Source organism: Lygodium microphyllum, chromosome 6 (genome assembly GCF_053477565.2).
Source record: "Lygodium microphyllum isolate KBCC chromosome 6, Lygodium_microphyllum_v1.1.10, whole genome shotgun sequence".
Taxonomy (NCBI): domain Eukaryota; kingdom Viridiplantae; phylum Streptophyta; class Polypodiopsida; order Schizaeales; family Lygodiaceae; genus Lygodium; species Lygodium microphyllum.
Window position 1 is genome coordinate 65674817 of NC_141140.1, and position 144179 is coordinate 65818995.

The 144179-nt window shown below is 42.6% G+C and overlaps 1 protein-coding gene across 1 annotated transcript; it reads left to right on the forward strand.

The window, feature by feature from the left end:
• The first annotated feature begins 2472 nt into the window (after window positions 1-2472).
• LOC148034639 (peptidyl-tRNA hydrolase, mitochondrial-like) lies at window positions 2473-119458 on the forward strand. The gene is made up of 9 exons (XM_087679564.1): window positions 2473-2596; window positions 2692-2967; window positions 3485-3569; window positions 3660-3727; window positions 35980-36030; window positions 80979-81052; window positions 118134-118192; window positions 118275-118351; window positions 118687-119458. The coding sequence occupies exons 2-9, from the start codon at window positions 2710-2712 to the stop codon at window positions 118831-118833; spliced, it is 819 nt and encodes a 272-aa protein (XP_087535690.1). The 5' UTR covers window positions 2473-2596; window positions 2692-2709; the 3' UTR covers window positions 118834-119458.
• The last annotated feature ends 24721 nt before the right edge of the window (window positions 119459-144179 follow it).

The window sequence follows — 144179 nt, forward strand, 5'->3', positions numbered from 1 at the left end:
GTGCTTCTTTACTTCAGAGTGGAAAATTTTTAATAGGACTTATTCCTTCAACTAGCATTAAGCATCATTATGCTTATCATGAGTTTATAAGGGTGTACTACGCACTTTTAATATGCCAATTAAATATGAATTTTTGGTGCCTTTGCAGTCAAAATATACTCTCAACCTTGTAATTTACCACCTAGTCTATGTAGCTTGGCATGAGGCTTTATCACAAATCGTGTCTGTTTATTAATATAGGCTATATGTGGTCACAACTACCTTCATATATCGGCACCTACTCTTAATAACAACTAGACTCATAGGTGCAAGCAATCATAATGGAGGCCACTGTCTTGTATGAAATTAAACATATGAAGCTATAGGTGCCAAAATACATAAAAACTGTAAGCTTCTCTCTTAGTGAGTCGCCACCCAAAGCTACCCTTTATATGCAAAAGGCTCATACTCCAACTTTGGTATTTTTTTCCCCATGCATGACTCCTTTCAACACTATGGAAGATTCCTTGTAGACACCATGTTGTTACATGAGGTGCAAAATTAGAGCTTTGGTTGAGTTGTCTAGTTTCATTGCTTAAGGGATGTGTATAAGGTATTTGGTATTTGTTTAGATATGGTGAAAGGGATAGGAAACAAGTTGCTCAGCTGTGACACCTGCAACACAGGTGTGTATGCATTAGTCCTTACTAATTATCTACCTGGTCAGTTTTACATGTACCAGGAGCACCTCTCTATATCTTTGCATTGGCGAGATTCTTTTGATCACTAATGATATGCCCTTGCAGTACTTTGATCTCCTATTGTGGACTCCCTCTTAGACCCTTGTAATCTTTAGCATCATACGAGTAATCAATTGTATTCAAGAACTTATGTCAATTTGTTATGGCTTGCAATGGGATGTTATAATATGGTTCTTGCTTAGTATTGTCTTTGCTTCATTTTAACATGCACACATACATACATATATGAGAAGAAGAAGAAGAAGAAGAGTGAGAGAGCACGATATGGAAGAGAAAGGAGAGAAAATAGAGAGAAAAAGAAAGAGAGTGATGTAATATTGTAATTGATTAGGTATTAAATATTAACTATTAACAACACAATTCACTATTAATAAAAGATGTATAATTGTATTGCAATTAACATATTATATATAACTATATATATAATTAATTGAGAGAGAGAGAGAGAGAGAGAGAGAGAGAGAGAGAGAGAGAGAGAGAGAGAGAGAGAAGAAGGAAAAGGAGAAGAAATAATTCTTAGTATAGTTTGTGGGTTGTCAAATTTATGTAATGTTATAAGCTCAATGTATGAGGATAATATGCATATTATGATAGGCTCAATGTGAATAAAAATTAACATTAAATGTGTTTGTCTTTGAGAAACAATCATAAGGGTTCTTTGGATATATAATTTAGGATTCATCCAATTAATATTGGTCTTCCATTCCCTATATATTAGTGAGTCCCACATCCCCATGTATCACATTTTGTGCATTCAATATGGTATTAGTCTAAGTTGCCAAAGCTTTCAAAATGTGAATTATGTTTTGTATATCAACCTCCTATGAATCCTCTTTCCAAATGAAATATGCTTTTGAACCCTAAGGCAAAGCATTGGGAGAACACTGATGCAAAGTGCTTGAAGAATCGATGTTTGTACCACGAAGCATGGAAAGATCGCCTAGGTGCGTAACACTTATGCAAGCCAAGTGAATGATACAATTAACCATAGGTTGTCTAAAAACTAACCAAGGCATTGCTCCCTCATAGCCCATGCAAATGACAGACTACAGTGAGTGGATTTGGTTATATTGACCTTCAATTCTAATAGGCTAGCAAAGCAAACTCATGCACATGGAGGGCTCGTCAAGCCATGTCAAAACATCTATTTTAAGATAGAATTTTTTCAATTACCAATTAAAAGCTTACATGAACAAAACTTTTTTGGTTTAACCATGCTACTCATGATGAATGTAGCCTGTAGGTTTGCCCCATGGTAATTGAGGCTGGTTACACACCAAGTAATGGACGGCCAACCCCTGCCCAGAGTGTGGGCATACACTTTTTGAAATTGGGCACGAACATTGGCGTCATACCTTTACACACCAAAGGGACACAGTTTGCAAAAAAATAAAAAAGAATAAACTTATAAATCTTTTGATTGGTGGCAAATGCAAAAAGTACACCCTTGTCCGCCACTTTACAAAGTGGGCAAGGGAGACTCCTTGTCCAAAAGTGGGTGGGGAGTTCACCTGTTTAGCAGGTAAACAACAGGTCATATTCTCTCCAGTATGTAAAGGACTGCGGACGCCAACCTTTAAATAAGTGTTTTGATTGGTCAATGTTTACAAAGTGGGCGTCCCTTTTTTGGTGTGTAATCGACCTGAGAGAACCTTAGTTGAACTATAAAGAGAGTGCCATGTCACTAATGACTTGAAATGGTGCATTTATTGTGAGGAGAGTGTCTGATGTGCGAGGGGCCTTCAGCCTATCATATCTCAGTTTCTAGTATAGATTTCGCGGTTTGAAAAGGAAAAACCAAGCCATATCTCAAATTGCAGATACATTTCGCGGTTTGAAAAAAATCAAAGTCGGAGGTTTGTAATGAACTTGCAAAGGCCAAACGGCACGCATTTAGGTGGCCCTCGAATTTGAGGTCCGGCAAATAATTTTTTTCTCCCGTGTCTCGCAGGAGAAGCGTTAACAGAAGATGGTGCGAGCCCTGGTTTGCTCTTGCTGCAGTCTGCGTCTTCCTGCACAGGAGACTAGTTATCGCTTCTCAAATAAACCCCTAGTTTGGGTCTCTTCTGCTAATAATGCAACCGCTACCTTATCTTCTTCTCCTTCCTCGTCGTCTTCTTCTTCTTCTTCTTCTTCTTCTTCTTTATCTGTACCTGCCATCCATCACCCATGGCTCATCGTCGGTATCGGCAACCCTGGGAAGAAGTACCAAGGCACTCGGCATAATGTGAGCAGCACTTGCCTTTATCTCTCAGCTGTTTCAAAGGCATCATCCGATTGCTTAGCATAGCATTTCCGTCTGCACATTCACATGCTATCCACGAACGCCAGGCTGGTAAAACAATAAACGGAATAATTTATTCATCTGTGAGAAGCTTAAGAAAGGTGCAAATCAAGACTAACCAAATTCAAGCTTAGAGCTCTAAAGGACTACTTATTGCAGTTCTTCAAGAATCAGAACCTCGACATAGCTACCTGCCTCACTCTTCCTCTTCTCCGTTTTATTTTCCATGTCACTTTTACTACATCACGCATCTAACAGTATGCTGCATCGCCGTTATTTCCGCTTTCTCATTCGTTCTGGTACATCCACTAAAGAGACTGTCAGGGATTGAAGTTGACAAAATCACTTAAGCTTTCATTTGATATGGTTGATTATAAACTGTCCTACTACTTGTAAGTGGTGCTGAATCATGTACTTGGAGGACATGGTTTCACGTACTGTTGTTAATTTGCCATTGCAGATAGGGTTTGAGATGATTGATGCTTTTGCAACATCAGAGGGCATCAAGCTCAACACTCTTCAGCAAAAGGCTCTTACAGGAAAAGGTACGTACTTTTTCCTCTCTTTTTTACCAACGCTGTTCTGTCTCATTTTCGATTGTTTTTTCCCTCTAACTAACGTAACCTCTTTCACAGGTGAGATTGGGCCTTCACAAGTCCTTCTTGCCAAGCCACAAACCTATGTCAATTTAACCGGAGAATCGGTAAAAATAGATGCTCATTTGTTTTATGTAGATTTGTATTGCACCTTAAAATGCAGCAATGTTTTCATTTGTAGATAAGGCAAGCTCAGAGAGATTAGAGAAGCTGTATTGTCATATCTTATGGTACCGGATTATGCAACCGACTGCACTTCTGAATTTGAGAATGGTTATGGACACTCATAATGATGGTAAACATTCTTATGAAGAGCTGTATATGTGGAGGTGATAGCTATCCGCCGCAACTTTATCAGTTAGAAAGTAGGAATGAAGAGCTTCCAATCGACAATAGTGATTAGCTGTAGGATCTTTGCGAGAGCAGCTGTCTTTATGGAAAGAGTTGTCAAGCCTTAAAACAGGATCCTCAAAAGTTGCGGAAGGTAGCCATATGCTGGTATGTAAGGCTTCTTTGAGATGCTTAAAATAGCAGTAATGCTGCTGAGAATGAGAAACATCTGGCTACAAGTGAATTACACCCGGAAGTTGAATTGACAAGCATTGGGGCATTAATCCATTGTTTAAGAGGTTTCCTTTTTGATTGTGGAACTAGAATCGACAAAATTTAGCGAATCAATAAGCACAGAGAGTTATCAACTTCTGTTGAAATATGAGGGAATCAGTTCGACTTCAAGGCAAGCATTCTTAAGCTATGTTGCGGCTCCTAATTCTCAAGTCTTTTGACTTTTTTGTGAGAAAAACATGGTATACCTGATTGCCTTCTTCGTGAAGGGAGTGAAACACAGTCCTCTAGGCAGCAGGATGGTGGTGGAGACTGATATCAAGGAGCTGAGGAGAAGACTGGAATTATCAAGGTCCAAAACACAGCAACCCTCATTTGACGGAGGCTGTCCAGGCAGTGGAGGCAGCAGTAGGAGCACTCCCACCAGTTGGTTGGCAAGTTGAACCGGCAGATGCAGCAGGAGAGGTGGCGACTGGCTGGAGATGGGGTCCTGTAGCTGCAGGAGACGAAAATACAGATGTTTGGATCTGCTAATCAGCACAATGCAGGTTTGAGTATAGCAAATGCAAGCTAGAACAGTAATTAGCAATCTCCAATGTGCAAATAGCAATACCAGCTGAGTGGGTGGCAGCATTTAGAGAAAGGCGGCAGCATCCAGCTGAGTGGGCAGCAGCTTCAGAGGATGAGCAGCAGTCTATAGCAGAGAGAGAAGAAGGTAATGATGGGGAAAGAGCTAATAGTAAACGATTTATCAACATCTGTAAAAAGCCAAAATGACCTATGAGACCAAGGGTCACAATTGTTTTTATGGTGGTAGAATTGTCTGGAAGAAAACAATAAATGTAAATGAAAGGCAAACAAAAGAAAAGTCCCAGTTGATACAATCATAATTCAGGAGGCCATATATATGGAACAAGACTAATGATATCATCATGGAGAGACGTGGGGCCTAGCTCTAGCATGAGCAGTAATCTCATGGATCCTCCTATGCATGTGTCATTTTTGATGCATGAGTTGGGCTCTATGACATTTGGATCAGCTAGGTTAGACAACTTGGTCAGTCAAAGTCCCCCATATAGACACAAATTGTGGTTGTATTGGGGCCTCCTCACTACTCTTGTCAAATGTGGATTGTGCTTGGGATTGCTTTGAAGTCTCTTGGGTTCCCCTTGTAAAGAAGTTTGTAAACTGCCTTGGATAGGTCTTGGGTGCACTAGAGCTCTACTCTCGAGGAGAGTCTCATTGAGCTGTCTTATCTCAAGGAGAAAGAGGCCAAGACATCATTGACTAGTGTAACGGAGGGCTCTCGATAGTGGCCCAAACCCATCTTTGAAGAGGCAATGAAAGAGCTCTCAAACCTCATAATAGGTTGAGCAGTGATAGTTGTAGTGCTCTTGTTTCTTTGGCTCTAGTTGACACATCTAGCATATGTGCTCCTCTGGGGGTATGGAGATATATCTACCAGTCTTGGTCTCTAATTGGTGTGAGGAGTGGCACAATTGGTCGATAGCACATTTGCTCCCATGAGAAAGGTGCACATCCATGTATCTCGCAGAAGCAATAAAGCCATCAACCATGGTACGAAAGAGATGCTCTCGGTTGAAAGCCATCTTTGTCCCCAATTCATGCTAGTCTTGCTAATCTTTGAGTGAGGTCCACCCTAATAATTGGTGCATGTAGTTTATCCATGTTAAAGCCATGTAGTTTCATCCATGTTAAAGCCATGTAGTTTCATCCATGTTAAAGCCATGTAGTTTAAACCAGATTGACATTGGTGCATGCCGACATGAGGTATCTCCCTCCTTGGTAAGTTATCGAGATGACTCAAGAGCTAGTCACGCATATTTGTGTTTGTGTTTGGGTAGATCCCATAGGCTGGGTATGAATAAATTGATTCATGAGGGTCTCTACTACAATTGGTATAGTCCCTAGCTTAGCTTTGATGATGTCATGTGGGGTAGGTCTTACACCTGATAATCTTGGAGATCATGAATACCAAGGGCCTCTCGATTGATCACCATCCATCATGTGTGTGGTTAGATCGATTGCGGTGATTAAGTTTGGGCTCCCATGCCTTACTCCATAGAGTAATGTAGATGTGACTAGTGTATCTTGTAGCCATAGTGTAGTGTGGGGTTCTTAAAATTAAACTTGTGAATACATCCTCTTCAATCCTTTTCCATAGAGAAAGTGGGACTTGTGAATAGGACCATAATTATGTGTAAGAATCCTTCTCTATATTCTTTTGCCCATAGGTAAGTGTAGATGTTGATCTCTTGACCTATTGTGATGTGGTATTGAATACTATAACCTTGGTTTTACCAAGGTTTATTGAAAGGCCACTATCTAATGTATAAGAATGGAGTGCATTTAAATGTTTCTAGAGTCCATGTGGAGAGTTAGCTATCAACATAATATCTTTTGCATATAATAATAGAGGTGTCCAAGTGTTAGTTAGTCGAGCTCCACTATCCTCTCCTTGGGCGATATAATTAGAGATCTCGCTAATGTAACGCTCAAATAGTGTTGGAGAGAGGGAGCATCCTTGCTTCACCCTAATGGTGGAATGAACGGGTGTTGAAAGATCCTTAGGTGTCCATACTTTACCAATAACCCTCTCATATAGTGCTAAAATCTCCTAGGTGAGCTTTCTTGGTACTCCATAGCATATGTCCTATGTAACAATTTTGCTCTCGGTATTGTATTAAGGGCTTTGCAAAAATCCTTAAAGCAGCAGCAGATTTGTCTACCATGAGGTTTGCCCTCCTCAATCATCACTTTGAGTGAAACCGGCCTTCCTTCTTGGAGGGTGATAATTCCCTAATTAAGCACTTAATTACAACAATTAGCAAATAAACATAAATTGAAATGTGTAATTTACCTTAATAATCTTGGACAATAGATACCCCATTGGCTCCAAAATTGACACTGCTTTCGGTATTTCTTTAACTTTAATTGCTAATGGATTGAGTACAAGTTGACATTTCACAATCTTCTTTGCTAATTCAAAATTTCCTTGTTGTACATACAATCAACAAGCAATTTGGGAAAATTGCCCCTTGATTTTCACCTAGGAATTGCACAAATGGAACCACCAACTTGCCAAATGTTGCCCCAATTCACAATGGATGGCTTGACATTTGAAATCCTTGTCAATTCCATGAATTTTAGGTGTTGATTTTAGTGTACGATGCCTTCTGTTGGCACGGGTTCCAAGGTGGTTGCTAAGTCCCAATTTTTATAGAATATTAGGGTTTATAGTAGAGATATTTCTGCTGTCCACTAAATTTGGTTGAGATATGTTTAAAATGGTTGAGAAATACTGAGATCTCTTGAGAATGGGTTGGAGAAGGCGAGAGAAAGCCAAGATGAGAGAGAGATTTGATTTCCTTCGCGAGAAAATCCTAAATTCTGCTTGTTGCTTGCTCCAGTCTGCATTTGATGCAGTCACCTATTGCTAGGTATCTCCAAAATGTTGTCACGTCATCGGCAATGCTGTTGCCAACCCTTGGAAGGTGACTCCTTGCTGTCCCTTGCTTGCTGAGGCCTCCAAATGGTTGTCTTCTGTAGCAAATTGTTGTTCTCTGATCAGAAAATGGACTAGTAGCTCTCTCTCTCTCTCTCTCTCCTCCAAGTTGTGAACTGACTAAATGGTTGAGACCCAGCCCCCAAAAATGTTTTCTCAATTTGCATGGGTATTTTTGCCAAGTGGCTGCTAGCTTCTAAACTGATTTTCTAGCATTATGCAGCCATTTAATTAATTTTCAGAAATAAATAATCGTGAAAATTAATTCAACCTCTTTGACCTTGCCCAAAATTAAATATGCCCATCCATAATTAAATTGGCTAGGCCATTTGCAACTTGGAGCGGTCCCCAATCTTTATTGACCCTTAGACTGGCATTAACTAATTAATTAATGCTAGCCCCTAGTGTCACGTCGACACTTATTAGCCAAATAGTTATCCTAGGGTCAAAACTGACACCAATTGACCCTTAAAGCCCAGTTGGTATAACTTATCATAGCTTTTGCCTTTGATATCTACTACATCCTCGGGGTCCTTTGCTTGCTACCATGAGATAACTCCATATGTCTCACATGTGCTTAAAGAACCTTGCATTTTTGATTAATAACTTAATCAAATGTTACCAACAAGATTAAAGCATCTCAAAATTTCACGTTCCCGTGACATCGAGTGTGAAGATGTGATCTAGTGGAGAGAAGCTTATCCTAAAACCAGATTTCCATTGTGCTTTGAAATCCCATCTCTATGCCTAATAGCTTAACTCCTTCAAGTTTTGCTTCTCAAGGCCAATTTGAAGTAGACGAAACATCTCATTCTTCATTCCATCTTTGTCCATATTTCAATTTTAAATAACAAATTCAGAAAATCAATTTAATGAATTTACTTACATATCATCATGTCAATTAAAATTTCCACCCATTCCACCCACTTTTTCCACTACATTATCATTCACTCCATTCACTTTTTCTATGCATACAATACTTGTGATATCTCACATCACATGGAAGAGGGGAGGGGGGGTTTTCACCAAACATAGATACATCCTTTAAGATCTTTTCAGGTGGTGTAGATGCACCAATGAGGGAGGCTCGACCTCCGTTTCATACACTTTCAAGGTTTTACGCGTAGGATGGCCTCCCAAGCTTTCGGAAGTGTGGATCAATTGGTACCATAGTTTGCCGAGATGGCTTTACCTAGTAGATTGACTGATTATATCCCTATGCCTCGCCTTTAGTTAGGCAAGGCTATTGAGTCCTAGTGCCTCCTAAACACCTCCTTTTGGACCATCACAACCTATTCTTGCCTATCCATCTTCTCCTTATTACCCTCCTTATCCATCTTATCCAATGCCTCATAGTTTTTCCTCGTTAGCCAAGCATGACGCATGCATTCATTGATAAGAATTATTTTAACAGGTCTAAATATCCTATTTGGTGTCGAGGACGTGAAAATTTATTGGTTTGCTTAGCATTTGATTAAAGGTTCATCAAGTGTGCAAATATGACTTGCATATGCAAGGTGCATACCAATTATTTCACAAAATGGGACCCAACGTTAGCAGTCTAGAGTACTCATGTGTAAGTTTGAGCTGTGTTGGGCATGGCTAGGTATTTTAGGCATTTTTCTATGGTCATAATAATGTGTATTTGGGCATTTATTGCTGGCTGATCAACATTAAATGCCGGCTGACTTGCTGTTATTTTTGACATTCTTTTGTCCTTTATATATCGAGCTTCCTCAGCTAGTCATATCTTGTTTTGTTGGATAGACAGAGCCAGTGCCAATGCCTACGAGCCACTGACTCACTGTTGTTTGCGTCATTCTCGTGTTTGGTATATGGATTTCATTTTCCGAGCATTCTTTTGAGTTCTCTTCTTTGCAATGTTCTTTTGTGTTTTTCTCTTTAGTCCTTGTGTTCAGCAGTTTATTACAACATCTGTTTATACTTCCATTGCTTTATCCACTTTTGACATGGTATCAGATTTTAGGATTAGGGTCCTTGTTGCTATTTTCTATTGTTTTAGGTTTAAGTTTTGGCTTTTCTGCCCTGCTGATTGGTTGATTGCTGCAATTGATTTACAGCCTGGGCGACCATATTTTGATGATTTTTGGCTTGTTTCCATCTTTCAGACTGCCATCTACGTTTTCAGTTTTTGGGAGTATTTTAGGGATGGGACCCTATTCCTGACCCTTCCCAATCAGCATTTTGGTGTTTGTCGACTGAGGTGACTTGTTTCTTGGCCACACGACTGCATTTATTGCTTTATGCTTGCATTTTTGCCATTAGTCTTTGGATTTTGATTGTTTGTCCTTGTGCAGGGCTAGACGATAGTGTTTTAGGTTGGGTCTGACTATGTTTGGTTTGTATTTTCACTTTATCCATTGCGTGTGAACTCTATTGTACAGTCTGTGCTCTTGGTTTGGTTGTACTCTCTGTCTCTGTCTCTGTCTCTGTCTCTCTCTCTCTCTCTCTCCTCTTTATTTTCTATTCCTCTCTGATGGCTTCCCCTTGTTGGTCAACTAATGACAAATTATATAGCCCTAATAACCTAACATGGAGTGCTATTATGAAGGCCTAGTTTATATAGAAGCAATTATGGTACGCCTCGAGTTTTTGAGTGTTTTGATTGTTCTACCCCTCTTCTAGTTGATTTCAATGAGGACAACTATGAAGAATGTGTGCTCTCTTGGGATAACGACAATGCTCGTGCTTATTTTGCTCTTCTTTGTTGTATCTCCAAAGAAGTCCTTTTGGCAGTCACTGTAGGAGTGCTCTAGAGACTTGGGCAAAGCTGGGCGAAGCTTCTGATACTATACAATGCTCCTTCGCCTATGTGTACTTACTCTTTATGGACAGCTCCATAGATGAAGTTCAAGCCGAAGGAGCAGTAACAGCAGCCGCCGTCGCCGCCACCAAAACTTCTCCACCAAGTCATCCACCTTTTTCGACTCCGACTCAAAACCTTTGGCCAAGGCCACGACCAAGCAGGGAGAGGATATACCTTAGACCTAGGGAAGCGCTTGGCAGCCCCTCCTTTTGCTTTCTAGTATAGGTGATGCGGTCATCCCTCGTGACTCTCCAGTGCCAGAGAGGTAGCGTGAGAGGGTTGTGAGGTGTGGAATATAGGTGCACAGGTTTCAGAGAGGGACTCCCCTGATGCATCAAGTGAAGTCTAGTAGGTTTGAATGCTAGAGCTAGATTTAACATCTAGGTTCATGATGGGTTGGTTCTTGACTGAGAATGGGATTGGCTCTTAGTCTGAGTTCACATGAGGAGATACTTTGGCGGTTTGGCCAAAGGCAAGGAATCCATGATCACGTATATTTAGAGGCATTTTTGACATGATAGTCTTGTATGCTTGTGAGATATTGTTTACGAAGATAGAGATCTGTTATGACTCTTCTCTATTTTTTAGGAGCTGGTACAATCGACATTGACATTAGGTTCTCTTTGAGACACCTTGGTGGTGGCTTGATCATCCACTGCTTGGGTGTCAAGTTTGGGCCTAGATTGATTTATTGGCCACTAATGTCATTGGTGATATTAGAGATTAGGCATTAAATAATTGCTCAAGGACACTTAGGAGACAAATTGACCTAGCCACTTTAATTATTGGTTGGTGAAATATAATTTTTGAGCACGAGAATAATTATTAAATCAATATTTTGAAAATTAATTCAATAAGTTGGATAATGTTGGAAAATGGGATTAGAAGGTTGCCATTTGGCAAAACATGCCCATTCAAGTGGAAAAAACATTTTTGGGGGCTAGTAGAAGTCTATTCTAGCATTGTGAGAGAGGGGGAGGTTGTTGGAGAGGGAGAAGGTTGCTAAATTGTTCTACAGCATTGGAGACCTGTCTAGAAGCTGGAAACAGCAGTTTTGAGGCTATAATAGCATGCAACAGCTCTAGGAGGTTCCTAGGCAGTAGGGGATTGCTGTAGACAGCTGGTGACAGCAGCCGACAGCATCCAAGGCCTTTTGGAACAGGGTAGCTGCTGTTTTGTGCAGGTTTTTGTGAAGAAAATCAGAAATTTCTCTCTCTACAATCTTTCCTCTCATTTTGCAGCTAGTTCAGAGCTACCTCAGCAATTTGAGTCATCATAGGAAGAGATTTCAGCCAGTCAATATCATCATAAACCCTAATTTACAGCAAAAAATTAGGGTTTTGACAGCTATCTCGAGATGTGTGCTCAAAAAATGAGGGCCTAAGTCTTGAATTCTAGTAGTTGAAATTGAAGAATTTCAAGGAGATTCAAGAGATCACTAGCCAATTTTAATTTGGGGCTAAATTTGTATTGCAAGGAGTAGGGTGGAGCCCAATTCCCCAGGTAACAAACCAAGGGATAAATTGGTTTGAAGGCTTGTTGGTCATTATTAATAGCAAGTAGCAGTTGAATTAGGGAAGGAGATTGGTGAATCTTAGTTATACTCCATCCATTTGCAATAGAAGATAAATAAATATTGCAAGGGGCGCCAATTTTGGGGCCAATAGGCTATCCATTGTCCAAGATTTAAGTGATAAAGTTTGCATTTCGGTTTAGTGAATTGTTTACTTGCTATAATTATTGCTAAATCAGGTTATTATTGGTAGCTTGTCTATTTTATTCATGTCAGTCTATCATCTCATGGTTGTGAGCTCATGTCACAGTCTAATGAAGACATGGGAGCTTTGGCAGTTTAGTGTGCATTTCCTTTGTTTTAGGCACATTTTCTGGTGCATTTCTTTGTTTATTAGTTAGTTTACACCCCTTGCTAGTGCTTGGTTGCTCCATGACTGCTGGGATATTTTTGTCATCAAATTTTCATTTTTTATGAGCAGTCGGATTGCTTTTATTGCAGTCATTTTGGCATTAATGAGCAGTTGGCTAGATTTGGGGCCCCAGACAGCAATCAGTCAACTTGGTGGCATTGTAGCTATATATAGCAGCCCTTCTCCCCCACTTGGTCATTCATTCTTCTGCAGATCTTGCACACTCCATCACCTCCGACTTTGGTGTTGCCATCTTCATTAGCTTGATGTGGTGCCATTGTTGACACACTATGGGCTGCATGTAGGGACGAATCAATCCTCATGATTCTATTCAGCATTCTTCATCAGTCAGTGCAGTATTTCTTCCTTCATCTCCCGTTGTCTCTTTCTCTGTCTTTCTCACTGTGTTCATGTTCCTTATTTTGTTGCACTCTCACATGGTATCATCGCCTAAGAGAGGACACAATTGAGTCTAATCTACAAGAGAGACGACCACCCAACTAGCAAATGCAGCTTTCAACCTTTGTGTTTGTTACAAATGCAACCTTTGTATCATCAGGCAGCATCATCTACATTGTTTGACATTATCTGGAGGGAGGAGATTGCATCTTCCACCCAAGTGGCAAGTCTCCTTAGCTAACGACAGTGTTTTGTCCCCAAAATGCAAGGTTCTTGCTCCAGTTGACCCGTTTTGACCAAACGATAGTTTCTGATTGTAGGCGACAATTACTAGCAGTAGATGATAGTTTTTCACACATAGGCAACACATCTATATCGACTGTAGCCAATTGTTCTCTTGTTCGTGTATTTTTGCTTCTTCAAACATAGATTCTTAGGTGATTGTAGGTTTCAAAGATGTCTCAACACCAGTTTTTTGGCTTTGATGACTCAGAGGATGAGGTCTTTAATCATTCCTTTGATTGATGGCGGGATTATTGGAGGTTAGAGCTCCTTGCGTGGACTTTTCGTTCAGAGCACTTCTCTCCTTCTCACTCCCTTCACGTTTCTCATAAGGCGCGGTCTACTGGCTTGAAGATGCCTTACATGGCACCCATTGTATAGGTGCCCATTTTTCCTTTTTTGCCCAAAGAAGACCAGTTGGATGGTTCCATCTATTCTCTATGGTCGTGTAAGGTGGAGTGCATTCTTGACATCTTTGACCCTTGCTCTCCTTGTTCCACGGCGCATGGAAGACCCCACACATGGGTCATTAATGTATCGTGTAGCCCTTTGAGATTGGCTCAACTCTCAAGCACGGTCCTTTCTCTTCATGAGTTTATAGGATTTTGTCTCGGTTCATGTTTGCAGATTGAAGACTGTGGCGGAGGTGTGGAAGAAGCTTGTGTCTCTTTTGTTACCAAGATTGTCAGCTTAGGTGTGAGTCTGTGCATGCCTGTCAAGGTTGGGCACATTATCATTATTTTAGGCATTATTGTAGTGATTTATTTATGGCATTTTATACCAGTTGACTAGTTGCTGTATTTGGCATATTTATTGCCTATTTACAGTGGGGCTGCTGCTGCTGCTCCTCCTCCTCCTCCTCCTCCTCCTCCTCCTCAGTCATCATCATGATCCATTAGGTGGACTTTCCATTGGAGAGAGGAGCTAGTTCTAGTGCCCATGCAGCTAGTGACTCAACTCTCTACGTGATTGTCTCGTGTTTGGTATATGGATTCCATTTCCCGAGCACATCTCCAATTCTCTTCTTTGTAGTCTCTTTCTTCTCTTCTGTCTTGTGTTGAGTAGTTTATTTCAGCACTTTATGCTTCCATTGCTGCACCAATTTTGACATGGTATTAGATTGCAAGATCTAGGTTCCTGCTATTGGATTTTTTTGCTGATTTCAGGTTTCTCCTCCATGTGCTGATGAGGTGCCAACCTGTTGCTGCCCAATGATCCATTTGCTGCTTGTACCTGCGTTTGCTGCATTTAAGGCAGCGTTAGCTGATGTCAGCCCCAATTGGACCTGCGTTTTTAGGTTGTGACCTTGTTGCTGCATTTAATGGCTCTTGTATTGCTGTCATCTGTTGTTTTTTCCCCAACTTTCTTGCGTCTTCAGCATCTAACACTTCTTTACTGCTGGGCAACATCTTTTGACTGTTTACTTGTAGATTTTGGTAATGGTAGAATTGTGTTTTTGTGATCAGCTTGTGAATACTGTGTGCGAACTCTCTTATTGTGCAGTCTTTGCTGTTTGGTTCATTGTCTTCTCTCTCTATCTACCTTCTATCTTCTCTTCTTATCCTCTCCATATGGCTGCTCCATGCACTTCTACATATGATAAGTTACATGGATCTGACTATCTAACATGGAGTGCTGTCATGAAAGCTTGCCTTGTGCAAAAGCGGATCTGGTACTTTGTTTGTAGAGCTATTCCATGCTCTCAGTGTCCTTTTCCACTTTTTGAAGATTTTGATGAGGACAACCATGAGGAAGTTATGCTTACATGGGATAGGGATGATGTGTGTGCCTATTTTGCTTTTCTTCAATGTATTTCCAAAGAAATTCCACTAGCAGTTACCTCCTGTAGGACATCTCTTGAAGTATGGTTGAAGCTTCAGATGTTGTACAAGGCACCTTCCACTATGCATGTAGTGACCCTTTATGGACAGCTTGAGTAGATAAAGTTTGAGTCTAAGGATACCATTTAGTCATTTTTGCTCCGTGTTATACAGGTATAGGACGAGTTTCGACACATGTAGTTTGCCCTCTAGAGACACATCTCTTGGGAACAATACTCTACAAGCTCTTGCCAGAGTATAGAACCAGCTTCGACACATGTAGTTTGCCCTCGAGAGGCACATCTCATGGGAATGGTACTCTACAAGCTTTTGCTAGAGTTTGGAGTGGTGAATGCTTTGAGGGCGTAGACATCATCTACACTTGTGAGCGTCATGCCTATTTATAGTGGGGCTCCTCCTTGTGAGTCATCATCATCATTCATCAAGTCCACTTCTTGTTGAAGAGAGGAGCTTGTGTCAGTGCCCATGCAACCAATGTTTCATTGTTGTATGTGACTATCTCGCATTTGGTATATGGATTCCATTTCCTAAGCACATCTCTGAGTTCTCTTATTTGCAGTGTCCTCTCTTTCTTTCTCTTCTGTTTTGTGTTCAACAGTTTATTTTAGTACTTGTCTATGCTTCCATTGTTGGACCACTTTTGTCATCTTTACTATTAGAAGATGTTTGCCCATAGGATCTCCTTGGAGAAGCTGCGGATGCTCGGTGTTGATGACTCTTATTCTATGAAGGATCACATCAACAAACTAGAGGTTATTGTCAGTTTGTGCAGGTGATTCTGTTTACAATGTCGATGGAAATTGACACGGAGTTTCAGGCTATTATGGACCATGAGATCCTTGTGTTACCGGCTTTTCCTTGAGATCAAAAGCTTTATGGGGAGAATTATTCCATATGGCACATAATGATGCTTGCCATCTTGGAGTCTTATGATTTGGCAGAGCTTGTGACTGAGGCTATAAGCCGTCCTATAGCTCGTAATACCTCCAAGCTTTCTTTAGATGGGAAAGCCAAGTTTATAAAAGTACAAGCGCATTGGGATAAATTGAATGCTCGCATTTCTTTCCTCTTTCTCTTCTGCACTCTAGCTATCATTGCTTACATCGAGCACTTGACCGTGGCTTAGGATATATGGCTGGAGCTTGATCAGATGTACAATTAGATGACCATGATGAAGCTGGTGTCTCTACAGGCTTAGATGAGGACTTTGGGTTTGAAATATATGGCTATTGTTCTATTGACTTAGCTACCATTTTCTAAGTACGATGTCTTCTACACTAGCCTTTTGACTTTGAGGAACCGAGTTACGCTTCTTTGGGAGGAGCTTTCATTGCTTGACTTAAAGCACGATGAGTGTGTTAGAGAGATGGGGACTAGTGGATCTAGCTTCAAGAAGGCTTTTATTATAGGTTTTGGGGGCGGAAGAAAGAATGGAAAGCCATAAGCTAAGAAACAGGAGGATAAGAAGGATGATTCCAAGGATGAGAAAAAGAAGAAAAGCTCAAGTGCTCACATTGTGGGAAGGGCACTCTGTAAAGAAATGCTCTAAACGCAAAAAGCATGAAACTAATTATACGACAAAGCATAAACTGATAAACTCAGAACACAGTTAGGGTTAGGGTTAGGGTTGTCAGAGTGCTGCGGTGCGGAAGCGTAGGACTGAGAGAGAGAGAACGCAGAGAGAGAAGGGAGAGAAAGAGACAGTGTACACTGAAGATCTGCTGTATAAAGAATGCTGAATACAAAGATATACACGGGCGCAGTGCGCTGGACTGCGTGTCTCCACCTCGACGATGCGACCTGCTGTCCACCTCGAAGTCTGCTGCAGTCTGCACTGTCTGCTGTCTGAAATCTGCGAACAGAGACAGAGATCTGCACGGCACCGGTCTGTAATCTGCGACAGAGAATGATAGGCAGACTGCTGAAAACATCAGCAATAAATAGGCGAAAAACTGCCTAGAATGGGGCGCCAAAATAGGGCGCAGCCTGATAAAAATCGGCTGCAGGCAGTCGGACTGCCACGTGGCAGTCCGACTGCACAGTCCGACTGTGCAGCTGGACTGTGCAGCTGCTGCCTGAAAACAGGCTATGATCTCTGACACCCCCTCTCAGAGCCTGGACAGGACAGAAGCCTGAGGGATCTGGAATGTTGCCGAAGTAGAGCCTGAGGAAGGCGCCTTCGTAAACAAATCCGCAAGATTATCCTCCGTCTTGCAATACTCCACAGTGATGGTCTCATCCAAAAGCTTTTCTCGGATGAAGTGGTACTGGATCTCAATGTGCTTCGTCCGGGCATGAAAAACAGGGTTCCTTGCCAAGGCAATGCAACTCTCATTGTCACATCGCAGCAATGTAGGACGAGTCTGGGGGCACCCAAGCTCCTCCAACAGTCTCCGAAGCCACACAACCTCGCATGTGGTGGAAGACGCGGCCCGATACTCCGCCTTAGTAGACGAAAGGGCTACCGTGGGCTGCTTCTTGCTACTCCAAGAAATAACACCTGCACCCAAAGTAAAACAGTAACCTGTTGTAGACCGCCTGTGGTCCACGTCACCGGCCCAATCCGAGTCGCTCCAACCTGCAAGTACAAGATCTGACCCATCTGTCCCTGTGGGGTAATGAATCCCCAAATCAGACGTCCCCCTCAGATACCGAAGTATCCTCTGAGCAGCCTGCCAATGCACCGTCTTAGGTTCACTCATGAACCCTGCCAAGAGCCCAACAGCAAAACATAGATCAACCCTGGTGTTGAGAAGCCAAATCAAAGACCCTATCAACTGTCGATAGCGGGAAGCATCCGCCAAAGGAGAAGCTGAGTGGGAAGTGGCCTTTCAGTTCGGATCCATAGGAGTAGAGAGGGCCCGACAATCTTCCATCTCAAAAGACACCAAGAGCTCCTGGACATATCTCTGTTGGGAGAGAAAGATCCCCCTCTGAGACTGAAAAATCTCATGTCCTAAAAAGAAATGGAGTAGCCCCAAATCCGTCATCTCGAACGTCCGATGTAAAGCTGACTTTGTCTCCTGGACCTGCTGTGCATCATCACCTGTGACAATCAAATCATCAACATATAATACAAACAGCACACAACCATCCTCGGAAGTGTGAACATACAGCTGCGGATCGGCCTTGGACCGCCGATATCCCAACTGAGTCTGGAGGAACGAATCAATCTTCTCGTTCCAAGCTCGCGGGGCCTGCTTGAGACCATACAGGGCCTTCTTCAACCTGTAGACTTTCCCGTCCGAAGAACCAAAGCCAGGAGGCTGCTCAACGTAGATCTCCTCCTTCAAATCACCATTCAGGAAGGCCGACTTCACATCCAGCTGATAAACAGGCCATCTCCTATGGCCAGCCAAAGCAAGAACAGCTCTAATGGTTGCCATACGAGCTGTAGGGGCAAAGGTGTCATGACAGTCAATCCCTGGGCGCTGGGCAAAACCCTTAGCAACAAGGCGAGCCTTGTGCTTATCCAAAGTACCATCACTGAGATATTTGGTCTTGAAGACCCACTTGACTCCAATCACCTTCTTCTTCGGGGGGCGTGGCACAAGTGACCAAGTGCCATTCCTCTCAATAGCCTCCAACTCAGCTTCCATAGCTTTCTTCCATGGGGCGGACTGTAAAGCCTCCTTCACGGAGGTGGGCTCTCGATCCTGCATAACTCGGGACATCAAACAATAATTGGAGCACACAAGCTTCGAAGAATGCGCCTGGTGCCTCCGTGACCGCCGCGGACCATCCTGCGGTCCCCACTCCTCAGGAATCCCCTCGATCCCTGAATCACGGAGTGTGTCACGGGCCGAGCGAGGAGGAGGCCGAACCTCCCCTCGTCGTTCTCCATCAGTAGAAGACTCTGGAATGTCCACCGGTGGTAACTCCTCAGAAGGATCCGGTGGAACAGTAGACTCTGTGTCAGAAACAGAATCATAATCAAACGGCACAGGCTCCAGTGGTACTGTAGAAGGAGCCAAACTCTCCCCTGGATCTCCAAGAACGGGATGCTCCTCACCCGTTGAAGAAGCCGGAACCTCCACAAACCGCACATCACGGCTAGTATATACATCCCGCTTGACGGGATCATAGAGTCGGTAGCCTTGGGACTGGGAGCTGTAGCCAACAAATACCTGTTTGCGGGAAGCCGCTTCGAATTTGTCACGGTGAGCTTTGGGAATGTGAACATAGGCATCACACCCAAAGACCCGAAAGTAAGAAACATCTGGCTTCGACCCAAAATACGCCTCAAATGGAGTCATTCCTTCCACGGCCGAAGTAGGAGATCGATTAAGAATGTGGACTGCAGTAGCCACAGCCTCGGCCCACAGAACCTGGGGGGTCTGTCGGTGCTCCATCATGGTGCGCGCCATCTCGATCACACTGCGGTTCTTCCGTTCGAGAATACCATTTTCTTGTGGAGTATTCGTATTGGCAAACTCCTGGTGAATTCCTCTATCTGCACAAAACCGAGCAAATTCATTAGAGACAAATTCACCTCCCTTGTCGGATCGCAAGGTCTTCAACTTCCGGCCTGATCGGTTCTCCTCAAAGAGAAGCCAATCCTTGAAGTGTGAGAAAGCTTCTGATTTTAGTGCCAAAAAGTAGGCCCATGTCATCCTGCTATAGTCATCCACGATCAGCATGAAGTACGAGCTCCCACGCAGGGACTCATTCCTCATAGGGCCACATAGATCCGTAGATACTAACTCCATCGGTGAAGTAGACTGCCGCGAAGCGGTGTGGGGAATGGCATCCCTATGCTGCTTCCCCCTTATGCAGGAGACACATGGCTGCTGGCTCACCACTATATCCGGCAACCCTCGAACAAGCTGTCCCCGTGACGCCTTCCGAAGATAGTCATAGTTCAGGTGACCAAACCTAGCATGCCATAATTCAGACTGTGACTGTGAGGTAAGAAGAAGAGTAGAGAGGGCAGTGGAAGACTTCAGTTTGTAAATGCCGTTCTCCTCATATCCAGATGATAGAACCTTCCTCGATTCACGATCAAGGACTCGCACTGTAGAACTGTCAAACTCCACCAGAAGACCAAGAGAGCAAATCTTATGAACTGAAAGGAGATGGTACCCCAATCCTGGTACATGCAAAACCTCTGAAGTATGGGTGCCACCTCGTCCATCCGGAATAAGCTGCATCTTACCCCGACCTGCAATAGAAACTGAAGAGCTGTCTCCAATGAGAACCTGCCCACGCGAAGGTCGCAGCTGGGCAACACCATCTGATGAAGGAGTCATGTGCCGTGAGGCACCACTATCAATAATCCACTCTCGAGATTGGGAAGCCGCCATCGCAGCATCAGAAGCATTCGGTGAAGCGTCCTCAATGACAACTAGATGTAGAAATGCAGCTGATGAGGGTGCAGCCACCGCTCCAGAATCCTTGGTTTCCTTCTTCTTGGTGTCCTTCGAGTCTTTGTCAGGGCAATCCTTCTTCCAATGGCCAGTCTTTCTACAAATATGGCATGTGGAGTCTTTGTCCTTGTCCTTCTCCTTGTCCTTCTTGGACTTGTTATCCCCCTTCTTCTTCTTTTGGTCCTTCTCCTTCTTCTGAGAGGCTTGACCTGTCAACGCCTCCGTCTTGGAAGCATTCTGTCCCTTTAACTGTTCCTCTTGGTCCAAGACCATAGGAACCAACTCCTCCCACCGAAGAGTAGACTCTCGCCCCGAAGCAATAAGGGCAGAGTAAAATGTACCGAATCGTGGCGGCAACTGGGACAACAGTGTAATCGCCATGTCTTCGGAGGAGATCGGCTTCCCCGCATTCTGAACCTGCATCTGTAGCTGCCTTAGCTTGTTAATGTGTTCCCTTAGCGAAGAAGACTTATTGACGGACAAGGTCCGCATCTGTACCTCCAAAGAAACCCTCTTCATCAGGGTCATCCGATTGTACATTTGATCAAGCTCCAGCCATATCTCACGAGCCACCGTCAAGTGCTCGATGTGAGCGATCACGGCTGTAGTGCATGATAGAAAGAGAAAGGATCGAATCCTGGCATTCAGTTTGTCCCAATGAGACTGAGCCCTGGCCAACTCCGCACGAGCATCGGAAGAGAGTTTGGACTCATCTCTTACCGAAGGCCGGTCAATATCTTCCTGTACCAACTCCGCCAAATCATAGGACTCCAGAATGGCCAACATCATAACGCGCCAAATGCGGTAGTTGTCGCCGTCGAGCTTCTGATCTGTAGGAAGAGCCGGTAGGACAGGCACCTTCCGGTCCATAATCGCCTGGAACTCCAAGTCCATCTCTGTAGACATCTTCACCTGCAATGCCTTCTCAAACGCAAAAGCAGCCCCCTCTGACTGGGTAAACTCAGCCTGCTAAGGCTCTTCTGCGTCCCGAAGCTTCTTCACCCGCCGGAGGCGATGAAAAAGCAAAACCTGCACTTTTAGGTTGAAAACTCAAACTTTCTCCGCGTCAAACAGCAGTAAACAGCAGCAAATCCACCACCTGTACTCCTTTCCTGTGCGCCCACACTCGTTTCAGCCTTGTTCCAAGGCGCAGCCCTCCTGTCTGCCCTTAAACGCAAAAAACGCAAATTTGTGTCGCGATGGAAACTCCTCTTCAGGTTGATTCTGCGCTCAGTCAGCCCTCAAACACTGCTCTGATACCATGTCAGAGTGCAGCGGTGCGGAAGCGTAGGACTGAGAGAGAGAGAACGCAGAGAGAGAAGGGAGAGAAAGAGACAGTGTACACTGAAGATCTGCTGTATAAAGAATGCTGAATACAAAGATATACACGGGCGCAGTGTGCTGGACTGCGTGTCTCCACCTCGACGATGCGACTTGCTGTCCACCTCGAAGTCTGCTGCAGTCTGCACTGTCTGCTGTCTGAAATCTGCGAACAGAGACAGAGATCTGCACGGCACCGGTCTGTAATCTGCGACAGAGAATGATAGGCAGACTGCTGAAAACATCAGCAATAAATAGGTGAAAAACTGCCTAGAATGGGGCGCCAAAATAGGGCGCAGCCTGATAAAAATCGGCTGCAGGCAGTCGGACTGCCACGTGGCAGTCCGACTGCACAGTCCGACTGTGCAGCTGCTGCCTGAAAACAGGCTATGATCTCTGACAAGGGTAACTCATAGACAGTGAATGCAAAGAATAATAAAGTGAATGAATAATGAATATACATAGCTCATGCATCGAACAGATTATACATTGAATATTGAACCTCGAACTCTTGTATCTCTGGGATCAAGGCAGAGGTTATAAGTTGTAGAGTATGTCACACTTCGAACGGATCTCGAATCGTAGCAAAGGCAGCCTCCGAGTGTTGAACACTAGCAAATGCAACCAAGGACAATTGGATCTGATGCAGATGACAGTGTAGGAGAGAGAGGGGCTAAAAACGCAAGTAGTGTTACGAATCTAGCCCTTGGGACTTGTCTTTCACCCCCTTGGGGTCTTGGCACAATGCGTCACGGGTGCTTCTTGGGTCCTCCTCCCAACGAGCGAGGAGTAAAATCCTTGACACAAGGAGAAAAAGGCGTGCTCTCGCGGGCGAGGAGGTAGGGAACCCCTGCTTGGGATTTTCACCCCCTTACCTCTCACCCCAACCTATATGAGAGCCCAACCCCCTCTCGGTTCACTCGAATCGCTCACCAACCCTTTCACTAGCTATATGCACTTTGATGGGGAAGCGCGAGGCCGCTACGACCATGCCCAAGCGTGATACGGGATTCACTCCACAACGTACCTTGGAGAGCCTAGTCCCCGCAATCCTACCTTCCATGAGAGAAAATTTGCACAATAGTTGTTAGGTACAAACGTAGTAGATAGTGGTGAGGGAATGTTAGGGTGGCATCCAGAAAACCAAAGTACACCATTCAGAGGAGAGAGAAGATGATGGTGACAATTGCCAAACGGTGGCAATAACATCTAACTGTAGGCGACAACACCCAACTGTAGGCGATAGCATCTGGGACTTGGTGACGGTAGCAAACGTGTGAAGAAGATCGGAATCAAACACCGGATGGTAGTAGGTGGCTGGTGGAAGCTTTGACTACGAAGTCCTCTGTGAACGGGGTGTGGACAATAGAGATATGACTCTTGAAACTTGCAAAAACGAGATTAAGGGAGAGTAGTGGGTTGCACGCATATTTATAGAAAGTTTGGAATATCCAAATTAGGGTTTTACATAAGGGACACAGTAACTCTCCAAGATTGTGTTTTTTTTAAAAAATAAGAGGGTTTCTTCATTAATTAAGCATGTTTTGGGGCTGTTTAAGTTAGATTGATGCATTTTTAGCTCAACCATCACTCCCTCTCAAGTCCGCCCAAAATTGAGCCATGATAAATAAGCTCGTGATATATATATTTTTCTTCTATTCCAAGGCGTCCCACCCCAAAGCAGCCAAGGCATTGGACAAAGGATGTGTATTGGCTGCCTAGTGACCTACTAAGACTATAAAGGTTGAAACCAGCCTTCCTTCCGTGGGTGGGTGGTAATTCCTTGATTACAACTTAGTTACATGGGCAAAATTTATTACAAAACTGAGACTCACAATCTTGGACAATTGACACCTTGTTGGCCCCAAAATTGGTGTCCCTTTTGGGATTTCTTTAACAATTGAAGAAGTTGATGCACAATGGGATTTTCCCGATCCCTTTTAGTATTCCAACTTTCCTTGTTGTCCAGAATGACCAACAAGTTTTCAATCTGATTTGCCCCTTGATTCAGGCAGTCAATTAGCCTTCACCTGCTTTGATGGAGATGAAAAATGCTTCAAACTCATTGATTTGTTGGTCCCTTCACTTGAATTTGACTGAAAACAGCTTTAGCCTTGTTAAATCCAAGTCTTGGAGCTTTCAATTTTTAGTACGCTTTTTGAGGCTATAACTAAACTGTAATTTTTGTTGTAGATTAGGGTTTATAGCAGAGAATCTGAAATTTCTTAGCTTCTAGTGATCTCAATGTTGTAATCTTCGAAGCAAGGTTGGGAGATGAGAGAGAATGTTGAGGAGAGAGAATATTTAGACTTTCTTCACGAAGAATTGAAGAAAATTAGTCATTTACTGCTGCTGCCCTGTCTCAACAGTTTATAGATGCTGTTACTTGTTGCGAATTGGTCTTCTTCTACCCTTGGCTGCCTTAAAAGTTTCTCCAATAGGTGCAGGTTAGACAGCCTTTCCAAATGGTTTTCCTAGCATTATTCATAATTAAATATTATTTTTCAATCTTTAAATACTGAAGATTAGTCTAATAATTATTTTGGTGCCTAGAAAAATAATCAGATTGGCCAATAATTAAATTGGCTAGGCAACTTCCATTCTTGAGCGTCTTTGCGTAATTTTCGATCATCAAATTGGCATTAGGTACTATTAAATATCACTTCTCTAGTGTCACTTATCGATAGTTATGGCCAAATGAATGACTTAGGCCAACAAGTGGCACCGGATATCACCAAGTGCATGTGCAACATAACTTATAGCAACATTTGTCTTTGTTCCATGATTTTCTTTGGTCTCGGGCTTGTAAATTTACTCTAACGCCAGTTACACCTCACATGTTCAATATTTACTTAACCATGTGATTAAAAATTAATCCACATGTTAAGTAAGGTTTCAAAAATATATATTCTTATAACAAAGGCGATGGTTATCTTACCAAGGGAGCCTAAGGGTCCACCAAGTCTTACAAAGGCGGATAGAATTAGCAATGGACTTTGTGATTTATTTATTTATTTATTTTTTGGGAGGACTTTTGGCGGGATTTTGTCAAAAGATTTAGTATTAAGTGAAGGTTTCAAAGCAGTGTTCGTTCAATTGAGTCATTGTGCCCTGAAGTATGGGAATATAAGGATGGATTGCACCATTACCTCCATACAATAAGCAAAACAATCCCTCACACTATAGGATAAGTGCTTATGGATTCGTAAGTGTATGTGTGCGTGTGCGTGAAAATCATGTGGAGAGTATGTGGAGAGAGAGACAAGATGGAAAAGCAAGCACGATAAGCAAAGCTAGTATGCAAGCATAGGAATAGTAGCGCCTTCGGAGACTACCATGTGCAATGCCACGATTATGGTGGATCTAGAGTCGACCACTCCAAGGGTGGCCAAAAAGGGATAAATGCGTACAAATGCATATTCACATAAGCAAAATCCCAATATATGGGGTAGTGCAAATATTCATGCTCGTGCAGAATGTGATACAACGGTGCTACTTGGACAATGTCCTCGCAGGGGAATTGTTCACTTGCCCAAGGATCCTTTTACAATTATGTCATTTTGGTACTGCGGATGAAGTTATAAATGTTCAGAATATACAATACATAATAAATAAATGTCTGAAAGTTAAAAATTGTAAACATCATTACTATTACTATTAAGAGAAGGAAATCGCCCCCTCTCAATCTGGAAGGAGAAGTAAGAAGGAAGCACCCTCTCCCCTTCAATTTGAAGAAGTAGAGGAGGGTGAATCCAAGCCGATCCGTGGTAGTAGATACTATAGAATCGACCGATTGACCACCTCGGTCAAAATATCTGTAAAATTGTCGCTTGAGGGCACAAACTCTAGGCAAATCGTGCCTAACTTGTAGTGCCATCGAAGAGAGCTCGATACTTTGCCTTGGCCATGGAAGCCACCATCGTCTCTTGCTTACAGGGCTGACCCAAGAGATGGATGCCTTGCCTAAGGGATAGAGGTAGCCTCCATGAGAACGCAAGGTGTCTGGATCTCCCACTTAGTGAGAATCAATGTATCCCTACAAACATAAACCATGACTATAAGTTAGTCCAAAATTATAGGTACACCTTTAATATCTTAACACACAAAGGTAAGCAGTCCAATGAGACATTTTAGGTGCATTAAAATACTTAGTAGACTAACTGAGAATGCAAGATCTGGCCTAGTATGAATAAACCAAAGTAAATTTTCTATAATTGAATGATAGGTAGAAACTCAGGGAACTCATGGGAGGTAAACTTGCCACAGAATCACTCCTCATAGTACCAACACAACGACCAATTTGGTTATGGACCAGCAGTACCCAAGCATTGAAATAAGTTAAGGCATGAGGCTTGTGCTCGAGGAAGTACACCCATATGTATATGGTGAAATCATCCACTATCAAAAAGAAGTTTAGGGTACCATTGAAGGCGATAGTGGATGTGGGACCACAAAGATCTACATGAATGAGCCTAAAGGGTTTCGTAGCTCGAGTAATAGACTGTCGAGGAAAGAGTGTACGATGTTGCTTACCTAGTTGACATGGTTTACAAACCTCTTGAGATAGTTTTAGGCATGGAAGGTCCTCAATCATCCCTTTATGCAATAGCTCATAAAAAGAGTCGTAGCCTGATGGGTAGCTTCATTGTCTACAAGCCAAACAAGTACTGATGTGCTCGGCTGTGACGATCGGGCCTCTGTAGGCACCTCATCAAGAGGCAACTCGTTGCAGATGTGAACGAGACTCGTATCCGATGTCTCCAAGGAGACGATGTGAGCCTCTGCAGACCAATTAGACAAACCCTCGGGAGTTGAGTAGTTCATTGAATCTGATGATGGACCGGTGGTAGTGTGAGCTTGGCCTCTCCACTGCCCTTGTCGAGGGTTGCCACCACCCTACTTTTCTTGTTGGGGGTTACCAGACTGGGTTGCAGGGTTTGATTCTTGGATTTGGGCTGTGTGTCTCTTGCCTTAGAGTGACACGCCTTGTCATAACGACTAGCCTTTTGACAATGTTGACAATACCTATTCTTTTTGGGTACATTTTGCCATCTCGGTTTAAGTGTGGACTGATTGTTTTCTTGGGATTCACTAGCTCTATTTTGATTTTGATTTTGATTTTGCTTTGAGTTTTATGTGCCCTTACCTTGTTGCCCCCTCTGAGAAGATGCAACTAGAGTCTCCTCTATCAAGGAGCTGTTATGAAATTGATCAAGCAACTGTACATAACGCAACAATCGACACTCAAACTCATAAAATGTGGGATCTGAGATTGTGAAATCACTTGTTGCATAAAATGGGAATATTTTCTTGGCAGCTTGTTAAGGAATAGAATAACCTGATTGTCAGAGGACTTAGGAGCCCAAGTGGTTGAGAACTCGATGAGAAGATGCCGATACTCAGCCAACTTGACTTTCAAGTCATCCTTGTCTGTGATTTTGAAATTTTGGAGCTCATGATCCAAATTGTTGCTGTGGGTCCTACTTCGAGCCGCATAGGGTCAATCAAGTGTGCCCAATGTTCGGATGCTAAGTTGAAATGTTGAAGATGAGAGTGAAACTCAGGCAACAAGCCTTGTATAAGCTCGACAATAGTGGAGGTGTTACGAGCCTTTCATGAGCGGACAATCTCGTATGGAACAAGGGTGGAATCAGGTTTGGATTCCAACCCTTGTACTAAATCCCATAGGTTCTGAGAGTCTAAGACATGCCTCATTAAATTTGACCAAGTGGTGTAGTTTGACCCATTGAAACAAGACTTGTCATTAAATGCATGCATGATAGATGAAGAGCTAGAATCATGAGATGTTTGGGAAGATGGATAGATGGAGAATAAAATAGTGGTGGTGGTGGTGGATAAGAAGTAGGAGGGGTAAAGGTGGATAGGTAGAAATAGGTTGTTGATGTCCAATGAGTGCCGATTGCTGTGGAGATACTGAGACGAACATAGGTCCATATGATGCCGTAGGTGTAGGTGGAGGCACTGGGACACGATAGCCTTGTCCAAATGTTGGTTGGGGCACTACAAAATGATCGGACGGTCCACCAAGTAGTAATGCCATAGAGGCAAATTATAGTACCAGACGATCCACACTCCAAGAATTTCTTGGAGGGGGAAAACTTGAAAGTGTGTGTGTGGGAGGATGAACTCCCATCAAAGGGACACCACTCGAATAAGAGAAAGGAGTCCTAAAGGCTGTGCCTAATGGAGGACCCTTCAGTGTGGTGTGTTGTGGAGACTTAGGTGTACTTAACGGAGGCTGAAAGGAAGATGCAGTGGAAGATGAGGGAGGGATGGGTGGGAGTCCAAATGGATTTGTGATAGATGTTGTTGTGGGAAACATGGTAGGTTCCTTTTGTCCATTAAATACACTAGATAAAGATGCACCTACTCTATATTGACGATGAGAAATAAAATCATTTGAAGGAAAAGAATGTGTAGGAATACTTAAAAGTTCCTTTTTAAACTTCTTACCTAGTTTTGAGTTCATGAAGAAATACCTGTCTTCCTCATTACTCACGATCCAAAGCTTGTTTTGAAGAGTCTCTTCTTGATGAGCATCTTCCGATCCAATAAAAAATACGGAATCGGTTGACATAGAATCTGAATTAGTAGGGTTCGTACTTGGCATTGAAGAAAAGAGATACTGTAGAAGTGATGTGTAATTCGAGCTAGGTTCCACTTGCGGATGGCCAGTCTGTAGTGGAGATTCGGAAGGACTTGCAAGATCATTAGTTCTGTGCACTGAATCTAAAGGAGTAAAATCAGGTTTATCTTTAACCTCTTGTTGAGCCCTATGCATAAGGATGAGATCATACTCAACGACAAATTTGATATGGTTTGTGGACTCCATCGTAGTCCGATGATTCTCCATCCATGTTAGATTAGGCAATAGCACGTTGGGAGGCCCACTTTTGATCGTGCTTGTCCATGTTTGACTGTGGAGATTAGAGTGGTGTTGTGAATGTGTTCGAAGTTATTTGACCCTTCTGTTGTTCTTGCTTTCACGAATGAGCTTTCCAATCAAAGGCCAAGGTTTCTCAAAGAGTACCTAGCTTTGATACCATGTGAAGAAATGCTCTAAATGCAAAAAGCATGAAACTAATCATACAACAAAGCACAAATTGATAAACTCAAAACATATTTAGGGTTAGGGTTAGGGTAACTCAAAGAGAGTGAATATAATGAATAATAAAGTGAATGAGTAATGGATTTACAGTGCTCATGTAGCAAACATAGTATGCAGTAAATATTGAACCTAGAACTCTTGTATCTTTGGGATCAAGGTAGAGGTTATGAGTTCTAGAGTGTGTCGTACTTTGAATGGATCCCAAATTGTAGCAAAGTCAGCCTCCGAGTGTTAAACACTAGCAAACGCAGGCAAGGATGGCTACATTTGATGCAAATGATAGTGCAGAAGAGAGAGAACGTAGGTCCCTAAGGAGAGAAAATCTACACAACAACTATTAGGTGCAAACGTAGCAGAGCATGGTGAGAGAATGTCAGGGCGGTAGCCAGAAAACCAAAACGTGGCATTCAGAGGGGAGAGAAGATGATGGTGACAGTTGCCAAATGGTGGCGACAGCATCCAACTGTAGATGACAGCACCCAACTGTAGGCAACAGCTCTTGGGATGTGGCAACAACAACAAACGTGTGAAGAAGGCTACAATTAGGCGCCAGATGGTAGCATGTGGCTAGTGGAAGCTCTGACCGCGATGTCCTTTGTGAACAAGGTGTGGGTAGTTGTAACCAGCCTTCCTTCTTGGAATGTGTGGTGATAACCTGATTTAAGAGTTAATTACAGCAATAAATAAATGCACATAAAATGAAATACACACTTTACCATAACATTCTTGGACAGTAGACTCCCTGTTGGCCCCAAAACTGGCGCCCCTTGCGGTATTTCTTTAGCTTTCATTCAATTGGAAGGAGTACAACTTGAGATTCTTCAATCTCCTCCTGCTAACCAATTGCCCTTGCTGTCATAAATGGCCAACAAGCCTTTTGGGTCATTTGCCCTTCGATTTACGTAGGACTTCTCCAATTTGACCCTGGGTTGGCCAAATGCTGCCCCAAATCAATTCCGGATGGGCTGGCTCTTGAAATCCCTTGGTAATCTTCAATTATCAGCTGCTGATTTCAGTCCCTTGAGCCTTCAATCTCTGGTATGGATCCCAAGATGGTTGCTAAACCCTAATTTCTGCTGTAAATTAGTGCTTACTACAGTAATTACAGATCAGCCCACCAAAAATGGCTGAGATCTCCTCCGAATGGCTGAATATAGACTGAAGGAGATAAGAGAATGCTCTAGAGATAGAAAATTCTGAGATTTGTTACGAAGAACTGATCAACATCAACAGCTGCCCTGCTGTACCAGCCCCAAATGGATGCACCAACAAAATAGGAGCATCAGAGACTGTGATCTTCAGGAGAAAGTGCATCAGCAGCAATTGCCAGCTTCCCAAGGTCAAGAATATGCAATCTCCATCACCAAAATGGTCTCCAATGGCTGGGAAATGGCCCCAAAAGCTGGCAGCAACAGTCCAACATCTCTTCCCAACAGCTCCAAAATGAAAAAACGAGATTTCCCTCTCCCTCCAGCCCTATTCAACCTTTCCTTCACTTGCATGGGAAATTTTTGCCAAGTGGCAGCTTTCTTAATTCATTTTCAGCAATTTTCAGCCATTTAATTATTTTTCAGAATTAATTAATTCTGAAAATTAATTCAGCCCTTAATCCATGCCTAGAAAATTGACCTTGCCCATCCAAAAATTAATTGGCTAGGCCATTTGCAACCCAAAGTGGTCCCATGCATTAATGGACCCTTGGATAAGCATTAATCCATTAATTAATGCCTAGTCCCTAGTGTCACCACTGACACTTAATGGCCAATTAATGGTCCTAGGGCAAACTGATCACAAGGTCCTTCGGCCTTCAATTGTGAAAAAGTAGCTTGCACCTCATATGCGCATCTTTTAATTGCACATTTGATTAATCCTTTAATCAAATGCCGATTAAACATAAACAAAGCATCAAATTTTCACGTCCTCGTGACAGCAGTAGAGCTATGGTTCTTGAAATTTGCAAAAACGAGATTGAGGGAGAGTGGTGGGTTGCATGTATATTTATAGGAAGTTTAGGGCACCCAAATTAGGGTTTTTCATGTGGGACACAATAACTCTCTAGGATGACGTTTCTTTTTAAAATAAGAGGCTTTCTTCATTAATTAAGCATGTTTTGGGACTGTTTAAGTTGGGCTAATTTTTAGCTCAATATACTCATCTTGAGGAGAAGTGTTGGCAAAAGTACCTCCATTTGAAGCCTAAGGAGGGGTTCAAGGATTTGAAGGGTACACTTGCTACCATTGAGTCCGTCTGATGCAATTATGATTGATGATGCATCTTCAAGTGTTGCTTTTTGGACAGGTGCATAAGAGGGTGGACTCTACACACTCATTGCCCTTGTTGTGCGATCTTCTTAGGAGATTGGACTACTTTGGCATGCTCGTTATGGGCATTTGAATCTTGATGCTATATGGGGGGGCTTTGAGGAGGAAGATAGTTGAGGGACTTTTAGATTTCCCTCTCGTACACACCCTTTGTCCTAGTTGCTTGAGGGGTAAGAATCATAGGTAGCCTCATCCATAGGTTGCTACTCAGAGGGCATCTACCTTGCTTGAGTTTATTTACACTGACCTTTGGAGACCTATGGGCACAACTTGCCTTGGGAAGGCCAATTATCTTATGTTGATTATTGACGACTCTAGTTGTTATGTGTGGCCATATTTCTTGGAGTACAAGAGTGAGGCGTACTCTTGTTTCCGCGAGTGGAAGGTGTTTGCTGAGAAGCAAACCTCCTTCAAAGTTCGTGGTATTTGAGTTGATCACGGCGGCGAGTCTTGTCTGACATATTTTCTGCGTTTTGCAAGGATCAGGATATTCAGGTGAAATATTTCCATCCGAACACACCATTTGAAAATGGTGTGGTGGAGCGTGCCTATCAAACTATGCTTGAGTTGTCCGATCGATGTTGGAGTATATGGGCCTTCCCCATTACTTATGGGGTGAGGCTGTGGCTATTGCGGTCCATATCTGCAATAGGTCACTACTTTAACATTGTGGGATATGGCTCTCTACTAGGCTTTCTTTGGGAAGAAGCCTTTAGTTTTCCATTTTTGCATCTTTGGATGCGAGGCATATGTCCACGTGAACAAAAGAAACGACGGGAGCAAACTCAATTCCAAGTTGAAGAAGCTTATCTTCTGTGGTTATAGTACGACCATGAAGGGCTATTGGCTCTATGACCAGATGACCCGCAAGATTGAGGTGAGCAGGGATGTGGTCTTCGATGAGGCTACGGTCTCTGAGGATCCGATTGATGGTTCTTTTGTTATAGGTGGTTCTCCTTGTCTCCCAGAAAACCCTTTTTCTTTCAAGTTACCCCTTGGCACCCCTTCTTTGTTTGTGACTCCTTCCTCTCCCCCTTTTCCCTCACCTTCTCCTCTTCCACCCTTGATGGCTTCTTTATCTATTGCTTCGTCATCGAGTATTTCTACCCCTTCCCCATCTCCTGAGTTTTCCTCTTGGGGGGGGGGGGATTGAGCCGTTCTATCAAGCGGAACTAGACTTGGGCGTTGGTTCCTCACGAAGAGGCGGAAGGTGATTGCTATGAAGTGGGCCTTCAAGACCAAGTATCTTACAGATGGGACCTTGGACAAGCATATGGCACGGCTTGTTGCCAAGGGATTCTCTCAAAGGTCATGCTTGGATTATTTTGAGACTTTCATACCGATGGCTCGGATGTTTACTATTCGAGCTATCTTGGCTTTGGCCGCCCATCACCATTGGTCTGTTTATTAGATGGACTTGAAGGCGGCCTTTCTAAATGGCTCTTGAAGAAGGAGATTTATGTCTCACAACCTCGTGGTTTTTTTGTGCAGGGAAAGGGGGACCATGTTTATAGGCTGTAGAAGGTCCTCTATGGCCTAAAGCAGGCCCCTAGGGCTTGGTATCAATGGATTGATCTCTTCTTCTTGGACAGTCGCTTTTATCGATCGGATCACGACTCCAACATTTATTACAAGGTGCGCAGGATAGGTGCATCTTGGTTATCTTGTATGTTGATAACCTTATCATCATAGGAAGTGATACACATGATGTTGATTGTACTTGCTAGATATTGGGCCAGGAGTTTGACATGATGGATTTTGGGATCCTACACTTCTTGCTTGGCTTGGAGATGTATTAGAGATGACCCGTGGCATTTTTATCTCTTGGCACAAGTACATCTCCGAGTTTCTTTTGGAGTTTGGTATGGCGGAGTGTCGGTTTCTTGCCCCATGGACCTAGAGTCCAAGCTTTTGAAAGTAGGAGATCCTTGCAGTGATGCCACCCATTACAGGTGCTTCGTTGGCTCTTTGATGTGGTTGATCCATACTTAGGTGGACATTTCTTTTTTGGTATCTTTGTTGTCTTCTTTTATGAAGATTCCTACTCAGACTCATTGGCAAGCCGCACGGGTGTTTTGCACTATCTATAGGGAACTTGATCCTACGGGATCATGTATGGAGAGGGGCCCGGGGGCCACTCTTTTAGGATGGAGCGACTTTGATTGGGCGAGTTATGTGGACTCATGGCGGCCCACTAACTACTGGTTATGCCTTCTTCCTTGGATTAGGAGCTATCTCTTGGAGTAGTAAGAAGCAATCTACTGTGGCTCTTTCATCTACAGAAGTTGAGTACTGTGACCTTTGTTCTGCAGCTATGGAGGCAATTGGGCTTCATTGTTTGTTGGTAGAGATTGGCTTTCCATAGACATGACCCACAGAGTTGCGCATGGACAACCAAAGTGCCCTCGCTCTGGCAAAGAACCCCATGTTTCATGCTCATACGAAGCACATTGAGGTTTAGTACTACTACGTTTGAGAGCGGATTATGGTTTTGGAGTTAGGAATGGCCTACTGACCTACTGAGGACAATGTGATGGATCTCTTCATGAAGCCTTTGCCCAAGGCTTCTATGCTTCGTCACATGAGATTGTTGGGCATTCAAACACTCCCAGGATTTGAGAGGGGGTGTTAGCCTATCTATTTTAGTCATGTCAGTTTGTCATCTCTTGGTTGCTAGCTCCTATCAGAGTCTGATGGAGACATGGGAGTTTTGGCAGTTTAGTGTGCATTTCCTCTGTTTTAGGCACATTTTCTTGTGCATTTCTTTGTCTGTTAGTTGGTTTGCACCCCGTGCTAGTGCTTGCCTACTCCACGACTATTGGGATATTTTTGTCATCATTTTTTCATTTTTTATGAGCAGTCAGACTGCATTTATTGCAGTCATTTTGACATTTATGAGCAGTCAGCCGGATTTGGGGCCTCAGACAGTAGTTTACTAGTTTGGTGGTATTGCTACTATATGTATTTTGGAGGCTTGTCAATCCAATCAAGGGATACAAGGGTCCTCAGAGTTGGATAAGGAGATAGTGCACGGATCCTTAGAATCTGGACGAGTCATGATTCATAGACTCTAGAGATTAGACTCATGATACCTTAGGAGTCAAGGGTCAGTCTAGGATTGCAATTGCTAGTCACCAGTCACCAATGGCATTACACATGTTACATGCACATGATGATATCATGATTGTTCATTGATGTTGATAGTTATTACTCAGTAGTTACTCGTACTCAGTGCTCACTGATTATTCACGTCGCACGCTTACATGTATCTTGATTTTCCTTATTATGCATCTTGGTTCCACCGTTCTTAATATTAATCTTTAGATGGTTCATGAGTCAAATTATAATATATTCTGTTGTTTAAAGTTTTGAAAATTGTGTCTTAACTATGTCAAATTGTCTTAATTATCAAGTCTTCACTTGTGATATATGTAATGAATCATAATTTTGATCACATGACATGAAGACTTAAAATTTTTGTATAAAATTTGAATATATGTTATTGTAGGATTGATATATTTACATATCCATGTAATAACATATTTATTTTAGTGTACAATCTGAAACTCCATTTCCCCGTTTTCAAAATTTGGTCGAAACTCCGAAACTTCGGTTTTTCTTGCTCCTGTTTCCCCTGCTTCCGAAACTCCCTCGTACCATGTTTGTTGTCTCAAGGATTGAGGCAAAGATAGTGAGCTTAGAGAGTGTGTTGTAGTCTTGACGGATACTGAAACGCAAATGGCAGCCTCTGAAGGTGTCAAACACTAGCAAACACAATTAGGGAAGTTGGATTTGATGTCGGATAAGGAGAAGAGAGAGAGAGAGTATGAAGCAAATACAGTTATCACGAGAGAGAAGACAGTAAACACAAATTGGGGAAGTGCTGGTGATGGCTAGAGATTAGGCACAACAAGCTAGGTGGCAGTTGGAGCATGAAAATGCGGTAGTTTGCTGATATGGCAGGCTGTACTTAGCAACAGGTCACCTGACTGATAGTAGCAAAAACAAGGCTGGAAAAAGTCACATACAGCAAGGAATGATTGGACAACAGGCGCTTGATAATGGATGGTGATGATGGGCAGCTTCGATTGAGGTATCCTCCGCGAACAAGGTGTAGCAGTAAAGCTCTATCACATGCAATGTGCAGAAATGAGATTAAGGTTGAACGGAGGGCAGGATGCCTATTTATAGAAAGTTTGGATCCTCAATAGCCTAGAACCTCTCCCCGTTTTAACTCTCTTGAACCACTCTCCATTTTAGGGTTGTTAGATAAATTAAACATATTTTAGGGCTGTTTAAGAGGCTAATTATCATGTAATGCATATTTTAGCTCAACATCCCCTCTTAGGCCTAGAAAACTGAGCTAGAAAGGTTTGTTTTTGTTTTTACCCCAAGGTGTCCCACGCCAAAGCAGCCTAGGCATTGGACAAAGGGTGCACGTTGGCTGCCCAATGGCTTACCAAGAGTACACAGGCGATGGTTATTTTACCAAGGGAGTCCAAGTGGCCACCCCAAAGAGGCCAGGGAATTGAACAAAGGTGCACATCGATTGCCGAGTGGCCTACAAAGGTGGATGGAACCATAATGAAATGTCTTTTTTTTGGATTGTGTGTTTATAAAATATGGGTTGCACTTGATTAAGTAATTGATGGGAGATTAGCAAAAAGATGGTCATTCCCAAGACCTTCACAAAACAAGCAAGCTATCCCTACCATTACTGGGTGTTAAGATCCATAAGAAACTCAAAATTATTTAATTGTCCTTGCATTTGTGAATATAGCAAGCTTGTGACATAGACATGAGTTTGAGAAGAATGTTTTGCAGACAAGTTCAATCTAAATCTGTTGCTTTTTGTGCAGATTGGACCACTTGCAGCTTATTACCATATACCTGTGCATCAAATTCTTGTGGTAAGAAGGTCGCTTGCATTGATTTCTAGTTTGCAAGTTCTAAGTTTCAGTTGATATATGAATTGCATTTTAATTTGGGTCTAAGAATGAAAAGAAAGCTGGAATCTCCGTTTATTAGAGCAATGTCGCATAAATACAGTCATTAAAAATTGTATGTTTGTGTTGTACACCGTTTCTTTGCTAACTTGCTAATCTCAATCTCATAAGCACAAGCAAGTGCTTTTTAAGTGATTTTGAGACCCATGTGGGTTCCTTTGATGCAGTTTTAGGGCATGCATTTAAGCTTCTTCCCCACTTGTAATGCATGGGTTCTGGATCAATAAGCTTGTGCTAAATTGAAGACGAGTGCTGTATCAGCAAGAGAGGATGGTTTCGATCAGAGTTTGCAGGTTGCATGAATCATCTTAAGGATGGGCAGCTTGCTATGGCAATGGTAGCAGACTGCAAAAGAATTTGGCAGTCAGATCAGCTGCAGGTCAAATCTGGGCTCTAAAAGTTGCTGTAGTTTTCCCTAATTAAGGTCCACAAGTGTTTACCTCATGTAAGGGTGCCCTTCAGCATTTGCATGACTATGGGACCTTGCACTGCAGCATCATGCCAGCCTGCCCTGTTTTTATTTATCTTGTGGGCTCTGCCTTGTAATCCCCCCTGCACATACACAAATTAGAATACATATGTTTGGATTTTTTTCTATGTTTGTGCACTCACTAGTTCAGGCTTGTGCAGCATCATGCCAGCCTGTCCTGTTTTTATTTATCTTGTGGGCTCTGCCTTGTAATTCCCCCTGCACATGCACAAATTACAATACATATGTTTGGGTTTTTTTCTTTGTTTGTGCACTCACTAGTTCAGGCTTGCGAAACTTTTACTTTTAGTCGTTTGGTTTACCATCATGGAATGACGGACCTGTGTGGAGGTTTCGTAATTTAGAGCTTTTGACCAAATTGCTAGGTGAGTGCCATGGAACAAGATCTTCATGCTCGCTCAATGATTGAATGACTGCCATCTAATGGAATCTTCATACTTATGTCTAGGGCTACTAGCCTTTACACTTCAGTCCTTCTTTTATGTCTTTAGGTTCTTTGTTGGTAATTCAAGCATGCTCACTCACTTATGCATGTGGTAGCACTACCCTTCACGTCCAACTTACTTTTTGTACTGATGAGGTGCACTCTTCTCAAATTCACTTGGATCTGATGACTAATCTTTGTTGTTATGGTCCATATGATTTGGCTTTGGAATTGGTCATTGTTAAGACACACACTCTATAGGAGCAGATTCTTTGCCATGGGTTTATACAATAAACTAGTAGATAAAAGCAAGCAAAAATGACTGAGAAATTGATATTGATTAAGGAGGTCAAATGTGGTCTTTCTTTCATGTTGCCTGTTTCAAGCTGTAAATGTGTACTGTTTTAACACAATAGTTGAGCCCTTTTTGAAACATCCTCTAGGATCCAACTTACACACAAGACACAATATAAACTGTACCCAGGACATAGAAGCCATAATAGAATGGACATTGGACTTAACTCCCAACCGAGAGCTGGTGTCCCATACCACCAACTCACACCATCACAGTGTATGGACATGATAGCATTGGGCATAGATTCCAGGCATAGTTAACACATAATGAATGTGTACAAATGTGCCTTTGAGTCCTATAAATAGTACTTACCTGTCCTAACCCTAAAGTGCCCAGGGCATTCATACTAAGTCACTCATGGTGCAAGGTTGTGACCAATATGATTATTGTCCTCAGCAATAATCTCAAGAACAAAGTGAGGAAAGCAGCTCTTCAATGAGTGTATTGAGTGCCAAGTTGCTTTCGCCACTAGGTGGTATTTTTCCTGGACTAAATACTTGGAATAAATAGTTTGACTAGATCTTTTTGTCCTATAGTTGAGAACCAATTGAGGTTTAAGTGGAATGTAATGAGCAGTATTCTCTAGTGGCAATACTTCTTCAATTGAGACAATAAATTCAGATTGTCCCGATTGTGCTTTCACATGCAAAATGGGGATTTAGTAAGTTTGAAGATAGAAAGGCATGATGGATTCAGATATGTGGAGGTAAATCCAACTTGTAATATATATTACTAATCTTCTTGGTAATTTGGAATAAAATGTAGCACGATCCTAGGTTGCTTTAATGCTTCCTTTGAAATTGTTCACATTTCATGCATATCATGGAGGAAGTCAACTATGGATTGCACAATCTTAGGTTGATTTAATTAGCATAAGATGTAGCACGATCTTAGGTTGCTTTAATGCATTCCTTTGCAATTGTTCACATATTGTGCATATTGTGCAGAAAGTCAACTTTACTCCTTTGAGCTCAATGGCAATCGGTTGTGTCGGTTCATAACCGTACATCAATATAAATGGGTCATATCCAATGGCCGAATGCTTAATGCTGCTACAAGAGAGCTCAATGTGTCGAAGATATCACTCCCAATTGGATTGTCTATGGGGGAGACATATGCATACAACATATCGTGTGTTGTTTGATTTGTTTTTTTGTGTGTCCTTCAGTTTCAAAATGTTTGAGGATGACATAGGTTATCGGTCTCCAATTTTTTGAAAGACCTTTTGCTAAAAATGGTGAGTGAACTTAAGATATTGATCATTGAGGATTTCATTGGGAAAATTGTTAAGTTATAAAGGTTCTTGACGAAGATAATAGCCGCTTTGCGGCTTTCAATGGCCACCTTTTTGGAATAAATTGAGTCATTTTAGATTTTGTAGTGCACCGAGCATATGCATAAGTAGTGCTTCTTTGTCTTTGGCTCAACTTGACAAAGTTGGCAAATCCCTCTAGGGGAAGGGAGTTTGTGGCTTATCTATTTGTCTCGATCTAGAGTTGGTGTGAGGATGTATGGAGCTGTCCAATGGTGCATCGTACACCTTGAGATAGGTGTGCATCCATGTATCTCTGGCGGATAACAAAGTCATTGGGGGATATGTGTAGAAGATGCTTCCAGTAGAAAGCCATCTTTGTTTCCAAATCCTCAGTAGGTGTCACCCATGTCCTGGCTATGAGTATTTGAATAATGTCCATCCTGATGATATGGTTGAGCTTCTCTCGGCTGAGCTCCAAGTGGGGGCAATCTGATTTGTACTATAGTGGTGGGAGGTGATCCATGCATAATCCATGTAACTGTAACCATTTGAGCATACCAACACTTAGTATCCCCTTGTAATGCTAGTTGTCTAGATGACTCCAGTGCGAGCTGAGAGCATCTCGAGTATCTCTGTCTTGGCAAGGTCGAGAACCCATGCAGGAAAGTCATTTTTTGGAAGACGGATTGTGCCACTATGGGTGGTGCTTCCATCTCTGCTTTGATAATTTCATGTGGTACAGAGGGCTTACTTCAAATCATCCATGAAATCATTAGTACTAGGGGCCTCTCCATGTTTTCCCACCCCTCATATATGTCCTCCCTTGTGGGTAGTGGCTAATCTTGTGTGGTAGAGGCTTAATCCCCATATAGAAGTTATGGTGTGATCAAAGTGCCAAAGAGCTAGAGCTTCGTTCGAGGCTCTTGAAATTGTATGCGTGCACACTGGCTGACCATAGAGGTGCATAGCCTCATGTCAGTCTCTTCTCTATTGCTCTCCTCAAAGTGAATCTCAGCCTTGAATATGTAATCCCTAAGTAAACATGTCTCTGGACCATCTCCACTATCTTCTCTCCATATGTGAAATGGGATATTGATCGTTGAATCCATTGGAAGGAAGTGTTGGACACCATAACCTTGGTTTTCTTAAGGTTTACTGTGAGATCCTTGTCCTAACAGAAGGCTTGTAGTGCATCTAAGTGGCGTTGTAATCCCTTTTGTGTGATGGAGATGAGGACTATGTCATCGGCTTACGGTAGTATGGATATCAATGTAGTCTAATATCTCAACAATATAAAGGCCAAATAGAGTAGGTGAGAGTGGGCAATCCTTGTTTCATGCCAATGGTGGTGATCTCCTCCAACACCCCTCTTGGTGCTTGTACTTAGATGCATACAATGCCAATATCCCTGATCTCATCTCTATCTTGCTCTTGTAGTCTCTACATGAGCCTAGCACGCAATATTGTGTTAAAGGCCTTTCGGAAATCCACATAGCATCATTATACGCGCCTCCTTGGTGCCCTCCTCTCCTTGATGATGCCTCAAAGTGTGAGGATACGATTAAGAGTGGAGTAGCCTTTCCAAACCTTGCCTGTCGACATGCTCAATGTTGGTGCTTCTCTGCCCATTTGCTTAGCTCATACTCTAATCTCCATCCATAAAGCTTGGCTAGCACATGGCCAACCATGACCATCCTATAGTTCATAGGAACTGTGGGGTCTCTAGCTTTGAGGATTGGTACTATAGTATTAGCTGACCAACTAGTAGGGAAGTCTTCAAATAGGCCTTATTGAATAGGTGGGCTAGAAGGGGTGCTAGGATTTGCATGTGATAGGTGCTCTGCTACTAGTCCATCATGCTCCTGGGACTGATTGACCGTTTTGGAGTCTATTGATGGTGTCGTGAACCCTCGTTGTGTTGAAGAACGTAGATGATGTGAGTTTGTCCTTTGGTGGTTGGGGAAACGGGGGTTGCCCATGTACCTTGTATAATGAGGTAGTATATGCATGCCATGTGTTTGGGGAGGTGATGGGTATATGGGTGTATGGGCTTGGGGCTCTTGGAATGCTTTCCACGACTCCTTGCTATTCTGTCCCAAGAATAGTTGGTAAAACTTATGCTCCAATTTGAATAGAAATGCCCTCTTCTTTTGCTGCACTAGGTGGCAAAAGATTGAGCGTGTTTGGCTATGTATAGATCCCTTGTGCTTCGCCTTGTTGGAGATGAAGATAGGTTTCCTTGCACTCCTCGTCGTACCATCTATTATGTGAGCTATGCCATATAATCCTCTAGGGATATGTGAGGATTCATCTCTTGCAAGTTTCAACAATAGAGATGATCCAAGTAAGCACTTGCTGTCAATCTGGTGAATTGGTCTGTGGGGAATCTTAGGTGGCTACTCATTGGAGGGATCACATTATGTCTGTAGGTGGTGGTAAACTGTTGGTAGGCGTGGTCGATTGCCATTGCTAGTGGACGAGGGGACACTTTGGAGGATTGTATGTTGGCGATGAGGAATAAGGGCCCTAGGAGATAGTCCACCATGCTCACTCCTAGTTTCTATATAGATCCTCTAGAGAGGGCTTCTCCTATACGTTTGGATGCATGCTTATGTGGAAAGCATGTGAGAGCATTTGATCCAGGTTAACTATCCAAGCTGTTAATGATTGCTAATTCTTGTAAGCCTCTCTTAAGGCTAGGAGGTGGTCCCCATAATTTGTGCACTCAGTAGTGTCTTGTGATGTTCAGATGAGCCGCACATCTCCTTTGGTGCTATATCTATATACATGTGGTTTTAACTCTCAAAGAAGGGAAGTAGTCTTTGTGCTATGTGAGCATTGAAGTGCCCCACCAACAAGACATCTCCAATGCTAGAATAATGTATAATGTCCTCATATAATGGTTGATTTGGTGTCTCTCCCCCTTGCCATGCATATAGAGAATGTGTTGGAGCAAAGCTGCACACTACCATGTACATATCATGGGGGCAATTTGTATGGATCCGGATCCACGTGAAGTGAGCCTTCTCATCTCTCCACATAAGTACAAAATAATGTCTAAGCTAGACACAATGTGAAATTGCTTAGGAGGCACTTTCATCCCAAGATATCTCTCATGGGTCTATCTAGCACAAAGAACCGGAAAGGATAAGGTATGGTCCCTCGATGACAGTATAGTGTCCATTGTATCTACAGATGATACCTCTTGCGGTAACGTGGACTGGTTGGACGTGATTAACGGGCTTTGCACCTCTTTGCGGCCATGTCTCTCGTGGTGGGGCCGCTAGTCGATTTGAGGAGGGCTTTGTAGGGGGGGAGTAGTTGAAGCTTAGTAGAACTCAGAGAGTGTACGCGGGTGTGCGGCTCTCTATCTTTGCTCTTGGGTTTGTAAGAGGTGCTCTCTATGATAGCATAGCTCCAATAAGAAGAGCCTGGGACATCTTTTATCTGGAAAATCCATCACCCTAGATAGTGGCCCAAATCCCTCTAAACAGGAAATGGAAATGCTCTCTAATCTCATAATACATTGGACATTTGCATAACTAGTGCTTCTTTGTCTCTGGCCTAAGCTGATAGAGCTTCTAAATCTTGTTCTTTGGGGAGAGGGATTCTATGGTGTATCTACCTGTCTCGATCCATAGCTGGTGTGAGGATGTACGGAGCTGTCCAATGGGGCATTGTACACCATGAGACAGGTATGCACCTATGTATCTTGAGCGGATTACAAAGCCATTGAGGGATGTGTAGAAGATGCTTTTGGTAGAAAGCCATCTTCATCCTTAGATGCTTAGTAGGTGTCACCCATGCCTTGGCTGTGTGTATTTGAATAATGTCCATCTTGATGATGTAGTTTAGCTCTTCTTGACTGAGCTCCAAGTGAGGGCAGTCCAAGTTGTATTGTAGTGGTGGAAGGTGATCCATGTGTAATCCCATAGTTGTAACCATGCATTTGCCCGAGCATATCAATGCTTAGCATCTCCCCATGATGCTAGCCATCGAAGCGAGTCTAGTGCAAGTTGAGAGTATCTTTGTCTTGGCAAGTCCTAGAGCTGATGTTGGAAGGTCACTGTTTGGAATAGGACCCTTGCTACCATGGGTGGTGCTCCTATCTTTGCTCTGATAATCCCATGTGGTACATAGGGCTTGTCAAAAGATGATGTACTAGTGAGACAATAGGGTTTGCGAGGAGGAACACAGAGTGAACTCAGCAAACATGGAGAAGAGAAGAAACTCTGATGAATGGAATGATGAAGTTTTGAATCATGGAGTGTGTGATACAAGGGAACAAGGGTGCCGTAGCACAAGGAAGATGATGAAGACAACCATGAACCACGAACCACAATGTCCTCTTGAAAGGGTGTGAGGGTAGTGGAGAGGTTGGAGAGAAGAGGTGACGGACTCAATGAATCAGCCGTGAAGAATGAGTGATAGAGACAGCCTATAAATAGGCAAGAGATTGTCTAGGGTGGTGCTCGAAGGGGAAGGGCATTGTCTATCAAGGGTGGTGCCCCACTGTGGGCGCCAGCCTCTTTTTGGGGCTTTCCACTGTGAAACCCTAAACGCAAAACACAACCCTAAATGCAAAACATGAAACACTAAACACAAAATGTAGAACACAAACTGCAAGTGAAGGGTTTCTCAACACCCCCTCTTAGGCTCGAAAGGGGAAAGAAGAGAAGAGTGAGGTGGAGATGGAATGCCACACACATACTAAAGATGCTCATGCACCAGGTGCCACTTGGATAGTGTCCCTCGTGGGGAAATTGTTCACTTGTCCAAGCGTCCTAGTACAAAGATGATGAAAACATGCAGTGAACTAAGTGACCAAGGCAAGAAGAAGAGGAGGAAAAAGATGTAGAGGATCCCTAAGATCCAAGATTTCCACCTGAAAGGTAACCTGTAGCAAAGAACAGTAGATAGAGTAAATTGGAGAACTCGAAACTCAACCTTGGGAGAGAAGCCACTAGCTCCGTGTATCCATGCAAGAAGGAATGTGAAGGCCTCGTCACCAAGTTGTGGCTGAACTTCCAAGGGCCTGATCTAGGTAGATCCTTGAGATCTTGGGTATCAATAGGTGAGACAACGGTTGGAAGGAAGGCACCCCATCCAAGGGTAGAAGAAGAAGGTAAAAGACCTCCGCCAGGGTGTGTGAAGGATTGAGCGATGGGTGGGGACCACCTTTGAAACTGGAGGAGCAATAGGAGCCCCCTTTGAAGTTGTAGTAGATGTAGATGCCCCCTCGAAGGGCAAATAAAGATCATTCCCCTCTGAATCCCCCTTTGAGGTAGATAGGGAATCCAAAAACTCATGGATCATAGACTCCGAAGTGTCTGAGAATGAAGGAAGTGCTGCCGGTCATGCCGAAGAAGGTATCTGGGGTGGTGAAGAACTTCCAGAGGTGGCCTCTCAAACTTGAGTAGGTGAGGGTGAAGGGTGGGGCTCAAACTGAGCAATGAGTGGGGAACAATCCACTGCTTCTCAATGGAGCGGATCAGGAAGCCGAAGAAGCGGAAGGAGCCAAGGAGCCACTGTCTCTTGAAGGAGCGGACTGATGAGGAGACGGTATCAAACAATCACTGTCTCTCGATGGAGCGGATTGCAGAACCGCGGGCCGTGGTAGCCACTGTACCCGAAAATAGGTGGGAGAAGACTACCGTTTGCATTGCGATGATCTCCAGGAGGTTGTAGCGCCAATCAATCCTCCATGTGCTTGAAAGGACTTAGTGCACATTGGATGCGTCTTATTGCCTTGAGCATAGTACTTTGATAGTCGATGTAGAATGATTTTTGTGGCTCAGAAAGAAGAGGTGGCACAGGAAGTGCCAAGGACTCGGCAAACATGGGGAAGAGAAGAAAAGAGAAAAGAAACTTTGATGAATGGAATGATGAAGTTTTGAATCATGGAGTGAATGTGATACAAAGAAACAAGGGTGCCGTAGCACAAGCCAGATGACAAAGGCAGCCACGAACCACAATGTCGTCCTGAAGGGGTGTGAGGGTAGTGGAGAGGCTGGAGAGAAGAGGTGATGGACTGAATGAATCAGCCGTAAAGAATGAGTGACAGAGGTAGCCTATAAATAGGCAAGAAGAGACTGTCTAGGGTGGCGCTTGGAGGGAGGGCGCCAGCTGTCTAAGGTGGTGCCCCATTGTGGGCACCCAACCCCTTTTTGGGGCTGTCGATTGTGAAACCCTAAACACAAAATGCAAAACCCTAAACGCAAAATGCAAAACGTAAATTGCATGTGAAGGGTTTCTCAACAGGGCTTACTTCAGATCATTTGTGAAATCATCAGCACTAGGGGTCTCTCCATCTGCTCCTATCCCTTATATATCTTCTCTTTCCTGAGTAATGGTTGATGTTGTGTGGCACTCCTTGTGTGGTAGAGGTTCGATCTCCATATAGGGACCCCATATAGAAGTGCTGGTGTGACTAGAGAGTTGAAGAGCTAGAGCTTTGCCCAAGGCTCCTAAAACTATATGCGTACGCATTGGCTCTCCATTGATCTTCGAGTTGCATAGCCTTGTGTTTGTCTATCCTCTGCTACTATCCTCAAAGTGAATCTCGGCCTTGAAAATGTGACCCCTAGATAAACATATCTATGGGCCATCTCCACTATCTCCTCTCTAAACGTGAAATGGGATATTGATCGCCGAATCCACTAGGAGGAAGTATTAAACATCATAATCTTGGTTTTTTCAAGGTTCATAGTGAGATCTCTGTCTTGACAAAAGGCCTATAGTGCATCTAGGTGTCATTGCAATCCTTTTGGTGTGTTGGAGATGAGCACTATGTCATTTGCATATAGTAATATGGATATCCTAGGGCAGCTCCCTTCCCCCTAAGTCTATCAATGTAATCTGATATCTCATCAATATAAAGGCTGAATAGGGTAGGTGCGAGTGGGTATCCCTGTTTCACTCCAATGGTGGTGCTAATCTTCTCCATAGCCCTCCATGTGCTCGGACTTGTCTTGACTCATAGAGTGCGAGTACCTCGCATCTCATCTCTGTCAAGATCTCCAGATCCTGTAATCTTTGCCTCATATAGTGCAAGTACCCCCCATCTCATCTTTGTCAAGATCTCTAGATCTTGTAATCTCTACATGAGCTTGGCATGTGGTATTGTGTCGAAGGCCTTACGGAAATCCGCAAGGCAACAATATATTTGCTTCCTTATGCTCTACTCTCCTTGATGATGGCTCAAAGTGTGAGGATATGCTCAAGGGTCGAGTATCCCCTCCTAAACCTTGCTTGTCCACATGCTCGATGTTGGTGCTTCCTTGTCCATTTGCTCAACTCATGCTCTAGTATCGATTCGTAAAGCTTGATAGCACGTGTCTGATTGTTCTATAGTTCATAGGAACCATAAGGTCTCCAGCTTTTCGGATTGGTACTATAGTATTAGTTGACCAACTGGTAGGGAAGCCTTCACATAGGGCCTTGTTGAACAGGTGGCCTAGAAGGGATGTGAGTATATCTTTGGCATGTGATAGGTGCTTTGCTACTTGTCCATCATGGTCCTAAGCATGGCCATTTCGGAGTCTGTTGATAGCGTCGTGAATCTTCCTATGCTCAAGAAGGTAGATGACATGAGTTTTGCCCTGTGGTTGTTAGGGCAACGGGGGATTGCTCCGGTACTTCATATAGTGTGGTAGCATATGCATGCTGCATTGGTAGGTGAATTGGGTGGTTGGCCTTTATTGACTCTCCAGGTAACACCACAGGACAAAAGCCAAGAATCTCTCTTGACAAAAGTTTTTTGAATCAACACTATAGAAGGCATGTGAATTTTTTGTCTACTCACATCTCTCACATTTTCCCCTCATTACTCAGGTCCCTCTACCATGCCAAGTGGTAAACATTCCATTAAACACTTAAAATTCCACTTGGGATTCCAAATACCACAGTGGAACTGCAAATCTTGTTAGTAGGACCGCGCTTCTCGCAATAGGAATATATTTCAAAATTGAGTAACAAAAACACTTGGCGAACATGCGAGTTACCATTTGAGACTCCCATCCATTAGCACGACTCCCACTGTGGGTAAGTATTGAAAAGGCAAATGAATGGTTTACATTGCTTGTCCAATTTGTTTGCATGCAATGACATGCTCATTGTTAAGTATTTTCACACCAATGTGTTTGCGGAGGTAATGGGTGTATGGGCTTGGGGCCCTTGGAATGCCTTCTGCACCTTCTTACTGTCTTGTCCCAAGAATAGCTAGTAGAACTTGTGCTCTAATATGATAAATAAGCTCTCTTCTTTTGCCACATCAGGCGATGAAAGATCGAGCATGTTTGTTTGTGTGCGTATGTGCCTCGTGCTTCACCTTGTTGGAGACGAAGATGGGTTTCCTTGCAGTTCTCGTCATAGTAGCTATTTTATGGAACATTCTTGCTTGGAGGGGTGGAATGGAGACATGTATGGTGAAAATACATAGTGGTTGAGGTTTGAAGTGCTCAGCCAGTTGTGCTTTGGTAAAGTGGTATTTGGGGAATCTCGAGTAGCGGCTCATTGGGGGGATCACATCATGTTTGCAAGTGATGGTAAATGCTGACAAAGACATGCTTTGATTTCCAAAACCTTGTCAATCGAGACACCTAGGCATAAAACTGCTTATAACATTTAATCCCTCTCTCGGATCGCCAAGCTTTGTGAACTACTACTTCTCAGAAGACGTCAGAGTCAAGTTCCAAAGTTTCAGCCCCCAAAAAATCTCTGCACAATCTGCAATTCTGCATTTTTGCATGCAGTCTATTACAGACATCAAACTTTTAGAGTGTATATCTCCCACATAATTGCTCAGTTGGCTACCAAACTTGATAGGGACCTTTGTTAGGTCTGAAAGTACACTCTGAGTATGCTGTCCATCATTCAAAACCCCTTGATTAACACCAGATTTCAAAATGCCAAAACTGTCCGAAATTGCTAACCATATCAATCTACTCTATGACTTGTATATACACTACTTATAGCATCTGTATTTACAGGATTCTACAAATGTATTTCTTGAGATGGAACCCATTTTTCTTGCTTTTATGAACTGTCCCATCTAGTTCATGTAACAGATAAGTACCATTTTCAAACTTCTTGATCATAAAGGGTCCTTCTCATTTGACTCAAGATTTAGTTTGAAAAGTAGAGTCTAGACTATTGTCATATCTTATTTCTCCTCAGTTGCGTATCAAACCATTTTCTCCTTTTCAAAATTTGTTTTGCATAACAATCCATTGCTTGTTGTCTATCCAGCTGTAGCGTATGCAATTTTGGTTGTTTGTTAACTTCCAGCCCTAACTGATCCAATTGACATCTTATTACAAACTCCATTATGGCTTGTGGAAAACATGACATTTGTAGGCATTATAGCCTTGTAACTATATACCAAATGAAAAGAGGTGAAGCCTGTACTCGTCTTTTGAATTGTTCTACAAGCCCATAAAACTTGATGCAAGTACTTGTTTCAATCCTTTGGATGGTCTTCCACGAGTTTAAAGAGAATCTTTTGCAAAGTCCCATTGAATGATTCTACTAGCCCATAACATTGGGGGTAGTAAGGGGTAGCAAACCTACGCTTCAAATCTAACTTCCTTGTCAATTTTATTCCTAAAGTGGGGACCTTGATCAGTCACTATTTCTAATGATATCCCAAACTAACAGCATATATCCTCCATTAGAAATTGAACTACATTCTCTTTTTTACATTTTCGAGTGGCTTTTGCTTCAGATTGTTTGGTCATGTTATCAACTGCAATAAGGATATAAGACTTTTTGGTTTTACTTCTTGCCAAAAGGTCCAATGAAACCCAAACTCCATTTCTCAAATGGCCCATAGGCAACAATAGCTTTAACAAGTTTTGGAATCAACACCCTCTTAGCGAATGGTTGACAGCATGGCAACTTTTATACTAGTGAGCAACATCAACACTCAAATTAGGCTAAGTCTTGCTAATAGGATTTTCCTTTTGGTTAGCTTAAATCCAAAGTGACCTGCGCATCCTTCTTCATGACAAGAAGATAAACAAACAAGAAGTTCAGAGCTTTCCAATACTCTTGTCAATACATTATTAGCCCCTCTCACATACAATTGGTCGTTTACAAGTGTATATGACTTGGCCTTTTTAACAATTGCATGTTTTTTACTTTTATGAGCCAAAGATTTCAGCTTGCCAGTTTTTAAGAACTCTTCAATCAAATGAAGGCTTTCCATGCCTTCATATCTAGGATTGTCTACCCTCATGGGAACAACATAAATTGAAATACCATTTTCAGCCAACTCATGAGCTCTTGTGTTAATTTCTTGTTAATGTGCTAAATTTTAAATTTTTGTAGTTACTTAATCAACCCCTTTATCTTGAGCAACCTGTTTCTTAAATCTTCTTTGTTAGCTTTTTGGACATTTTGAACTTGCGTGACAACTAACCTAGCATCTCCCTTTGAACTTACTTGACAACTAACATAGCTTTTTGTATCCCAAGTGAATACACTGTTTCAAACCAATATGTAAGCTTGCATACTCATCATCATTTTATTGCTTTGTATTTCCTTGCTTTCTTGACTTCTTGACCTTCAACATTCAAAATGGCAAATCCTAAACCTTCCTTTTTCAGCATTCTTTTATAGCTGCTATAAAGAAATAAGGTGGCGTCTTTATCCTTCATTTTCTCATGAATTCGAGGATGTAGGATCAACTTTTATTTTATAATAGCTGCACTTTTGGCAGGTCCTTATAGGTCGAAATGTCAAATTAGCTCTTATAGTATCCTCTTTCAAACAAGTAAATTTGAATTCTTATAGAACCAACCACCATTTAGTTACCCTCCGAGCATTTTCAGCAGAACATAAAAGGTGTGGAGCAATTGGGAACTAGTAAGTACTATAATGGCTTTTGAATTAGATACGATTTCCATCTTTTAACTACATTTACGACAAATGCTTTTCCAAGTCTGTTTAGACTTGAGAATTTGTATCGACAAATTCTTATCAATATCAGATTCGCGAAATATCTTGCGGATCCCGAAAAAAGAGTTAAAAGTAGGTGCAATCGAATGTAACATTTGATTTTCTCCTAGTTTTGCCAAACTTCTAACACTAGTAAAAAGGTGAAAATGAGCCTTCAATCTTAACCTTACAAAGAAATTCCAAGCAGAGGGCTTGTCCTTGATTATGATATTTTTTCGACTCCTTGCTTTTAGTGCCTTGACACAACTTTTTGAAAATTAGCTCCCTTTCTGTATCAAAATAGCTTCGACGACATTTTTTGCAATGTTGATGCTAATGACAAAAAGCTTATCCCAATTTGGAGGCACAAGAACTAGCAAAGTATATGGCTTCTCCTTTATCTGTAGAATTGTATCCTCTTGAATTTGTGTCCAAACTAAAGGATCTTTTCGAATTGCTTTCTATAAAGGATACACATATTGAGCTAGCATACGAAAAGACCTTGACCGATACCTTAATTTTTGAACAAAGCTCATCAATTCTTTTATAGTTTGTGGAGAATCCATAGGAAGTAAGCCCTCAAATTTATTACATTGAGATGAAATACCAATAGCAGATACTTTATGACCCAAGAGTATCACTTTACCTCTTGCTATCTTGCATTTATTAGGATTTAACTGTCTATAGTTTGCAAAAAACTCCATCAAGCTTAGCTTTTTAGAATGCAAAGCTCTAAAGCTATATATGCAAAAGTCATCTATAAACACCTGCAAGTATTTCCCAAAATAAATTGAATACCCAATTAACCCATCTTTGAAAGCTAGCATACGAATTCATCAGATCTAACGGCATTACCTTGTAACAAAAACATTTCCAAGGAGTAATGAACGCTGATTCTTCTTTGCTATTTTGATTTATAAGTATCCTGAAACCCATCACATACACTACAAAGATCATGACCTCATACTTGATTCAAAATCTCATTGTGAAATGGAAGAGGATAGTAATCCCTTTTGGTTGTAGCATTAAGAGGCCCTAAAATCAATACATATTCTCCATTTTCCATTCTTCTTTGGTCTGATTACAATAGGAGATACCCATTCTACATCATCAACACTCTTTGGTCCAAATCTGCTCTATGTGTCTCGTCACCTCCTCCCTCCTATAGATCGAGTCAGGGATTCGACAGGATCGTGTGTCTAGGGCGGATGTTGGGGGGTCAAGTGTCAAGAGAACCGGGTAATGATCGGACAACGTGGTGCCTGCCAACTGCTCAATCTGGCCTCCACGAGAGCCTCCCCACTCTCCTTCCTAAAACCTATCAGCCGCTCCAACAGGACTCCACCTAGCCGCTTGTATCCCCAATAGAAGTCCAAAGACCTCTCCCTCTTGTGGAAGGCAGGGTCTCTCCAAGCATCACGTGCTCCGACTACAATCAAAAAGACCTCCCTTGCCTCTTGCTCTTCCCCAGCCATGCCTTGGTAGTTTCTGCCTCTACCTTGCTGGTCCTCCAAAGCCTCCAGGTTGTTGAAATCTCCTCCAACGATCAGGAGTCCACCTCTGAGAGTCCATCTGTGATCTCCACCCAGAACTTGTTGCGTGTCCTAATATCCGTAGGGGCATAGACATTGAGGACTCCAATGCACGAGTCCCCAATATCCAATCTGATCCATAGAACCCTTCTTGTGCTATCGTCGCGTGATCTTGTACACAGGCGGTGAGACTCGGGCCAATAGAGGTGCATACGCCTCCACTCCTGCAGTGGGGACCTATGGCGTGCTCTTAGTAAGTGTGCGAGCTGCTCGAAAGTACCTTTCCAACCCGCTGGGCTTGGGTGCGGGTGAGCTTGTGCTCCTGTAGAAGCAAGATGTCGATCCGTTGTTGTGATGTTATGAGGACATAGTGTTAAAAAATATGGAATGCATCATCATCCGATTTCTATATTGATCTCGAGAGTCAATGTGATCTGAGCCATTAGTACTAGTTTGAGTTGCATGGTTTATCCGAAAATACTAGATTTTTGGATAATTTTAGCATATTTTTGATATTATTTATTGCAAAAATCGAAAAAAGTTAGAAAAAAGCTTCTAGTTTAGGATGGCATGCAAAAAGCTAGTTGCTTTTTCAGCCAATCATGGGATTTTCACAAGAGGAATCGATTGATGAAATCGCGCGTATCGCGATCGCTGTAAACATGCTGAAAATTGCAGATTGAACTGAAAGAAGAAGAAGGAGTGATCTGGGAGATCCGTGATCTGGTTTTACCTCCCTTTCAGAGCCAATGGAGCCATCAGATTTGGGTTTCGAGCAGCAGAGAAGGAGCTGTAATTTTTATGCATGTTTTGTTCTACAAAGAAGCTTCAGGAGATCTAATACCTGGAGATTGCTTCTGAGTAGTGCGAAGATTTCAGGTTCTTTCAATACATATTGATTCAATTCATTGTGATTTATCTTTGTAGTGTTTACCACTTGGGTATTCTCTATTTTCTTTTCCATCTTCTATCTCTACTTCCTTCTACTTCTGATCCCCGGTGGATTTGACCTTTCGACAAAAATCCCTCTGACATTGGTGAACCCGACGTGAAAGGTCGTCAAAAAAAGGAAAGTCAAGATGCGAGAAACTTTGAATACATTCTCCAGTGATGTTTTGCAACAGTTGGTGCAAAATATGAATATGCTTATGCAGGTACAACAACAACAATAGGTGATGCAAGCTTCAGCTCAAACAGAAAGTGTTGTGATGAATGCTTTGCAAGCAGTTGAGCGTGAGGTGAAGTTATTCAATGGCAGAAATGTATCTGCATATGTATATACCTATGCTCAGAAGATGGAATTCTTTGGGGTGGCTCAATCTACATGGAGCCGGTATTTTGTACGTGTTACTGTTCATGAACTGGAAGCACGGATTACTGAATTATACTTGTAGGATGCTGACTAAGTAGCCTTCAAGAAGACACTCAGGGAAGAATTTTATATTGAGGATATCAGTTTGATTACGCGCAAGACTTTTCAGGAGTGGGTTATACAACTCAATAAGGTTCTTGTGGCTACAGAATTGTTAAGAGAATTTGAAAGTCGATTTGAGCAGTTGGATCTCGCAGAACAGTAAGCTCTTGCAAGTCAGAAAATTGAATTGTTTCTATAGGCAGTTGATCCTGAGCTTCAAGAGAAGCTTGATGATTTGTTGGAGGATCAAACTACAGAGACAGGTTTGAAAACAGAGTGGAGACATGTCAAGGAAGCTGTTACTGCACTTGTGAAGAAGCATAGAAGAAGAGAAAGATTGCATGTCTCTAGCTTGCCCACTGTTATGGGAAAGACAGTTGATGTATCTAGTAAGCCACTTACTTCTGTGGCTAACCCTATGGTTGTACCTGCTATTGTTCTCTCTGTTAGGGAAGATGTCTTAGATGAATTGGTCAAAAGCATGCGGGATCTTCAATTGAAGGTTGCAAAATTGGACGAAAAAGGACAAGAGGAAAGGGGACGGGCAGCAACCTCTAAGCATTGAAAAAGATGTATGTGGTGTGACTGTTTGCAGCACGAGAGAAAGGATTGTGCTGCCTTGGCACAACAGCTCATCTTTTGGAAAGATGGCAATATTCATGCACGAAAAATGGGATTGTCTCTTGCTTTGAATTTTGGAAAGGGAGGTATGCAGAAGTTGTTGGAAGGCTTGGCTGTCCGAAATGCTTATGCTGCGGTACATGCTTCTACTTTTGGTTTACAGTTGGATAGAATGCATGGCCAAGTGATGGTTGGTCCAAAGGTTGAAATATGGACACATGCTTTACATGCAGTTGAAGAGAGAAAGGTCATTGATTGTGAAATGTCTCATGTAGGGCAAGACATTCTTGGTATAACTGGTTGGGAATCACCGGTAGATGCATATTCAGTGTATGCATATTTAGCAAAGGTACAAAACACGGATATATTTGTGGAAGAAATACGAAAAAGAGATGAAGATATTGCAGGGACATCTAAAAGAATAACAAGAAGAAGTGTGGATCAGCCTAAAGATGCAAATCAGCCACCTTCCGAGCATGTTATAAAAGAGGTCAGTCAGGAGCAAAAATAGGATAACAAACAAGAGGGCAAAAAGAAGGGCAAGCAGCCAGGATATAAGTTGCAATCTAACATTGAGACAGCCACAGATCTTAAGAAGGTTCTTGAAGAACGGATCTTAAACAGTCGGGTGGAATTTACTATAGGAGAGGTGCTTGGCATTGCCAAGCGAGAATTTCATGATGAGATCATTGACATAATTAAAAGGAAGCGTCAGTTTCTTGGTGATACCACTAGTGCATTGCTGCAATTTGAAGAGGAAATTGGTTTGTTGGGTATTCGGGCTGAATATGAGCATGAAGTAAATACTGGATTGTCTATACAGGATGCTACTAATCAATGGACAGCATGTGGAAAAGATAAGAAAGTGGTTGAAAATGCATTGTCTTGTAGCAATATGCATGGTGGAGTAAGGCAAATGCAACAATATGGAGAAGAGACTCTAGGATTTATTCCTCGAAGTCACTACACAAGAAATCATTGGGCTAGAGCTACCATTGAAACGGTAGTGAAAATAAGGGAACGTGAAACTCTTTGTGTTGCTTTACTTGACCATGGGTCTGAGATAAATGTCATTGAGCGGGGATTGTATGAAAATGGTGCATGGACTGTAGACACTGATCATGGTTGGCGAATGAGGGCTGCAAATAATTCTTCAAGGGAGCTCTATGCTGCATGTCCTAGTGTAAAAGTGACGATTGGTGATGTATAGGAAGAGCAACACTTCTTTGTGCAATATAATTCCTTATATGCAGTGATTTTGGGACAACCCTATATTATAGGTGTGCGTATGGAAACAAAGGTGCTTGATGATGGTTCTGCTTATATAAGAGTCAAAAGCATGGATGGGAGAAAAGCAATCCAATTTCTTACTGTTTGTGTTAATCATCCTAGAAATCGAGATACGCTTCGAGAGTCTCCTTTGGTTTCAAATGCAAGGGAATGCAAAGATCTGAATTTTCATTAAGCACCGTTGTAATGTGGGGCTACAGTAGTGCTGTTCAGTGGGTGTACTCGCCTCTTGATGAAATGAAGCATGTATTTACTATTGGTAATTCTCAGTTTACAGTAAACAGTTCATGTCGGTTTAAGCCTATGGAAGTTATGTGTAGGGCTGAACGCATATCTATGAAATGGGCTACTAAGAAACTAAGAGCATTAGGGTTGCTAGCTGAAAATGATGGTATTTCAGGCATCTTTTATGGGCTGAATATTACTGATACTACGGCTGAAATTTCGGCAACTATACATGCAGAAAATGAGGCTGAAAACAGAGTGTTGTTAGTATGTTCTTTGGATATGTATGATGTTATAGCATTGTTTGCTCAGCAGGAAGGATTACAATGGGCTGAAACACTTGTGGACACAAAGTATAAGACAGTTGACAAAAAGGTGAAACCAATTGCTTTGCCACTTCCACTAGAGAGTAAGGGTATGTATGAAAAAGTATCAAGGCAGCCAAGCTTACGGGATCCTAAAGATATAGGTCATCAGTTTACATCTGAAACATTACAGGAATTGAAAGTTGGTGTAGAAGGATTTCTTTTGCCTGTTGAGAGAGACTGTTTTATGCGGATGTTGGCTAGACATGGGAAGGCATTTGCATTTCAGCCAAGTGAAATAGGTTGTGTGGATCCAAATGTTGTCTCTCCTATGCTCATATTTACTGTGCCACATGTACCATGGAACTTGAGGCCTATTCGAGTGCCTAAAGCTTACTTGCCAAAGCTGATGGATTTGCTAATGAAAAGATTCGCATGAAGATCTTGGAGCCTTCTTCAGCCCCATACTCGAATCGTTGGTTTACTGTGCCCAAAAAAATGGGGCTGTGAGATTTATTCAAGACATGCAACTGGTCAATAAAGTGACCATAAGAAATGTGGGTGCAGGTCTTGTGGTTGATGAATTTGCAGAGGCTATTGCAGGTAGAGCGATCTATTCTTTGGGTGATCTTTACTCGGGTTATGATTAGTTTCAGCTTGCAATTGAAAGCAGGGATATCACAACCATGAAGACATCTTTGGGGCTAGTACGGATGCGTACTCTCCCACAGGGTGCAACAAACTCAGTGGCACACATGACAAATGCTATGAATAGGGTACGTAGGGAGTTTATACCACAATTGACTATGCCCTTCTTGGATGATGTTCCAATCAAAGGGTGTGCAGTAGATGAAAAGAATGAAGAGATGGATGCTCATGGATGCAGACAATTTGTTGCAGACCATATTGTGGATTGTGAGAGGATTTCGACACGTCTAGAAGAGGTGCATTTAACTCTTTATGGACAAAAGTCTGTCTTTGGAGTTGAAGAGGTTTTGATTGTTGGGTATATGTGTGGGCCTTATGGGCGAAGGCCATCACGAGCAAAAATAGATGGGATTAATAGAATGCAAGATGTATGTACGAATGTATTAGAGGTGCGTAGATTCTTGGGAGCATGTGTATTCTATTTGATATGGATTCCTCACTTTGCACATGTAGCCAATGCTCTATATCAACTTCTAAGGAAATGTTAGAAATTTCATTGGGAAAGGAAGAATCAAAAAGCAATGAAGAAATTGAAGCAACTCTTAAAATGTGCTCCTACATTGAGAAAGGCTGACTATTCACATGGAAAACCTATCATTATTACTGTTGATACAAGCCCAATCGGGATTGGATGAGCAATTAGGCAAGATGATGAGGAAGGGCAAAGATATGCAATTTACTTTGGTGCTAAAGTATTGACTGAACGATAGAAAAGATATCCACAGGTTAAGAGAGAATTATGGGAAATTGTGACAGCCCTTAAATGTGATAATGAGTATTTTATGGGTGCTCATGTAGTCATTGAGACCGATTTTTTGCCGGTATTGGGTATGATTACTAGTTGTGCTACTACAGACATTGCTATGCTCCGGTGGATTGCATACATCAAATCTTTGAACCCTGAATTTCAGCATATTGCAAGAAGAGATAACCCAGTGGCAGACATGTTATCTCGAGCACGTTATGAGAATGAAGATGGGATGGCTGAAAATGATGTTGCAAGAGTGAATTTAGCAATGCAAACTGTTGCTACAGCATTAACAGAAGCTTGGACAACAAAGAGAAGACACTTGAGATGTTTTGTATCTTCTAGATTAGGATGGCATGCAAAAAGCTAGTTGCTTTTTCAGCCAATCATGGGATTTTCACAAGAGAGACAGATTGACGAAATCGCGCGCGTCGCGATCGCTATAAACTGGCTGAAAACTACCGATTGAACCGAAAGAAAAAGGAGTGATCTGGGAGATCTGTGATCAGGTGTTTTGGGGCTTTATCCCCCTTTCAGAGCCAATGGAGCCATCAGGTTTGGGTTCCGAGCAGTAGAGAAGGAGCTGTAATTTTTATGCACGTTTTATTTTACAAAGAAGCTTTAGGAGATCTAATGCCTGGAGATTGCTTCTGAGTAGTGCGAAGATTCCAGGTTCTTTCAATACATATTGATTCAATTCATTGTGATTTGTCTTTGTAGTGTTTACCACTTGGGTATTCCCTATCTTCTCTTCCACCTTCTATCTCTACTTCCTTCTACTTCTGATCTCGGGTGGATTCGACCTTTCGACAAAAACCTCTCCGACACCATCTAGCAAGGGCAGGCTGTTGCATCTCCTGCCGATCAATCAACCTCTTGGAACCACGTGCCCCATTGTAGTGGAGACTATTCACATTCCAAGATGCAAGGTGTAAGCTCATGGGGAAACCTGTGACTGACCGAACATGCATGTGTTCGGTGTGGATGCTGCTGATAAAAGAGGAGAGACTGTGAGGCATGCAAGTGCTCTTTGCTGCCGGTTTGGACGGTGAACTCCAGTCCCCCATGGTGGCCCTCGGTCGGGACCATAGGGGTGATAGATGTTCCAGGTGGTACTATCTATGCATCTATCAGTCATGTTGAGAATCGCGACTCTGTACACTGGTAGAAATGGGTTGCCTGTGCCGGGGGCCACTCGATCACTTCCCTCGGAGCTCTCCACTATGGGGGGGCCCTAAAGATAATGCTCAAGTGTGGGATCTCGGCACTAGCCCACCAGTTAATGTCCATCATGCAATGAGGCCACTGTTGTGCAAACAGTGCTAATCCTTCATCTCTCATCCACTAAAAGATGTGATCCACCACCTAACTCTTTAACTCCTCCTTAATCTGTGTGGTCGTCCATTCCCTTGAGTGAGAGGCCTGAAGAAAAAAGGCGTAGTTTGGTCCATCCGGTGGTGCTAGTAGATGGACCTTGCCCCTCCTTGACTTACGAACCACGAAGATCCCCACCTCTAGAGGTAATGGGAACTCTCCGCGCTCTGCAACTCTCAGGTAGGACCATGGGCCACTGTGGAAGAACTCCTGTGGCAACAACTGTGCATGTCATGGGAAGGTATGGTGGGTGGCAAGGGCGGATGAGCTGGTGGTTGTGTGGGAGAGGGAAGATTGTTGGTGCGCGGAGGAGGTAGGTGTGTGGCTTATCACCTCTTGTGGGAGGAGGGGGGGTGGGTTTGGGGGATTTCACCTAAACCGGGTGTGGATCAGGGGGGGATGCTCGGTAGGGGGGGTGGTGGGGGAGAAGAGGATCGAGGGATAGTGGGATGGACGGAGATGCATGGCGGGTGTGGGGGAGGGGGTGGTGGCCCTAGAGAGGGGGGGTGTGTGGGCCAAGGTCAGTGGGGGGGGGGGGGCATGGCATGTGGGGGGGTGGGTGGGTGAAGGGACTGTGGGGACTCAAGCGGGGCGGTTTGTGGCGTGGGTGGAGCATGTGGGGGGCTGCGGTCCTGTCGGGTGGGACGAACAGGGGGGCTGTAGAGTGCTTTGTGAGGGGGTGTCGCTCACCCGCTTGCACCCTGCTGACAAGGCTGGGTCTGATGAGTTGGCTGCGCTTCCCCTGCCGTCTCCCTCTCTGTTGTCTCTAGACTCAGGTAAATCCGTCGGCGTCCACCTGTGGGCTTGTGGGTGGGATCGCCTTGGCACCGAAATACGTACAAACTGCTACATGATGCCCAAAATCGTGGCAGTGCAGACATTGCCCTGGTTGCCCAGTCACAATGACCTACTGCCTAAAGGAATGCTCGCCTGCCTCAATCTCTAGGAACTATGGGATATTCTTGATCTCTTTCATTGCCACTCGTACCTTTGGGACTTCTACTGATATCACTGCATCCGCGAAGGACGCGGAAAGAACAGTGCCGAAGAGCCATCCAAAGTCTTCCACCAACTGGCGATACTCAATTGCCAGGCCGAGGAAAAGAAGGGTGATCGGGTGCCGAAGAAACCTGTTGTGGAGTGCAAACGCCTCCACAGTAAAGCCACTGTATTAAGGGACCATGTATATGATCTCTTTCGTGTACACATATGGTGCACTGGCGAGTAACTCGCGAGCTGTGTCCGCTGAGATATGTCGGACCATGAAGATCCCTTGGCCCAATAGGACCATCTCCACGATCTGCGCTGTATCGATGCATAGCGTGGAGTAAAGCTAGTCCCGAAGCTAGGCCCTGGTTGGGGAATGTCCTACTACTTGACCATAAATCGTTGTTTCCATTAGCTCCAGCTCCTTAGCTCGGACGGCTAAGAGCTGCTCCTCAAAGAGGACTACGCGCAAGGTGTTTGACTGGGGGGCACTCGCAGAGTGCGCCGGCGTCTGACCAGAGGTTTCCATTGCGCGTCCCTTCTGAGAGAACTACCAATCACGTCGCAGTGCTACCTGAGGGGGGGAGTTGCTACAGATGGAGGGAGCAACTGGAGGGTGGGGGGGGGGGGGGATCAATGGTGAGAGTGGGGGAGGAAACATTGCTATTTTTGATCCACCGCGGACGGGGGAAGCGTGCCGCGGGGGGGGGGGGGGGGGCAACGAATTGTCTGGGTGGGGAGAGGGGAGATCTCACCTGGGCAGACTGGGGGGGGCAGCAAGATGTCGGGGCGGGGGGGTAGTCATGCCTGGGTGTTGATTGCCAGAGGCGAGGGACAGATGTCCAAGCGAGGGGAGTGAACTGGCGGAAGAATAAAACGGCCGCTATCTAGGGGGCGCGAATTGGCGAGGGGGAGGGGTGTGATCCCTACTGGGGAGCGGGCGCGAGCAGGCAGAGGCGAAGAGCCTGATCTAGCGGGGAGGGGCAGGCGCGAATAGTCGGAGCGGGGGGTAGCACCGAGCGTCGTGATGGTGTTGAGCTCGCGTGCATACCAAAATAATTATTAGATTAATTTTCAGTATTTAAAGATTAAAGATTAATATTTAATTACGGATAATGCTGGAAAAACCATTTGGGAAGGTTGTCACTTGTAAAAAATGCCCATGCAAGACTGAAAAACGTCTTTAGAGGCTCGAGAGAGGCATTTTAGGATATTGAGCCTGCAAGAGAGGGGGAGGAGATGCTGCTGGTCTGATTTGCAGCCATTGGAGGACCTTCTCAGGCAACTAGGGATAGGAGAAGACCAATCAACAGCACATGGCAACATCTACAGGCTGTTGAGATAGGGCAACAGTAGTAAATGATTGATTTTCTTAAGTTCTTTGCATCCACAAGCTGTTGAGACAGTGCAGCAACAATAAATGTTAGATTTTCAATTCTTCGTGAGGAAAGTCTGATTTTTCTCTCTCTTGAGTATTCTCTCTCATGTCCCAGTCTTTCTATAGCCTTGCTCCAAATATTATAACATTGAGATCACCAGAGCCTAATAAATTTCAGATTTCTCTACTATAAACCCTAATCTGTAGCAGAAATTAGGGTTTAGCAGCAGCGTCAGCAAGTATACTAGAAATTGGAAGCTTCAAGACTTGGGTTCAACAGGGCTGAAGCTGTTTTTAGTCAAATTCAGGTGGAGGGACCGGCAAATCAATGAAGTTGGGGCATTTTTCATTTCCATCAAAGGAGGTGAAGGCCAATTGATTGCCCGAATTAAGGGGCAAATCAGATTGAAGATTTGCTGGTCATTTTGGACAGCAAGGGGAGTTGGAATACTAAAAGGGATTGGGAGAATCCCATTGTACGTAAATTTTTTTTCGATTAAGTTAAATAAATAGTGAAAGGGGCGCTAGTTTTGGGGCCTACAGGGTGTCCAGTGTCCAAGTTTATATGGTAAAGTGTGCATTTCAGTTTTGTGAATTTGTTAATTGCTGTAAATAGTGCTTAATCAGGTTATTTATCACCCTATCCGAGGAGGAAGGCTGGTTTCACCTATTTTTTGAATTTGCAATGGAGATTTATGGAGAAAGGAAGAAAGCTATCTCTAATGATCATAGTCTGATGCAAATGTACAAATTTAGAGCTCCCCATACCTATCTGCATAGCAACTATAGTGACTAGTACATTGAATAGTGATCTCTTGGCAAACATACTAATAGCACAAATGGTATCCTAGATGCATGCTAAATACACTCAAGATCCACTATATGCTAGAGCTGTCCGTCGCTAGAGGAGTGGAAGTGCTACCTTTCCCTTGAGCATCAGGCAATGCTTTGTACCTTCTAAGCTGTGTTGAGCTTGATTGAGCACAATCTTAAGTTGGCTCCAATTGAAACCTTCTAGGTAAACAACTAAGAGGGGTCCGCCAAGTCACCCTCTTCCATTTGGCATCCATTGGTGAATAATTTTGAAATTTCACCAAATACCTCATGGAAATTCTAATCTTTCTTATATTTTACTTGTTGCCTATTGGGATAGTCTCTTGCCATGTGCGCCACTTGTTCACATACAAAACATTTATTTGTAGCCATTAAAAATTCTTGGACAGCTCCTCATCATTTGTTAGAGATTTAGTCATTCCTTGGATTGACATTCTTGGGCTAGAGTTGGTACACTCAGTTCTCTCGGGTAGATCTACGCATTTCTTGTCAGGTTTGGGCATTTTGAGGAGTCATCAGATGCAGTTGCAAGTCGGACATGTTTCAGGTAGCTGGTAGTGCTATGTGGTAGTACGGATGGAGATTGCTAATGTGGTTAGTGAGTTGGGTTGTAGTCACCAACATTTTGCTGTAGGTTGGCCAATTTTGCTGGTTGCCTTGATTATTTTATTGCATTATTTCCAGCTATTTATGGTTGGCAGCGTGCCTGCCCATAACACTTGTGTTTCAGGTGGTGGAGAGAGAGATTGGCTTGAAGAGTTACTTTGATAGCACATTTGTATATTTTTCTTCTTGATTTCAGCATCATTGATTGCAGATTTCTACGTTCTTCTATTTCTTTTCTCTCTCCCTCTTTGTTCGTGTTCATTGTCTTTCAGTCTTGTCTATATGCTTTTGTATTCACTGCACTTTGACATGGTATCAGAGGAGTGTAGAAGTGCTGATAGAAGCTCAATGTGGGCAGCAATTCCGCACTCAAAAGATGCAAGTGCTGGTATGATAGAGTGGAAGTACAATCGGTCTTAAGTAAGATAAAACTATCCCAATTCAACTAGAGTTGTTGATAATCAGCAAGTCCCCCCTTTCATTCTTAATGTATAGAGCGATAGAAATTGGACTATTTTTTAATCCTTTCTTGGCTACATATGTATCAATTTTTGAATACTATGCACGAGGAGCTTGTTTAAGACCATAAAGAGCTTTATAAAACTTGCATACCATGTGCTTTTTTCCTTTATAAAATTTTGGAGGTTGAGACACATGAACATCCTCATGCAAATCTCCATTCAAGAATGTTGTTTTAATATCCAAATGATGTACTTTCCAACCATAGTGTGCAACCATCGCAATCATACACCTCACCGTACTCATACAAGATATAGGAGCAAAAGTTTCCTCATAGTCTATGCCTTTCTTTTGCACATAGCCTTTTGCTACTAACCATGCCTTGTATTTGAGTTTGAAAACCCACTTAGTGCCAATGGTCTTCTTGCGAGGTGGTAGATCCACAAGATCTTATGTAGAGTTAGTGGCAACAGAGTCTAACTCCTCTTGCATGGCTTGCATCCAATGTATATGTGACTGAGCTTCATCTAAGGAAGTAGGCTCATCATCATCTAATAGTGAGCTCATGAATACATGCTCATCACAATCATCTACTTTCGTAAAATCAGCATGTGCCCCCCCCCCCCCCCCCCCCCCCCCCCCCCCCCCCTTGCATTATGTGTTGTATATCTAGCAGCCCTTCTAGTGCGTTGAGGTAAAGAAGCATCCATTTTACTCTCTTGGAGAGTTTGTAATAGCCATCGCTGGACTGTGTGGGCTGCATTGACAATAGCCCTTTCATACTATACTACTTCTTCCATTGCATGTGGCAAACCATCATTGATACCTTGTTGTTCGGGGGCATACGGTGTAGCAATAGCTTGCTGTATTAAGTATGTTTTGCTATTTATAGTAGGCACAGACTCCAAAGAAAGTGGTAAAAGACACTCAAAGACAACACCAATGTCATAGGTGATTGGCATTTCAAATTGATTGTGTGAAAATGTAGCATTGTCAGTAGATATGATATCCTTACTGATAAAAACTTTCTTTGTGTGTAGGTCATACAAGCGATAGCTCTTGCTCCTCGAATTGTAGCCAATAAAGATGCATTTTACAGCCTTGTCATCAAGCTTTTCATGAAGCTCTTTCAAAACATGTACATAGGCTATGCATCCAAACACCTGAAAGTAGTCAACTTTGGGTTTCTTGCAATTTTAAGCTTCAAATGGTGTGATTGTCTTGAGTGCCTTAGTGGATGCATGATTCAACACATGATTTGTATATTGAAGGCCTTCTAACCAAAATTTATGTGGTACTCCCTTCCTTTTCAACATGCAAGGAGTCATCTCCGTAAGAGTTTGATTCTTCCTTTCAAGAACACCATTTTGCTGAGGCGTCATTCTAACAGTGGCTTGATGTGTAGTGCCATGATCAAGCAAATATGTCTCAAAAGGACAAGACATGTACTTCCCTCCTCTATCCATGAGAAGTGTTTGCACTTTTAAGCCAGTTTCAGCCTTAAGCTTTGTTACAAGATGTTTAAAATCTATGAATACATCAAATTTGGCCTTCAATCCATACACCCATGTATACCGTGAGTAATCATCAATAAATGTAACAAAGTAAAGATGATCCCCAATTGCACATGTCCTTATGGAGCCACAAACGTCAGAGTGAATAAGCTGCATTTTTGGGACAACATGCATTGCACTATCCTGTTTGAAGGCAAACAGGAGTATCTTGCCCAAAATACATCCCTCGCATGCATGAGGAGGTGGAGTCTCCACTAGAGGCAATGCATCTACTATATGACACCTTTGAAGGGTCATTAAACCCCCAAAACACATATGTCCACAACGGGCATGCCATAGCTCCACCTTCCATATAGCGGAGAAAAAGAGTAGTATCCAACAAGAATAGACCCTTATATAGGGTGCCGGACAATCTGAGTGCACAATCAATCTCTCTATCTCTAACAATGCATTTGTTATCCTCAAAGATGACTTGAAAGCCACGTTTATTAAAAGCAATGATAGATAATTTCTTTGCAATGCTAGGCACAAATAAGACATCTAGAAGCATGAAATCAGAACCATCTGCAATAGTAATAGTGACCATCCCAATGCCACATACATCATAACTGTTGTTGTTCACACATGTAATATGCTTCTCAACAAGGGCTGAATACAAAGGAAGTGATGTAAGGGGTTGGTGCCCCCTCTCAAAGATAACATCAAAGAGGTGTGGAAACCAAGATACGAATTTGGAAGAAGTTCAATATGATGTTCACTAATTCAACATTCTGAATGACCTCATCAACATTGAGCAGCTACTTACGCAAATGATTTGTCATGCTATCACTCTCATCCATGTTCTCATTTGCCAATCTCTGCGGAGATAGAATATCCTAGCCTTATTCCAAGCTGCAAATATACACTTAAGTATGTCCCATGCTGATTTTGAGGTCTTACAAGACCGAATGTGCGAATAATTTTCATTTTCACTGACAAGGCAATCAAAGAAAGTGCATGTGCATCTTTCGAGTCCAATTTTCTATGATCTTCCATACGAGGGGCAGCACCACCACTACTAGAAACTTGCCTACGAGCATTACGCTAAGGTGGTGGTGGTGCAATACCTCCTGGTCGTTGCAAATCACTTGCAACGTAGTCTCACAAGTCCTTCACAACAAGAAGGTTGCAGACCATAAAACTCCACAGCGGGTAGTTCGTGCCATCAAGTTTGCCCTCTTGAGTGAGAACACCAAGAATGTTGCTCTGATTGTTATTGCCTTGACATGCCATGCTATTAGGAATGGACAAAAATCTGCAGCCAATTACTTTAGTGTTGAAGTATGGTGTGTATTCCTTAGTGTATCAAAAATGCCCATGGAATTAAGAAACAAGTACCGAACTATCAAACAAATGCAAAAGCCCTAATGTTCTTCACAAAATTTCAAAGAAATTGAAGAAATTTATACCATACAGTTCAAATTTCTGCAGAAATGTTGCCTTGGGATGCGTGCCAAAAGTAACTAGCAGCTCGAATCTGCCTTTGATGCGTGCTAGAGTCAAAAAACTGAAAGGCCCCAAATTTTGCATGCTAATGTTAAAGAAATTGTGCAATGTTGGCAATTTTAGTGGAAATTCACGCACACGAATTTCAATCGAGCAAAAGCCCAAACTTTTCTCGAATGAATTTTGAGAAATTCTAAAAGATTGGAAAAGTCGACCGAAAATCCCCAAATTTCAAAAATAGGTATGATACAAGCAAGACGGATGAGAAATTGTAAAAATTTTCAAAAACCCCCAAATTAGGATTTTGTCACTTTTTCTCGGATTTGTAGAAAATGGTGGGTAGGGCTGAGAAAATGGCGACCACGACTAAGAAAATGGCAAGTAGGGCTAAGAATATTACGAACAAGTTTGAGACAGGGTATGTGTCCAGAGTTGCATATAAGATTGTGTACGGGATTGCATGCAAGATGAAAACAACAGCAACAGCTCCTTTGAAACAACAGCTTCTTTTGTTGATTGAGTGGATTTCGTGTGGGTGGCACTAACTCAGCGATGGAGAGTCAAAGCCTACGTGTCTAGCTCCGATACCACATGTTGGAAATGGAGAGAGAGTGTGTGTGTGAACATAGGACAATGAGCAAGAGTGGGCAGCATTTCCACACTCAAAATATGCAAGTGTTGGAATGATAGAATGGGAGTACAATGTCTTAAGTAAGTTAGACCTATCCCTTACTCAACTAGAGCTAATTTAACTCTAGAACTAACTCTAGAAGTGGTGACAACTTATTAATGTAACCGTGTTCACACTACAAACTGGCTAACTAAAACATTGGGCACTGTCCATAGAATTGGCGAAATTCTAATAGGGGTTCTATAATTTGGTGGAGCTCATGACCGAGGCTATAGATCATCCTATAGCCCATGATGTCTCTAAGCTTTTTTGGAGATAAGAAAGTCAAGTTGATAAAGATATACACACTTTGGGATAAATTGAATGCTCGCATCCATTCTTTCCTCTTTCTCTCTTGCAGTCCAACTGTCATTGCTCACATCGAGCACTTGACCGTGGCTCGGGAGATATGGTTAGAGTTAGATCAAATGTACAATCAAATGATCGTGATGATACAGGTGTCTTTGGATGTTCAGATGAGGACTTTGAGTACTAACAAGTCTATGCGAGAGCATGTCAATAAGCTTCAGCAATCGCAAATGCAAGTCCACGAAGCAAGGAAGGCGATAACCTCAGCGTCCATGGTGATAACTCTTCTTTCTCAATTACCACCTTGATTCAATGCATTCTATTCTACCTTGATTGCTTTCAGGCGGACCGAGATCCTTAAGGGGGAGAAGTTGGTTCCAATGGTCTTGGACCAAGAGAAACAACTCAAAGGTCCAAACACTCCCCTATTGGAAGCTTCGACTAGTCAATCTTCCCAATAGAAGGGAAAGAACAAGAAGAAAAAGAAGAAGAATGAGAAGTCCAAATAGGACAAAGCCAAGGAGTCTACTTGCCACTTGTGTGGCAAGAGAGATCATTGGAATAAAGATTGCCCCGACAAGGATAAGGACACCAAGAAGGAGAAGATTTACTACAAAGGACTCCGGAGCAATGGTTGCTAACTCCGTCCTCGATGGAGGAGATTGCTTCACCAGCAGATTTACCCATTGAGTCGGCTTTGGTGGATATTCTTGAGACTACGATAGAGGCAGAGTGGCGAAGGGAGTATGGGCGTCCTCCTTGTTGGGCACGTGACATACTTTGTAATTTAGGGATTGAGGAAGTCGCTGAGGAGTGGAAGCCACAAGATGACCTGCGGTGCTCTTGGAGGAATTATGCACATTCCATCGAGTTTGTTTGTACTAACTATTGTTTAATGTCTTGTGCCATGCCAGATAGGGACCTCACGTTCGTGAAGGTGGCTTTACAGTCACAACATTAGAAGAAAACTATAGAGCAGAAGTTGGATGCTATTGGGTAGAATGGTACTTGGGATCTTCTGTCTCAACCCATCCATAGAAAGGTGATTGGAGTCAAGTGGGTCTTTAAGACCAAGTACCATAGTGATGGCACTCTAGATAAGCACAAGGCATAGCTTATTGCCAAGGGCTTTGCACAATGGCCAAGGGCAGATTTCCATGACACTTTTGTACCTATAGCTTAGGTGGTTACAATTAGGGCCATTCTTGCCTTAGCATGCCATAGGAGATGGTTGGTTTATTAGCTTGAGGTGAAGTCTGTCTTCCTTAATGGTGATTTGAAGGAGGAGATCTACGTTGAGAAGCCTTGTGGCTTTTCCTCATTTGATAGATAGGTGTACAAGTTGAAGAAGATTCTTTATAGCCTCAAACAGGCTCTACGCATGTAGATTCATCGGCAGTAGATGCTTTTTGCTACAGACAGTTGATTGGGTCGTTGATATGGCTCCTTGACACTTAGATTGATTTGTGCTTTCATGTAGGTTTGTAAGTTGGGTTCATGATTGAACCCAAGGTGGTTCATTGGTAGGGTGCTATGTGGATTTTGCGGTTCTTGAGGGAGACCCCTAATCTTAGTATTTATTATCCAGTAGCTACTAGAGATTCTGCTTTGGTTCTGAGAGGTTGGACAGATTTAGATTGGGTCAGAGATGTTTACCAATGGAGGTCAATGACAGGATGTTGCTTTACTTTGGGTGTAGATGTTATCACATAAAGTAGCAAGAAGCAGCCCACACAGCCCACAATTGCCCTTTCTTCTATCGAGGTGCAGTATAGAGCGACATCTTCTACCACATGTGAGTGTGTGGCTTCGGAGGTTATTAGGAGAGCTTGGTTGCTTGCAGATAGCAGTCGATCCTATGTCACTTCATTGCAAGAATGAGAGTTGTATGGCTTTGGCATAGAACCCTGTATTCCATGTTAGGTCGAAACACATTGAGATACAATAACCATTTTATTCGATAGAAGATGTTGGATGAGACTATTGATGTGGTATATTGTAGGACATAGGATAATTTGGTCGATTTGTTTATGAAGGTGCTTCCTTAGGTTGTTCTATGAGAGCACTCTAGATCCTTGAGCTTTATGCTGTGTCCAAAATTTGAGAGGGGGTGTTAGAGATTTGGTTATCCTTTGGATTGGCATTCTCAGGCTATGGGAAAAAGAAGGGTGACTAGATTGCTAGGGAATTTGTTGTGGAGCTCAAACCTCTTAACAAGAACACAGAAATTTGCAGTCATTGAAAGCTGAAATGAAGAAGGCAGATATACAAAGGGATTGCCGAAGTATCTCCTTGAGCCAATCTCTCTCTCCACCACCTAAAACACGTGTGATGGGCAAGTAGGGTGCAGCTATAAGTAGTTGAAGATAATGCAATAAAATAATTAGGGTGGCCAGCTAACCTCAGCAAAATGCTCTTGAGTGCATGCAACTCGGCGACTACATCAGCGATCTACATCCGTATTGCCATGTGGCACTACCGCCTGCTTGAAACCTATGTGACCTACTAGGTAAAAGGTGACTATACTTGATGATTGTTGAAAAAATGCCCAAAACTGATAGGAAAGGCATAATTGTGCGTGAGAGAACTAATTGTATCACTGTTGAGTAGTGACAATTGGTAGAGGATTTCGAGCACCTCTTCGGCATCCTATAGTGATAGGCACACCTTTAGACTGCAAGTCATTGTGATAGGTCAGCCTAGTTAATGCCTGCGATATCATGGCTTTGGACACTAGGCCATGGAGTGTACTTGCTTTGGTGTGAGGGTGACTCTACAAGTGATTATGGCGAGGGATTGACGAAGAACTAGTAGTGTCAAATGGGGAGGAGATAGGATGGGCCATGTTGACACTTCAGCCCCAGCCTCACCAAAGTAGAAGGTTGGTGATCGGGAGTTAGGTCTTGCCAAAAGGGTTCTCCTTGCCTTGCCATTCTAGCTAACCACATTGCTCCCCAAAACAACCCTCTCCGCCACAAAAAAAAAAAAAAAAAAAAAAAAAAACCCTTTACAGTCTCTTTGTTTGGTCCCTCATTGGTATCACCACCCCTAGTTGTGACCTTTCCCCACAAGGGGCGACAACCCTCACACCCGTGCTAGCTTACCTCATCCACTTCCTACCTCCCCCTTGCACATTGCGAGTAGTTTTATGGCAGTGTCCATTGCTCACACTTTCCCCCTCCACACACAGCTTATGACAGGAGTTTTTCTGTTGTGGCCCGTGGTCATAAATGAGTGGCAAGATAGGCAAATTTCTCACTTCCCATAGAGGTGGGGATCTTTGTGGTCTGTAATCGAGGGGGTGACAAAGCCCACCTAGTTATATACTAGATGGGCCGAACTACATGCTCTTCCTTCAATCTTCTCGCTGAAGAGCCTAATCGATAGTTGTAGTGGATGAGGTCATGAGGGACCAAGTAGTAGACCATGTCTCGTAGTGGTTGGGAAAGGCAGGACTAGCACTTCTAGCACAACAGTGGCTAGGATGCTAGATGGACATCAAGTGGTAGTGTTGGGCTGAAGTCCCACACCTTAGCATCATCTTTCGAGAACAAACCTATCAGATGATAGAGTCTCGTCTCTTAGCATGGCTTGTGGATGCCTTGGTTGTACAACTAGGAGTGTCTATTACTCCCCTCGTACGTCATAGGTCTACTATGGGTGAATGGTATTCACCCTCTAGGCCTACAACAAATTGAATGCGCAAGTCCCACAGTTCCTCTTCCTTCTCAGCTTTGTCTACACCAAAAGGAGCCTATTTGGAAAGCCCTTTCCATGAGTCTATGTCTTGCACCTTAGAACATGAACCACCTCTACTATAGTGGGGTGTGTGGTCCTAGGAAATTGATTGTCTGGCAAGAGCTATAGGCAACTCTCGTTGGACAAATAAATATCTTACTTCTTTAGAAGTGTAAGCTTTGCCCTACCTAGGAAATTGATTGTCTGGCAAGAGAGATGGATAAATATCTTACTTCTTTAGGAGCGTGGGGTTGTACTCCCAGGGACACCACACATCTATTGGGAATACTCCACTAGTGCCCACAACAAGAGTGGAGGAATTTGCACTCTTATTGGCCCAAGTTTATTGGTCTTGTGTGTGAGACTATGGGATGATTGTGGTAGGAGGGGTACTACGGGTCAAGCTTGATGTGGGGGACTCATGTTTGGGGATCCTCTGTTGGGTATTTGACTCACGCCTCACTTACGCCTACGCTCATATGGGAGTGTCGGTGATCAGTAGGACACTGGGGCACTTTTTACTCTTGGTAGGAGAGGTTTTTTCCCCCAGACTTATAGTCTTATTTTCGTATGTGCTTATGTGCTTATGTTACACACTTATGGGCACTTACCGTATGTCGGGTGTGAACACCCCCTACAACCCTAAGGTTTAAGGGTCGTACTTTGTACTTTCATGTTACACTCTTTCATTCTATTGGATTGGGTGTTGTGCTTCACTCTGTCTCTCTCACTCTCACACTGTCTACTGCACTCTCAGCTGCACCTCGATTCTATCACCCCCTCACATTTGGTATCAGAGCAGGGATTCAGCTCAGGTTCAGCTCAGCCTCTCGCCTTGTTCACTCCTGTACCAGCAGCACCCAAATTCGCTGAGCTCTTGGTCAGCTCCAGCTTTGTCAGCTGCTGCCCCAATTGCTGGCCATTCAGATCTGCAATCTCCACATTAGTGCAGCCACCTGCACCGCCTGCAGGTCCGCCCCCAACTGCCTGTGCACCAGCGTGTCCTTCTGTAGCCCATGCCAGTTCAGCCCCAGGTCGCCAGCTCCAGCCGCCTCCTCTGCCTAGTGGACCATCTGCACACGTCGCTGTCTCAGCCCTACGTGCCACCTGCAGATGCCCTCAGTGCTGCCTGTACCCGCCAGCGCGCAGCTCGCCACCGCCTGTCAAACCGCCAGCATCCTTGTCTCATAAAGGAGACGCTGCCACCTGCCTGCTGGAGGTGCCGCCTATACCTGCCACGTCTACTGCTGCGCCGTGTGTCACCCGTCAGCACCACGCTGAGTGGTCAACGACAGCCTGTCAGTACGTCAGGTATTTTAATTTAAAAAAAAAATCATTTCATTCCAGATAAATTTCTGGAAGAGAGGATTCCTACACAGCAGGCACAGCATTCAGAAACGTGTCTGGGACACATTGAATGCAAATTTCTGGCCAAATTTATCAGACATTTTGGGGCTTTTATGTTTTTTGAGGACATTTGCATGTGAACTGCAGTTACAGTCACAGAAAGACTGTTTGAACACATTTGAGGCAAGAAATTTTGGGGATTTTGACATTACAGTGTTGCTGAGCACTGTTTGCACCTTGGGAAGCGTGCATTAAAGACAGTTTTTTGACAGAGTACACCCTTGCACATTAATTGCAGAAGTGTGTTGCTGTAATTTCTGGAAATTTGCAGATTTCCAGTCCTTACTGCTTTGACATTGCTCATTTGTCTTTGGAAATTTTCCATCATGGCAAATCAGGGAGGTGATGTATTTACGTATGTATGCAAAGAAGACAGATTGGACGGAAACAATTATTCGCTATGGTCATTCATGATGAAGAATGTATTAGTGGCTAAAAATTTATGGGATTATGTCAGTGGAGAGGAAACTCGACCGGGAGTTGTAGCTCCCGTTACTCCTCCTTCTCCTCCTTCTCAAGGGGGACGTGGACAACGGGGACCTCAGCCCGCTCCACCTCAGCCACTTCCTCCAAGAACTGCAGCTCAAAAAGCTTGGGATACACGTGAGGCACAGGCATTGTCGTTGATTGCTTTGGCAGTTCAGCGGTCCATCATCCCTCACATTCGTTCAGCATCTTCTTCACGAGATGCATGGCTGACTTTGGAGCATATGTTTGCAGGAAAGAATGAGACTCGAATCTCTTTCTTGAAGAAATAGTTAGAGACTTTGAAGATGAATGAGGGTGATTTTATGCAGGATCACTTGAATAAGATTCAGGACTTGCGGGAGCAGCTCATGAATGTAGATGCGTACTTTTCGGATGCACAGTTGATATCCATTACCTTGAATCCCTTACCTCCTTCGTACTTGTCTTTTCATATTGCATTGAACCTTACCATGAGGATTGCCGAGCACCCACTCACTTTTATTCAGCTGGTTAGTTTGCTTCTAGAGGAGGAGCAAACAAGGAAAAATAGTGGTGTGGATGCTAGTCTCTGAGCAGGCTTTTGTGGCAAGACAAAAAGGCAAAAACAGCAAGGTGAAAAATGCTCCACAGAGTTCTGGTACTTTTGGCACATCATAGAATCAGACACAAGGGGGGACGCAGGCTAAAAAGAGAAAATGTCATTATTGTAAGAAGCCAGGCCACTATATCACTGAGTGCGGGAAGCGCATTGCCAAAGAGAAGGAGGAGTCAGGAATGTATGTTTCCACTACTCCTACCACTGCTAGTGAGTCCGCGTCCTTTGTTGTAGACAGGGACTATTGTTTTTACACTTGCAGTTATGACATCTCTTGGGCCGATAGAGCACTTAGCTCTACAGAGGATGCTGACACTTAGTTCTTTGATAGTGGTGCTTCTAGACATATTACATCTCGCAGAGATCTGTTTGCTTCAGTTAGTGCACCTCCGGTTGGGAAATCTGTACAGTGTGCCAATAATGCATCATACCCTGTTCGTGGTATTGGGGAGATTCAGCTCACAGCCATTGATGGCTCTATTCTCCGCCTGCAGGATGCTTTGTTTGTGTCTGGAATCAAGAAGAATTTGCTTTCTATTTTTTCTTTGGCACGTTGTGGTTTGCAGGTCACATTTGATGATGACCGTTGCATGGTTAGAGATAAAGAATGCATGACTTTGGTCTTGACAGGATCTTTGTGTCATGGTTTATATGAGTTGGATACTCTTTCAGTAGATCAGTTGGCATACTTGACATCCACTCTTACTCTTGCTATGATATAGACGGAGTTATGGCATGCTCGTTTGGGACATGTAAACTTTGGCAGCTTGATGCTTTTGCAGCATACTCAGATGCTGGATGGCTTACCTCTGTTGGAGAGACCTCCTAAGCACTTATGCGAGGGAAGCATTTTGGGGAAAATGCATTGTTTCTTATTTCCCCGTGATGTTGCTTTCAGAGCAACAACCAGATTGCAGTTGGTGCATGCAGATGTTTGTGGGCCTATGCAAACAATGTCATTGGGCGGTTGTTACTATTTTGTGACATTCATTGATGACTTTACATGTTTTTGCTGGGTCTACTGTTTGAAAAGGAAGTCAGAAGTGTATGATGCATTTTTGGCTTTCAGTGCACTTGTTGAAAATCAATATGGATGCAAAATTAAGACTCTCTGTTCGGACCGAGGGGGGGAATACATGTCCTCTATGCTGAATTTCTTTTTGAAGTAGAAAGGCATAGTCCATCAGTACACTACTGCCTATACTCCACAGTAGAATGGGGTAGCAGAGAGGAAGAATCGGTCACTCATGGAGATGGCCAGATGTATGCTGAAGGCAAAGTGCTTGCCTCGTAGTTTTTGGATGGAAGCAGTCATGTGTGCTTGCCATATTTTGAACAAATGCCCTACCAAAGCCTTGAAGACCATCACACCTTTTGAGGCTTGGAACAGTCGTAAACCTTCTGTTGGCCACTTCCGTACCTTTGGGTGCCTTGCCTATGCCCATATTCCACAGGTACTTAGAAAAAAGTTGGACAACAAGGCTGTTAAGTGCATTTTTATGGGATATAGCAATGAGAGCAAAGGCTACAGACTCTATGATCCGGTTACAAAGAAGGTTTTTGTCAGCAGGGATGTTGTTTTTGATGAAAAATCAGAATTATCCTTGGCTGGTTTGGACACATCAGGCTGCCCGTGATGTTTTTGAAGGGCTGCTGCCCATTACTTTTGGTGATTCAGCTGGAGCTTTAGAAAATGAACCTAATGTTCAGCCAGCTGCTCCTATGGAAAGTGCAGAAATTCAGCCATTGGCTGATCGGAATATTCAGCATAATGCTGAAACTGAAATTCAGCAAGAGCTTGCACACAGTCAGGAAGCTAGACAGTTACCTAGATGGTATTTGCAGGCTATGCAAGATAGTCCTTTGGATGCACCCATGGCTGGTTGTACTAGAAGGCAAACTCGTTTGCATGATTCAGCACATACCATGGAGTTTGTTATGGCAGCAAGTACTTTTGATAATGAAGAGCCTGAATGTTTTGAGGATGCACAACACAGTGTGCATTGGATGGCAGCAATGCAAGCTGAATTAGATTCTATCACTAAGAATCAAACTTGGGATTTGGTGTCTTTGCCATCTGGGAAGAAAGCCATTGGAACGAAATGGGTCTACAAACTGAAAAGGAAAGCAGATGGATCCATTGATAAATACAAGGCACGGCTTGTAGCTAAAGGCTACGCACAGAAAAAGGGCATTGACTATGAGGAGACATTTGCTCCTACTTCTCGTATGACGACCATCAGGTCTATGATTGCTTTGGCTGCACATTATGGTTGGACAGTGCATCAGCTGGATATCAAGACTGCATTTTTACATGGGGAACTTCAGGAGGAAGTTTACGTACAGCAGCCCATTGGTTTTGCAGTTGAAGGCTCAGAACATTTGGTATGCAAGCTCAAAAAGGCACTATATGGTTTGAAACAAGCTCCTAGAGCTTGGTATGCAAAAATAGATGCTTTCTTGCTTGGTCAGGGGTTTCTAAACAGCTCATCTGAGTCTACCCTTTACGTATGTAAAGAAGGGGGATCTATGCTGATTATATGTCTTTATGTTGATGACCTTTTGCTCACTGGAATACATGCCGATGAGATTTCAGTATTCAAACAAAATTTGCAGCAAACTTTTGACATGTCTGACTTGGGAGTTTTGCATTACTACTTGGGCATCCAGTTCATACATGATGCTCGAGGTATTGGGCTATCACAGTCAAGGTATATTGGGCAGCTTCTTGAGAAGTTTGGCTTACAAGATTGCAAGCCAGTTTGTACCCCCATGGAACCTGGACTGAAACTGTCATTACATGATGATAGTGATTTGTTTGATATACATACATATGCTCCTGCAGTTGGATGTCTTATCTACCTATGCAACACTAGGCCGGACATACAGTTTGCAGTTTCAGCTTTGAGCAGGTATATGCATCAGCCACGTATGTCACATTGGCAAGCTGTCAAGCGTGTTTTTCGTTACTTGCAGGGTACTCGATCTCTTGGGTTGCTTTATGCCAAGGGGAGACCAATGCAGTTACATGCTTACACTGATTCTGATTGGGCTGGTGATTATGATACACGTCACTCCACTAGTGGCAATTGTTTCTTTCTTGGCTCTTCTTGCATTTCTTGGCTTAGCAAGAAACAATCCACTGTTGCCACATCGTCATGTGAAGCTGAATACAAGGCAGGTTTCACTACCATAGTTGAATGCGTATGGCTTAGACGCTTGCTAGTAGCTGATCTGGATGTATCTGTTACGGAGCCTACTCCTTTGTTCATTGACAGTCAGAGTGCCATTGCAGTGGCACGGAACCCAGTGTTTCATGCCCGCACGAAACACATTGAGATCCATTATCACTTTGTCAGAGAGAGGCTACATGCAGGTGATATCAGCCTTGTCTATTGTCCTACCACCAGTAATGTGGCAGACATCTTCACCAAAGCTCTTCCTCGTGACAAATTTGAAGCATTTCGCGATGCTTTAAATTTGATATTCTTTGGTGGCGGATGATCCTTGTACTCTTGATCACTCTTCACTCTAGGGGGGTTTGTTGGGTATTTGACTCACGCCTCACTTACGCCTACGCTCATATGGGAGTGTCGGTGATCAGTAGGACACAGCGGCACTTTTTACTCTCGGTAGGAGAGGTTTTTTCCCCCAGACTTATAGTCTTATTTTCGTATGTGCTTATGTGCTTATGTTACACACTTATGGGCACTTACCGTGTGTCGGGTGTGAACACCCCCTACAACCCTAAGGTTTAAGGGTTGTACTTTGTACTTTCATGTTACACTGTTTCAGTCTATTGGATTGGGTGTCGTGCTTCACTCTGTCTCTCTCACTCTCACACTGTCTACTGCACTCTCAGCTGCACCTCGATCCTATCACCCCCTCACATCCTCAATATCGATGCTCCCATGGAGGTTTGCACACGAATCAATTTTGGATGGAGGTTGCAATAAGGCTCCTCTTGGTCGACTCTTGGATTGTTGGAGGTGAATTCAACAACCTAGAGACCCTAGAGGAGTAGTAGGGCCATGGTAGAGAGTTCTTGGGCATGGTGGAGGAGGAGGAGGAGGAGGAGGCATAGGAGGTCTTCCTACTTGCAATGGGCATGGGAGACGCTTGGAGGAACCCTACCTTCCATAGGTGAGACGGTTCATTGGAGTTTTCTTGGGGTTACAAGTAGGTGGGTGGCAACCTTTTGGAGGGTTGGGCAGGTTTTATGTTGGGGAGTGGCGGTACTCCAAAGGAGAAGGTTGTGCAGCTGGCTTGGACAAACCTCTCAGATCACAGTTTGGTGGTACACACATTGGAGGCGTTTGCTTGTTCATTGGACATTCACTCCTGCTATTTGCAATGGGCATGCGAGATGCTTGGACGAACCCTACCTTCCATAGGCAAGACGGTTCATTGGAGTTTTCTTGGGGTTACAAGTAGGTGGGTGGCAATCTTTTGGAGGGTTGGACAGGTTTTATGCTGGGGAGTGGGGGTACTCCAAAGGAGGAGGTTGTACAGCTGGCTTGGACAACCCTCTCAGATCACAGTTTGGTGGTACACACATTGGAGGCGTTTGCTTGTTCATTGGACATTCACTCTTGCTACATCCTAGATTCAACCTATGGGTAGGAGGTGAGAAGGTACATTTAATAGCTTTGGACTAGGGATTGGGCAAGGGGTGACTAAATCACAGAGGAGGTGGTAGAAGCTCTAGGGGGTTGAGCAGGATTTGCTATAGGCAGCTCTCTAGGCTCGACAATAGAGCTAGGAGGAGAGACCTTGTTGCCATCCAAAGATTGCTCTAAGGGGCACTTGGAGATCCCACCTTGCACACGCAGGAGTTTAGAGCGTGGGCAGCCCTTGCGAGCCCAGAGGATAGGTGCTTAGAGTTCTCATTCCACACCTTAGCAGTGTTCTAGGCATGAAAGGGGGGCACGATGCGCAAAGACCAAGGTTCCGGTGAAGGTGATGGAGATTGCTACGGTTATCTACATACAACTTTTGTCAGTAGGTGGTAACATCAAACAGGGTGCTCTAATGTAGTCAGCAAGTGTGGGAGTGTGTCCCCCCCTTGTGACCAATGTGATGGGACAGCCACTCCTCCAGCCATTTAGGGAGAAGGAATTAGTTGAGGCATTCCACACACACAATGGGCAGAATGCCCTGGAGAGGATGGGCTGTCTATAACCTTCTTCACCACTTTTTGGGAGATGGTGAAGGGATAGTTGCCAAGAAACCCGTTTCATAAGGTTAGGAAACTCGTTTCATACCTAGGCATTTCATAAACATGTGAAACACCTATTTTAAACTTTCACAAAGGCCACACCCTAAATGTCTTGGGACCTTTGTAATAATCATTGTCTGTCATGGATTTACTTAACACATTGACTTGAATATTGGTGATTGTTGGAGTTTGGTTTTGAGTTGTTATCCATGATGATTGCATTATTGATGGCTCTTTCTACAGCTAAAGTTGATGCTGGGCATGGATAGTGGACCATGATGCATGCAAATGTTGATGATGTGTTGAATGTTCATTGGCATTGTATAGTATGGTGAATAATGTCAATCTGTGTTATCTATGTCACATTACTCATACAATATATGTATATAAAACTTGCATACTTTTTATATCTCAAATGAAACTCGTTTCTAATATTTTATGAAACTCGTATGAAACCTATGAAACCCATTTTATACCTCCCATTTCAAAAATCCTTAAGAAAATTTGGGTGAAGGACCCCTTGCTCCAAGCTTTTCATAAAATTTTCTGATCAGGCCGGATACTTGGTAGCTTGTGAGCAGGACTAGTCTGTCTCCTTTCCAAAGGGGGAGACTGCTTAGAGCTGTCCCAATGGTGGTCAATCACCTTGTTGTTTGTGGCATATAAGGCCTTAGCCAAGATGATTGGCAGCAAGCATCTCCCCATTCTCCCATACATCATCCATGATACATAGACATGCTTTGTCTAGGCTAGGAGCATCGTGGACAACATTTTTACCTTTTTGAGGCCACTCAGTGGGCGCAGCATAGAAGCGAGAGGATCACAATGCTTCTATTGGACTTCAAGAAGGCCTATGATTGGGTTGAGTGTGACTTCTTGGAAGTTACCATGGCATGTTTGGCTTTTCCAAGAGTGGATCAGAGGGCTTTCTGCCCTACACAGGTCAGCCATCAACAAAGTACTTATAGGAGGCAAGAAGGGGGAGGAGTTCCACTTGGAGAGGTTGGTTCGCAAGGCTGCCCCCTAGTCCCCTACCTCTTCCAAGTTCCCACTCTTTGCAAAGGTGATGCCCTACTTTCCTGCTTGAGGGTGAGTGGGCTGCATGGCCTTAGGCTTCTAGTGAGAGAGGGGACAAAGTTGGTGGACTCTTAAGTATGCAGATGACTCCGCCCTCTATGTGGAGGACGATGAGGTGATGTTAGAGAGGGTGAGATTGGCACAGGAGGTTTTTTGCATAAGAGTGGGGTCAAGGATCAATTAGCAAAAGTCAATTGGGTTTGTGACAGATTATGAGTCTAGCACTTAGTGGGGCATCCACTTGGGTTTTAAATGGGTGAGCAAGGGAGAGATTGTCTCTGACCTTGGTTTCCTAGTGGGCCTCGACGTTACCCCAACCCAACAGTTTCTCTTCATACTTGACTCCATCAGAAGGAAGCTAACCTACTAGGGCACGACTGGCCTCTCCTTATCAGGCAGGGCCCTAGTGGTCAACTAGGTCCTCTTAGCAATAGCTTGGTACATTGCTTCTTGATAGTGTTTCCCTTCACCTTGTGTGGTGTAGCTTTGTCGTCTTGTGTAGAATCTTCTTTGGGCTTGCTTGGATGGGACTAGGGACTCCCGTGCCAAGGTGGCCTAGGTGACTATTATCGAGCATCACTCTAGGGGGGAGTGGGAATCATCGACCAAGGGTACTAGAGTTTGGCCCTCTTGGCCAAGTTGGTGGTTCATGGGCTCATGCCAAGCAGACAGACATGGAAGGTCCTGTTGCAGGAGGGCCTTCAAGAGTGCAAGCAACGGCTCGGTGCTATTTTGTTTCTTGCTCTTCTTTTGTGTTTGACCACTCCATGAAGATGTGCTAGTTGCAAATGCATGATGGACTATCTTTGCTCTAGTTTATCCTACTTCTTAATGTCTAGCATTTTGTACTAAAACCATAGGCATAAGCTCTTCCCATGTGATGGTATCTTGAACCATAAAAGTGAGGAGACTGGCATAGAATACATTGTGGTTCATGACAAAATATGTAATAGAAGGGTCACAACCACATTCTTTGAAGAAACCTTCTTCGTAAGGATGCAAACTCATCTCATATCTCCATCTTGTTAATGTGATCCTTGATAGTAGGGAATCGACAATAGTATCCAATGTGTAAAAGTTTGAACCTAATGAAATGAAGTTAACATGGTCTAGAGGCGAACTACAAAGATGATATGTTTGAGATGCATAAGCATGGAGTTGTGGCAGCTCATGAAGAGGAACGATTGGGCTTGAGAGCTGACCCGAGCACCTGTATAGAGGGTGCCGTGAGAGCACGATGAGGTCTCATGAAGGATAGAAGGGGAAATAGAAACTCAAAGGGACGTTGGGTTGAAAGGAGATTGGTCACGATCCATGCCATTGTTTGCATTACAATCTTGTTTGTCTTTGTGACGATCCTCTCAATTTGCATGATCGTATTGAACTTTACATCAATCCTCTTGGTCTCGACAATAGTAGCGCCGATCTTCATGATCAGAGTCATCACATTGGCAATCTTGACAGTCTCTTCATTTCAACAGTCCACTTGGCAATCCTACGGTTATGCCACGGATGTCCCTCAAAAAAGCATTTAAAAAACATGTAGAAAAGCTTGTATCTTCAATATCAAGGGGCTCCAAGATGGAGATGACTTGCCACATGGGTAGGTGACCTGATGGGGTGTTTGTTTTCTATGGTCTAACGTTCAATGATTTTTCACAAACATTTCAATAGAAGTCAAGCTTGATAACCCAAGTCAAGACAATTAACCAACCATTTGTTGACGTACGCCCACACACCTTATCTTGATAAGGGTACACTTTGGAAGATGAGTATCGTATCACATGTGAATAAAATTGCTAGGGAGATTGTTTGCAAGGCCCAAGGCATACAAAACATTGCACTTGGTGATGCATCTCATCAATCTAGTCCACCGCACATCCAACCACACGACATCAAAACGAAAACCCATGTGGTGTAGCAATAGAACATAAAGTGTCAACAACTCGAACAAGAAATGTATGCTCAAATGAAAGGAATAGAATGGATAACGTTTGAACTTTTTCTACATATCTAAATTAGGGTTTCTAACAATGCATGATGACTAGGTACCCTAATTAACACCATTTTTGCAAGCATGTGTAAACCCTAATAAAAACTAGTTAGATTGTGAGGACAATGTCTTGTCTCATAAGGTGAGCTCTTTCCTCACCCAATGGTGGAGTTTGTGTTTTGGTTTTTTGAATGGCTAGTTTTATTTTAAGGTCTAATCTAAGAGTGATCAATTTTGTAGGCTACATTAGCCATCATACAATGGTTCATATAAAGTTGATGTGAAGTTTACAATGGCACTAGTTGCATTAGATAGTGTGTAAGTTCGATGTGTATGTCTTGAATTTGTTTCTATGTGCTCAATGTAAGTATACGAAGTAGGCATTGGCATGATTGGATGGGTTCTCATTTGTTTACATTTTCGGCTTGGAGGCAGATTTATGATGAGATGGAATTGGACTTCGGTGAAATGCGGTTGCTATTAAAAGGTGGATATTCTGCTCATAGTGGGTGAGTATCATGTGTTTGGATGTGTTGCTTTTTGTAATGCACTATGTAGGTAAGCAAGTATGGAACCAATGTATGCAAGCTAAGGGACATGTGTGTGTTTGCATATGCATGGTGTATATTGTTTAGAATGCCATATCTTGATTTTGTGTACATGGGGAGAGGCAAGAATGAGTAGTTTGACTGCATGCCAAAAAGACCAAGGAATTTGCAATGGAGATTATCACTCAATGCGGTTGGAGCATTATATATTGTTGATTCGTATAGTCTTCTCCCTGTAAAATGCTCGAAGCACCTTAGTAGATTGTTAATGATAATGACAAGCAGAATAGCATAGAAAAGTATGTCTTATTTATATTTAAGGTGTAAGACATGGTAAGGATTAAGACAAGCTGAGATTAGAATCCTAGTGTTTTGCACACACAAAGCTGGTAAATCTCATCTGAAGGTGCTTATTCTACTTCTCTTAGGCTTAACAAGTTAAGTTTAGGGTGTTTTGGTGTTTTTCCGATTCCCAAACTACATAGTCTTGTCTTCCTTTCTAAGCAATCTTTCAATGGGCTCATCATGTTTGATTAATTGATGCCCTTATTTCAATCAGTTCCCAGTCTATTAGGCCTGCTGTAGCTCAATCTCATGCTGAAATGCAGCAGCATAGTCAAGCTTATCTGTAACCTGATTTTGCCTCCACTGGATTAGGCTGAACAAGAGAGGCTGATGACATGCCTAGATCATTGTGCGAAACATTGCAGGACAGCAAACAGCCCGCTAGCCTTCCTGGCAGAATTAGAGTGGGAACTGCCTTCCATCTCAAGGTTTTGTTGATCATGAGTTAAGCATTAGTGACTTCAGTGTGCAATGAGGAGCCATCTTGAGCATTGCTAGCTACGAAGGGCAATGAGGAGCTGTTATGTATTGAAGGCACATGAGGATGAAAATTTGTTGGTAGTCACAGTGAGACAGCATTCATGAAAATGCTACATGGGAAACGTCCTGGCAGAATTAGAGTGGGAACTTTCAACTGCCATCCATCTCAAGCATTGGTGACTTGAGTGTGCAATGAGGAGCCATCTTGAGCATTGCTGACTACAAAGGGCAATGGGGAGCTGTTATGTATTGAAGACACATGAGGATGAAAATTTTGTTGATAGTCACAATGAAAATGCCACATGGGAGCTATTGTTGGATCTAGGGTTTGGGTTGCGATTGCCTTTTGTTTTCCCAGGAGACAAATCTGTAAAATAGCATGTGTCGTTTTTTAGTATTGCATCATACACTACTTGTATTGCAGCTGTCTTAATTCTGTAACTTTGTGCCTCAAGAGATAGAACAAGTTCTTTCTCATCACATACTAGAAACAACAAATGTATAATAGTCATGCATGCTCAGAGTTGAAACAAGTGTGACTAAACAGAGGAATAGCCAATTTGCCATCACATTGAGTTTGTACTAGCTACTTTGGCATATTTCTTGGCTCTTCAATAGCTGTTCTCTCCTCATCATCCACATCTTGTATATCTACATCGTTAGTAGGCAGATTGGTGGGGTGATTTTGAATGTGCATACTTCTTGACTCTTGAATAGGTACCCTAAAACCAGCCTTCCTTCCGTGGATGGGTGGTAAGTCCCTGATTACAACTTAATTAGAGCAACAAACAATAAATGCAAATCTGAAAATACAAATTTACCTACTGATCTTGGACAATGCACACCTGATTGGCCCCAAAATTGGCGCCCCTTCTGGTATTTCTTTAGCTTTATTGAAGAAAAAGTTGATTTACAATGGGATTCTTCCAATCCCTTTCGGTATTTCAACTCCCCTTGCTGTCCAAAGTGACCAACAAGTCTTCAATCTATTTTGCCCCTTGATTCGAGCACTCAATTGGCCTTCACCCACTTCATAGACAGTGGAAATGCCCCAAATTCAATGGTTGGCTAGTCCTCCACCTGAATTCAGCTGAAATTTACCTTCAACTTTTTGAATCCAAGTCTTGGAGCTTCCAATTTTTGGCACGCTTCCCAAAGCTATTGCTAAACTCTAATTTCTACTATAGATTAGGGTTTACAGCAGAGAAATTTGCAATTTCTCAGTCTCAAAGGGTCCAAATACTGAGATCTTCGGAGCACAACTATGAAATGGTTGGGAGATGAGAGGTAAAGCTGTAGAGAGAGAAAATTCAGAGTTTTGTCGCAAAGAATGACTGAAAATCAGTCAAGTGCAGTTGTTGCCCTGCCACAACAACATGTAGATGCAAAGGATTGAAGAAAATCAGTCATTTATTGCTGCTGCCCTACCTCAACAGCCTGTAGATGTTGTCTCTTGTTGTTGATTAGTCTTCTTTTGCCTGTGGCTGCCTCAAAAGGTCTTCCAATGGTTGCAAATCAGACTAGTAGCCTTCCCTTCCTCTCTCTTGTAGACTGAATTTATAGAAATGTCTCTCTTCAGCCTCTAAAGACGTTTTCAGTCTTGCATGGCACTTTTTACAAGTGACAGCCTTCCCAAATGGTTTTTCTAGCATTTTCCACAGTTAAATATTAATTTTCGGCCTTAAAATATTAAAAATTAATCTAATAATTATTTGGGTCTCGTGAAAAATAATCTAACTGGCCAATAATTAAATTGGCTAGACAACTTCCGTTCCCGAGTGTCTCTGCGTTATATTTGACCATCAGATTGACGTTATGTACCATTAAACTTCACGTCTCTAGTGTCACCAACTGACACTTATGGCCAAATGGATGACCTAGGCCAACAACTGGCACCAGATACCACCAAGTACTTGTGCAGCATAACTTATAGCAACTTTTGCCTTCGACATCCCGTGATTTCTTCAGATCCCGGGCTCGTAAATTTACTTTAACGCCAGTTGCACCTCACATGTGCATCATTTACTTAATCATGTGATTAAAAATTAATCCACATGTTAAGTGAGGTTTCAAAATTACATGTTCTCATGACATATCCTCTTCCATGTCATACACATTTACATCCCCAGTAGGCTGATTTGTTGAATGATTAATTTTGAATCTTCATAGTCTGATTACTTGCCTCCAAATTAGCATCACGAGTCTCTACATATGGTGATTGACCATAAACAAAGGTAACAAAGTATCGTAAATGTCTTGTAAGCTTACATTTGTTTATTCAGTATAAGAAAGTAGGAATTGCACAACAATCTACACAAACACCACATCTTGATATACCAAGATCATTTTAGGTTGTCGATGTTATAAATTGCAACCTTTATCTTATTTAGTATATCCAATAAAGGCTTATCTTGTAACCTTAAAAACCAAAAATGAGCAAGTGAGCTCTAGTGGGCTTCTTGCCATTGCAAGTCTCGTAAGACATAACAACCTGCAAAGCCTTAGCAGCACATCTCAAGGCAAAATGCATGCAACTCTGAAGAAATGCCCTAATGCAAAAAACACAAGTATGATTGTACAACACGGCATATATTGATAATAGAACATTGTTAGGGTTAGGGTAACTCAAAGACAATAAATGCTATGAATAATATGGAATGAATGAATTTGAATAATAGAATGCTCATGCAGCAAACACACTATGCAATGAATGAATATAATGAGCTGGAGAGAGTGTTGTACTTTGATAGAACTTGAAACACAGCAAGACAACCTTCGAAGATGTTTGGTAACAAAAATACAGCAGTGTGGTATATGGATTAGTGTCAAACAAGTAGAGAATAGAGAAAATCTGCAAATGCAACCACGAGTGTAAGCAACATGTTGGGCGGTTCCAAGAAGGCCAAAATGTAGCGATGTGATGTGGGCAACGGCTGAAATAATCAAAATGCAGCCTTTTGGAGTGAATGCAGCCTATGGGAAGTGTCACTAGTTGCTGGGGCAGGTGTGGATGCAATAAATGCAACTCAGATTAGGTCACCAACTGCAAATGTAGCCTTCTAGAGGCAAGCGATAGCCGCTAGCAATAGCACATAGTGTAAACAATGTGGTCAAGGCTCGAAATAGATGCGAAATGGGTGTAGACAATGTCAATCAGCGTCAGTTGAGATGTCCTCTGCAAACAAGGTGTGGGCAGCAAAGCTCTAGCACCTGAAACTTGTTTAAATGACATTGAATTGAGTGCATGCTATCTATTTATAGAAAGTGTGGGCCTCTCAAATTAGGGTTTACATGTGGAACATTGAAACTCTCTTGAACCGATTGTGGTTTAAAAGAAATGGTTAAAATTCCTTACCTAATGTGAGTTTTGGGGCTGTTTAATGAAAGCTAATCATAATATAGCTCAATACCCCCTCTCAAGTCCAAATCGGAAGTAGAAAGGGATTGAAAACACCCTTTACCATGGGCAAAGGGTGCACATTAGCTGCCTAGTAACGTACCGAGACTATATAGACAATGGTTGTCTTACCAAAGGAGACCCAAGTTTTCACCCCAAAGAGGACAAAGCATTGAACAAAGGGTGCTCATCGGCTGCCGTGTGACCTACTAAGTCTTGCAAAGCCAAATGGAAACACAATTGACTTTTTTTAAGATAAAGAGCTTTGTTTTGTTTTTCAAAAGATTTAGCATAAAGTAAGGGTTTTCAAAAAAGTTTTTGGTCGATTGAGTGGCAGTGTCCCAAAGGGAAATGGGGATGATCAGTTCTAAGACCTTCACAAAACAGACAACACTATCCCTACTACAATTGGTGTCGATGATGAAGAAAAAGGGCTAAGTGTGTGAAGCAACTATGGTGAGTATATGGAAAGGCAAAAAATGAAATGTAGAAAGCAAGCTAGACAAGGTAAGCATGGGAAACCATCTCGAACATAAGTTTTTCATATGTCAGAAAGAATCTCTTGTGGACCCAATAAGGATTTATAATAGTCAATGCACATTTGAATGATGGAAGCAAGTTTAGTAACCATAACACCTTACTCATCCAACAAAAGCACAATATTTTCTCGAGCGTATTTTTGACACAAACAAGCAAAGAACTAATGAGATTGACAATTATTATCATGCAAAGCTTTTGCTTGGGCCAACAATTTGTATTTAGCATATTCTTGCTCTTGAAGAGATTGAACTCTACGTTTCAACCATTCAATGCATGTAAGCAAGTCATCAGTAGTATCCCCTGACTGATATAGAGACAACGAGTGGCCCAACAAAGTTTGCAAATGCTACAATTCAGCTCGAAAAGAATAAGCATGTTAAATACCATATTGACAGGACAATGCACATGCATTATCCCTAAAAACAACCCATGCTTCCATCCCTCCAGATAGGATCCTCAAGCTAAAAGAAGCAATGAATTGTTGGATAGAGTCCAAAAACTGATTTTGCAACAAAAAAGGTTGATTGAAACGTCGATGCAAACGAGCAAGCATGGCCTTAAAGGCATGAACTAGCCTATGAGTCAAATCAAAACCAACGGATAGTGATCTGACAAGACATGTTGTCGCTCCACCCAGATATCAATCACTGCAAGAAGAAAAGAATCACTTGACAAATGTAGATCCTATCAAGTCTTTGGCCTTGGTGTTTGGATGGTGAAGAGAATAATAAGTATATCCAGACTATGAAGGATGCATCCAAGACCACATGTCTTGTTTCAAAGACACAGTTGCGAGTGCATCCCAATCTTGCCGCTTAGGACCATCTATGACTGAGTGCAATGAAGTCACCTAATCTGCAAATACATATGCATTAAAATCACCCATAAGAAAACCTGGATGAGCCATGGAAAGGGAGTGGAAGTCATTCCAAAGCTGACGGTATTCCCAAGCAATAGAAGGAGCATACATATGCCCACCAGCCACAAAACCTCACCCTCATATATGATTTCCAGCATCAAAAATCTGCCGTGAGGGTCCTGAGAAACCAAGGATGGTTGCAAGGGAGATCTAACTGCCAACATAACTCCAGATTTATGTGGAACGTGACCACTAAAAAACACTGTATAGTCCTTGTATACATAAGAACTTATCAAAGCATATTGCTTGTGCTCCACAACACAAAATGCATCCCAATTACCAGCTAACCCAATTTTCCACAACAAATACTGCTTACTACCTAAAGAAATGCATTTAACATTGCATAAAGCAAGTCTCGTGATAAACCACAAGAGAGAAAACTATTGAATCACCACTTTCCCTTTGCCTTTAGCATCCGTAGCTTTAGCAGCTTGAAATCTCTCTATCTCACTACAGATCACATCTACAAGATCCGTTCTTTTCAAACTACCAATCGAAACCTGAGAAGGAAACTGTTGTTGCTAAGAACGGAAAACATGTTGAGGAGGCAAAGAGCCTCCTACGTGCGTCAAAGTGCAAAGCAGAATCAGAAGCACTTTAATCATTCAGACCAGCTGTAGGCACACACAAAGATTGAGGTTTTGTATAAAAACCCCTATTTCTGCGATGAAAAGTCTGAGTAATAGGATGAGGAGGTGGGTGAGCAAGAGTTAAACAAGATTCTTGTCTAGCATTATGTCTAATCATAGTGACCCAAGAATCATGGTGAGGAGGCAGATTCTGACCAACCGAATGTGATGCACACTCAATACCAACTTGGGAAACATCCTTATTACCATCTTCATGTCCATGCAAGGCAAGAGTCACAAGAGTAACATCTTGCTGGCTGAGTCATCCGCTGGGGATCATGCTCATCCATATCCATGTCAGGATCCAAAGAACTATGCAATACCTCAAGGCTTCTATCACATTCGGAAATAAAATGGCCCAATTGGCCACATCAAAAGTAGTGTCCAGCAAATGTGCCCCATTTAATCTCAAAAACCAACGTTTGTAACGCACGGACCTCAATACAAATTTTGATTGGCTGAGTTTTCCCTGTGTCCCAAAGCATACAAGCCCTATTCCTATTGCGGGAGGCCAAACAGGGCTCCACCAATACCTCGCCAAGGGTTCTCAAAACCAAAGGAAGAAGTTGCCAAAGATGTGCAAGAAAATTAACCACTTCCACCCAAATTGGGCATGCTTGCCTAAGCACCTCCTGAAACTCAACCATAGGCCTCCATGGGACTGTATGTACTGATTGACCATCCATGAACAAAGGAATATGTTGTATAATGTGAGCACGCACATCCGGGGTAGAAAAAAGGACTTCAAAATACCCCTTCAATCTACCATAAATCTCTTCAACGAGAGGGGCTTGCACTTGCCCTGAAATATCATCTTGACACACATCAACACTGACAAGCATGAAGTGCATCCAAGCACGAATCCTAGAAATCAAAGGAGTCCTCCTGTAAAATAAAAGATGGCTACCCTCTCATGAAAGGCAGCAATCTGCTGTAAAACAAGGTCAGTTCCCATAATAGCAACCGCATGATCCCCTTCCGGTAAAGAGCTCACTTTACCCTCATTGGCATGAACATAAGCTGACATAAGATTGTTGGCAATGGTAGAATAAAAACTGAAAAGACACATCATTGTGTGAGCAAGAAATGGGAACATCTTGCTGAGGCAAATTCGAAGCACATAAAACCAGTTCATCAAGCATCATCTTATGGCTTTTTCCCATCTCATCCCCTTCCATCAATTGCCTAGAATCCTCAGCCAAAGAGTCGCCATCCGACTCCACCGAATCTTTCTCATCCCCAGGCCCAGTATGTTGGTCAAGAAAAGCCACATCAATACCATTTGCTGCCTGCATATTCCCAATATCAAAGCTCAACCATTGAGTGCTATGCAGAATCTCTATTCTCTCTTTTTTTTCGTGAAGATAATTGTATTAAGAAGTAAATATTATCTCTATTCTCTCTCTTTCTCTCTACAGGGGCGGCTCTGCTCTCTTTGTCTATGCATAGGGGCAGGTTGCACACGCAGGAGGAGGATGTACCATGTGCAGTTTCTGCACGTCTATAATCTATTGTCTGCCAGGGCACAGATCTGTCATTGTTAATATCTGTCTGTCTGTCTGATTCCTGTGTGCTCTCTCTTTTTTTTTTCGTAAATCCTGTGTGCTCTCTCTCTCTCTCTCTCTCTCTCTGTCCAATCAATTATTCATTTCCCTGCTGATGTACATTTGTTCGACTAGCACAGAAGACAATCAACAGTCTACAAGGTCATCTGGTGTAGTCGATTTGTCTCCCTTCAGCAAAGTTATGATTGCAGATTCACAGTAGGGTCGTAGCAAATCTGGAGGTCCCGCAACAGCAAAAGCCACATACCTGGAAGGGCAGGCAGCACACGCAGGGCTGCAAGGCCCTGTACGCTGAAAACATGCCCTAAATCAGGGCAATCAGGCAGTGCTCGTCTCCACACGGGCTGCACACAGAGCACAACAGCACCGTTCTTCCATCGTCATCTCTCTCGACTTTCTCTCTCTCTCTAGCCTTCTCTCTCTCTCTCTAGCCTTCTCTCTCTCTCTCTCTCTCTCTCTCTCTCTCTCTCTCTCTCAGAGACACTTGGATGCACTACACTCCTATACTTTGGACAGTGGGCTTTCAGTGAACCTTGGTAAAACCAAGGTGATGGTATTTAATACTACACCACAATGGGTCAGGAGATTAGCACCTAAATTCACATATGGATCTGAGGAGCTGGAGTATGTGGATTCTTATACATACTTGGGAGTCTTATTCACAGGTCCCACCTTTTCTATGGGAGAGGCAGCAAACACTAGACTGATTCGCAAATACATTGCACTAGGTGGTTTGGAGAGGATGTGCTCACAGGTGCAATTTCAAGAACCCCGCACCAAGCTATGGCTCTTCGATACACTGGTCATATCCACACTACTTTATGGAGTATAGATATGGGGGCCCAATCTTGACCACCGTAGCAGATCATGTTGACTTATGACGGATGGAGGTCGATGGAGAAACCCCTAGTATCCATGATATCCAGGATGATCGGATGTAGGGTCTCAATGCCACATGAGATCATCAAAGCCGAAGTTAGCAGCTACACTGATTGTGGTAGAGGCCCTCACCCGATCGGTTGCATACATACATAGCCTATGGGACTTACCCAAACACAGATATGCACCATTGGCCCTTGAGTCCTCTCGGCAGCTTGCCAAGAGGGTGATACTTCATGTTGGTATGCACAGATGTCGGCCTGGTTTGAGCTGCATGGCTTTAGCATGGACAAGTTACCCCTTCTTCCAGTACTCCCTTAATGCACCATCTCTTGATCTGAGCAAGTTAGAGATCTGCAAGATTATCAGGATGGATCTTACCCAGTTGGATATCAGGCGGACATGGTTGATGCCAGGGCAGGAGCTAGGAACAAAGATGGCTTTCTACCGCGAGCATTTTCTTCATACTACAGATGATGGATTTATTGTTCGCTTGAGATACATGGACACCCACCTTTCCCATGGGATCAAATGTACTATTGGCCAGTTGTGCACCTCCTTACATCAACTAGAGATTGAGACTGACAAATATAGATCCATACCACTAGAGGAGCGTATATGCCAGATATGCCAATTAGAGCCAGAGACAAAGAAGCATTATATCTGCCATTGCCCAGTGTATTATGAGGTCTGTGGTCGTTTCCATTGTCTCTTTAGAGATGGATTTGGACCACTATCCAGAGTCATGGATTTTACCGATCAGTGACGCCTTGGTCTCTTTCTTCTTGAGATACGCCGGCTTTGTGACATGCACCTCAGGAGTACAACTGCTCTAGAACATTGAGGCCCTTCACAAAGGCAACTCACAGACTTCTTTGCAAAGGAGACTCAGAAGACTTCAATACAGTTACAGCCACAGTCCACATGAGAGCCTGTCTCACCACCACAGTCCACACATAGACAAGGAGTACTAATTGGTCAAGCCGTTTAGCTTAGCCGATCTAGATGTCCTAGGCCTCGAGACAAACATTGACGACACCTTCATAGGCGGATACAGGCGATTATTGCTCGGGCTAGAGCTAGGTCCTCCATACCCACATGAGATTATACCATTTGGAGCTCATAGTTACCAGATAGAGCTCTATGTTTTACACATAGCCATAGTTACTTTCCTTTCTTATTTTGCTTTGTGCTACATACATGTTTTGTCGAGACAGTTGTACCATCATATACATGATTGTAACTCATGGTCTCATAGGTCATTTTGGCCTTTTGTAGACATTAATATATCATTTCATCTCTCTCTCTCTCTCTCTCTCACACACACACACACACACACACACACACACACACACACACACACACACACATCTTGCACAACATTGGAATGACCCTCTCTCTCTCTCTCTTTTTCTCTCTCTCTCTCTCCTTTCTAACCTCAGAAAAGTTTTTCCCGCTTGTCGAGGCAAGTTTTGCCAAGTGCCAACCTTCCAAAACTATTTCTAGCATTATTCAACTTTACTAATTATTTTCAAAAATATTAATTTTAAAGATTAATTTAATAGTTATTTTTCATTGTGAAAAATGATTTGATTGGCCAACAATTAAATTGGCCAAGCCAATTTATTACCCAAGTGAGCTTGAGCACTCATTAGCATTGAATTGACATTAATTAATTAATTAATGTCAATTCCCTATTGTCACCACCACTAACACTAATGGCTAATTTAATGTTTTAGACCAAGTTTTGACAGCGGATACCACCTAGTTCTTGTCATACATAACTTATTAGAACTTTTGCTAATGTCACTCACTAATCACTAGGGTTACTAAGGTCTCACTTTCACTTTACTAACTTGCATTTCACATGTACCTCACATGTGCACAACTTAATAATACCGAAGCTAAGCATTAAAAATACATGTCGGGAGAGAGAGAGAGAGAGAGAGAGAGAGAGTGTGTGTGGGCCACTGAGAGAGAGAGAGAGAGAGAGAGAGAGAGAGAGAGAGAGAGAGAGAGAGTGAGAGAGAGAGAGAGAGAGAGAGAGTGAGAGAGAGAGAGAGAGAGAGAGAAAACGATGGCGGAACATCGACGTCTGGTGAGCGACGGCTGAACATCGAGGCCTGGCCCTGGCGACTTGCCCTGTACAGCGGGCGCGCTTCCTTGCCCTGTGCGCAGCAACCTGAGACCTTCCCTCAGGGCTGCGCGAGTCCTGTTCGGCCCAGCGTGCAGAAGGAATGAGAGCGCGAGAGAGAGAGAGAGAGAGAGAGAGAGAGAGAGAGAGAGAGAGAGAGAGAGAGAGAGAGAGAGAGAGAGAGAGAGAGAGAGAGAGAGAGAGCAGACCTGCCTGCGCGCCGCCTGACGACCTGCCTGATGCCTGACGACCTGCGCGCCGCCTGACGACCTGACGACCTGCGCGCCGCCTGACGACCTGCCTGAAGACCCACCCGCCGACGACACCCGCACTTCACAGCTGCTCGCCTGCCTTCACACGCCCTATTCGTCAGGGGTTCACCGGCGCGCGTCTGTCCTGTTCTGCACAGGTGCCCCGTTGCAGTCCTGTTGCTGCGGCCAGGTGGTTCCCTGATTGTGCCGGTCTGCGGGACTTGCGGAGCGAGCAAGAGAGAGAGACAGAGAGCGAGAGAGAGAGAGAGAGAGAGGAAGGGACAGGCAGATAGACATTTTACAAGGACAGATTTGTGCCGAGGAGGCAGCAGATTATTGAAGAGCAGAGACTGTAGACAGTGCATCCTACTGCTGCAGTGAGGGAGCGAGCGAAAGAGAGAAGACAGCGGTATGGCTGGCCTGGATATGGATTTTCTCGACCGGACGGTGGCAGCCCTTGGCCCTGATTCCGATACCGAGGAGCCGGAGGATATGGTGCCATGCACGGAGGAGCCGCCTCCGGGTTCTGAACTGCCGCCGGCAGGCAAACGCTCTAAGCACACTTCAGACGAGCCAATGGGTCCTCAGGACCGTTCCTATGCGCAGGTTGCCTCCGAACCTGTGGATTCGCAGGAAATAGACTGGGAGCATTTGCTGGACTTTGCCAATACTCTGCTTGGCGATTATGTCCAGCATAATAATGAAACTTTCTCTGCTGCGGCTGCGGATGATGTGCTGGAAGCGACAGTGGACCCAAAATCAGTCTTGCGGTCCTTCTCGGTCTTCTATGACCGTGCAGTTATACTTTTTTTCACCGGCAGGATCCCAGTGCTCTCACATATTCGCCAGTGGATGCACCACTTATTGCAAGGGGAGTATGTTGAGGAGATCTTCCTTGGCCCTCGTGGCTTTTATGAGGTGTTGTTGAAATCTGAATCGCATCGAGCTGAGCTACTGTCCAAGTTGCACTATTCTTTGACCGCCGCTTGGTCCATGTGGTACCATGGCGCCCTATGGCTGACTTCCAGCGTCTGCTTCAACGCGAATGCCCGGTGTGGGTGGAAGTGGAAAATTGTCCAGTGGTATATTGGCCATTGTTGAAAGACGCGATGGCGGTTGTGGGCACAGTGCTGGTTCCCCCCAGCCTCAGGGCTATGAACCAAAACCGTCTATGCATGTTATGGGATACGGCCAGGAAAAGGCCTGCGTGGCTTCGCCTCAATTGCGCTGGCATGCATCCTTTGCATTTTCGCCTGAAATGGGGCAATTTTGCCGGACACTGCTTTTCATGTGGTAAATTAGGGCATTTTGTAGCTGAATGCCCGGAACGGCAACTGTCTTCTGAGGAGGCGCAGGTTCTGCAGCCCAAGGATGACATGGTGCTTGATGCCCAGACACAGGAGACCCTTCAGCCCCCTACTGTCATGGAAAAAGGTAAACAACAGGTTCGAGCTTCGGATTCTCCTAGCTCTGATTGGATTGAGGCACGACAAAAAAAAGGTAAAAAGTTGGACGCAGGCCTGGCAGATCCTGGGCCTCATGTTTCCCCGGATTCCGTGCGCACGTACACGCGCAAGAAAGACATGGTCACCCCACAGCAGGTTGTGCGTACCATGGCCCCGTCAGCCCCCCGCAATCCGTCTTCAAGGAAAGTCTATTCCGAGGGCCCCAAGGGCCCACCTGCTAAGCTGGCGTTTGATGCGAAAGGCAATGTGATTACTCCTTGGGATAGGCGTTATCCCCGCCCTGCTCCCAAGGTAGTGGATTTCCCTTCTACCTCTAAAGCAGGTTGCCCGAATTCATTTGCAGTACTGGCGGATTTTCTGGATGAGGGTGTCCTGGATGCCCTCGCGGAAAAGATGCAATCGAGGCAACAGGCGCCTCGTTCCTGACTTCCTTTGTTTGAAAATATATGAAGATTGCCACGTGGAACGTGCGAGGCATTTGCTCTCGCCATAAGCAGCATACCATGTGGTCTGTCTTGCATGAAAATCAGTGGGATGTATTATGTGCAGTGGAGCACAAAAGTCATGGTGAGGCAGGAAAGGTTGTGGATTGTCGTGGATTTCGTCTGTTTTATGCAGGGACACATGCTAAGCATTATTCGGGCGTGCTGATGATTGTTCATGAGAAATACCAGCCTGTTCTTGTTAAAAATGATGTGCACGGCCGCTTTCTGGTAATCGAAGTCCTATTTGAAGGTGAGATTTTATGGCTGCTGGGACTTTATGCTCCCAATGATCCCACATCCCGACGGGATCTATGGTTGACTTTGCAGGGCTCCATGGCACTTGGCCGCAGAGGGTTTTTGATGGGAGATTTCAATATGTGTGTTGACTCTTCGCAGTCCACCTCAGGGCATTCGGTAATGGATACGCCAGAAAGCCGGGTGTGGAACTCCTTTGCTTTGCACATACTTAAGCAAGATCTTTGGTCGTGGCTTCACCCTTCTGTTTCAGGTTTTACTTTTCATTCTGCGCAATATGCAACCACTTGGTCGCGATTGGACAGAATGTATATCATGCAGGGGGATGATTTTCTTCCCGAGATGCTGGAGATGAAGGTCTTGCAGCAATATGCGTTGTCGGATCATTTTCCCCTCCAGCTTGAGATGCGGGCACAATCTGTTGCACCTTTTATGCAGTTCTTGGATAAGCTCCCTTTACGCTTCAACTCCTCTTATTTGAAGCATCCAATTTTTCAGGATTATATGCAGCAACTGATTGAGAGGTTCTTATTGGACTTCGCCTCTGAGGGCTTGGCTTCGTTTGCACGCCTGCTCTCTAATGTGCAGCGGGTTGCTCGGCAGTATGGGATTCACACTGCCTCTCTTTGTCGCCGCCGTCGACTTGCAGTAGAGGACTTATTGGCCTTGGTCCGTTCCTTGCTCTTGGATTCCCCAGATGATGATTTTCTGCTGTCACTGGAGCGGCGTTTGGCCCATCTTATTCAAGTCTTTAGCTTGAAATCTTATCAGCAGGCCAAGCTGCATAACTTGACTGACACATTGCAAGATAATGCCTGCCAGTCTCATAAGTTCTTTCGCGCCTTGCATGCTTCTTCGGCTCGCGAAAATATGACTCGACTTCAAGACTCGGAAGGTTGCATGGTCACTGATCCGCAGACCATTACCAATATGTGCAGAAATTATTTTATGGATCTTTTTGGTTCTTCATCCTTGCCGTCTAGCCAGGTTACGCATGCCCGCTCGGTCTTCTATCAGCTGGTCCACCAGCAGGTTCCGCTTGATATGCAAGCCTCTTTGGAGGCGGATATTTGCGAAGAGGAGGTTATGGATGTGTTGTTGCACCTGTCTAAGGATAAAAGTCCTGGTTGGGATGGTCTCACTAATGAATTTTTTGAGCACTCAGCCACGCAGTTGGTAAAGCCTTTGGTGGTCATGTTCCAGCAGGTTTGGGAAACAGGGGTCATGCCTTCTTCATGGAAACAAGGCCTCATCAAACTGATCCCCAAGGTCCCTTCGCCGTCAAAGCTGCAACACTGGAGACCAATTTCGTTGATGGGCGTGCTGTATAAAATCTTTTCCAAAGTGCTGGCAAATCGGCTTCACAAGCACCTTCCAGCTCTTGTGCACCCCCTCCAATATGGTTTCATTAAGGGACGCAACATTTTGCACAATATCTTGAATGTGCAAATGGCTATTGATTATGCGAGGCACTCCAATCAGCAAGTGGTCTTGATTCAACTGGACCTGGAAAAGGCGTTTGACTGTGTGGACTGGTCCTTCCTTGCAGAGCTTATGTCTGCTATGGGCTTTGGGATCCGCATGTCCCAATTGATCTACACCATTAGTACTGAGGCTTCTTCAAGAGTTATGCTTAATGGTGGGGTCACAGAGCCATTTCTCCTTGCACGCTCGCTCAGACAAGGTTGCCCTTTGAGTCCTCTCTTCTTTGCCTTGCCGACTCACCCGGTCCTTTCCATGTTATCCTCCATGGCGGCTTCTGCCCAGCTGGCAGGGTTATCTCTTCCTTTGGGGCAGCACTTCATTAGCCAATCCTTGGCTGATGACTCCTTTATGATTTTGCAGGCGGACAGGGATAACATTCGCAAGGCATTAGATGTTTGGACGCTCTTTGGTCAAGCTTCTGGTCTTCGCATCAATGCCTTCAAGTCAGCCATTCTCAGTTGCACGGAGCCTGATTTAGAGTCATTAGGCTGGCAGGGCCAGGTGGTTTCTCGTGGCGCGATTGTCAGGCATCTTGGATACCCATTGGGGGTGGATGTACGGCCAAAGGCCCTGCTGGAGTGGATTTCACACAAACTGGCCGTGAAGTTTATGTATTGGAAGTCGCAAGCCTGGCCGTTCCATGTCCGCCTCAAGGTGGCTCAGACAATTATGCTACCAATGCTGACGTATTTCCTGCCATTACTGCCATGGACGCCCAGTACTTTGAAGGCTCTTACTCATCCCATTCGTTTCATGCTATGGAAGAAAGATTCACTGCAGGCAGGCATTTCCTGGATTTCATGGTCACATGCATGTACCCCTAAGCGCATGGGTGGTGGAGCTATTTTGGATGCAGAAACTCATATGCTGGCTCTTCGTTGGTCTCTGTTTCGTGCCATGTGTGTGGATCATCACCCGTGGACCATCATAGCCCGTTATTTTCTTGAGGACAGCGGCCTCCGCCAGGGTAACACACAGCTTCGAGCCTCATGGTGGCATGTCCTTAATGCTGACGCTCGTTTCTCCAGTCCCTCTTCCTCTTTGTTAGTGCATTTGGTCGGCTCTTGGAAAGTGGTGCTCCAAAAGGCCCGTTGGCATCCTGTAGGGGACCGCGTGCAGACAAATTCTTTTCAGCTGGAATTGTTGGCGGTATCCACATTACTTTCATGGGAAGATAAACATCAGCTCAGACCAAGATTTAACCGCATGGCCCGTTTGGGTGTGACTTCGATTGCGGATGCTACCCTTGCCACTCGCAATGTCCTTGCATCATTTCGGACTACTAGGAGACTTTTCAGGATCCCGCGCGGATACCGTGATTTGTGGGGGAAGCTTTCCTCGGAACTTCAGGGTAGGCAACCCTTTCCTGCCCTGGCTATGGATCGCCCTTGGCAGGACTGGGACCTTGCAGGCCGGTTGAGTCTGGAAAATGCCTCTACTAATCAGATATATCATCTTCTCATTAAAGATCACCAATGGTTGGGCGTGAAAGTTAATGCTGTTTGGGGCCTGCGGAAATCACTGTCATGGTGGCAGGCAACGCTGATGGAGGGATGGCAGAACAAGACACCTTTCAAATGCAAGGTCTTTCTGTGGCGGGTAATGATTGGTGGTCTTCCTCTTGCCTCGGCCCTTTCCAAGCGTCGAATCTCGAATGGCACTTGCTTCTTCTGCACCACTTCGGCGGAATCGGCCCGACATCGTTTTCTTTCTTGCCCGCTTGCCAAGAATATCTGGTCACTCTTGTCACAAATCTGGCACGCGGTGGTGGGGTCTTCACTGACTCCCTTCGATTGGATTTTTGTGCGCCCGAAGTATCCCACACCACCACCGTTACATATGAAGATCTTATTCCATTTTTTCAGATACTGGGGATGCTGGCACATTTGGACCACCCGAAATGCTTTTCTCTTTGATTCGGCTTCTAATGTACCGCGACATATTGCAAGGCTTAAAGGGCTCTTGCATTGGCAGCTAGATCTCATCAGGCACTCTGACTTGCTCCCTCGGGAGGATTTGTATTCCTGGCATTTGGCAATTGCCTCTGGGTCCTTGCCACGATTGGTGTAACTTTTTAGTACCCTAGTCCGGGGATTTCCCGCACGTTGGCCTATGGCCCTCGTGCCTCTTGTACTCGTGTAATCATGTAATCTTGTACTTTCTTCGTAATTAATACAATTACCTTTTACGAAAAAAAAAAAAGAGAGAGAGAGTGTGTGTGTGTGTGTGTGTGTGTGTGTGATGCCTAGAGTTTTTGAACCCCTGTGCTAACATGTTGACCTTGCCTCGCACCCTTCTCTCCTTCCCTTCAACCTTTTGCTTCTAAGTCATATGGGATGTGCATGTTTGTGTTCATTTGTTTGGTGTGTTGAGTGCGTGTCTATGTATTTCATTTTGAACTTGGGGGTAGGGTTCTTGTATATTTGTATGTTTGCTTGCTAATTGTTTTGTTTGGTTTGCATAGTGGGTGTGCATGTGTTTATGAGCATGTAGGTTGTGGATAGGTATGAGAAGGTTTAACTATGGCAAGAGGTGTTTGGATGTCTATGTGAGTGTGTGCCCAAGCTTTGTGGTGTGAAGTAGGGCCTCTCTCTTTCTCTCTCTCTCTCTCTCTCTCTCTCTCTCTCTCTCTCTCTCGCAAGGACAGTGTGTGGTATAAAGAGTGATTATATTAATTACCACATAAGCACAAGTACAAGAGTCACAAAGAAGCACAAATAAAAAGTATTACATGTGATCCGGTTTTTCCAATAACCCCAAAATCTAAGAAAATGGAATTCTTCATGTATGGTTGTGCAAGAAAAGAAAAATTTTCCTTTCTAAATATCCAATTAGAGGGATGCATAAGAGGTCCCATCACTTTTCACCAAATATTTGGCAAGCTTCTTGGCCAATGGATAGGAGAGAAACTTGAGGCAGGAAACTCCACATTGGTAGTGCAAAAGAAACATGTGCCAATAGAAATATGTCTTTTAGAGAGGTTGGAAGCAAGGGACAAGCCACCATTCAGCATTCTCCAATAAAGGCTACGAGACAAAACCATGTACAATGTTGATTGGCACTAGACATCGACATGCTAAAAGATGGTCGATGCTATACTATGAAAAGAAGCTAAGCTGATGTAAAAGACAAAATAATGCCCATGTAGGGATACAAATAGGAGTATCAAGCAGTACATGTCAATCCCATATCCTACGAGCCATTGTTGGACGTGTGCATACCATGAAGTCTCATGCCTTTCCTGAGCTAGTTGTCAAGAGGCCTTAAAAGCTTTCCTAGGTAGTCTATCTAGATGCATTTTGTGTACTTTGCATATGAATTCTATGTTCTGAATAAGAGCCTTCATCGTCATGAGGGATGCAACAAACTCAGTTATAACGATCTCATGTGGTGCTGATGCTTTGCTGCAGATCATCCGAGAGAGAGAGAGAGAGAGAGAGAGAGAGAGAGAGAGAGAGCCACTGCAGCAAGCAAGATACATCCTTGGCAAAGCAATCGAGTATGAGCAATCTCCTTAGTCACTCTCCCATTAAGCGCAATACACGCCATTGCATCAGTGTTGATAGTATCAATAAGAGATACCATTTGAGGCCCAAAACCCATGGCAGACATTAAGTGTCGTAGAAACAACCAGCTGACATGATCAAATGCCTTCTCAATATCCAATTGAATCATCACAACCTAGTGATTAGAGGCTTTTGCATAATCAATTTCCAATTGTACATTGAGAATATTGTGCATGATGTTGCGTCCCTTGATGAAACCATACTATCATGGGTAAATCACCTGCGGAAAAACTTTTTGCAGCCTATTTGCAATGATCTTGGAGAAATTTCCATATAAGGCTAAAGGATCCCATAACAAAGATGGGCCTCCAATGCTTTAAAGTTTGAGGCAAGGGAATCTTAGATAACAACGAAGCATTGGGATCTTCCAATCTGAGGGCTTGCAAATTTACTGCCAAACTTGTTGACAAAGATGGGCCAATGGGTCCTTAAGCTGATCCATGTATGTCAAGAATAATTAATTAGGCAACCGTCTCAATCAGGGCTTTACGTGCGAGGCAAATGAGACAATGCCTCCTCAACCTCCTCCTCAGTGATATCGGTGTGTTAGAGATTAGCCATCCCTTGGACTAGCATTTCTTAGGCTACTATTGGTCTAATCAGTTCTCTCAGAGGTACTAACATAGCGCATTACGCATTTTTCGTGTCAGTTTGGGCACTATTTCCAGTAGTTGCCAGCATCTGGGTAGGTTTTGCAGGCAAGACAGTGCCATGCAGGCGGGCTATTTTTTGCATTTATTGCAGCTGCTCAGTCAGCCACTTATAGTGGCATTTTGCCAGATTTGGCAGGTCGGCCAAATCTAGCAGCAGTCCGCTAGATTTGGCTGGCCGACCTGCCATATTTCTCCTCTCTTCTGCTAGCTATTTATAGGCCAGATTAGCCTGCCCTCTTCAATTCATCATTGCAAGTTGGTGGGAGAGATCCAGCTTGAGGATATACATCAATAGCCCTTGTATATCTTCCCTCTTCATTTCAGCATTCATTGACTGCAGATTTCTGCATTCTTCCATCTCTTTTCTCCCTCCCTTTCTCTTAGGTTCATTGTCTCTCAATCTTGTCCATACGCTTCCACATTCGCTGCTCTCTGACATGGTATGAGAGTAGCGTAAAAGGGCTGATTGATTATGGGCAGACCTGATTGGGAGGATTCTTCGTAAGAAAAGTTTGAGTTCTCAACCTTTGGAAGTTGTGGTGAACAAGTTATGCACGAAGGAGGGAAGTTGCTGTTTTTTGCAGGTCCTTGCTGTTCATGGAGGAAAGGCTGCATTTTGAGCCTTTTACTGCAAATTCTGAGTTTTCATCGCTTCTAGCGAGTAAAACTGTTTGAGGACAAGCGGAGGAAACCCTAGCAGGCACCGGCACTATGCGCGGTGTTAGAGGGGGCTGCCCTTGTTTTTGTGTAGGTCATTCTATTTAAAATGTTGATCAAAATTGACGTGGAGTATTAGGCTATTGTGGACCATAAGGTTCTCGTGTTGTGAGCTCTTCCTTTAGATCAAAAGCTTGATGGGGAGAATTACTGCAGATGGCACGTAATGATGCTTGCCATCTTGGAGTCTTATAATTTGGTGGAGCTTGTGAATAAGGCTATAGACCGTGCTACATCTCATGATGCCTCTAAGCTTTCTTCCAATGAGAAAGCCAAGTTGATGAAGGTACAGGCACATTGAAACAAATTGAATGCTTGCGTCCATTCTTTCCAATTTCTCTTTTGCTCTCTAATCGTCATTGCTCACATCAAGCACTTGACGTCTCTTAGTGTTGTCCATACACTTCCGCATTTGTTGCACTCTGACACGGCCTCCATATAATCCGCCCATGTAGGTTTCACCTAGTCACGCACCATGCCTAGAACATAATTGCAAGTAGAATGACCCCATCAGTAAGAATTCCTTGAGGACCTGACAAAGATTTATAATTGCTTTGGTGACACATCTGATGCTCTCTCTACTAGATAAGTTGACTATTGATGGAGAGATAGTTGGATTGATACTTACCAGTGGAGAAAAACTTTTTGATCGGTCTCTCGTTGATGATTCCTTCATGTTTCTCAAGGCTGAAATATCCAACTTGGAAAGAGCCATGGCAACTTGGAGTCTTTTGGTCTTGCTTAAGGCTTATATATCCATGCATAGAAATCTAATTTGATCAATTGTTCAAAGGGGATTTGAATGACTTGGAGTGGTAGGGGGCGTGCTTCTTCAAGATGAGATTATTCGACACCTAGGTTATCCCATAGGGGAGGAAATGGATTGTCAAGCTTTGCTCAGTCGGATGTCTTTTCATATATATGATAAGTTTATGTATTGGAAATCTCAAGGTTGGCTTCTGCGTGTGCGATTGAAAGAAGCCGAAACAATCATGATCAGCATGATTTCATATAGAGATTATAGGTTACTTTGGTTGACCTTGGAGGATTGCCTTTGGTGGCATTCTTCCTTGCCTACTCCTTTACCCTTATTGTGTAATCTCATCATTTTCTAAAGCAACCAACCAATCAAATTTACCATAGAATGGTGGAGGATAAGAGATGGATTATTGAAAAAGGCAACAAAGTTTGGTTAGTTTATGATAGTGGAGCTAAGTGGAGTGATTGCCTGCTTCACTTATGGAAGTCAAAACTTCTCTATCAAGGAAAGTTTTTTCTCTGTGGGCTTCTCATTAGGGGTCTCCCCATAGGCAATGTGCTACAAGCTTGAAAGATATCCTATGGCAAATGCATCTTTTGTACTACTTGTGATGAGATACCAGTTCATCTTTTATTTCTTGCCGATTGCCAAACAAGTTTGGGACTTCAATTTTGGAGTGTGTACCTCGCTTATAGGGCAAAGAATGCCAGTCTGTTCTTGAGTCCTTGGGGCAAGATGCCTTTCACAGCCAGGTTGTAGTCTCATCATCCTTGCTTGTTTCACTTCATGCGATAGAGTGCTCTTTGGCACATGTGGCAGGCTAGAAATGCCTTTATATTTGATTCGGCCTTAGGTATCCATGGCCATGTGGGACAAGTGTGAGGCTTGCTGTTATGGTAGATTTCTTCTATGATTTCTACTAGCCTCGTTATTTATGCCAAATAGCAGATAACAAGGGCCGGATTTTCTGTGCCAAACAGCACGAAAAAAATGGTAGCAAGAAGTTTCCGGAGTAGCGAGGCAGAAAAAACAAGCACCATTTGAGATGCAACATTTTGCAAGTGCCGTGGCAAGAGGCAGCCCACCAACCATCTCTCTCTCTCTCTCATGGAGAAGTTTGAATTAATGTACAAAACTATTCACATTGGCCTTCTCACCAACGAAGCATAATCATAGCCTCTTTGGAATACATCAAGGCTTCAAGCCAACAAAGAAAAAAGGCAATAGCTATCACAAAGCCAAAAGGCTAATAAAAGAACATAATGCACAAACAAAAACTCTCTAAAAGGCTTTCAAGCAACAATCCATAAGAATGAAGGGGATCATTATGATGGTACAATAGGGATGGAGCAAACAGTATTCATGCATGGAGCTCCCACCATGGTTGGCATGTCACTGTACCCCTTTGATTAGGTATTTGCTCGGCCCAAATATCCTTCTTTGGCACAGCCAAATATAAAAATTATGTTTCCATTCCTCCATTTTTGGGGCTGCTGGCACAATTGGACAACTTGGAATGCTTTTGTTTTTGATTCCGCATCTGGGGTGCAAACTCACCTCACTAAGTTGAAAGGTCTTCTACCTTATTCAGCACATTGATCTCCTTTCCCTTGGCATACGGCAATCTCTGGTGCTTCTTTGTCGTGACTTTTGTACTCTTCTAGTTGTCTCCACTCGAGAACAACAATAAAAATAATGATGACTAACTATGACTACTGCAAGTATAGGCTACTATCATGTGCAAAATGATCTCCCGATGATCTTTCAACTAACCTATAGGATCCCACCTCGGTCAATATGACTCTCTAGAAACAATGTACCCTCCTCGAGGCAAGAATATCTATCATGGGGTGGTCCATGTCATGGAGTCCACTAAGAGGAGGAGGTATTCGTCTTTGATGGTGAGCGATGTTGACTCGAATTTTGCTAGAGGTAAGGATGTCGAGCATGACGATGGGGTGGTGGGCATTGTGCTCTACAAAGTGTGGCTTGGTTTGCTATGACCCTCCTGACTCGTGGATGGTGTGGAGGCACTGTTGTAGTGGTAGCATTTGTAATAGTAGCATGTAGTGAGCTAGCTCTGGACCTAGTATTGAAAGACTTTGTAAGAACCTGTTTGACTCTGCCTCTCTTTTTGCCTTGCTCCTCCTCTAGAACTAGTACTAAAAAACTCTATAAGGACTTGTTGGCTCATTTATTCTGCCTCTCTTTTTGTCTCGCTCCTCAAAAGCTTCTCTATGTATGCCCAGATCTCCAATAAGAACAGTCCTAGGCATGTCTGGTCTTCATACTCCACCCTATGGAGAGGTCCAAACCCCTCCTAAAAAGGGCAATGAAATCTCTCTTTGATCTCATAGTATACAATACATCAACAAATAAAATGCTTCTCAAACTAAATCTCCTAGTAGCATAACTGGTAGATGCATGCATCCTCAAACATGTGAGATTGGGGCAAGAGAGGCTTGAACTTTGGACCTTAGGATTCCTCTCAGCTATGAGACCTGTAGACTAGCCATTCATTCCTCGTTGAGAATCATGCTCAACAGTGGTGTTACAAAGCCATCTATTCTCTCTTGATCTAATAGCACACAAGGCTGCCCTTTGAGCCCTCTTCTTTGCTCTTGCAACACCACTATTTTGACAATGTTATCAAACTTGGCTGCCAATGGGGAACTGGTAAGCTTGTTACTTCCTTCACAATAAGAGTTTCTTGGCCAAGCCTTGGCTGATGATATCTTCATGTTCTTGAATGCCGAGCAGGATAACCTTCCTGAAGCTCTAAACATATGGGATTTGTTTGCACAAGCTTCAGGGCTGCATATCAATACCACTAAATCTACCTTGATCAGTTGTACAGAATGAGACTTGCAAGCTTTTGGGTGGCAAGGGGAGGTGGTAACTAAAAGAAGTATTACAATGCACATTGGGCTATCCTTTGTGTGTGGATGTATTGTCTAAGTAATTGCTAGATTGGATCTCTACATGTGCAGTTGGCAACTCTGTTTATTGAAAAGGGCAAGCATGGCCATGTATCTTAAAAGTGGCCCAAACAATTATGCTGCCGATGATTTCTTATGACTTGCCACTACTTTCTCAGTCAAAGATCAGTTTTAGGGACATTACTCAATATGTTCATTTCATGCTTGGGAAAAAGGACTCTATGCATCCCAACATTTCTTGGACATCATGGAATCATGTTTGTACACAAGAAAAAAGGGTTTGGTGCAATTTTGGATGTGGAAACTCACATGGTGGCATTCAGATGGTTATTATTTGAAGCTCTCTGTCTTGGTCAGCAGCCTTGTGTCTCTATTGCACGATTCTTGCTTGAAGATAGGGGTATTGTGTATGGAAATACAAGAATTTAGGTCTCATGGTGGCAGGTATCCAATATTGATCAGCGTTTCAGTCTCAAATATTCTATGTTACTGGCTCACTTGGTCCATTCATGGAAAGTGTTGCTTCAGAAATCTGATTGGCATCCAAGTAATGATCATTTGCAAGCCAATCCCATGCAGGTTGAAGTGCTAGTTGTCAGATCGTTTCACGAGAAGAGAAGCCACAAGCTAGACCTAGGTTATAAATCAATTGGCATGACTTAGATTGATTTTTATTGCTGATGCGCTTTTATCTACATGACAAACCTTGACGTTCTTCTGGTCGGCTCAAAGGATATTTTAGGTTCCTAGAGGATACCAAGACTTATAGGAAACTATTGTAACATCTTTTTGTGTTTGATAGCCCTTCCTTGGACTATTTTTGGATAGTCCTTGATAAGATTGGAAAATTAAAGGGTGGTTGCACTTGAAGAATGCATCTATTAATTAGATATATCATCTACTTATTAAGGATCATGATTGGTTGACTCATAAGGGCAATTCCATTTGGGGTCCTCATAAAATAACAACATAATGGAAATCCATAGTGATGGTGGGTTGGCTCAACAAGACCTCCTTCAAATACTAAGTATTTGTTTGCCGAATGTTGCAAGGTGGTCTTCCTCTTGCGTTTATGCTTTTTAGATGCAACATCTCAAATGGTGTGTGCTTCTTTTATACTATAATTGTGGAGAAATGTCGTCATTGGTTTATCTTTGCCCAGTGGAAAGGAAAATATGGTCCTTTTATCAAATGTTTGGCATTGTGTGGTTGGAACTCCATGTGTAACCACGAGTGGGTATTTGGAAAGCCTAAGTTTCTAGCCTTTGTGCAGCTGCATTTGAAGTTTGTGTTTCACAACCTACATTTCTAGGGCTGTTGGCATAACCGGACTACCTTGAATGCATTTATATTTGATTCCCATTCCGAAATGCAAAGTCACATTGCTCGACTAAGAGGTCTTCTTCAATGGCCGTATACAAGTGTTCTTCCTAGGGGTGATTTTCTCTCTTGGCATGCGGTAGTTTCTTCAGTTCCTTTGCTGCCCATTTAATTTATTGTTACATTTGTATGTTTCCAATAATTAATACAAATACCCTTTACATGTGTGAGAGAGAGACAGACAGACAGAGATGTGTTTGCAAAAGGTGAATGTGGGTTATGAGACGAAATTATCTATGTCCAATACTAGTTTCAACTACACTAGCTCTAGCTCCACCTCCCCTTTCAATGTAGTCAAATACCTCGTCTATGCATAGTCCAAATAGTGTGGGCGAAAGTGGGCATCCGTATTTTACTCCTATGGTGCTATAAATCCTCGTAGACATCCCTTTAAGTGTGCGCATACACCATGTCACTCTTGTATAATACACAAATGCCCCAATGCATACCCTATGGCAGTCCAATATTTTGCAATCTTTACATGAAATATGCTTAAGGTACTAAGTCAAATGCTTTGCACAGATTCACAAGGCAACAATAAATCCTCTTGTTTTGGGCTTAACACTCCTCAATCATTGCCTTGAGTGTGAGGATATGATCCAATGTAGTGTATTCATGTCACTCTTGTATAATACACAAATGCCCCAATGCATACCCTATGGCAGTCCAATATTTTGCAATCTTTACATGAAATATGATTAAGGTACTAAGTCAAATGCTTTGCACAGATTCACAAGGTAACCATAAATCCTCTTGTTTTGGGCTTAACACTCCTCAATCATTGCCTTGAGTGTGAGGATATGATCCAATGTAGTGTATTCATGTCTAAAACCAGCTTGCCTCTATGCTTTCCTATCGTGCATCTTAGTCCATGTACTAAGCTCATGCTCCAATATTGTGGCTGATCATGATAGTCCTATAGTTATTGGGCACTAAAGGATTGCTACTCTTAAAGAGTGGGACTATAATGTGGTTTGATCATATTTTCAAGTTCACTAAGAGAGAGAGAGAGAGAGAGAGAGAGAGAGAGAGAAAAGTGGAGAGACGCAATGGCTTCGCCTGCGTACCCTGCCCTGCCATCGACTGGTTGACCATCGCGACCTGTTCGCTGTCGCCATCGCCATCGCCTCTGCGGGACTGCTCGTCGCGACCCTGTCCGCCACGCCTGTTGCGTTGCCCATGCCCCGTCGCCCTCGCCTGCAGCCCCCGTCGCCATCGCTTGCAGCCCCCGCTGCCGCCCGTTGGCTGTGTGCCCCGCCCTGTTGCCGCCCGTCTGACCTGCGGGCTTGGCGCCGCCCTGCGCGCCGCCCTGACCTGTCGCCTGTCGCTACCCCCTGCGCGCCCTTCGTCGCCCCCTGCCCTATCGCCTTTCCTCACCCCCTGCGTGACGTCTTTGACCCGCCTGCGTGCTGCGCCGCCCTGCCCTGTGATTTCTTCGCCGTCCTGCCCTGCGCGCCGCCTAGCCCCTTCCCCCAGGGCAGCGCAGGCTTGACTGGATCCTGCGTGAAGCTGGGGACCAGCAATCCGTCCCTGCGCAGGATCGACCTCACCTAACCTAGCTCGCCCTCTGCCAGGACGAGTGTGAAGACAGCAGTATGGCTGGCCTGGATATGGATTTTCTTGACCGGACGGTGGTAGCCCTTGGCCTTGATTCCGATGCAGAGGAGCCGGAAGATATGGTGCCATGCACGGAGGAGTTGCCGCCGAGTTCTGAACTGCCGCCTGCCGGCAAACGCTCCAATCATACGTCTGATGAGCCAATGAGTCCTCCGGAACGCTCCTATGCGCAAGTGGCCTCTGATCTTGTGGATTCGCAGGAAATTGACTGGGAGCATTTGCTGGACTTCGCCAATACTCTGCTCGGCGATTATGTCCAGCATAATACCGAATCTTTTTCTATTGCGGGAACGGATGATGTGCTGGAAGCCACGGTGGACCCCAAATCAGTCTTGCGATCCTTCTCGGTGTTTTATGACCGTGTAGTTATACTTTTCTTCACTGGCAGGATCCCAGTGCTTTCGTATATTCACCAGTGGTTGCACCATCTATTGCAAGGGGAGTCTGTTGAGGAGATCTTCCTTGGATCTCGCGGCTTTTATGAGGTGCTGCTGAAATCGGAAACGCATCGTGCTGAGCTCCTGTCCAAGTTGCCGCTATTCTTTGATCGCCGCTTGGTCCATGTTGTGCCATGGCGCCCCATGGCCGACTTCCAGTGTCTGCTTCAACGCGAATGCCCGGTGTGGGTAGAGGTGGAAAATTGTCTGGCGGTCTATTGGCCCATGTTGAAGGATGCAATGGCAGTTGTGGGAACAGTGCTGGTTCCCCCAAGCCTCAGGGCGATGAACTGCAACCGTTTATGCATGCTATGGGACACGGCCAGGAAAAGGCCCGCGTGGCTTCGTCTCAATTGTTCGGGCATGCATCCTTTGTATTTTCGCTTAAAATGGGGTAACTTTGCGGAACACTGCTTTTCATGTGGTAAATTGGGGCATTTCATGGCCGAATGCCCGGAAAAGCAATCGTCTTCAGAGGATGCGCAGGTTGTGCTGCCCAAGGACGACATGGTGCTTGATGCCACGCCCCAGGAAGCCCTTCAGTCTCCTCATGTCATGGATAAAGGCAAACAACAGGTCCTGAGTGTGGATTCCCGTCGCACTGACTGGATTGAGGCACGTCCCAAAAAAGGTAAAAAGTTGGATGCAGGCCTGGTGGATCCTGGGCCTACCGCTTCCCAGGATTCCGTGCGCACGTATACACACCGGAAAGAAATGGCCACTTCACAGCAGGCTGCGCGTCCTACGGCCCTGTTTGCCCCCCGTAATCAGTCTCCAAGGAGAGCCTATACCGACGGCCCCAAAGGCCCACCTGCCAAGCTGGCGTTCGATGCCAAAGGTAATGTTATTACACCCTGGGATCGGCGTTATCCCCGCCCCTCTCCCAAGGCAGTGGATTTTCCTTCTACCTCCAAAGCAGGTCACCAGAATTCTTTTGCAGTATTGGCTAATTTTCTGGATGAGGGTGTCTTGGATGCTCTCGCGGAAAAGGTGAAATCGAGGCAGCAGGCGCCTCGTTCCTGACTTCCTTCTTTGAGGATACATGAAGATAGCCACGTGGAATGTGCGAGGCATTTGCTCTCGACATAAGCAACATGCCATGTGGACCGTCTTGCATGAGAACCAGTGGGATGTATTGTGTGCAGTTGAGCACAAAAGTCACGGTGAAGCAGGAAAAGTGATGGATTGTCATGGATTCCGTTTGTTTTATGCAGGGACCCATGCTACGCACTATTCGGGCGTGCTGATGATTGTCCATGAGAAATATCAGCCTGTCCTTGTTAAAAATGATGTGCAGGGCTGCTTTCTGGTGATCGAAGTCTTATTTGAAGGAGAGATTTTATGGCTGTTGGGCCTCTATGCTCCGAATGATCCCGCATCCCGACGGGATCTTTGGTCCACTTTGCAGGGCTCCATGTCACTCGGCCGAAGGGGGTTTTTGATAGGAGATTTCAATATGTGCGTTGACTCTTCTCAGTCCACTTCAGGGCATTCGGTAATGGATACGCCGGAAAGCCGGGTGTGGAGTTCCTTTGCTTTGCACGTACTCAAGCAAGATCTTTGGTCGTGGCTTCACCCTTCTTTTTCAGGGTTTACTTTTCATTCCGCACAATATGCAACTACCTGGTCGCGACTGGACAGAATGTATATCACGCAGGGGGATGATTTTCTTCCCGAGATGCTGGAAATGAAGGTCTTGCAGCAATATGCGTTGTCGGACCATTTCCCCCTCCAGCTTGAGATGCGGGCACACTCTATTGCACCTTTTGTGCAATTGCTGGATAAGCTCCCTTTACGTTTCAACTCCTCTTATTTGAAGCATTCAATTTTCCAGGGCTATATGCAGCAGCTAATTGAGAGGTTCTTATTGGACTTCGCCTCTGAGGGCTTGCCTTCATTTGCACGGCTGCTCTCTAATGCGCAGCGGGTTGCTCGCCAGTATGGGATCCATCATGCCTCGCTTTGCCGCCGACGTCAACATGCAGCAGAAGACTTACTGGCTTTGGTCCGTTCCTTGCTTCTGGATTCCCCTGATGATGATTTTCTGCTGTCTCTGGAGAGGCGGTTGGCCCATCTTATTCAAGTGTTTCAGTTGAAATCTTATCAACAGGCCAAGCTGCACAACTTGACTGACACATTGCAAGATAGTGCCTGCCAGTCTCATAAGTTCTTTCGCGCCTTGCATGCGTCTCCGGCTCGCGAAAATATGACCAGACTCCAGGATTCGGAAGGTCGCATGGTCACGGATCTGCAGACCATTGTCACTATGTGCAGAAACTATTTTATGGAACTTCTTGGTTCTTCTTCCTCGCCTTCTAGCGAGGTTACGCATGCCCGCTCGGTCTTCTATCATCTGGTCCGCCAGCAGGTTCCAGTTGATATGCACGCCACTTTGAAGACGGATATTTGCGAGGAAGAGGTTATGGATGTTTTGTTGCACCTGCCGAAGGATAAAAGTCCTGGCTGGGATGGTCTCACTAATGAATTCTTTCAAACCTCGGCCACGCAGTTGGTGAAACCATTGGTGGCCATGTTTCAGCAGGTTTGGGCAACGGGGGTCATGCCCTCCTCATGGAAAGAAGGCCTTATCAAACTAATTCCAAAGGTCCCTTCACCGTCAAAGCTGCAACACTGGAGACCAATCTCTTTGATGGGCTCCATGTATAAAATCTACTCCAAAGTACTGGCGAATCGGCTTCACAAGCACCTTCCAGCTATTGTGCATCCTCTCCAATATGGTTTCATTAAGGGCCGCAACATTCTGCATAATATCTTAAATGTGCAAATGGCTATTGACTATGCGCGGCACTCCGGTCAGGAAGTGGTATTGATTCAATTGGACTTGGAAAAGACGTTTGATTATGTGGACTAGTCTTTCATTGCAGACCTCATGTCTGCTATGGGCTTTGGTACCCGGATGTCCCGATTGATCTACACCATTAGTGCTGCGGCTTCCTCCAGAGTTATGCTTAATGGTGGGGTTACAGAGCCATTTGTCCTTGCACGCTCGGTCAGACAGGGTTGTCCTTTGAGCCCTCTCTTCTTTGCCCTGGCGACTCACCCGGTCCTTTCAATGTTATCCTCCATGGCAGCCTCTGCTCAGCTGGCCGGGCTGTCTATTCCGTTGGGTCAGCACTTCGTTAGCCAATCTTTGGCTGATGACACCTTTATGATTTTGCAGGCGGACAGGGACAACATTCGAAGGGCATTAGATGTTTGGACACTCTTTGGACAGGCCTCTGGGCTTCGCATCAATGCCTTTAAGTCAGCCATTCTCAGTTGTACGGAGTCTGATTTACAGTCCTTAGGCTGGCAAGGCCAAGTGGTTTCCCGTGGCTCCATTGTCAGGCATCTTGGATACCCATTGGGGGTGGATGTACGACCAAAAGACCTGCTGGAGTGGATTTCACAAAAACTGGCGGCGAAGTTTATGTATTGGAAGTCGCAAGCGTGGCCATTCCATGTCCGCCTCAAAGTGGCCCAGACAATCATGCTACCAATGCTAACGTATTTCTTGCCTTTGTTGCCATGGATGCCTACTACTTTGAAGGCTCTCACTCATCCCATCCGTTTCATGCTGTGGAAGAAGGATTCACTGCAGGCCGGCATTTCGTGGATTTCATGGTCACATGCATGTATCCCTAAGCGCATGGGTGGTGGAGCTATTTTGGATGCACACACTCATATGTTAGCTCTCCGTTGGTCCCTTTTTCGTGCCATGTGTGTGGATCATCACTCGTGGACCATCATAGCCCGTTATTTTCTTGAGGACAGCGGGCTCCGCCATGGCAACACACGGCTTCGGGCCTCCTGGTGGTATGTCCTTAATGCTGACTCTCGTGTTTCCAGTCCCTCTTCCTCTTTGTTATTGCACTTGGTCGGCTCTTGGAAAGTGGTGCTCCAAAAGGCCCGTTGGCACCCAGTAGGGGACCGCTTGCAGACTAACTCCTTTCAGCTGGAATTGTTGGCAGTATCGAGACTCCTTTCATGGGAAGATAAACATCAGCTCAGACCAAGATTTAATCGCATGGCCCGTTTAGGTGTGACGTCGGTTGCGGATGCTACCCTTGCCACTCGCAATGTCCTCGTATCGTTTCGGACTGCTAGGCGACTCTTCAAGATCCCGCGTGGATACCGTGATTTATGGGAGCAGCTTTCGTCGGAGCTTCAGGGTAGGCAACCCTTTCCTGCCCTGGCTGTGGATCGCCCTTGGCAGGACTGGGACCTTACAGGCCGGCTGAGTCTGGAAAAGGCCTCTACTAATCAGGTGTATCATCTTCTCGTTCAAGATCACCAATGGCTGGGTGAGAAAGCTAATACTGTTTGGGGACTGCGGAAATCGCTGTCATGGTGGCAGAAAACGCTGATGGAGGGTTGGCTAAATAAGACACCTTTCAAATGCAAGGTTTTTCTTTGGCGGGTGATGATTGGTGGTCTTCCTCTGGCCTCGGCTCTTGCCAAGCGTCGCATCTCGAATGGCAATTGTTTTTTCTGTACCACACCGGCGGAATCGGCCCGACATCGTTTTCTCTCTTGCCCGCTCGCCAAGAATATCTGGTCACTCTTGTCGCACATTTGGCGCGCGGTGGTGGGGTTCTCGCTAACTCCTTTCGACTGGGTTTTTGTGCGCCCGAAGTTTCCCACACCGCCACAGTTGCATGTGAAGATCTTATTTCACTTTTTTAGATATTGGGGATGCTGGCACATTTGGACCACGCGCAATGCCTTTCTCTTTGATTCGGCCTCTAATGTACCGCGACATATTGCCAGGCTTAAAGGGCTCTTGCATTGGCAGCTAGATCTCATCCGACACTCCGACTTGCTCCCTCGGGAGGATTTGCATCCGTGGCATATGGCAATTGCCTCTGGGTCGTCACCATGATTGGTGTAACCTTTTCAGTGCATTACTACGGGGCTTCCCCACACGTTGGCCTAGGGCCCTCGTGTATCTTGTAATCAGAAAAAAGAGAGAGAGAAAGAAAGAGAAAACCTCTTCACATGATGGCTTTGTGTCATCATGTATCTTGTAATCAAGTAATCTTGTATTTTTTTCGTAATTAATACAATTACCTTTTACGAAAAAAAAAGAGAGAGAAATGAAATGAAATGATATTTTAACGTCTACAAATGGCCAAAATGACCTATGAGACCATGAGTTACAATCATGTGTATGATGGTACAACTGTATGGGCAAAATATGTAGCACAAAGCAAAATAAGAAAGGAAACTAACTATGGCTATGTGTAAAACATAGAGCTCTATCTAGTAACAATGAGCTCCAAATGGTATAATCTCATGTGGGTATGGAGGGCCTAACTCTAGTCCGAGCAATAATCCCATGTATCCGGCTATGAAGGTGTCATCGTTATCTATGTCGAGGCCTAGGATGTCTGGATCGGCTAAGCTGAACAGCTCGATCAATCAATACTCCTTGTCTGTGTGTGGACTGTGGTGGTGAGAGAGAGAGAGAGAGAGAGAGAGAGAGAGAGAGAGATCTATTAACATCATATGAGCATTTTGTTTCACTTTTTCAAAATTTGGTGGTGTTGGCATATTTGGGTCACTCACAATGCATTCATTTTTTTATGCCACCTCAGGCATTTAGCATCATGTTGTGAAGCTCAAGGGACTTCTTGAGTGGCAACTTGACCTTATACAACTTGTTTATATCTTGGTCAAATATGATTTAGTTTCTTGGCATCTGGCAATCTTAGTGACCTAGCTCTGACTTTTGTATTCCTCTGTACAGTGTACTTTGTTTGTGATATAATACAATATAACAACTCATTTCGAAAAAAAAGAGAGAGATCTATTAATGTCCTTTGGATGCCAAAGTTAATCTATAGAATGTATCAAATAATTCACTACATTCCACTTCGGAGCATTACGGCCATGCAGGCATATAAAAGTAACAAGGAAATATTTAAATATACGAAACTCTAAGCTCTTATGACTTCATCTGTGGAGTCTAGATTTTCTATCAAGGGAAAGTGTTTATATTGTGGCTTCTCATTGGAGGTCTTTCCACAAGGGATATGTTGCATGGTCATAAGATATCCCGTTGTAGATGTATCTTTCGTACTACATGTGATGAAACCCGTGGTCATCTTTTGATCTCTTGCCCAATAGTCAAACAGATTTGGGACTTCCTTTCGTGGGTGTGGACCTCATTGGCATGTTAGAGAATGCCCATTTGTTCTTAGGATTTGGGCAAGATGTTGCCCATGGATATGCTATAGTCCTATCATCCTTGTCTCTTTCATTTCATGTGATGGACTCGTCTTTGGCACATTTGGTAGGCTTGCAATGCTTTTATCTTTGATTCGGTCTTGGGTATCTGTGGTTATGTAGATCGTGTGTGAGGATTGCTATTATGGCATATTTCTTCCATGGTTTCAATTGGCTTGATATTTAGATAGCCTTTTGGCTTCATGGTGTTCTCTCTTCATGAGGAACTATTGTTTTAAGTTAGAGAAAATAAAAATGAAAAACTCTAAGGATACATCAGTGGGTAATGTGTGGCATAGGGCATTTGCCATAAAATGAATGTGCTACACAAATGAAGAGAATATTTGAAGAAACTCGTCAGTAGGTATCAAGGAGACATTTGCGCACATTATTTTCGATATCAATATATAATTGCCCTAATCTATTCATGTCTTTGAGATCAATGTCATGCTCTATGTGGATGGGTTCAAGCACTCCTACTCGCTTGTATTGCTCCCTCTAGGGTGACTCTCACGAGGATGTGAATTTTCAGCATGGCACTTAAGTTGTGCACATGCAAAGTGCATATGTAAGACTAAGTTAAATGTGTGTCACAGTGACACATAATCCTAGCTCTAGTAGTGGGAGATATCGGTAGAAGTTATGGATAGGTGCTAGTGGGGTGCCTAGGTTAGATCTTGGTCAAGGACATTGAATTTTCCATTGGAAATGATCTTTGGCATTTGGATGAGGGTTTGCATGGCGGCATTGAAATGCGTACATCTGTGCTTCAATTATTCAAGAAAGTTGCTGATGTAAATTCAGGCAATGAACAGCAGAATAGGCAAAATTTTGAATATAGATGGGCCTATCCAAGAATGAAGGTGAGTTTCATGGTTGCATTGCTAGATACATCAACTCTCTTGAGGAGGTGGGTGGGTGATACCCTATTTAAATTTAGAATTGCAAGCAATTTGCTGAGATTGTATTCAGTGTCACAAAATTCAGCAAGCCTTCTTAAGTACACTTATAATGATGCGTCATCAGAAGTGCCTACTCTTGGTATGGGCTCCTAGCATGGACAGTATGCTGTAAATGCTTGTTCTTTTGATGAAGTTGGGATTTCAATGCCATATTAATGCTGAAAATCAACAAGAAGAAGAGGATTCAAAAGCATGGAAATCATGGTTATGCAAACAGTATGCCTTTTGGGCAAGGTATACATTCAAAACAAGAACATCGGGGATGCTTTGATGATGGATACATGTTTCATGCTATGGTTGGTCATCTCAAATATGCAAAGGGCATAAGCATGGTTATGTGATAGGTGCACATGTTGTTTGTTGACTATGATGGTGACATGTATTTTTAATGGTAATTGGAGATACATCGGTAGAAGTTGTTGCCAACCAGTGCTAGTGGGGGTACCTAGGTCACATCTTGGTTAAGGACATTGAATTTTCCCTTGGAAATGACTTTTCATGTCATGGGGGTTAGAGATTGAAATTATTTAATATCCTAAACTAAAGTTTGTGAAAATTTTCAACACTTTTAGATTGAAAGAGTTTAGGAATTTAAAATTGAGGCAATTTAGGTCAAACAAGATTTAATAATTCTTTAATGAGGGTAGGGGCAATAAGCTATGCAGCTCAAATTTGCATGTGGAGGCCCTGGTGAAAATAGAAATTCGCCAAATGTCAAGTTTGGGTAAGTTTTGGGCTTCATGCAAGTGTCTCTCCCATATTGAGCTAATTTTCTCCCATTTTGGGCTGTTTGGGAGAAGTTTGAGGGTGGAGAATTGAGTAACGGGTTGAGGGAGACCATTAGGGGCAGCAAAGAGACCTAATCTACCGTATTTTTTGGGGGTGAAAGAGCAAGGAGCTTACTAGGATTTGGTGCACGAAAGCTGGAGAATTTTCTCTAATTTGTTGCTCATCTCTTATCCCTTAGCAAACCTGAATTTTCTTAGCTTTAATTTGCTAATATAACTTTGACTTCTAGCAAAATTTAGGGTTTCTCAGCTGTATGGAGAAGTGCATCAAATCTTAGCTAGGTAACAAGGGGATTTGCTGGAAATCTAAGAAATTACAGTAGAGAAGGTTGTTGTTGTAAATCCGACCAATGGACAATAGAATAGGTGAGATTCGAATCTATAGGTGGGTTAATTTGCATGCAATAGCAAAAGGGGTAATTTGGGGCTTGATTCAGTTAGTCATCGGAGACTTGCATATAAATGTTCTTGACGGAATTTGTACCCAAATGTGCATTGGATCAAGGAGCAAATTGGAGAGACAGTTTTGAGACATTTGAATACATTACAAGTGCCACTTCTTAAGCTACCATGAAGATGTGTATCCCTTGAACCAATGTGGTTGAAACACACTTCATGTGTGAGGAGGTAAAACTACTGCGAATAGCACTCTAAATATATGGAGTTTTTAGAGACTTTTTTTTATTTACAAGGAGAATTTGCAGTGGTAGTCTCTACTTAATTTCAGTTGTATAAATAGAATAGAATGATGTGATATGGAGTACACCTATTTAACAAAGGTTTACTCAGAATAATTACAGGAGAAGCTATGATGGAAAATTGTAGATTTGAAGAGAGCAAAGGAAAAAAAGAAAGAAGTGAGGAATCAACAACAATAATGGATATTTACATGTGCAATCCTCTAGACTTGAAATATCTCTCACTTGATAGACATATAATATATGATAGACCATTAGTCCCCATGATGTATGTAAGGTAATTTTGTTGTCTTAACAAACACAATCACATCAATTCTCATTTGAGCATTATACATGTTAAAGCTATTACCAATTTGAAAAAGAGACACAAACCACTTGGAAATGTTAATGCATGGGAACAATGAAAATACCATTACCCTTTTCTGATCTCCTCCATTTAAAATCCTCCAAATATTTTATATATAGGTAAATCATGAGAAAAGGTGACAAATGGTGGATTGCATTCGAAGAGGCTTTTTGAGGGATATCTAAGGAATGTGTCACCACCCACATCTTTTTGACTTAGCATATGGCACTTGGACTTGAAGTTGTGTTGATGTTGCTGACCGCTTGTCTGATTTTGTCATCATCTATCTCCTCTTCCTACTTATGAATGTTAGCTTTTGATGAAGATATGAGAGGCTCTTGAGAATCTGAATATAATGAAGCACCAATATTGGATCCCCTTTCGATATTTGCCTCTACAAGTGGTGAGATGGGTGTAGCGGTTTGATGCCCTCTTATTTTTGGTAATTTGATTTTATTTGATTCTTGAGGCTGTTTTAAGGAGAATGTAATAAGCGTAAATGCACAGTAATTGTCAATTAATGCATGCCTTAGTGTTAGTGGCTCATCAATGTGAGAATACACGAATGAATACAAAGCATAATCACTGACACAATGGATAGTGAGAGATGAACACAAGAACTCACAATGAATGAGCGATGGAATCCATAAAAAGCATGAGATGAATAGTACGTCACAATCCCTCTCTCCATTATAGATGGGGGAAAAATGCCCAAAGCATGTTACTTACAAAACTAACAGGGTTACCCCTTGTCCCAAATGTATGATGTATCTGAGATATGTTAAGGGTGAGTGGTATTCCTCAGTGGTTTGGTATTTGTCTCACTTCTAAAAACATTCGGAGATGTTTCTGTCGGTCTTTCTGTGTGACAATCTATTGTTGTTCTTCAGAGGATTTTCAATTTGGAGCACAAGAAATAAAGTTATATTTGAAGCAACTTTATGGTGTGTAATTGATTGGTTGAATCCATTGGGTGAATATGAGCTCAGTCCAGTGACCTTTTGTTATTGCTCTATTAGGATGAACATACTAGTGACATTAAGGGCTTCCACTCGTTTACATATGTATTTGCAGTATCTGCAGGACATTAGAAATCTTTCTCAATGTTTATAATTGTTCAGGCTGCAAAGTATTTCCGAGCATATCAAGAAAACTAGACTATTTCCACGTCTCCGCATTGGTAACTTCACAAAACAAAACTTGTGTACAAAAATTGCTGCTGTTTGTTTTTACTAGGATCGATAATTAACCTTTACACTCAGGTATTGGAAAGCCACCAGGCACTATGGAGCCTGCTGCTTATCTCTTGCAGAAGTTTGATATAACACAGAGAGAAGAGGTATGTTCATTCTGCAATTCATATCACTTTTACTTTTGAGAGAATTAAGTAAGACATAAAGTGTCTCTATACAGCCCTTGGAGGCTCTTGGGCTGAAAGTGGATTGAAAAGGGCCCCATGATCCACAACAATTAAGTAGACATAGAGTATTTGAGGACTTCATAATTGAGTTTCCCTCAAGGAGATTGTCTTCAAAGCTTTCAGTTTTTCAGTTACAGTTTAAGAACTAAGTTGTACAACTGATATAGTACTTGAATGTGGTGAGGTGTATGGTGTCAGACCATCAGGTTCTCTGTAGGCCATCCTCAAGATCACTGAACTTGGCATTTTTGCAGATGGATTACATAATGACTCGAGGGATCAAAACAATCAGACAAGCTGTAATTGAAGGTGCTGAAAAGGCAGCAACTGTATGGAATGAACTTCCAAAGAGCCGAATGCGACTTAATTCCGAGGAATTGAAGCTGTTGAAAGGTTGCTGATATCTTTCCTGAATCTGTGGACTCCTGTCAACATTTACAAGCAGGTAGCTTCTGAAGTGTATTTGATCCAGTGAAGTCGCAAAGGTTCACTATCTCAAACTCGCTCAAAACATCTGAGAGACAGCAAACAATCAGAACACTTGGTGAAACATGACTCCCAGAAGATCTGCTCCAAGCTACACAAAAAGAGCCTCGTGCAGTTAGCCTCACAACAAATGAGGGAAGGGACCAGTGACATTTAAGCAGCCCAGCTATATCTTCCTGAACAGTGCAAAGGAAGAACCCTTATATTATGTGCATAAACCCATGTTTCTTTTCAAATCCTTACCTTGTGCAAAATTTACCCCTGCCCTCACAATTGAACAAATATAAGAACAAAAAGACAAGAAAATATAAGAAATAGTGGTAGATTTCTAGTCATTCCACATGAATTCTACAAAGACACTGAATGCTCAAACAGAACCTTAGAGGAGAAGTCTTGATAGAAGTTTCACGAGAGTAAAAAATGCTATTCTAATATAAAGCTTGCGCACAAGCACAAAAAATGGAAGAACTCCTCAGCAAAACTCTTACACCAATCAGTGCAACATGTTAGTGGTAGTCTAAAAAGTGCATAAGCATTTCAAGGCGCATTTAAAAATTAAGCAATTCTTTCAACAAGAAAAGCTTTTAGAATGTGCAGTTGTCAAAGATTTGTTCAAACTCTTGGCGATTTCTTCTCATTTCTCTTCTTTTTCATTGCATTATTACTTGAATCATGTGTAAAGATAAAGAAAAAGTGTTAGTATTCTAGGGTAAGTGTAATTTCTTTCACAACACCATTGCCTCATAAGAGGGTGTTGTATGATCTTCTTTATTGAATGTAGCAAACCTTATTAGAATATTAAACCTAGGGGGTGGCAACATCAACATTTGTGCCTAGTGCACTTGCACCAAGTTCAACATTCAATTGCCACAATTTCGTTTACATCCATAGGACATTTGCATCTCTGGACTCCAAAGTCTTTCAAGCCCAAAACTCTTATACGGGTTAGACCACCATTCCATTCATAGTTGTAAAAATTGCTCCTCATTGTGTACATGCCACACTAGCGTTTATTGAGTACAATCACATACTCTCATGGACATCTCTTTCTTCTTTCCATGGTTATAACATAGTCACTTGTGAACTTTGAAGAAGTGTGTTCGAAGTAACCTTTAAACCTAGAGTAAACAGTGATTGAAACTTGAGATTGGAGAAGAAATAGTTTTACTTGCACTTCACAATGAAAATTTGTACTAGTTCAATCTTCAAGAAATAGCACTTAATAGTCATTTTTGAGAAGATAGAATAGCATTCATTTTTTCCCAGGGTATGTTATACAACAATCGTCAATTCATTGTTGAGGAATTAGCAATAGTTGCTTTTCACAAAGACTTTAGAACAATAGTTGTTTTTTATACAAGAGTCAACTTTGCTAGATAATGTGGCTTGGGCCCTATGGAGTTAAGTCACTGTTGTTTTCGAAATTTTGTGATATAATCATTAAATTTTGAGCACTTAGGATTTCAAAGTTCAACCATTGGATTGATAGTTATGAATATCCCGATATGTTAGAAGTGTAACATATTAGAAGGATACATGAGGAAAGGTGAGATATAAATGAGTTGGAGGGGAGGGAAAACCCTAACCCTAGCCCATAGTGAGGCTATATAAATAGCTTGTAGGTCACTCTCAAGTGTTAAGAGAGTATCAACTATACTTGTGAGCAACTTACTAAGCAAGGTTTTCTTCTTATACTTGAGCTCTCTCTTCCTCTTGTGCATATATCTTTTGGCTCTCACTTTGATTTTCAACATGGTATCAAAGCCATCTTTGATCCAACAAGCTTCCTCCAATTCCATCCTGACCTAAGTGCACAAGAAGACCTTATTTTTTTCACTTTACCTTCTCCATCATAGCCAATCTTAACTACCAATTAGTGGAGGACTTGGGGAGAGGAAAGAAGGCAATATTTCTAGGTTTCTTTTGGAGATCTTTTCTTCTACTTAGGGGAGTAGTAGCATGGCATAATAGAGCTTGGCATTGTCCACAATAGAAGGTGGCATTATTGAAAATGCAAAAACAAGTGCAGTTTTAGGGAGCGTGAAGTTTGAAAATTTTGTGGAACTTGTAGAAGATGCAATGTTGGTATCCACCATAGGGCATTTGTAATTCCCCTAAGTGGGCTATCTCGATCTCAAAAAGATTTTAGAAAATTTTATCTTTAGTGGCCATAAACAATCAAACTCTAACTATGGGTCTAGTTGGTAGCCATAACCGAAAAACTTTAAATCTTTTTACTTTAACCTTAATCACCCTGAAAGTCACTAATATTGATTCTAATCATCGATTAATCTTCTTTGGAGTTTATTGCAGATCTAAAAGCTCTCTTCTCAGGTTGGACACACTTAATGGGCATCAGTAAGTCCATCAAAAGATCAGCATATCACATCTCAAGTAAGGCATGAACTTGAAATCAATGCTTATAAGCACTAATGCTCCACGTCACTCATAATCTTGGTTTAACTTAGTTTTTTATAATGCGCTTTCCATTTCTCTAAGGTAATAGGTATTTACAGCACCATTTCAAAGGGGGGGGTGCAGTTGGCTACAGCCAAGAAACAAAGAGCTCAAGCCATAGTTCCTAATTTCTTACAGCACAGTTTGAACACCCAATGAGTGGATTTCAAAGTTCTGAGCACTAGAGAAACCTCTGCCTTTAGCTGATCTTCAATCAGGAGCCGATGGGCCTTCTGAAAAACAGTGTTGTTCCTTTCTTGCCAAATGATTTTCAAGATCACAATAGACAAAAGTATAACCAGTCACCAGGTAATGTCGTCCAATGATCCATGGTCTCCAAAAAAAACAGTAGCAAAGCCGAAGTCAAATCTGAGATTGAATCCTTTTAGCCATTTCCTCATTCTATGCCATAGTGTGGCTGAATTGCAAGGCATTCCCAAAAAAGATGCTTCTCATCCCCTTCGTGTCTCTTGCAGAGGGGATATAGAGGGGAAACAGAGAATCTTTTGGACAACCTTGATCTAAGCGGGAATTTCCTAAGTAATAATCTCCATCTGAAGCAGTTCAGGCGATACAATGGTGTGATATGCCAAACCTTCCGGATCCTCCTTTGCCAAGTGCAAAGTGATGCATGTGGACAATGTTTCCGCCATTTCTCACTCAGAGTTAGAGCAATTGCTGGGGATGGAGGAGCATGATCCTTCTTGTCACGGCATTTTATCAGTTGTTTGTCAACAGAGCTTGTTAATGCTAGCAGTGGGGGGCAAGAGCAGACAAATGAAGATGTGAGCCAATCCTGTCTCAGACAGGTAAATATTCTGCTCAGCCATAGAATCTCATTCTCCAAGAGCCCAAATTTGATCTTGATGTCCTCCAATGTAAGCCATCTGTTCTGATTAGGCTGCCATAGTTGAGTCCAGAATTTGAGCCCTTTAATTGACATTGACTTGGCGAGCGTGCGATTGGCTAAAATGGGGGCAGCTGGGGGGTCAAATGCGAAGGGGTTATACCAGATTGATGAGGCTAGGGAATAGTCACCTTTCCGACTAAATTTAGTAGACCAAGAAGCTTGCAAAACTATTAATTGCCAACTCCTGACTAGTGCTTGGGCTGTAGGGGACTGAGGAAGCTTGATAGGGTCCTGATAGCAGCACACAATATCTTGTCAGGCTGCCCCCGCCCATCTCTGTCCTGAGCCTTCTATCCATGTGGCAAGGATGGTAGACCACGGTTGCCCTTGATTCATCCTGAGAATCAGTTTGAAGGTGAGTCTATTGGCTTTATCCATCAAAGGCTCAATCCCTACACCACCTTCATCTCTCCTGGCGGTAACATAATCCCAACCAATCTGGGATATGCTGGTACCATTAGGCTTTCTCCACAGAAACTGTCTTAACAGCTTCTCGATTAGGCCCCAAGATGCTTTGCTGAAAGAAAACAAGGATGCCATGTAAACTGTCAGAGAAGAAAGAACATTCTTGATGACCGTGAGCTTCCCAGCCAATGTGAGGGGGGCACTAAACCACTTAGAGACCTTCTCCTGAATTTTACCCCCATACCATTGTAATCTTTGCCGTGTTGCCAGACCAACACCAATCGGTGCTCCTAAATACCTTACCACTTCGCCGGGACTGATAACCTTGAAGCCATAACCAAGCATCCACTCCTGGGGTCCCTCCAAGTTAAGGGGGAGAAACTCAGTCTTACTCCTGTTTATGATGGATGAAGATAGTAGAGCAAACTCATTGAAGGTGTCCATAAGGGCATCAACTAACTCTTTCTCCGCGGCCACAAGGGATGAGCTATCATCTGCAAAAAACTGTGAAGGTGAGCAAGTGTCATCTGGCAATGGCATGCCTTTAATAACCCCTTCCTGGACTTTCTTATCAATTGCACGGAGCAATGGATCTATGATTAATGCAAACAGAAGTGGAGCGACCGGACAGCCTTGCCTAATAGATCTCTTAAGAGGAAAGGGCGTGGTTAAGTTACCATTGATGCTGATGGCTGCTGTAGCATTCATGAAGAGTGATGTAATCAACCTGATAAAGGTTGGCCCGAATTTAAAGGCCTCAAGAACCTTCCTGATGAACACCCAATTGACTCTGTCATAGGCTTTGTCTAAGTCGATGTTGACTAAGACAAAATCTGAACTATGAGCAAGGGCCATGTCAATTGAAAGTACGAAATTTAATACAGCATCTTGTATTTTCCTGCCACTAACAAATCCATATTGTCTGACATGGACAATTCTTCCCAATAGGCTCTTGATCCTAAGAGCCAGTGTTTTAGACATCACCTTATAGGTGAAATACAGCATGGATAATGGCCGCCAGTTGGAGGGTTTAGTGCGAGAAGGCGACTTGGGAACCAGTTTGATTAACCCCTGGTTGGCCTCTCTGAGCATACAGCCAGTCTTCCTAATGTAGTTCATCATATTCACCATATCTTGCCCACAGATTTCCCAGATTTTATGAAAAAGTTCAGTTGGCAGACCATCAGGTCCCGGTGCCTTCCCAGTTTTCATGCAAGACACTGCAAAGTGAACTTCCTCCTGCGTAAAGGGACGGTCCAGCAGTAAAGCTTCTTCAGTAGAGATAGGAGAAATTAATCCTTCTAGAAAGCTGCTTACCTTTGCATTATAGTCATTCGGCAAATCAGGCTCTGTGCCGACAATGGAGGCTAGGTGCTTTTCAAGGATTCTTGCTATTGTGTGCTCATCTGTATGCATGTTCCCTTCTTCATCTTCCATAGCAGCGATCACCTCCTTCCTTTGTTTGGCTTTGAGGGACCTGAGGAAAAAAGAGTTGGGGGCGTCTCCATATACCTCCCATTGACCCCTCAGGAGTACCTTCGCAGTCTGCACTGCATACTGTTCTTGAGCCTTCAAGTATATCTCTACTTCTTTCAACGGAGTTTGAGCAAAGGAGTCGTTAGGGCAATTGGTTATTACATTGAGAAGTTGTTCCCGTACCTTAACAGCCCTTTCACCTTCTTGCCTCCTCCTAGATGCCAGTCTCCTCCCGTGGTCCTTTGCCACCTTAGTCACAGCAGACAGACATCTTTGGCATCTGAAATTTGGAGGGAGATCCGGATCTCTTGCCCTGTTCCAAGCTTGCTCTACTTTCTGTAGGAAATATTTATCCTCCAGGAAGGATACATTGAGGCGAAATGGGGGAGGGCCCCCTTGCGTCCTCCCTGTGATGACAACACGACATGCAATTAGAATAGGCAAATGATCTGATGAAGTAATTTCCATAATTGTGCGGTAGGTAATTCTCCCACACATCCACCAGGCGCCCTGAGAAGCATAGAACCGGTCAAGCCGACTCGCTCGCTAGGTTTCTCCCATGTGTCGGTTATGCCATGTGTACGGGATGCAGGTAGTGCCTAGGGCCAGGCAGGCAACATCCTTTAATTCACAGCTGAGCTCGAGCATTTGCCATGCATCAATCTCTTCTTGAAGCATGCACCTTGAACCATGTGAGCGGTCTGTAGGAAGACAGGTCATGTTCCAGTCTCTTGCAACCAATGCAGGGTGTTTATTCAGAAGATCTTTGAGCATACACCAGAGTTTGGCCCTTTGCACCGAGATATTGGCTGCGTATACAGAAATAAGCATGATATCTTCACCCCAACAATCCACCTCGGCCACTACAGCTGAACCATCTCCTATCTTCCATGCAAAGCGTGGTTTAAGCATGTCATGAACCAGGAGGATCGTGCCCCCTTTGCCTCTTCCCCTAAGATCCCAAAATACTGAGTACCCTTCAATAACAAAGCTTGTTATTGCCTCTTCATCCATTTTAACCTCTTGCAAGGCTAAAGCATGTGGCTTATATCTCTTGACTATTCCATAGCATATCTGTTTACGGAGATTAGACCCAAGGCCCCTGACATTCCAGGACATCATTTTAATCCTGGGGGACCATCTCGAGTGCTCAGGCCACGACATCAGGGGCGTCCATGAGCCCCAATAGGAGCATAGAAATTTCTGTCAACCATTGGCTGTCGAGCAAGACGTTTGATTGACACCTTACCAGGGTTCTTGACTGCATTGCTCTTTTTCCCCTGAGTTTTGGGTGGTATGTTCTCCTTGTCGCTTGACGGGTTGCTCTTCTGGGCTTGAGCACTAGGTGCATTTGCCTTCTCCTTCGAACTCCCTTTGTTCGTCTGCAAGGTCTGTGCAGATTCAGATTCCTTCTGTTTGCCTTTTTCTTCTGCCACCCTATTGTTTCCTTCAACAGAACCTGATGCGGGCTGTTGAGAGCTTTCGGCAGGATTATTGTGAGTTTCTTTTTTCCCCTTGGGACCTTTCCCACCTTCCATTCGCTGCGGACATGCCTTTGCAAAGTGTCCACTGGCATGACACAAATAGCAAGAGTCAGGAAATGGGGAGAATTTGAGGCGGAGAGCAATCTCCATACCTGAAGTATCATGTAGCTGCAAGTATTCCGGGGGGTCAACACGGCGATGCCATAACACGCAAAAACGATGATCCTTGCGTAGCAACCCCCATGCATTGGTGACGGTTGGGGTATAGAGCACTTTGCCAAGGGTCGATGCGATCGTTGCAAGTTCACCGTCCAGCCAGGGCGGTAAATCCAGCACAGATACCCAAACTGGGCACTCATGGAGCAAGACTCCTTCAGGAGAGAAAGTTGAGGACCAAGGAATAGTATAAACCAAGTTACCGCGATAGCCCACTGAGGAGGCCAGAAGCCAATCACGTTCAATCTTTGAGGCAAGAATAACAAGGTAAAAGCCTTTTCCCACAAAACGAAACTACAGCAATGTTGCTTTACTCTGATATGTACCTTCAAACCAGCGTGCAAATTCTTCTTCCACTGGTGGGCGACCCAGAAAATACAAGTAAGCAGCTGTAGTAAGCAGGTCAGTGTACCTCTGCCGTACCTTGTCAAGCGGGAGGGTGATGGCCGCTTTGTGAACTCTAGCGCCTTCCTGCATCTGGGCTTTGCATTCAACACTGTGCCATGACTGATCCAGGCGGAGAGTCCTCTCCACTTCAGCCATGTCCAAGGCATTCGATTTCAGAGCCGGTCGATAGTCATGCTTCAGTTGTGTGTGCTCAACCTGCATGTCTTCTGTTCTCTTCCTCTTGGCTGAGTTCTCCTGCATGCATGTCGGGGGCGCACGTGTCTCATCAATGGGCCACGTGTTCTAAAACTGGTTTAACTTAGTTGTAGAAGATATTTTATGTCTTCAAGATATTAAACTCTCATTGTTGGTCATTGTAAGACTATGTTAAGTATAAACACATAGGCCATTTTCTTCGCTTCTAATCTATTTATCTAAGTTCACATCAATTGTTTTCAACTTGATTGCTTCCACTTGTAGTACCAAACTTATAAAGAAATAGACATTGCCATTGTCATTGTGCAATTGGCAAGACCTTCCTAAATGGCCTATGTTGATGTGAAGCCTCAAATCCGCAAGTTTGATGCGAGACTTTCACCCATGGTAGGTGTTAGTAAAATATAAAATGATGGAGAGAGGCTGTAACTGGGCATTCATCGAAGGGACAAAATCCATTGATCCATCCAATCTTATGCATGTTGAAGATTATGAAAAAGCCCAAGTCATAATAATGTTACACCTAGATGAATCTTTAATTCACCATATTGACCAACTTGCAAGTGCAAAAAGAAATGGGATGAGCTCAAGAAACTATATGGTGCAAGAGGGAAGAATTCCAAAATCTTCCTCAAAATAGAGTTCTTTAGCTTGGAATACAAGCAAGGAGAAAACTTGAAAAAGTTTGGTTCCCACATGGAGGGTCTAATGGCTCATTTAGCTTCAATTTTGCTGAAGAAGATGCCATTGCAATACTTTTGAAAGTTGTATGGAAAGTCTTTTCAACTCTTGTCACTACCCTAACAAATGTACTAAAGCCTACACTTGAAGGTGTCATTTAGTCTTGTTTGGATGAGGAGAAAAAAAACCAAAAAGAAGGTAACACCAATCCAACATCTACCTCGACAAACTAACTCTTAGTCCATATTGTGACTACTAAATGTTCATTTTGCAATAAAAAGGAACATTGTGTAAGCAATTGCTAGAAAAAATATCAGAACAAGATGAAGTGCAACAAATGTAAACAAATAGGGTATATCATTAGTAAATATCCAAACTCTCTTGAAGTTCCCAAAGAATTGAAGACCAACTATGTCTCCAAAGCATTGATGATCAACTTTTCTAGTTCCCATTGTACTATATTTTCATAAACATCCTTGCAGCATATTTTATAAGGGCATCTCATTGATTCATTGAGGGGGGGAACCGTTTACATGCTATGTAATCCAATGCAACCTTGGAATTGAGGGGGGGTATTAGAAGTGTAGCATGGAAACCTTGTGTAAGCAAGGGTGCACGAGGGAAGGTGAGGTGTGAATGAATTAGAGGGCAGGGGAAACCCTAATCCTAGTCCACATTGAGGCTATATAAATAGCTTGGAACTCTCTCTCTCTCTCTCTCTCTCTCTCTCTCTCTCTCTCTCTCTCTCTCTCTCTCTCTCTCTCTCTCTCTCTCTCTCTCTCTCTCTCTCTCTCTCTCTCTCTCTCTCTCTCTCTCTCTCTCTCTCGTGCACACATATTTTGGCTCTCACTCTAATTTTCAACACAACCATGGCTAATGATCATGGTAGTAGTAGTGGCAATCTTACATTGGCATGGGTTTTACAAGCAAGAAAGAATCCAAGCATAGATTCTTTTATGAAGATGACATCAAGTTATTTAAATTAAATTCCATGTATTTTGAGGCAATGTTGAAAGCAATTGGGAAGGTAGGCTCTAGCTATAAGCCCCCAAGTTATAACACCTTGCGGGGAAGAGAGTTGTTGGAAGAAGTGAAATGCATTGATAAGAATTTGTATGGTGTGTGGGAGAAATGGAAAAGTATGGATATACTATTGCATGTGATGGATGGTCAGATAATAGACATAGAGCTATTATTAATGTCATGGCTACTTCCATCCATGGCACTATTTTTCTCAAGTCTGTTGATACTACTGGCCACTATAAATTAAGAGTATCTTTTTGGTGTCTTGAAAGATGAAATTTTGGATGTGGGGCTAGAGAATGATATATTTAGCATTGCATTCAACATGTTGTGTTTTGCATCCTCTACGGGGAGAAAAATACGGAGTGATGAAGAGGTGAATAGTGGATGGATGGAGGTAGTGCAACAGTACACAAAGTATGATTTGGACCTATAAGGTGTGATCATGGATGAGCTTGATGTATATAGGTCTAAGCATGGTTTCTTTTCATATGTGATTGCAAAGGAGGAAAAGCATATGCATTATCTTGTAAAATGGTGGGAAGCTTTTGATGCTAGTACTCCCAAATTGTAGCAACTTGCCTTTCGAGTTTTATCTCAAGGGAGTTGTGCATCCCCTTGCAAAAGGAATTGGAGCACTTTTTCACTTACACACACAAAGAGAAGGAATAAGCTGAAGCCATTGCATACAAAGAAGTTGGTCTATATACATATTAACATGAGACTTGTGACAAAGATAAAGTAGAGTGGTTATGAGAAAATGGAGGTGACATTGGAAATTATCAACAAAGTAAAAGATGATGATAGGCTAATTCATTTGCAAGAGTAACAAGAGAAAGATGAGGAGAGATGCACAATGGCTGATAATGCAAGTCATGCAAGCACTAATTCACAAGCTCCTAATGATGATGATAATGAGCTTTCAGAGTCTTCTCAAGAAGAAGGGCAAGAGGAAGATGTAGAGCTTTGATCCTTGACTTTTGACTCTTAAGGCTTGAAGCTTCTTCTAAGTTCTATTATCTATGTATTTTCTATTTTCTATGGTCTATGATATGATCGTGATGCATTCATAGTGTACTATTGTGCACTATGGAGTTTGCATTTTCTAGCAGTCCTTTTTGTGTACTTAAGACTATGCGGAGTACTTAAACCCACTTCTGGCATACTGTTTTGGACTATTTTAGGTTAATTTTTTCTATGTTCCTGGGATCTAATGTCTACAGTGAGTGTAGAAGCTTACACAATGTCTACATAATGTGGCTCGTATGTGTCAAGTTTTCACATTGTAATGTGTGTTTTAAAATGTGTATGCGTCATGGGAAATGTGGTTAATTAAATGTACACTAGTAGAAAAGCATGTTAAATTTCTAGGTCGCGTATGGTTAAAACAATATCAGTGAAACATACTTTTTTCATACTTTCATACGCGTGTGTATGCATTTGATAGATGTATGAAAAAACTATGCTCCCACATAGCTTTTTAAGAGCTCACTATAGTGATTTCAAAAAGTCACTATGGTAGGATGGCTTATGCGCATAAAACCAATGATGAACACTTGAAGGAACCTTTTTTTGTGAGGAGACACCATATTAATTGACATTTAGATACCTTTTTGGTCGAACCATGGTACAAGTTTGTAACACAATTTCCCAATGGTTATTGGGAGGAAATTAGGGTAATAGATAATTACCAATATCCCATAGTATAGTTAGCACAATTAGGACTAAGGTTTTATTAGATTTTGTGCTCAAATAAATTTTATGCATTCCAACACATCATCATGGTATTATAATTGATGATGATACATTTATTCATCTTCATTTGATTGAATATTATTGTTCCCCCCCCCTCTCTCTCTCTCTCTCTCTCTCTCTCTCTCTCTCTCTCTCTCTCTCTCTCTCTCTCTCTCTCTCTCTCTCTCTCTCTCTCTCTCTCTCTCTCTCTCTCTCTCTCTCTCTCTCTCTCTCTCTCTCTCTCTCTCTCTCTCTCTCTCTCTCTCTCAATTACTCCACACCTACAACACCAACAAGTACTCATGATCATTACTCCTCAATACAAAAGCAACATAGGGCAACTTTTTTCTCAACAAGGACGTAGTTTTTATCATTTGACTTTCTTTTAGCTTTACCTAATGACTTACCAAAATTCTTGTTCAAGCCACTAGTGAGATCAAAGGGATATATTTCCATTAATCATGTAATGTACAAAATTCTTGCAATACAATAACATAGTTCTTGCCCTTAGCCTTTGTCATGAACACTTGAAGCAACAAGGTATCTCATTTCAAGAAGACATTGGCCAATACAGTGGCTTAGAAACATTTGTTGTGATGTTAGTGGCTATGTTGATAAGAATTGCCACCCAATGTACATTGAAGATTATTGTACTCAGCAATAAGGTCAATGTTTACAAGAAATGATCGGCAATAATATCTAACATAATAGCAAAATAGTAGTATCAATGATGATAGTATCATGCTAGGTGACCTCTTAAGAAGCATTTTCTTTAAGCAAATGGTTGCATCTCACGTGTAGCCAATGGTGCAAAGGATGCATCCATAGCCTTGTTGCTAAGTATGCATTGGTTGCCACCTTAGTCATAAGTTGTAGGAGGATGGCACTCGTTATCATTGCTTACCATGCATGGTAATACGGTCTAGGAGATGCCTAATTGCTATCAATAAAATAAATTAATAAAATATATAGAATTTACACTTGTTTTTCCAAGTTGTAAAAGTTGGCTGTGACAAAGAAGGGGTTGCCATGCTTCTCTCTTCAACATCTCAAGATAACTAACAATCCCCCTTCCCTCGCCCCCCCCCCCCCCCAAAAAAAAAAAACAAACAAACAAACAAACAAAATAAAACAAAAAGCTCATTCTACCCCATCCCTCAAAAATAATATAAACCCCCTCCTTTTACCCCCTTGGAGACACACATATAGCAAATGCAAGACAAGATCTTGATGTGGAGAGCAAGGAGAGAGCTAAGACTTAATCAACCTCGAATAGAACTCCCTTATCTTGGCTATAAGCATAAGATATATTGGCCACAACCTCTTAATCGGCCTTGGATTGAGATCCCTAATCCTTGGGTGTAACTCTTTGATGATCTCTTTTATGATGGCGCTCTCACATCTGACCTTCTACATCTTGCTCTCTTTCACCATCATCACCCTCATATCCAAGAATCCTACTTCTAATCGTTGCCATCCCTTGTGTATGACTTGTTTCCAACCGAACTCTCTATTATCTACTCTACTTCGAGAGCTAACCAAGATTGTGACTTGGAGCATTACAATAGGATTGTCACAATATTGCAACAGAGCAAATCCTACAATGTCAAAAGTAGAGCAAGTGGTTGCAATGATAGGTCTAGCCTCTCTTCTACCTCCACCCCCAATTTACTAGGTGACTGTAGTCAAGTTGTTTACTCGAAATTAGTACTGTTAGAACTCAAGATAAACTCAAAAGAAGACCCCTTTTGAAACGGTTAGACCTCAAGACACATAAGTCAAAAAACCTAATTAATTTGTAATCATGGAAACACATTATATTTTTGTAGTTATTGGAATTATTATTTTATTTGTTAGGTACAACAAGGGAAAGCACTGTTTGGAAGTAATTATTTGCAATTATTGTTTTTAAGTGAATATTGGTTGTCTTGCTTCTGCTTTTTTCAAAGAAAGCTACTTATGGATTGAGCCCATAGAGAGTGTATAGGGAGTGGGTGTAGCTATCCTCAAGTACATGAGTAAGTTCTACCATCAAGAATCGGTTCCATCACGGCTCCTTGTATTGGGCCTATAGATGAGAGGTCTCTCCACAAGGTATGGCAAATCACCGAGACCATGATAATAACTAGAATGGCTTCAGGGAGACCTCCACAGGGTCTAGGATGGTATTAGTGAGATTTTGAGCCTATATGCATTGTGAAAAGTCCCTATATTTGTTAAAGGATAGTTTGATGAAGGCCCAGTACTAGTAGTTTTAATCTAGAGTAATTTTTCCTTGCATCGAATGGTCTATCTAAGGCAATTTTGGCTCAATGCATAGCAATTTTTGCCCAAATCTAGTTGTGTTCAGTCAAGGATAAGATATGACTATTGGTCAATGGCAATCATATCTACCTTGTTGAAATGAAGGACTATGTTCATTTGTGTTTGTGTCCGTGATCTAAATGTGTGAAACAAACATGCACTATAAATGGATAATTAAGGAAGTTGGTTTTAAATGTCGAAACTAATAGGATCCTATTAGAAAACTAAAGATATTTTAGATATGTGTGGAAGGTTGACTTCCTCAATGGAAGTTGCCCTATGGTTGGGTAGACTTGACTAGTTGAACAACTTCTCAATGAATAGGTTTAGAGCTACATCGTGACTTCCCTAGGATCTAGGTCTTAGATCCGAGCATAACTCTATTGTAGGAGGTCAATGTGAGACTATACCTTATGGGGAGAGACGTTGATGTTCTATTTTCCCTCGTTTCTCACTCTTGTTGAACCAAGTGTGGCACACTCTCCCGCTTCAACTTATAATTGATCATGCAATACTGGCCTTATTAACTTGACACTAGAATGATATAAGAAATTGTAGTCAAGTCATTAGGAACCTCTAGTGGATCAAGTTGGATGGTTCCTTTCAATGTAGACCCAAAAGTAGCCCAACCATTTAAGCATGTGTGTTCCATGGGATCTAGGTGATGACATTTAAGGACAAGTGATTGGGTGACTACCCAATATTCCTCCTTGGGTTTTGCAAGTGGATATGTCTCAAATAATTTAAGCTGATCAATTTCAATTGGTCCTTTGGCAAGTTTTCACTTAAGAAGGATAGTTCTCATCATTTGACTTTACCTCATGTCCATTAGGATTCCTTTCAAGGCCACTAGTGAGAACAAAGGGAAATCTCCACATTAGTAAGATGAGATTATCAAATCACTTTCAATTGGTTTGTTTTGAAGAATCATCATGCATGATTTTACACTATGGTATGGTATTCATCATGTATTTTTAATATTAAATTCCTTATTGTTATTTGTTTATAATATTGTGACATAATTTATTCATTTTAAAGAATGAATATGCTTGATTTTCCACTCCAATGAATTATATCCATCAATTATTCATAATACTAAAAATCTTCTTGTTATTTTTCATATTTCTACATTTTCCTATGGTCTTAATAAGAATAATTGTTTCTTGTATGACCTTGCTTATTTCCCTTATCTTCTTCGTCACCTAGGTCCAACAAAGTTGGAAGCACCAGAAGTTTGCACCATTGTCCATAAAGATAAACTTTTCCCTCCATGCATAGGTGAGTTGAACACATGGAAAGCTTTATCAACAAAGTGGATATTCTCCCGTATTTGAGCATGATAGAACATTCTTCATATTCCCTCCATTCATGTCATACCTATTCTAGTAGTGATATATGCGAACACATTTAGTGCAGTTCGGGTGCTTTGTCCCTCTTTAGGTGTTTTTTTCCTCAGCCTTATATAAATATGCTTACTCACTTTAGGATATGCTTAGTCTTGAACTCTTGTACTATGATACCTCTCAATACACTTTGTGATGTGTGCTCTCAAGCTTTATATGTGCAATCCTAGAAACCTAAATCCAATGATTGGCCTCAAAGTGGGCTTGGACCTCTTGTGAATACACCCTTCACTTCATCTCCTACGATTGGGATGAGATTTGATAAGCATTCATAGGTCGACAAATATTGCGAGAGAGTGCATAGGGATTAGCGTCCTTAGGGTTTTGATCTAAGATCATGCTAGACTTTGTTTGCACTATTGTTGATATTTTATAGGCTGTTTCATCCTTTTGTAAATACTTCTTTACAACATTCATTTTTGTACATAAGGGCTTTTACAATCTACATTGTGTTGTGCTTTGTAGCATGACTTGATTTTGTGCAAATTTTCCTCCATATAAGCATGTGGTGCTTACTTGCATAAGCAACTTGAGAGTAAACATATGGGTGAAGGTGACTCTAAGAATAATCTTTTTACAAAGATTAAAGATCTTAAGAAGCATTATTGACAATTGTAATTGTGGAGATTGTTTTCAATTATTTTGTTAATTCTTACTAGAACTTTGTGTCTACTCTATGTTTAATCATAGCAGGCGATGCTGTTGATGGGGTATGGTATTTCTTTTGCTTCAAGAAGAACAATCTTAGCAAAATAAATCCATTACGCATGTTAAACATAGAAATTTTGTGGCTAGTCAGAAAAGTGGAGGAAAATCTACATTTTCTACTAGGAAGTAAAAATCTATTCTTTGGACAAAGAAGGTTGATAAGGATGAGAGGAAAATTTATAGTAGAATCTATTGCAAGTGTTGTGTGAGGAAAGAGATCATGTCATTAAGAGCTATTCTAAATTGGTTCCAAAAGAGGCTAGTATGGCTATTGTAAATACCTCTCTATCTAATTAAAAATTTGCAAATGTTGTGCATGATAAAGTGTGTTTAGGACACAATATAGTTATTTCCCTTTTTTACATGTTGTGAATTCAAACTTGTGGTACTTTGATAGTGGTACCACTAAGCATATTGGTTCACAACACATCACGCATGCCAATAACTCGTATTATCTTATTAAGAGTTGATAAAATTATATTGACTATTAATGCAATTACTTTCACACTTTTAAGTGCTTGTATGTACCATAGATTTTAAAAAAGAATTTACTAGTAGTTTCTACACTTTCCAAGATTGGCTTGATTGTCAAAGTTGCATGATCTCTCGTGTGGTGATACGATTATTAAATCTGACTCGCTACATCATGAGCTCTACAAGCTCAACACTTATAGTAAATGCATGGAAGATATGGCTTGATTATCAAACTTGCTACATCATGAGCTCTATAAGCTCAACACTTATGGTAAGTGTGAAAGATATGGCATGTGAAGTTGTAGATTTGTGAGCTCTTTCAAATGCAAAACTTTGGCATGCATTTTTTGGTCATCTAAATTTTGCCAATTTGTTATGCCTACAAATATTTGACATGGTATCTTCATTGTCTTTTTTTTTAGGCACCTACAAACTGCATTTGTAACAATTGCATATTGGGTAAAATTGTGGCATGTGAAGTTGTAGATTTGTGAGCTCTTTCAAGTTGTAGATTTGTAAGCTCTTTCAAATACAAAACTTTGGCATGCATTTTTTGGTCATCTAAATTTTGCCAATTTGTTATGCCTACAAATATTTGACATGGTATCTTCATTGTCTTTTTTTTTAGGCACCTACAAACTGCATTTATGACAATTGCATATTGGGTAAAATGCATCATGGTTCTTTTCCAAAAGATGGATCACTAAGACTTGTTTACAAACTACAACTTGTACATAGTGATGTTTATGGTCAACCGGTGCAAATACAGTTTTGGAGAACTACCTATACCTTGTGACTTTTATTGGTCATTGCTCTAGGTATACATGGGTATATCCTTTGAAAGCTAAATTTGAAGTATCTTTTTGCTTCAAAAAAAATGTGTATCTAGCTAAAAATATGTTAGGATCAAAGTGGACATTCTCTTGATCAAGGAGGGGAGTATATATCTAAATAGTTTATGCATTTATGATTGAATGTGGGATAAAACACCAAGGTACATTGCCATATACACCACAAAAGAATGGTGTGCCTAAGAGAAATATTAGACCTCTCATGGAGGTGGCATGAAATATAAACAAAATTCTAACCTTGCCACATAATTTCTATCTCAAGGCTATTATATGTGCAACACATATATTGAACGTGTGTCTCACTACAACATTGTAGTTTGTCACTTCGCATGAGGCTTGTTATGGAAACAAGTCATTTGTTTCTCACCTACATGTTTTGTGTTGCTTGGCTTATGTATTAGTCCCAATGCAAAAGTGTAGAAAACTAGATGTCAAGGTATGAAACATATATTTAATGGTTATGATACTAAAAAAAAGGGTTAGATCATCCACAAATTGTGCATATTTTGGTCAATTGTGATGTTGTCTTTATGGAAGGTATTGCGCAATCTTTACTTTTATAAACCAAGGAGACAAATGTATTCTCACAAGGTATATGTAACACTTTGTTTTCACTTTGCAATGGTTAACAATTAAATATAGCATGAAATGTGGGACTTTTTTAATCCCATGCAACCTCTAATGAATCCACATACCATTCTATTTTTTATGCAGGTGTGAATATCGTTCTTCTTTATGAGAGAGTAGAGATTGAGTAGTCCATGGCTATATCAAAATGGCTAGGGAAAATGTTGTTCAAGAGTAAATTTGAGCATTTTTGGATGGTAGAGGCTATCAATTGTAGAATAGTTCTATGTGATGGACTAGCCATTTGCTAGTCAAGACATCGATACATGTGGCCGTGATACATTGAGATGGTAGGCTTTCATTCTCAAATGCAGAATTGAATTGTAGAATAGGGCTCATGACTTTGAGAGCCCTACTTCTCACCCTCCTTTAAGCTGCTAAGTGCTACAACTCCATTGAGACAAAGGGAAAAAATCATGCTATCAAGTTGCAGGGAATATCGACACTAGTCATGGATAAAAGAAGTCAAATCATTATGTTAGGATGCATATTTTCTCAAGTTTGATACATAATGATCTTTATGGTTAAAAATGGTTACACATGGAGGTTCTTTGGTGCCTATAGCATGCTAATGTTGAGATGATCTTATGAGCACATGCCTTGAGACTTATTTGTCATTGCATGTTGATGTATAAGGTACTTTTTGGTCTTTGATCATATGCAATTGAGGTGCAATTGTCATTTTAAAAATTTTATATAAAAACATATTTGTGGGAGAAAGGGATGATTGGTGAATTCTAATTGGACGTAGCTATGTTTTCGAAGGACATCCCAACTAGATGAAGATGGATTTTGCAAGGTGAACAAGATGCAGATGTTTCAAGTATTTGTGACCTATATGTAGCAACAAGAAGAGGCCCTTGAGTTGGTAGTAAGTGAGCTAGATCAATTTGATGGATGAGATGTATCTAAATATCTTAGAACTTATGATATGGAGATGCAACTACATGGTCCTCTAGAAGATCAAATGATGTTGTACTTTGAACAAATATGGGAAGTGAAATCAAGACACATGTTCAAGACATACAACTGTATCATGGCACAACCTCGAAGAACTTCATGAAAGCTCTTTAAAAAATGTATTGATTGAGGGTGTTGATGATGCATTGACTAAGGATGTTGATGGCATAAATGCTTTGGTTTTCAATGCAAAGGCCTTAGTTGAAGATGTTCAACTTAATGCATGGGATGAGTGCATAGTAGAAATTGAGAGGGTATTGCTACTTACGCTTGTGTTAGACAATGTTGTAGAAGAGTCGAAATACCTGAATGAAGTTAAGAAGGTTGATGAATAGTTTGTAAGATATAGGGAAAATATGCATGATACATGTAATAAGGTTTCTTTGCAATATAAAAATCTAGCCTTCTAGTGCTTGGATACATCTCCAATTGCATATGCCTTCACCTTAAGAGTTCCCTTCATACTTCAATACATGTGCACCCAAGATGAACAATGATATATATTAGTGATTGTCAAAGCTTTTCCAAGCTCAATGCAAAATCTAATCAAATGATTATTTGTTCAATGCTTTGAGCAATGTGATTGTGGATACCGGTCATATAACTATCACACACTCTCATGAATACCATAGTGAAATCACTAATTTACCTCTTCATTGTTGTCTAACCCAAAAGCTCCTCAGTGGCTCTATGATTTAAGCGATGCTCATCAAGCAGAGTCCATCTCCATAGCTTCGATCACTCCAAGCTTGCTTTGCAAAGAAGAAGAAGAAGAAGAAGAATAAGAATAAGAATAAGAATAAGAAGAAGAAAGAAGTGGTGAAGAGCTTCTCGCACCAGTTTCTCCCTGTCACTCACACTTGGTCCTCTCTCTCTCTCTCTCTCTCTCTCTCTCTCTCTCTCTCTCTCTCTCTCTCTCTCTCTCTCTCTCTCTCTCTCTCTCTCTCTCTCTCTCTCTCTCTCTCTCTCTCTCTCAAGCAAGAAGCATGAAGAGAGATCTATCAAGTTTACACACCACAAGAATGAGTTTGTCCATTCATTTTTTGACTTTTATATATGGGCTTGGCATCCTACCCATACCTCCTTGATTTATGTATGTATTCTTGACTTTAATCATCCATTTCTAGTCCTTGTGAATTGGAACTCCATGGTTAAAATACCTCATGCCCATCATGGAAAACTATCCTAACTTTAAAAATATTTTTACAATTTGTACAAGAATAAGCTTGGCTCTATTTAAAGACATAATCACAACAATATAATGTCCTTTAGAAATTTATGAACACCCAATAAATAATCATTCAATCATTCTTGATCTAGAATTTTGATTTTGGTGCATCCCAACAATGAAAAAAAATAGGTTAAGATCAACTCCATCCTAAATGAGTGCCAATCCCATAGCACTTCAAAACTTGATTGAAATATTGTGCTTGGGCTAGTCATAGCAAAGTGTGAAAAGATGCGGTGAGGAGAACATTCTTCACCAAAAATAATTTTGGCACAACTCAAGAAATAATATATTCCTATTTTCGATGTTTCCAGTGCTTGCCAATCACATGGCACTTCAAAATGTGATTGAAATATTGTGCTTGGGTTGGTCATAGTAGAGTATGAAAAGAAGTGGTGAGAGGAACTAATGTTGTGGTGTAGATTCTCATTGTTGCTAAGGGAATAAGGACTAGTTTTCTTGGCATATCTCATTACTAAGCAAAGAAAGGAAGTATATTTGCAAGGGTAACTGATGTCATTAGGGGTCTTCATGTGATAAATCTACAACCAAAAAATATCCACTCCTTAGCATGTGTCGCTACCTTAGTGTGTTGTGAGGGTTTGTGCATGTTTGAGTGCAATTAGAATTTGGGTTGACTTCAAGTAAGCTTGGAGTGTTGTCTTATACTTGTTGAGGACCCAGTTGGTTAGAAGGGAGGTCTAGCAAGTGACCCTAGGGTGTCCTATTTTTTATGTCCTTGAGACTGTGTGGTGATGAAAGAGCTAAGGAGTTAAGAATGAAGCCTGCTGACCAAGGTCATAAGACATGCCCAGCTTGACAGCTATTAGATGCCGTGATCATGGGTGTATTTATTATACCTTTATTATTTTATTCATCTTCATGCAGGCTCTACTCATCATATTTTATTATACCTTTATTATTTTATTCATCTTCATGCAGGCTCTACTCATCATATAGCTTCTCAAGCCTAGCCTTATTGCTAATGGTGCTCGTTGAAGGAAGGGATGACTACAACTTGTGAACTCTCTCATATTCATATCCTGCACTAACTCCAAAAATAAGCTGGCACCATTGTTGCCTAAAGAAGCAATCTTACCACAACATATCTATTAATTCCTACAAGAAGAGTGTGTGCATGTATTTTTCTATTACTTTCCTTTAGTTCAACAATACAAGGAGAAACCTCAAATAGTTGCATAATATGACAAAGGTTGGATTATGGTAATCCAAAAAATTGGACACAAACCACAAATCCTTTTCTCAAAAATTAAGGCTATCTTCTTCTCTATGGGGTTGACATTGAAGATAAGGGGTAAGTTTTATTGCCCATGTTTTTAGGATTGTAGTCAACCCTATGTGTTTGTAAATTGTGTGTGGGGGTGGAATCTACTCTTTCAAAGGGTAGTGCATTATAAAAAGTGACCCAACCCTCCATGCTAATATCCACAAGGTTTCTTCTCCATAATAGTCGAGATTCATAGGCTTGTACTATTTTGAGCACCTCAAACACTCTGTCATGTCAATAATCCTCTGGCTCCTACTACCATGATCCTGGATATTGAGCCTTATGCTCCACTCTCTTTTTTTTTAGCCATACTCTTATGATTTCTTGCATGGCCCCAAGAAGGAGTAACTTCTTGAGACTCTTTGGGAAAATAGAAATTAAATTGCATAGGAAAATCTTGGGACTCCCATTATTCCAGCAAGGATATTTCATTGTTCAACAAAATGTGGAAAAGGCATATTTGGAACTTGCTAGGGTGATGCAACAAACATCCTCTTGATTTTTTTCTCTTTCTTTCTTCTATGCTTGGCTTTTGTCATTACTTATAGGGACATGGGCTTTTCCATGAATTCAGCTATTGTGGAGTTGACTCCCTCACATCCATTGGATCCCATTCTTCTACCTTACCACTACCCTTAATTGTAGCACATAATCATCCTTTTTTATCATGTACTCCAATTGGGATATGGTTGTTGCCATGCTTTGCTTGAGTGCCATATCCTAGTGAGCTGTAGCTTCCTTCTAAGATTCTCAATTGTGTCCCCTTCACTTTATTATTCACTTCTAGCAAAGTATTCGCAAAGCATTGCTATTGAACCTCCATCATCTCTTCCATTACTCTAGCCCTTTCTTTTGTGAAGTTCTAGCATACTTTGACGGTGCCAATTTCATGGTCGGATAAAGCATAGGGGTTACAGTCTTCTCTTTCCATTGGTCCTTTTTTGCTTCACATGTTCTAGTTCTCAATTGTGCCATATTGTTAGGACTTCAAATGTAAAGCATTACTCCTTCCAAGCTTTACCCTTTGCTACATTTCACAAGCCATCTAGTTTTGGAGTTGCTCATAATTGTGTGACACCCTTGTTACTTCACTAGTCAACTCCACAATCTTCTTATTTCCATGTTTTGTGTTTTCCTTGGCTTTCCTTTCTTCCTCTAGCTCCCTCTTTAACTACTCTTGCAGTTATGATAGTGTGTTTAGTTCCCTTTCTAGACAAGCCCCTCATTTTAAAAACGAAGTTTTTAAGTTAAAAAAGGCATTTTATGGATTGAAACAAGCCCTTAGAACATGGTACCAACACATGGATAAGTTTTTTAAAGCTTAAACTTCAGTAGATGTACCTCAAATGCTAACTTATATGTTTACAAGAAAGTGATTACCCTATATATAAGGCAAACATGTGCTTTGGCTTGAGAAGCCATTGAGGCTCCATTCAAGGCTTCATTATCCATTTGGGAAGCCATTAGTGGCTAGAATTGATCCAAAATAACTTGGCTTTGGATGCTCGAAAGAGGTTTTGGATGCTCAAAGAGATTGAGCAACTATGAACCTTTTCAAGAGAAAAGAAATCACTATTCTCTTCCATTTTCTTCCTCTCAAGTGTATATACCATAGATAAGAATGTAAAAATATAGTTCAACCATTCACTTTAGATCCATTCTATCCATTTTGAGTGGATACAAAGCATAATACAAAAGTCATAAATAGCTATGTAGCTTGACAACACTTTTTTATTTTGGCCATAACTTTTGCATACAATATTGAGTGTTCTATAGCTCAAAATGAAGAGCGTGATAAGAGTTACAAATCTAAGTAGTCATAGAGTTGATTTTATGGAGTTTTCAATTCTTTGTTTTACATATAACAAAACTAATCTGATTTGGATAATACTTTTGGCTAGCAGCTCGCACTCGGAGACTCTCAAATTACTCTAAGCTTTGGATTTCCCATAGAGTTCAATGGATTTATTGATTTGAAGGATTTACCACGCTGATTCAAACTCATCTTGCAAAGATTCTACGATTATAATTGATTTGTAAAGCCAATTTGCATGTACTTGGTATACAATGGTGGTTGTATTATGCTCAAAAGATAATCAAAATACTTGGAAAAGCTTGCAAAAAATTCATAGCCTTTGGGAGTGCTAAAATAATATTTTTATACCAATTTTATGCTGGTTTGATATTTGGAGCTTTGCGGGGCACTCCATTTGTAGTACATTAGTCTATTTTGAGCTTACAATTAGACACTCCTTGATGCTTTTGGTTTATAAACATATTTTGATTATTATGCTACTTTATCAAGTTCAAAGAATACATAATTAAATATTGAAAAGCTTGATGTTACAAACTTTTCATACTGGAAATAGCAAATCTACTATGCATTGGTCCAAATGAAGCTCATCAAGTGTAGTGGAATTAAGATTGAATATATGTATGGGAGAAATTGGATGAGCTGGTATGCTTCACTATTATGTTGATACTCTCAAAGTTTGTGTATTTTAATGTGAAAGATATGGTAGGTGCATATGGTGCATGGAAAAAGCTTGGTGACGTGTATGAAAAAGAAACTATTGGCTCACAATCTTATTGTTTAAACAAACTCATTGATCTCCACATGGAGAAGAGGGCTGCAATGTCTAATTACCTCAATAGATTAACACTATTTTTAGTCAACTGACATCTCAAAAGATTGTCTTTTATTATTTAGTGAAAATTATGTTCTTATTAGTTGCCTTGCTTGAGAGTTGGGATACTTTCAAGACTGCCATTAAGTAACTCTGTACTTGTAGGTGGTCTTATGAGTGCTAATGTTAAGAGTAGTTTACTCGCTAAGGAAGTGAATGGAAAGAATAAATGCAGGGTCAAAGAGCTCTAGTGCACTTATGGTGAGAGGAAGGTTGAATACTAAGGGAAATTCTCATGAGAGAGGCATGTCAAGAAGCAAGTCACATAGCAAAAAGAATGTAGAATGTTGCTTATATAACAAGAAAGGATACATAAATAAGAACTTCTTCAAATGGAAGAACAAGCAAAAAAAAAAGAAGGAAAATGAGAATGATAGCAAAAAGAAAAGCATGGCAAAGATTAAGAAAATTCATGCATGTGGTAGTAACGATGGTGTTGTTTTATTTGTATCCTCTTTTGGCTATGCATTCTTGGTTGCCATGGATAAAAGTATGTCTCAGAACTAGCTTATGGATTTTATGTTACTCAAGATAGGGAGTGGTTATGTGCTTATAATGTTGGAAAGAGAGGATGTGTCTTTCTTGCAAACAACTATGTATGCAGCATTGTTGGCATTGATGATATACATAATTGATGATTATGGTCATAGAGTGACCTTTGGTGATAATTGATGGAAGATTTGCAAGGGATCTCTTGTTGTGACCGAAGGGCCAAATTTTGGTACTTTGTGTCCTTTGTATATTTTTTATGTTAAAGATCTTGTTGTACCCATCACAGAACAGCTATCTATTTCTTCACAGCATCATTGTTCGAGACATATATCAGTCACTATTTGTGTTGTTTGAATTGCCGAGTCACCAGTGCCCAAGTCTCTTTAGGATCCAGTCTTCCTTATCTAAAAATTTTTAATCTTAGATTTTGTGAGAATTTTTTATTTGGAAAGAAAAAAAATGTCACATAAGAGAGGTAGTGGAAGAATATTACAATGTCTTGATTTAGTTCATGGTGGTTTGTATGGGTCAATGCCCAAGATTTCATTGGGTGGACCTTTGTACTTTGTCACCTTTATAGATGATACCACAAGGAAGTTTCGGGCTTATCCTCTTTGTAAAAAGAGTGATGTATTGGATGCATTTCAAAATTTATTAACATTTGCAAATAATAATTAGGTAAGACTCTTAAGTACTTGAGGATTGATAATGGTGGGAAGCACATCTCACATGCATTTATGAACCATTGTGCAAGCCCTAATATCAAGAGACAATTGACACCTTTTGAGAATCCTGCTCAAAATTGTGTGGCTAATAAGATGAACATGACCATTTAAGAAAGGATCTATAGTATGCTCTCTAATGTTGGACTCATTAATGGATCTTAGCCAAAGTTGTAAAGATATCAATGCATTTGATCAATAGTATCCTAACAAGCCATTGAATGGTAAGAATCTAGAGGAGTTATGGTCTAACAAGAGATCTAGTTATGATCTCATGTGTGTTTTTGGCTATGAGGCATTTATGCATGCACCTAGGGACAACCAAAGTAAGCTTGATCCTAAGTTTAAGAAGTACACTTTTCTTGGCTATGGAGAGTCAAGTGAAATGGGCTATTAGTTGTGGGATCTTGAATCAAAGGTAGTACATAGCCATGATGCCATCTTTAATGAGGATAAGATACATAAGTATGGAATTAGGTGATTTGTTTTTCACCTCTCAATCTCCCAATCTCAAGTATTCAAGCTTCT

Excerpts from the sequence above, each read along its gene's own strand:
- LOC148034639 (XM_087679564.1), top strand. The coding sequence starts at position 2,710 with ATGGTGCGAGCCCTGGTTTGCTCTTGCTGCAGTCTGCGTCTTCCTGCA. Across the intron at positions 2,968-3,484 it reads ACCAAGGCACTCGGCATAAT|ATAGGGTTTGAGATGATTGA; the intron begins GTGAGCAGCACT and ends TTGCCATTGCAG. Across the intron at positions 3,728-35,979 it reads TCAATTTAACCGGAGAATCG|ATTGGACCACTTGCAGCTTA; the intron begins GTAAAAATAGAT and ends CTTTTTGTGCAG.